Here is a 144,179-nt window from a genome sequence, read left to right on the forward strand (position 1 = left end):
TGGAAAACAAAGCCCCAGGCTCTTTCTCGACAAGTCTATACAGACTGGTTTTGGTGTGTCTTCTCATATGGGCACAACACCCTCACTTCAGGGGAGAAGCCATAGCTCACCGCTTCTTCAGGCTGTGATGCAACTTTTCTGTGTGTTTGCTCTGCGCGTCCTGCCTCTGTCCACAGCTCCACTCTCCGAATGCCGTGGCACGCATTCCTATGTCATCGACTGGCACCGACTCCCTGAGGTTAGGAGTTGCCTGCTGTGCGGAGCTCCAGTGGCCTGTCCCTGCCCATCATACTGAAGCTCCTGGTCCCCACGGAGGGCTCCCAGCGGCCACTCCCACACCGCGGCTCCCTCTCCTGGTGCGCATCCTACCCCTCACCGTGGGCCTCGGACTGTCCCCACAGTGTGTCGGCAACCCGTTCCTTTGCGTGGACAGTGTCCAAGCTGGTATTCTCTCTAGCTCTCCGTATTCATCCCCTCTTCTTCCCTTTCAACCCCCAGGCCCTTAAATCCCCCCCAGCCACGGACCTGCAGGCCCTCCCTCACCCGGACCTGCTCCCGCAGGCTCGGGGCCTGCAGCTGTCCGGTCACCTATCGGCTTGAGTGGCACTGATGACCTTCCCCCAGGCAGCACGAGGCTTCTCCCCACACTCTGTTTCTTCTTTCCAAGTGTGTTTCTGGTCACGTCACAACTCTCCTACGTTGTCAGAAAACACCGTGTGTGGCTGTCTCTGCTGGTTCTCTCTCGTTTTCCTTGTTAGTGCAAGTCTGATTCCTATCTGTTGACCAAAGCCATGTGCAGGGCTCTCTAGAGCCTCCTTTCAATCTACTCCCTCCTGTATGTAAGCGGCCAGTCCTCTTCTCCTTGGCCGATGTGCTGCGTCTGCGCCCCGCCCGCCCACAGAAAGGTCTCCAGAGCACGCGCTTCCTGTCCTCCCACATGAAACCCACGCCCTGCCGGCCTGTCAAGTCTTTGACTAATTTCCCCACATCTCCTTGGTGTTCCTTCTGGTTCAGTTAGCAGTTTCTCGCTGTTACAACACACATCCTTCATCCTCATTATGGGGAGGTTGCTTCGTTTGCCATAAATGCTATCCTTTGCTGTAAAGTCGATCTTCGCTGTAGAGCAAGTTTCTACCATGTTCGTCCCCCTAACACCTGCCCTTGAAAGTCTCGCTGCGTCCAGACACTATGTACGTGCTGCACAGCCCCATGCGACGTTCTCCGGTCACAGGGCAGTCAGCTTGGGTTACGAACGGCCCCGTGACTACATCCTGGGGCGCTTCCCACCAAAGTACTTGCCTACCCAATGTGCAGCCGTCTCCCTCTTCCTTATCGGACCCGCGATGCTGAGGATGGTAGCACGCGCGATAAGAATGCTCACCATTCCAGATCCCCTCACAAGCAGAGGTAGCCGGGACGGGCTGGGGACCGAGGCCAGATCCCCAGGGGCGTGCTTTTGTCCTCGAGTCTCTCTTTCCACTGACACCTCAGCCCTAGGCTTGGAAGTCCAGGAGCCATCGTGCAGGAAGGCCGCAGGGTCTAAGTCCCCAAGCCATCCGTGTGCACACGGTCCCGGGCTACCTGCACACCAGGCTGTCACTGGGTGAGAAGAAACGGCTAGAGCCCTGCGCCTTCTCTGCTGCCGCTACAGCTGGCATGCCGCGTGTTCTGGCGCTGGAAGACAGCTGTGCGTCGCCACTGATGGATGAAGCTGTACTTCTGACACACCGTAGCCTCCGCCACACGGACGTGTCACAGTCAGAAGTGGAACGCAGGTGAACACGCACCACCTTCCTAGACGCAACAGGGTCTTCCTGAGGCTGAGCCTCAACGTCGTCCCGCAGCGCGGAGCATAGGGTTCAAACTGTGTCAGTTCTCCAGCATCTAGGAGTTCAGAATCCGATGATTTCCATCATTAGTGACAGCCCTCAAAGGACACTTCTCCCTCAGAATGACCACAGAAATGGCAAACGTTGGCCTCACTGCCAGACTCGCCATTACGTGTCGTCACCAGACACGGAGGCTTCAGCGTTCTGGGTATTTCTGTCGGGGGGTGAACCTTCGTCATTCCACACCACCTTGCCCTGTGTCCTCCTCCCGCGGGTACGGCCTGTGCCGTCGCTGGCTCTAGCCGTGCACAGGGACCCAGGCCCGCAGGCCATCAGCCTGGAGCAGGGTCCGCGGTCCGTAGGGTCCCTGAGAACTGCATGTGGCTTGGGGGAGCTGCTCCTTCGCGGGGCCGCGCGACATGCACTTTCCTCTCCTCCACGCAGCTTCCGAAGGGGAAGGAGGAGCGAGAGATCGACGCCTGGGAGGAAGGTCCCCCCGGCAAGGCAGGAGAGGACAGGAGGACCTGGGGCTCCCTGCGCTGACATTCCACGGCCGCCCCTCGGCAGTCCGGCAGCGCGGGGGGCAACAGAGGGAGCGCCTTGAGGGGATGAAACATCCGTGCGGGGCTGCGAGCCCCTGACGTGTAATCCTCCTGTCATCCTTCCCGGGGCAGCTCTTGGAAGGTGAGTGCGATCGGTCAGCTCTGAATGGAGCCTTCAGTCTGTCCCGCTCAGCCTGTGGAATCTGCCCCGTTTTCCCATCCCTCGGCGCTAAGGGCCACCAAGAAAGGAGCGCTGGTCCCCCAGAACGCTGTGAGGAAGCCTGGCTCGCCCGCAGCCTGCCCCCAGGAGTCTCTGCCACGGTGGTACGTGTTGAGCGGCGGTGACAGGCTCCCTGGGGCAGCAGCCTGGGGTCAAGTCTCAGTCAGCGGCTGCCCGGCACCCAGCCGACTTCTTGGGCTCAGCAGGAGAAAGCAAACGGAGGAGCGAATCAGGTCACGCATTTGAAGTATAGTGTTCGTGCACTAGACTCTCAGGTTGACACACACACACACCCCCCCAATTGGAAACACTCCGGTCTCTGCCTATAAATACCACCAACGTAGGTTGAAAGGACACAGGACTATGATACGCCACAGACCCTGGACAGCTTAAGGAATTCCAACTGCATCCTAAAGACTGATCTCTTCCAAGTAACGTTACACTTACCATTAAAGCTCTCCAGGAGATGGAACCCTCAAATGCCAAATTTGCAACTGGTGGGTCAGTTGGGAAAACGTGAATATCAAAGTTAGGTGAGACATTGCAATTACCAACTATATTAGCTGTGACCATGATCTGTGTGTGTATTTTACGTATTTCTTAGAAACGCATGCCGAAATGTTTACAGAGAAGCTGGAATAATGTCTTCAGCTCGCCCTGAACCAGTGGAAGAACGAAGGAGGGAAAGGAGAAGGAAAGGAAGGAAGGGAAAATAAAATACTAACACCTTCAGCACAGGTGGTGTTTATATCGCTGTTCACATTAACCCACCCTTACATTTTCTGTTTATTCAACATCTTTATAGTAATACTTTGAAATTAAAATAGATGATTGAGAAAAAAAAAAAAAACCCTGTACAGGATAATAACGTAAAAAATGAAGAAAGGTATGTATTGAAATCATCGGGTTCTCTTGGCCGAGAGGTGTTATTACTCACAACTATCAATGTAAAGTAAAAACAGTAAAAATGCAGAGTTCCTAATTAATCCTGGATTAATTAACTGGGTAGTAATTAATTAATTAGCTATTACTCCTCACCCTTCCAACCAATTTAGCAGACACACAACTCCCTAGCGCTCCAGCGGGCTTTAACAGATGTTTATGGGGTACAGGTGTGCTATGCATTACAAACATGAATTCCAAAGAGAAACAGGGAAATCTCTCTTCTGCTCTCAGGAAGAGTTCCCAGTTGGGAACAGGTGAGGCATAGTTTGCTTTGTTCTTAAAATGTAAGGCATTCAATACTGTGCCTTCTCTTCAGATCAAAAAAATTGTTCTCCTTTTAAAATGCAAGGCTTTCTTCCCACTCTGATCAACAAAGGCCCAGCCCGGCGTTCACAATGCTTCCCACTTGATCTCTGCTCGTGTCTCCCTGTGTCCGAGACTCACGTGTTCACCGTCCACCGAGTGCGTAGGGGACTAAGATCCAAAAGCTATTTTCAGAGCAGGTACACAGATCCAAAATCACAAACTCTCTCCAGGGTACACACACTATGTATAAACTCCAGGTCTGTTTACCAGAGTTAAAAATAAATGTGGGGTCTACACATTGAAGCTGGGAGATTAAAATGCTATGCTCTTGGGGATGACACCAGGCATCAGTCCTCCCTGTTAGTGAACTCAAATTCGGTTTCCCGTGATTCTACCCTTCTTCTCTAAGTATTTCCCATTAACTGACATAGTCTGAGTGGTCGACTTTCCAAGTGGACATCCTTTGTCAATGTTCCTGACAGCCACACCTCAATATTCAGGGAAGACAGGAAAACAACGTTCAGGGCATTTCATACAAGACATCCCGTCCAGCACGTGGAATGCTGAGTTCCTACAGGAAGCAAAATAAAATACCCGCCCCCCAACTTCAGAAGACGAAACACCAGACAGACTCACAAAGATCTCAGCCATCGAGAAGCCTTTCTCTCCAAGGATGTACTCTAGTTCGCGGAAGGATGAAGGAGGGTGAAGGACACGGGGAGGGAGACAGGAAGGTTACCGATGGCCCAGCCTCTTCCTTAGTGGCCTTGGAGCTCATTCACTTACCAAAAAAGTACAGAAATTCAGAACATACTGTGGAATGTGTTCTCTAGATTCCCTTTTCCGTAGTCAATCAACAAGCATCATTTCCAAAGCTTCATGCAAATGCTGAAAACCCACAGGTAAATTCCCATGGCTGCCACTGGTTCCACAATCCACTCTTCAGCTCCCAAATAATTCCCTGAGACAATTTCCTTTTTCCCAATCTACTATTTTGCCATAAACATAAAATGCTCATTTTTGAAACTGTTCTAAAACTGGCCACTTATGCGTCTCTAATTCATTTTGTTCCTGCATGAAACAGCGTTTAAAAATATTAGAAATGCAATTATTTCTTTCAAAGTGTGCTCTTACAAAATCACATTTAACCTGGGAAATTCCAAGTGGAGCCAAGACTTCTGGGAACATGTATTACAAAGTCTTGTCAAGGCCACAGATTCAAAGACATAATCCTTAATCTGATGTGTATTTAATTTTCCCCCCAAATTTTAGTAACAGAATCTCTAGATGCCCATCAAATTTCAAAGACACTTTATTTCCTAGCTTCCCTTGCAAATGGATGTGCCGTGTGGCTAAGTTCTGGTCAAAGGTCTACTTCTGGATAGTAGCTTTACACAATGAGGAGTGAGGCATCGTACTTGCTGTGATGGCTACGCTCCAGCAGCCACCTTATGCTATGAGGCACGGAGGGGTGCAGAGCTGGAAGAAGTCTGCGTCTCTGTGAGGCCATATATTATCACGTATGGCTTCCTCCAAACTTTATGTGAGTGAAAATGACATTTATTTTTTCTAGCTATTACTACTTCTGTCTGTTACATACCACAGTGTGGCACAGAAACCTTGGGAATGGACATGGGTCCACCCAGGATGTTTCCTGGAAAAATCCATCCCTGTTCTTATGCACAACCCCCAACTTTAGGCTCAGATGTACCCTTCCTCTTGGTGCTCACAGCCTAAAGATCACAGGACCCCATGCTTTTTCTGTGTTGGGCATACAAATCTTCCGTGGGATTCTCTAAGGTCCTATACTTTGTCTCTGTCTCCCTAGGGATTTACTTCCAAGAAGGGGTGTGGTGAGGTTGCCCAGTAAATTACAGGGCTCCCAGTTCCGCATTTCAAATAAACAGCAAAAGAAACAATGTTGGTACGTCACATGGGTTTATAGCTTCCATCAGCTGCAAAAACACAGCAGTTGCTAGAACCAAAGTGCAGCTGGAAGCAGGAAAACTATAAAAATAAGAGCAGTAAGTCAACAAACAAGGCATCAGGGGACTCCTGAATGTAAAGGCAAATAATCCAGGGCAGCCTGGTCTGCCGGGAGGACGACGTCTGCGTTACAGGAGTAAACACACAAAGGGTTCATGGCGGCGACGCTGGGTCATTGGGCACGAGAATTAAAGTCTCCAGGTTCTGCTGCAGGGCAGACGGATGGGAAATATATTTTATGGGTTTTTTTTTCTTACAGAAATGAATAAATAGGAATTAAAAATGCACATGTATTAAAAGGCTTCTGTTTTCGATAAAATTCATGCCTATGGGACGCTTCAGTCATTCTCCTGTGATGACGCTGAGTAAGCCAGGACGGTCCAAGACACTGGCTTTGTGTTTGCGTTTTTTAAACTGCATCTTCCAATGAGCTCAAGTATGAGTACGCTTTCTGGGGCGACTCATTTGCTTACAAGAAAGAGAAAGAAGACATGGTACTTGTATTTACGTGTTCCCATTACTGCAACATGGGGATATTTTTTGAGACGTCATCGTAAAGACGTGAAGCCACAGTGTCTGGATGAGAATCCAGTCCCTGGCCTGCGGGGCCTGGAACATCAACGTCTCTGAGCCGAGGCTCAGAAAGAGGAGAGCGGCGTGCGGGAGCTCTAGCCCCTGTTGTGTGAAGCGCGGCGGTCTACACGGGTTTCCCACGCTGTGCGGGTCAGTCTGCCTTCCTGAAGAAAGGAAGGTACTTCATGCTTTCGGAGGCAGTGCTGTGTCTTGTGTTACCCACGCACTTGCCCAGCGACAGACCGAACTCGCAGACCCTGCCCCATCGGGCTCAGAAGCCCCGGCCCGTTCATTTCGTTCCGCTTGCATAGCCTGTGGCTCAACAGTCCTCCCACGAACGTCTTCCTTCAGGAACCCAAACTCCCATAATTTCGCTGACTGAATTATTGCCTCCCTGTCGTATTCCAAACCGAGAAAGAGCTCAGCACACGTGTATGTGCTGTCGCCGGGGCACGCAAAGCTCCAGGAAGTAAAGGCAGCCGCGCCACGCACGACGGTCAGAAAGGGAGACCTGCGCGGTCAGGAACCCCCAGGAAGGGTCGCGGGCACGTGACGGGCACTGTTCAAGTCGATGGCTTCTTGAGGGCTCTTGTTTGAACCTAATGAACACTTTGTCCTCACCCAAAACCAAAACCAAATGTCAAGAGGAGACTTCCATGTCCTTCAGTTGATGCCTCAGCAAAGAGAGGGGGACACCGGCAGAAGACACTGGGACACTTGTGATGACGGACCGCAGCTCCCGCCGAAGCCAACATCAATCGTGCGCTGAGCTCGCCCCTCAAAACGTTTTCTGGCACAATCTGTCCCGCCGTGTTCGTAAAAATGAATAGTAACGCTTTTCAAGATCTTAAACCTCAGAAACACCTTTTATGGAGTGTGACTGTGCAGGCTCGTGCGACGGGGGCTGCTCTCGGTCACACACATCTGGGGCCTCCGGTGCCGCAGCTGCATTCGCGGACCCGACGCTTCTGGTGCGCACCGCAGACGGCCCCGTGTGAAAAACCCGCATCTTTTTTTCCTGTCCTTTCGCACCAAATCCCTCAGTTCAGCTCAGTATCGTGCAGTCCGCAGGCTGCCTGCCGACGCCTCTGACAAGCTCCGGCCGTGTGGAGACGTCCCGCCGTGAAGCGACGGCAGAGGCCCAGGCGCTGCCCTCCAGGACGGCGACAGCAGCCATTCTGTCCCTGGCCCGCTCCGCTCCCGGGCTCGGTGCTGTCGTGCGCGTGTGGCCGCGGGCAAGGACACGTGAGCATGACTCTCGAGCGTGCGCTGAACCCACCTGCTCGCGCGTCTGCAGAGGAAGGACTCGGGACGGGAACTTCCAGTGCAGGACAGCGTCAGACCGTGGGGTTCACACGTCCTCGGTGAACGTCCGGCCACACGGCCCCCACTCTCCCAGGAAGCCAGGCGTGCGTGGTGGTGACGAGGCGACCGCGGCGACAGCTGCACGGGCTGCCCACCAGCTGCGGATGGGGGAGGACAGACCCTTCCGCTCTGCTCACCTGCCGTGTCCGCCTCCAGCTACAACGTAGGTGCGTGTGCATCTGTGGCTCTGGAGGGAGAGATCCACGGGTCATGGTGCCACAGGCTTCAGAGGGGCCCGCAGGGACACAGACACAAGTGCGTGCTGCTGACCTGGGGCCGGGTGTGCCACACGGTGACGTGCACACGGGGCCGCGGACGCACTCACAGCCAACACGCGACTTCGCCCGCTGGGTCACACCCATGTTCAGAGAAGCTGTTGACCTGCACATACCATCCTCTCCTCGGGGGCCCGACCTCCGGATCTCTTGCGATTGCTCCAACCGCCCCAGGCTCAATGCTCCAGGGATGGTCATTTATGCTAATCCCAGGATGTGTCAGAGAACATCAATTCTGAAGAAGGGACACCGAAACAGAAGGCAGGCGAGAAGGGAAGAAAACACACACACACGAAAACACACACACACACACACACACACAGAAGGAAGGGCAGGAGGAGGAAGGTTGGTTTTCAAGTATGAGAGACGTGTCACATGTGCTCCCCTACTGTCAGGGGAATAAGAAAATGTGCTCAAAACTTAAAAGCAAAGAAAAAAGAAAAAGGGCTCACCATCCAGGGTCTAGAAATCCCACTTTCACTTCCTTAGCACATCAAAAATTTCCAGATTTTAAAAAAAAAAAAAAAGTGTAAGCACAAGACTCACATCTCCAACTCACAGAACTTTCCAGAAATTTAAGAACCAATTCACCCCCTAACACCAAAGAACTTTGCAGAAATGTCTCCGGGATCCAGAGAAGAAACGAGTCCTGGACCTCACGACATCTGGAAACAGATCTGAACAAGGTCCCCCAAGGGAGAGGGTGCTCACAACCTTGCTGAGGTCTGCGATTCTTTTCCGCTCAGATGGGATGGGCTGAAATGGTTTCATTAGCAGTTTTTAGCTTCCACATGTTAGGAAATAATCATTTTAGGCTTATGCAAAACTCTGTCCCTGAGCAGTACCGTCCTTGAACTCCTGGCTCTAGAAGCGTGCCAACTTCTTCTGACAGGTACGGAACGGACTGCAGCAAGGACGGCGGGCAGGCAGGTTTATTTTTAATGCAGGCGTACAAATATTATATCAGTGTTAACAGAAACCCAGAAATAGGGGCACCTTGGTGGCTCAGGTGGTTAGTGCCTGCTTTCGACTCAAGCCATGATCCCAGTCTCCTGGGATCCAGCCTGGCATCACGATCCCCGCTAGGCGGGGTACCTGATCCCCCCGCTCCTTTTAATGCTCACCGTGCTGGTGCTCTCTCGCTCTCTCTGTCAAGTAAATAAATAAAATCTTGAAGGAGGAGGAGGAGGAGGAAGAAACGCAGAAATAGCAATATGAAGGATAAAGAAGTCATCCCCCAATCCTGTAACACCGGAACATTTTTATTATAGCTTTGATTCGATTTTTCCTAAGCATTATTTTACTCACAGATGATTATTTTAAAATAATGGTAAGATAAATAACATCCCGCAACTATAATTAAAAAAAAATGCAGACATATTAGATATGAGGGAGTAGTATATAAAACTACTTTAAAAAGGCGCTTCACCGCAAGTTCATTATAAATCAACAGCGTAATGACTGTCTCAAAAGCTAATGCAATCCCGAGTTCATTAGCAGAACTAGAACACAGGGAAATATAATACAGAACAGCTCCCACCCACCCCACCTCGTCACACCGCCCCACGGGTGCTGTTCCCGGACCTGAGTGAATGGACGTGGGCCGCAAGCTGGACAGACATTCCCGAGGGTGAATCTCATGGTGACAGGACCGCGAGCCCCACGCTGGACAGAGGGCAGGGGAGCGGGGCCCAGACCTGGAGCCCGCGGGACAGAAGCAAGCCTGCAGTACCACTAGTGGCTTCGTCTGGGGAACTCAAAGCTGTTCAGCGTTGCCGGGAAGGCCAGCGCAGGAACCAAGGCAGAGGCATTCCAGAGACTTCTTTTGTTTTGAAAGGAGCAGGGACGTGCAATCTCTACAGAGATGCCAGTGGTCATCTCAGAAGATAGTGACTTCCTCACTCTTTAATGAAGGTCTGTATAGGGCTTTCAGCAATATCATCTATGAACCCAGTAGATGGTTGGATGGAAACAATAAGTCCTTTGCAAACAAAACATTCTCTGATCTTTATTCCTGTGGGATCCAAATTCCCCAAAATTAAACCTAAACTTTGAAGGAGGCTGCTCTGCTCCCGTTCTGCCCAGCCTCCCACTTCAGTCTGTACAAGACACTGATCACAGCTTCGTGGACTACACGAGGATCCAGGCCTCCCCTAGTGATGAAGCGGACCCTGTCTCCACAGCTCTCCGCAGGTGCAGACGCTGCAGTGGCTCACTGCTGTCACATGGAGACATGTCCCCCGCTCCCTCACCCCATCCCCCCCACTGCCGCGCACGGGAACCACATGCCGCATTTAAGCAGCCGATGGAAAAGAGAGGTAGTGGAGGACAACAGGATTTTGTTTCACCGTCTGGCAAAATACAAGAGTGTTTCCCAAGTAAATGAAGTGGAAAGCATTTGGCGACTCCAGTATTTTCTGATTTTTACTTAAGACCCACTCTTGGATTCTACTTGGCTCTGCTGTAATCTACTGAAGCCAAAAACAATTAGAACACAAAGAAGGTTTTGAAAATATTTCAGCTTAATTCAGAGAGTTAAAGGTAAGGGGACATTATAGACTCAGAAGCCAAGCTATGAGTAAGCAGTGAAACACAGATCATAAAATGATTCCCTTAAAATTTCCTACTGCAACAACGACCGTAAAAATTCCAAGGTTCATGACCAAATGCAATACTCAACACCTAACTAAAAGGCACCCTATTAAACACATCATAATTTTTATTTTCACAATGTTGAGGTCAGCCTTGGAAGTCTAGAATATTCTAAGATTAATTTATCTGAAAAATACCTAATGGAACGTTCATGCAATCTGAAAAACTTCTGTATTTTCCCTGTGAGCATTCCTTGAAGATCTTTCCATCTGATGGCACTGGAGAGCAGGAAGCCACATGACCACTGCTCGAGACAGCCAGGCAGCGGTCCCAGAAATGGCAGAGGACGAGGTCAGAATCTAGTTAACGGACAGCAGCATCATGGCCTTGACAGGAGCTGTTCTTCATGCTCGCAGGATTACAGGATGACAATCCGAGACAACAGAGCGTCTCTCTAGCACACAGACTGCTTTGGCAAACACCTGCATTTGCACACCAAAATCATCCACAGCCTTCTAAGCACTTGTCTTCAAGACTTGATTTAATAATGCTCCCTTCTCCCAACCATGCTTGGAGTCTCTCCTCCTTTATGCCGGCCTCGTATCTGAAATCTTTTAGAGTAGGTTTTAAAATTTTTTAAAATTTACTTTATTTTACTGGAGTACAGTCCACAATGTTTGATTAGTTCCAAGTACAACGTACTGATTCTAACATCTCATACCTTCCTCTGTGCTCACCACGCTAATGGTAGTCACCATCTGTCAGCATACGTTATCTCAGTATTATTGATTACTTTCCCTATTCTGTACTTTCCATTCCCATGACTTGGCTTTACAACGGAACCAATAATCATTCTGAGCAAAGAAAGCTGGTAGATATAGAAAACTAATGGAAATGTTAATTCAATTTTCCATATAAAAATTCATAAAATATTTTCTCGGAATTACACTGGAGAGCAGTCACAGGTGAGCTCGCAAAGTCATAATCTGAACAAGTTCACCAGCTCACCGCAGGCACCCCTGCAAATACCTATGAGAACTGGGAAATATTCATAACCAGAAATGAGCTCTGACAGTGCTGGACAACAAATTTTTACAAATCTGTGAAAACTTTACTCTGGAAACCTAATTTTCTAAAATGTACTGACTTATTGAATGAGCATGTGAGGGTTTGCTATTGTATTTGGGACACACAGGGAGGCGTGCATGTCTTCTCAATGCTCCTAAGAAACAGACATATGCTTTTAGTCTTAAAAAGGTAATTTTCAGTGAACGTGCACGCCTGCAAAATTCATGAGCTGTCCATGCTATGGACTTTGACCCTTTGACTGAAGCCATGACGCACTCCCAATACTAAGGTATCTCTGCTTCCCCCATCATTTTTCTGTAGCCGCCAGCTCCTCTCCCCGAAAGCTCACCATCCCATGCTTCCCCTCTGCAGCCAGCAGCTGGGCCATCCGTCTCCACGTTACAAAAAGCAAGCTTCTCTTGCGGCACGCCTGAGGAGAGAGCTGTCCCAGTCTCTCCCAAATGCCAAACACCTCATTTTCTCCCATCACGTGCCTGGCTTGCACTGAAACCTCGGGCCTGGTCTTTATGTGGGTCTCCGACCTGTCAGCTACGGACTGTTAACACATCATTCCAACTGTTACTCAGGGGCCCCCACTTCTCTGGGCCAGATGCCTCTCAGGTGCTCAGCCAGGTACTGAAAGCATTTGGGGGGGGGGACACAAAAAAGGCTCATTTTATGCCTTTTCCAGCTACCATCCCTGGGCAGGTCCACGTGGAAGCGAGCAAGCAGATGAACCCTTGCAGTCTTTGAAGAAGACGCCGTCAATGCCTCTTTGTGGCATGGCGTGGTGGGTCTGAACCTGCTGCAGAGGGCAGCTGCATGAGCTCCAGAACTCCTCTGGGGGGGAATTCCTTTAGAGCAACTGACCTAAAAACAATGTCTGGCCTATTTTCAAAACATAACACAAGTCCTGGCGCCCTGTTGTAATCGTATGTGCTCTTTAGCGGAACACTTTAACTCATTAAAGATAGATAGGTCAAAGACAGACGGAAGGATGGATCAATCTATCAACGACCTGACCGGGTATAGTTCAGGCTTTGCCACTGGCCAGCAAGTTCTTTTTTTAGTTCATGCTCTTCATTTGCTGTTGGGACTTGACATATGATTCTGCATTTTACTTGCAAATTACTTTTAAACTCACTTAACTTTTTAAAAAGATTTTACTCATTTGGGAGACAGAGAGAGAATGAGAGCACAGGCAAAGCTGGAGAAAGGCAGAGGGAGAGGGAGGATCAGACTCTGTGCTGAGCAGGACCCCGGGATCATGACCTGAGCCAAAGGCAGATGCTTCACTGACTGAGCCACCCAGGCACCCCTAAACTTACTTTTTTTAATGACCAAAAAATTATTAGCTTGAGTTTAATTCAACATTAGTGAGATCATTAAAAATTTACTTTCTCCAAACCTAGTGGTCGGACACTCGTCTTACTGTACTAAACATTTTTCAAAATTTTAACTGAACAAAGAAAAAGTTTTCTGAAGCAAAAATCTAACAAATGTCTGGGCAGCAATAAACGCATTCTAGACTCCAGGTTACAAGTCACTGACCTTTGGAACAACTATGGAATACTTCCAATATTATAAAGAAGGTCTCTGCAGTTTTAGTCAGACTTTCAGCTTTGTGATGATGAAGTTCAGAATATAGATTTATCTTTAATCAATCAAAGAGGTAAAAGATTCATATTCTGAAAACTATAAAACATCGGTGAAATAAAATGAAGATGATACAAAGAAATGGAAAAATGGAAAGACCCCCCGTGCTCATAGAATGGAAGAACAAACATTGTTAATATGTCTGTGTTACTCAGAGCAACCTACAGATGTCATGCAATCCCCAACAAAACATCATCAGCATTTTTCACAGAACTAGAATAGACAATCTTAAAATGTGTATGGAACCATAAAAGACCCTGAAAGTAGCCAAAGCAGTCTTGAAAAAGGAAAACACAATTAGAAGCATCATAGTTCCAGACTTCAAGTGATATTACAAACCTACAGTAATCAAAACAGTATGGCACTGACCCAAAAACAGATACACAGATCAATGGAACAGAATAGAAAGCTCAGAGATAAACCCACAACTCTATGGTCAATTAATCTTCCCCAAAGCAGGAAGGAATATCCAGTTGGAAAAGAACAGTATCTTCAACAAATGGTGTTGGGGTAACTAGACAGCCACATGCAGAAGAATGAAGCCGGGCCACTTTCTTACACCACACACAGAAATAAACTCAAAATGGATTATGGATCTACATGCGAGAACTGAAACATAAAAATCCTCCAAGAGAGCATAGGCAGCAATCTCTCTGACATCAGCTGCAGAAAAATCTTTCTAGATATGTCTTCAGAGACAAGAGAAACAAAAGCAAACATAAACTATTGGGACGCCACCAAAATAAAAGGTTTCTGTACAGCAAAGGAAAAAACCAACAAAACTGAAAGATGACCTACTAAATGGAAGAAGATATTTGCAGAGGACATATCCAAAGAAGAGTTAGGATCCAAAATGTATCAAGAACTGATACAACTGAACACCAAAAAATAAATAATCCAATCAAAAATGGTCACAAGACATGTACAGATATATCTCCAAAGAAGACATACAGATGGTCAAGAGACACATGAAAATACACTCACTACCACCTATCATCAGGGAAATACACTCACTATCACCCATCATCAGACCTACCATGAGATGTGCCCTCACACCTGTCAGAACAGCTAAAATCAACAACACAAGAAACAGCAAGTGCTGGTGAGGATGCGGAGAAAGGGGAACCCTTGTGCGCTGTTGGTGGGAATGCAGACCGGTGCAGCCACTCTGGAGAACAGCGTGGAGGGTCCTCAGAAAGTGAAAAATGGAACTATGCTACGATCCAGGGATCGCACTGCTGGGTATTTGCACCAAGAAGAGGAAACCACTAACGAAGGGGCATACATACCCCTACGTTTGCTGCACCATTATCGGCAAGACCCAGACTACCCAGCAGCTGAAACATTTACCAACGGAGGAATCGATAAAGAAGATGTGGTGGATGTACATGTGCGCGTGTATACACATATCTACACGCGCACATACACATACACACAACACAATACGACTCAGCCGTGAGAAAAACATGAAATCCTGCCATTGGCAACAACATGGATGGAAACGGACGGTATGAAACCAAGTGAAATTAAGTCAGAGAAAGACAAACACCATATGATCACACTCATAGTGGAATTTAAGAAACAAAACAAAGTGGGGAGAAAGAGACAAACTACGGAAGAGATTCTAACACAGAGAACAAAGTGGTGGTGGCCAGAGGGGAGGCGGGTGGGGGATGGGTGAAGTAGATGAAGGAGATAGAGCGGGGTGGGGCACTGAGTAACAGAAGTGCTGGATCACTACACTGTACGCCTGAAACTAATATAACACTGTATCAGCTACACGAGAATTAAAACTTCTTTTAAAAAAGGTTTTATTTATTGATTTGAAAGAGTGAGCAAGTGAGGGCACATATGAGCAGGGGGAGAGGAAGAAGCAGAGTCCGCGCTGAGCAGGGAGCCCCACGCCGTGCTCGATCCGGGACCCTGGATCATGACCTGAACCGCAGGCAAATGCTTCACCCACTGAGCCACCCAGGCGCCCCTAAAATTTCTTTTCAAAGGGAAAAATAGACAACGTGGTAGATGATCCACCAAAGATGTTCAACAGATGATGAGTGCTGTGGGTCGAGCGGACCAGGAGCCACGCGTGCAAGGTCACCATGATGGCTTCAGTGGCGTTAAGGGAAACCATTCTAAGGAGGGCCAGAACGGCGGGAGAGCGTGACCCAACCCAGTGAGCATCTAGAAACTAGGCCACCTGTGCGCTCTTCCAATACTGCCCTAATGCCCCAGCACGCTCCCTGGGACCTTACTAATCCCCACGGATAAGGCTTGGTGATGCCACCCCAGCTCCGACACCGCAGGTGTGCAAGTGCTGCACAACCCACGTATCCCCCAGCCGCCAGACTTATCCGAAGACAGGTCCTGCCGTGCCCCACACTCAGTAATTCCCTAAATGAAAATCATTGTCTTCCTCCATGGGACAGCCTTCTCCCCCTCTTCTCCTAACCATTCTGATGAAAGTCTCAGACATCTGTCTCCCTTTTCCTAAAACCTCCCCTGCCATGGGCAAACAGGCTCCCACATGCTTTCCTGAACACACACCGTCATCTGGCTCCCAAGCTCCTGTAGTGTCAGCTCCTGATCTGGAAAATCTTGCTGGATGGTGCCAGTCAGGTCCTAAGTCCCCTGTCTCTCTCTGCACACGACATGATCTTTCCTTGCTGCCTGCCGTATCCGTACCCAGTGGGAATAGTGCCTGCTAGGACAGAATTCAAATACCTCTGCTGGGAATCTTCTCTAAGCACCATCTCTTAAGCACCGTGGAGAAGGGACCTCTCCATTCTTTGCAGCCCCCGGAGGTCAGTGGCCCCATGTGCCACACCCACACGTACCGAGAGCCTCCTGCAGCGTCAGACCCTTAGCAGCTCTCGAGAGAGGTCTCCAATGGATAACGCTCACAAAACTCGGAATCATCATTGACTCAGATGAGGAGGCGCACATGGGCTCTTCCATAAACAAATCATTTAGGAAGAGCGAAGTAAATACGCTGCACTTTAAATATAAAGTCAACTGAACAGAACGACCCAAAATACATAAACGGTGTTCCCAAGAAAGTTGCAGTATTATCTGAATAATTCATCCAGCACGACAGACCAGCAACTTCACACTGTGAACCCTGGGAGCTGTAGATACACAACCACTTTTGATTTACCAAGAACAAGTGTTCCACAGCCAAGGGATATTTTTAAGTATTTTAGTTATTGCAAACAAGAACAAGATTTACCGACCCAATTAAAAAGTATATTGCCTTTTAATCACTTTACAAAAACCGTCTGAATTAAAGCCTCATCCTGAGCAGTTAAATTTAAAACCCTAGACACTTACACGAGAAAATGATCTGACACAATATTCAAATTCCCTCCCCCAGATTGCTTTTCCAAAAATAGGACAAATGCGCACCAAGGAAGTGGAGAATTTCCAGTCGGCACAATCCTGTTAGCAACAGTTTTGGAATTTAACTCTGTCTTCAAACACAGTATAAGATACGTCGTGCCTAACCTGTCCGTGTCATAAACAAAAACAACTACTATTAAAGTAGTAGTTTAGGTTAGGGTTAGGTTTTACTACCGGGGTTACCAGGTTTTACCACTAAAGTGCTCGGCACTCGGTGCGGGAGAACAGGAGTTCGAGGGCCGACTCGGCCGCTGGCCGACTGTGTGACTTCCCCTGTCTGCACTGTATTTTATTCATGTTCAAAACTGTAACGCACTGTGGCTGTTTGGAGAATCAGAGGAGATGCTACAGCCCAGTTAATAAGACGTAAAACTACGCGCAGAGACACAAGGCATCAGGTACGTGTGCTTCCAGCTCTGCGCGGCCTGCCGCCGGCATCCCAGACACCTCCCACTGCGAACCAGGACGCTCCCGCGAGAGCTGCGCACGTGCTCAGCGCCCAAGGACGAGCATCTGATACTGACTTGGGTTCTAAACATCCGAAGGGAACAATTCTAGATGCTTCGACATCTTCCAGACCAACTCATGGCAACAAGAAGAGGAGACAAACTAGCTGAAGCTTAGAGTCTAGGTGAGGATCTCCCCGACCTGGGAAGAGAATAGAAATTATTTCTCGGTGTACTGCGGGAACCCAGAAAACAGGAAACAGCCATTTCTTAATGTGCTGCTCTATAAATCAGCACTAATCCACCGGTTTTAACAACCGTGCTAGGATCTAAATGGGAATCTATGTGTAACCAACTTTTGTTTCCTTCAATTCAGGTGTCTCTGTTTCTCTTAAAGATTCCTGAGTTCCGGGGCGCCTGAGTGGCTCAGTGGGTTAAGCCGCTGCCTTCGGCTCAGGTCATGATCTCAGGGTCCTGGGATCGAGTCCCGCATTGGGCTCTCTGCTCGGCAGGGAGCCTGCTTCCCTCTCTCTCTCTCTCTCTCTGCCTGCCTCTCTGTCTACTTGTGATCTCTCTCTGTCAAATAAATAAATAAAAAATCTTTAAAAAAAAAAAAAAAAGATTCCTGAGTTCCTGTAGTCAGGAACAATGATACAAATATTTTGGAAAACAGCCCAGCCCACACTGTGGGTAAAACACTGCCCCGAAGCATACAATGTCTCTGCAATTAAGCAGAAACAATAAAGAGATAATGTCCCTTTGGGTAACAAAAGAAGCCCTAACCTCCATTTCTGGAGTCACACATCTGTAAGCAAAGCACCAGTGTGACTTGTAAAGGCAGCATCAACGGATTTTGAAAAGCATTTTTAAAAAGGGGGAGAAAACAGTCCTAGGACACTTACCAATGGCATCACACACATCCCAAACCCGTCCCTAAACCACACGCAGGGAGTGTACCACTGTGTGCAGCAGCCAGTTCCACCACTTAAGGGGATAATCATTAGGCTCAGGCCTCCAGCTTCCTGTGCAGAGACCCAAAAGCGGTTCTGAATGTGACCGTACTTCCTCCAGCAGCATCCGGGGTGAACAGTAAGTGTCCGAGGAGAGACCCTCAGCCAGGAGACTGGGAAGGTCGGGTGAAGTCTGCACAATGACAATCTTGAAAGCACAGTACGTAGTCAATGCAGAAAATCAGCTTTTGAAAGGCTTTAGGAGACACGAAAAGCACGATAACGTGTGAAATGATCTCACGGCAGTACCCGCTGTCTGCTCCTGCCACGCTCACCTGTGGGCGTGCACAGAGCTCCGCCGGGGGGAAGCGCACGGGTGCCTGTCCGGCCCGGAGCCCCGCGATGGGGGACCCACGCGCCATGTGGAGCCCCTGACTGACTGGTATTTGCGCGGCCGGGAAAATGCGTCTGGAAGGAAACGAACCGAGACGAAGGGACGTTATTCAGTGACTCTGCTCTGTGCAGGTGCGCGTCTGCTGTCCCGCCCACTGGAGAGCCGCTCCCGCAGACAGCCCTGCCCACCCTGCAGGGACCCGGGTCAGGGTCCGTGGAGCCCACGAGTCCCTCAGCCTGCAGGAAGGGACAGAGCCGCACGTCACTACCTGGGTCCACGCAGCGGACAGAAGACAAAGTGGCCGCGCTACCATGCAACGATGCTGTAGTCCACGATGACTGCAGAGTAAACACTAACAAGTACTACATGTGGATTAAATGTCTTTGGAAAGGGAAACTGGAAGTCGCCCTGGCCGGCTCACTCGGAAGAGCATGTGACCCTCCACCTCCGGTCGTGAGTTCGAGCCCCACGTCTGGTACAGAGAGGACTAAAAAATAAGTAAATAAATAAATAAACTTAGAAAAGGAATCCGAAAACCTTTACTTGTGCAGAATAGAAATGCTTATTATTCAGAGACATCAGATGTGTCAAACACGATGAATAAGGATATATTATTGTCTTAGAGAAAAAGTACCATTGTTTTAGTTTAATTTTTAAAAAGCCAAGAATAGATCGCTACATTGCGAATGTAATTATCTTCTTTAAAATTAGTTTTCACAGCTCGGCTCTTTTACTTAATTAGGCAGATTTTCTAACTATTTTTATTTCATCATGATGAGTGAATTCTGAATCCCCATCACCTACGTCCCCTTCCCCACACCTGCCCTCTGGGCACCATCAGTGCGTTCTCCATTGTTAGGAGTCTATTTCGTGGTTTCTCTGTCCTTTTTCCCCTTTGTTCATCTGCTTGTGTTTCTTGAATTCCACACCGATAAAATCATACAGTACTGTCTTTCTCTGATGGAATTACTTCGCTTAGCATCATACTCTCCACCTCTAGCCACGTCACTGCAAATGGCAAGATTTCATTCATTTTTTTTTTAAAGATTTTATTTATTTATTTAACAGAGAGAAATCACAAGTAGGCAGAGAGGCAGGCAGAGAGAGAGGAGGAAGCAGGCTCCCTGCTGAGCAGAAAGCCCGATGTGGGGCTCGAACCCAGGACCTGGGATCATGACCTGAGCCGAAGGCAGCGGCTTAACCCACTGAGCCACCCACGCGCCCCAGATTTCATTCATTTTTATGTCTGAGTAGTATTCCCTTCTACACACACACACACACACACACACACACACACACACACACCCCGCTGCTGCTTTATCCATTCATTAACCAATGGACACTTCAGCTGCTTCCATTAACTTGGCTACTGTAAATAATGCTGCTACAAACATCAGGGCCCACATGTCCCTTCAAATTAGTGTTTCTGTATTCTTTGGGTAAATGCCCAGTACTGAAATTACTGATAGCAGCATAGTTCTATTTTTAACTTTCTGAGGAACCTCCGTACTGTTCTCCACACTGGGGTGGGTGCTGGTGGCCTAATGGGCAGAAGGGTCTGCCACTGAGCAGGGAACCAACCCGAGGCTTCACCCGAGGACCCTAAGATCACAACCCGAGCCGAAGGCAGACGCCCAACCACTTAACTGAGCCACCCAGGCGCCCCCATAAGTGTATTCTTAACCCCCTTCACCCATTTCACCTCTGATGAATTTTTTTTTTTTTCATTTCTTCTCTTTTCTTTTTCATGCCCCTCCTACCTCCTTCAACAGACCAGCCTTGTTTACATGTGTTCTCCTCACCTGTTTTGGGCTAGATATCGTTCCTGGTAAACTGCTGGCAAATTCTGTTCAACTCTTATCATCACTGTCCTTATTATTATTAAAAATCAACATAGAATAATAAAATTCAGCACACAGATTCCTTCTAATCCCTTCATGCCACCTAAAAGCCCTCAGTAGGATCATGCTTGAGAACATAGTTGGTGATTTTAAAAAATTCTTATTTTTAAAACTCTAGCAGCAAGTGGAGTTCTACCAAACTCTTCCTGCATTACATTAGAGCTCGAGTGATCAGAGTACACAGAAATTTTACCAGTGAATGAACTCATTTTAAAGAAACACACCAAAGCTCAAAGTTAAAATGTTTCATGTTTTCCAGGTAAATTTTAGTGATTTTGTTATAAGGAACAGTTCTAAGTCATCTGAATACCAAGAACTGAAAGGACCCCAGGAGAATCATTCCTCTTATACCATCTAGATGACGCTTCAAAGTCAGTGCTGTGATCACCATTCCACCTCTCTTATACCGACTCGAAAACTACTGGTTAAAATCTAAGAAATGCCTTTTTTTTTTTTTTTGTCTCTTCATGTGTTCTGCCCATTTTTTTTAAAGATTTTATTTATTTACTTGACAGACAGAGATCACAAGTAGGCAGACAGGCAGAGAGAGAGGAGGGGAAGCAGGCTCCCCACTGAGCAGAGAGCCCGATGCGGGGTTTGATCCCAGGACCCTGGGATCATGACCTGAGCCGAAGGCAGAGGCTTTAACCCACTGAGCCACCCAGGCGCCCCGCTTCTGCTCATTTTTAACTGGATTATTTCTTTTGGGGGGAAGCTGAGGTATATAGGTTCTTCATATATTTTGGATACTAATCCTTTATTGGATAGATCATTTGCAAATATCTTCTCCCGTTCTGTGGGTTGCCTTTTAGTTTTACTGGTTCTTTCCTTTGCTGTGCAGAGAAGCTTCTTATTTTTATGAAATCCCAATAGTCTATCTTTGCTTTTATTTCCCTCACCTCAGGAGACATTATCTAGGAAAATGCTGTTATGGCTGATGTCAGAGAGATTACTGTCTGTGCTTTCTTCTAGGATTTGTATGGTTTCAGGTCTCACGTAAGGTCTTTAATCCATTTTGAGTCCATGTCTGTATGCGCTGAAAGAAAACAGGTCCAGTTTCATTCCTCCGTATGTGCCTGTCCAGTTTTCCAACACTGTTGAAGAGACTGTCTTTTCCCCGTTGTTTATTCATTCCTCCTAAGCTGATTTTTTAAGTTGATGTGTGTATATGAAACACACACTATTCAAATAGTTTAATGTCGATGATTGCTGCACACCTTGCTTTGACCACAAAATCCCGAGGCACGTGAACTCTGAGTGCCTTTCCGGGTGGGATGCAAACAGGCCCGAGAGTGTCCTTGCAGCAACACTGGCAAGGATTCTTCAGGGAGCAGGGAAAGCCACGCGGCCATGACCGGTCTATCCCTCGCTTCTCTGTGTTGTTCTGCTACAATATGCCAAGTCTCCCACACTAAGGGATGAGTGACCAGCCTTGGGATGAGCAGGACATTAATCCAGCTCCACGGTTTTCCATCAGGGCTGATTTTGTCCCCCAGAGGACATGAGGCAATGTCTGGAGACATGTTGGGTCATCACAGCGGGGCACTGGGTGCTACCGGCATCAGTGGGTGGAGGCCAGACAGGCTGCTCAGCATCTTAGGATGCACAGGGCAGCTCCACAGCAAAGAGTTACCCAGCTCTGAACGTCAGTCACGCAGAGGCTAAGAACCACTGACCCACCTTCTGATGCAAGCCACGCCCTTTGAAAGGACGGACCTTCGTATGGTTGGATTCAACCACGATATCCACACAGTGACTGCAACAGAAGTAGATTTAAAGTGACCTGAGAGGGCAAGGAAATGATCTTATAGAATCGGAATACTGGGGAAGTATTCTGAAAGGATATTATTTAGGGTAATATTTTCAAAAATCACATTTTTATCATAATTGAAAATCAATTTCCTTGGGCGCCTACAGTAATTAGCAATGTGATGTGGGGCTCTGGGTGCAAAAGAGGCCAGAGCCCCACAGTCTGCCATGTGTACAGGGTGATGCAGATTTGCACACGCGGGGGAATACAAGTTTTCCAGTTGTGGAAGTTCCACAAGTTTCATGAGGTGCTAAGAGCAGCTAGTCTGGGTGTGGAGGCGGAAAGAAACGTTGAAAAACAAGACGCAGTATGATTAGGCCGAAGACACTGACGGGCCCTTTCCAAAAAGCATCGGGCGTGTCCAGTGTAACAGCAAAGCACAGGACAAGGGCATGCTGCCCTCCCATCAGCAGGTCAGTGAGGGCTTCCGGTGCATCACCCTTCCTCAGCTGTGGATATCGTTACAAGGGGTCTGATGGTGTTTAAGAAAAGAAGATGTGCCGCAAATTCTTATTCAGGTTAGGACAATAACTAAGATAAATTGATTATTTATTTGTCATTAAACAATGTTATTATAATGCATTCACTTTCCCACCCTGAGTAGATACCAGCTCCGTTTACTTGATCCAAAATAACAAATTATGCCGTCTTTATTTGATTTCTATCTTAAATTGTGCATGAAATAATGAGCTGTGAATGCCTAGCTGCCTTTAAAATGCATTTATTTCTTGTAATACTATCATTTCTACATTAAATGTCATAACCTGCACATCAAAATTCAAATCTCTAACTTGGAAATGTCATTCCGCTGAAACAAATTAGATCTCAGATGTTCAACTGAATGATGTATTGTATTTGAGACCATGGAGAACCACAGGGGTTAAACCCGGCCAAGGATCTTAGGGGAAACCCAACCTTAGACTACAGACCGTGGCACATAAAAATTCCAAGCCCGAGGACCTGACGCACGTTCAAGGCCAAGAGACGCAAGACTGGCTGAGAAGAGGGCAGAGGAAATGCAGTGGTGCAGAGAAGAATCGTCCAGGGAAACGGACTTGAGCAAACTGCACATCTGGGGCAGCTGGCTGGCTGGGGTGGCAGAGTGTGTGACTCCTGACCTCAGGGTCGTGAGCTGGAGTCCCGTGTTGGGTGCAGATGACTTAAAAAAACAAACAAACAAAAAAAAAGACTGCACATCTGGGATTCCCATGAGCGGGAAAGAACTTGCAAGACACATGCAGAAGGTGAATGGCCAGAGGGAAGGTCCGACAGGACTAGAGCTCAACAGGACTGGATGCTCACGAGTGCAGGAGACAGTGCCACCAGCAGTGTGACGTAGCTCCTGCTACCACTTATCCAGACTCAGAAACAAGGCTGAGAAAGAGACGCACCGAAGTCACAGACCATCAGAGAATGCAGCCAGGATGAAGACGCGATCTGTGCACTTTCTAGCTTCCCACTGAGATACTTCGGAGAAAAAGAGAGCCTCACATGACCACTGCAAGCTACGCGACCACTCCGTTCTGGAGACAGGCGACTTCTTCACCACTCACAAGGAGGAGGAGGGAGGCGAGGAAGCAGTTTCACCTCAAGCCAACTCAAGGTTTGTGGCTGTCATGGGTAAACTCATAATCTGGCCTATTTTAAAAAGATATAGTCTACATATGTCTGTGCGCTATTTTTAAAGAGTAGAAAAATATGTTTAATACAAATAAACATAAACATTACACTATGTGTTAGATAGAAGACATATATTCCATTCATACAACATAAGTTTCCATATTATGTGGTAGCGTCCTACCAGGCTAAAGTAACCGTTCATCCCCATAAAGGTAAGGTCAGCCTCTGTGGATGTAATCACAAAGTCCACATCTGGTTCATCACACTGTAGTATGAATTATTAACCTGCGGAATTGAGACGATGACAACAGACTCTTGCAGTAGACTTTCAGACTGCCTCAGAGTCTGATGGCTAGCCACAAGTGTCTCTGTTTACTGGAAATGTTTCCTTCTTCATGGTGTCTCCACTTGAAGACATGATATCTACTTCATGAAGGTAACCAACGACTTACTGCCCCCGTCACTTAGGAAGTGGTGTGTAAAAACAGGAATTAACTAACTTAGTCCAATGGTGCTTTTTGCTTAGAGGCTGGAATGCGGGAGCGTTAGCCGGCCAGTCTTAATTCAGTTGTGTGTATTCCTGTATATCAGTCTTACTTAAATCAAAGCATCCTGCTGACCCACTCTATGACCTGTAGTTCACAGAGTCAACTCCACTTACTTAGCCATGAAGAAAGAGTCTCAAGAAGGTGATGAGCATGTAGCAAGAACTATAAATTGTAACAAAAATTATTGGAAAGATATATGCTTGAAAATACCCATGCAATTATTTTTTCAAGATTTCATTTTTCTATATAATCTCTACACCCAATATGGGGCTCAAACTCACAACCCTGACGTCAAGAGTTGCATGCTCTACTGACTGAGCCAGTCAGGGACCCCAATACTGGTGAAATTTTTTACAAAAATATGTGTAACATAGGAATGCCACCATCATATATTAAGGGAACCACAAAGATTTGATAACTGGAATAACGCATTTCTGTCAATTCACTTGAACAGTTCCAATATCAGTATCATTAACAGATTGATTGAGGAATAACCCTGTTGTAGGAAGATTCAAGTAAATCATTCCGTTTGAGATAATGAGCTAACGAACACACATGATTCACTGATGTTTCTTGTAAAGAGATTTTCAGCTCACAGACACAACATATTTCTCTTGAAATGGTTATAAAATCAAATATAAAAAACTTTTGACAACTAGGTGAACACACCAGATATATCTATGTAATATTGCAATATACAGTGATCCTTAGAAACATACAAGCAAAGCCAGAAAACAATTTAAGATTTTTTTCTTTGCATTTTAACAAAAACATGGAGAAAGCAAAATTGTTCATTAAATTTTGAGAAAATAACGGCAAAGTTTATAGGAATAGGATGCTGTTACGATGGAATGCTTATGTGCCCCCAGATTCCTAGGTGGAAGCTCGAGCCCCCAGCCTCCTGGATGTGGGAGGCGAGCCTTTGGGAAAGAATTACATTCGATGAGGTCGTGAGTGTGGGCCCCTACGGTGGGATGTGTATCCTTGTAACAACAGATGCCAGAGGTCCTTCTCCACCAGTATCTACTTAAAAATCATGCAACCTCAATATTATTAATCAAAATAATGAAATATATCTCATCTATTAAATTCAATAAAGCATTTTTTAAAACTGGAAATAATCAGTGTGAGAGAGAGATCAGGGAAGAATCCCATTTATAATGTATTATTAGGATTTCAGTTACTATAGCATTCCTGAGCTGGACCTGGCAATATGTGTCAAAACATCACTCTGTGGGGAGCAGTGGCTTATAACCCAGGACCGCTGTAGTCGGGAGAGAAACAAAGAGCAGTAACGGTGGTTCAATATTCACAAATCAATCCACGTAACACATCACATCAATAAGAGAAAGGATAAGAACTATATGATCCTTTCAACAGATGCAGAAAAAAGCACTTGATGAAGCCCAACATCCATTTGTGATAAAAATCCTCAAAAAAGTAGGTTTAGATGGGGCATACCTCAACATAATACCAGTGATCTATGAAAAAGCCACAGCTAATATAATCCTAAATGGGGAAAAACGGAGAGTGTTTCCTCCATGGTCAGAAATAAGACAGGGACGTGCACTCTGGCCACTGCTGTTCAACACAATGCTGGAGGTCTTGGCCCCAGCGATCAGACAACGCAAAGAAATAAAAGGGATCCAAATCAGCAAGAGAGAATCAAACGTTTACTATTTGCAGACAACATGATAGTCTATGTAGAAAACCCAAAAGACTTCACCTCAAAAGTTGCTAGAACTGATATGGGAATCCTGTAAAGCTGCAGGATACAAAATCCATGCAGAGAAACCTGTTGTATTTCCATACATCAATAATGAAGCAGCAGAAGAGACATTAAGAAAACAATCTCAGGGGTGCCTGGGTGGCTCGGTGGGTTAAAGCCTCTGCCTTTGGCTCGGGTCATGATCTCAGGGTCCTGGGATCGAGCCCCACATTGGGCTCTCTGCTCAGCAGGGAGCCTGCTGCCCTTTCCCCCCGCCTGCCTCTCTGCCTTCTTGTGATCTCTGTAAAATAAATGAATAAAATCTTTAAGAAAAGAAAACAATTCCATTTACAACTGCACCCAAAATAGTACGATACCTAGGAACCATCCTAACCAAAGAAGTGAAAGACTTGTCTCCTAAAAATTAAAAACACTAAAGAAATAAACCAAAGGAATGGATAGACATTTCATGCTCACAGATTGAAAGAAAAAAGTACTGACAAAATGTCTATGCTACCCCGAAGAAATCTATGCATTTAATGCAATCCTTATCAAAATACCACCAGTATTTTCCACAGAACTGAAACAAACACTTCTAAAATTTGTATGGAACTGCTAAAGACCCCAAATAGCCCAAGCGACCTTGAACAACAAAGTTGGAGGCATCACAATTCCGGACTTCAAACTACGTTACCAAGCCGCAATAATGAAGATGGCATGGTACCGGCACAGAAACAGACACTTAGATCAATGGACTAAACAAGAAAAGCCAGAAGAGAATCCATAATTATACGGTCAATTAATCTTCAACCAAGCAGGAAGCAATGTCAATGGGAAAAAGACAGTCTCTTCAACAAATGGTGTTGGGGAAACTGGACAGCCACGTGCAGAAGAATGACCCTGGACCACTTTTTTACACCACACACAAAGACAGACTCGAAGTGGACTAGGACCCAAATGTGAGATTTGAAACCATAAAAATCCCAGCAGGGAGCATACACAGTAATTTCTCTCACGTCAGCTGTAGCATCATTTTTCTAGGTATGTCTCCTGCGGCAAGGAAAACAGAAACAAAAAGAAGCCATTGGAACTACGAATAAAAATCTTCTGCACATCGGGCACCTGGGTGGCTCAGGCAGTTAAGCATCTGTGTTCCACGTGGGTCCTGATCTCAGGGTCCTGGGATTGAGCTCCGTGCTGGGCTCCCTGGTCACTCGGGAGCCTGCTTCTCCCTCTGCCCCTCCCCCTGCTTCTGTGCACGTGCTCTCTCTCAAATAAATAAAATATTTAAAAAATCATCTGGACAGTGACGGAAACTATCAACAAAACTAAAAGGAAACCTACAGAATGGTAGAAGATACGTGCAAATGACAAACCTAGTAAAGGGTTAGTATCCAAAATATATGAAGACCTTATATAACTCAGCACCCAAAAAACAAATAAGCCTACCAAAAAATGGGCAGGAGACATGAAGAGCCATTTTTCCAAAGAAGACATCCAGATGACCAACAGACACACAGAAAGATGTTCACCATCTCTTTACCATCAGAGAAATGCAAATCACAACTACGATGACATGTCCCCTCACCTGTCACAAAGGCTAAAATCAACAACACAAGAAACAGCAAGTGTTGGCGAGGATGGGGAGAAAGAGGAACCCTCGCGCACTGTTGGTGGGAATGCTAGCCGACGCGGCCACTGTGGAAAAGAGTGTGGAGGTTCCTCGAGAATTAAATATGGAGCCACCCTCCGACCCAGCAGTCACACTATGGGGTATTTACCGAAAGAATCCAAGGGCACTAATTCAAAGGTGGTACACGCACTTCGGTGTTTACTGTAGCATTTTTCACAACAGCCAGGACACGGAGGCAGCCCGAGTGTGCACTGACTGATAACAGATAAATAAGATGTGGTATTTTTTTTTAAAGATTTTATATTTATTTGAGATAGAACAAGAATGAAAGAAAGAGAGGGTGAGTTGGGGGAGAGGCAGAGGAGGGGGAGAAGCAGGCTCCCCACTGAACAGGGAGCCCAATGCGGGGCTCAATCCTAGGGGCCTGGGATCAAGACCTGAGCCGAAGGCAGACGCTTCACTGACTGAGCCCCCCAGGCGTCCCGGAGGTGGTATTCAATCCGCACAAGGGAGTACTATTCAGCTGTGGAAGAGAATGAAATCTTGCCATTTGCAATAACACGCACGGAGTCAAAGAGTGTGAGGCTAAGTGAAGTCAGTCAGTCGGTGAAAGACAGATACCGTATGATTTCACTCATACATGGAATTTAAGAAACAAAACAAATGAGCAAAACGAAAGAGAGTAAGACAAACCCAGACCCAGACTCTTAACTATAGCAAGCTAACGATGGTGACCAGAGGGGAAGTACGTGGGGGGATGGCTGAATTAGGTGACGGGGATTAGGAGAACACGTACCTCGATGAATACTGGGTAAATACAGAGTTATCACATGCCTGTGTTGGTCACCTAATATTACACTGTATGTTAACCATAGTGGAATTAAAATAGACACTTAAACATGCAATAAAGAGTACCAGGGCAACTGGTTAGCAATTTTGGTAAATGACAAAGATTTAGAGTTTTGCATCAAATCAAACTAACTTTAATCTCACTTTACAGAATTCAATGAAAACTATGAAACTTCAAGAAAAAAAAATGAGTATTTGATCTTGAGGCCAATGACTTTTATGTATTTATTTGCTGTTTGAAGATTTTATGTTTTTAAGTCCTCTCTACACCCAATGTGGAGCTCGAACTCAGGACCTCTAGATCAAGAGTCACACGATCTTCTGACTGAGCCAACCAGGCACTCCCAGGTGAATGCATTTTAAACGTCTAAATCTATTTTTCTATTATAATTATATGCACAATTATACATATATACATTCATAATTGTAAAAACATAAAAATACATCAGAAGCATTTGAGAAGCTTACAAAGGTTGTCTTAATCTTTCAAAAATCAGCACCTTCTGCAACATTACCGACCTTATCTCTTACAACCTGAACAAACTGAGGGTTTTGGAAGACAGAGGGTGGGGGTTGGGTGAGCCTGGTGGTGGGTATTGTGGAGGGCACAGATTGCATGGAGCACTGGGTGGGGTGCATAAACAATGAATCCTGGAACACTGAAAAAATAAAATAAAAATTTTTAAAAGATCCATTCTTAAATTTTTGAACCAACTGTCTTTACCAAGGTCAGTACTTATACATTTCCCTCAAAGTCTTCTTTGTTCCCTAGGACACAGCTTGGTCACTAACAGGTGACTTCTACTCAGAAGTAGACATTAGACATTTAAATTCATGTTCAACATCTTGCAAACAGCCCATTTCAGAGGGACTGCGGTCCTCGGCTTTCCCAGAATCTGCCTGACCCTAATAACCATGGGCTCCTCTCCATAGTCAGATGTGGACTTTTTTAAGCCTAAATGTCAGCGCTGCTTCTAGACCTCCACGAAAGGTGTTTGCCTTTCCCATGTCCTATCCTTCCTCCCAAATCCTGAATACCCTTACAACACTGGTTTCCTCTTGACCACACATGCCCCCCTGTACTGTAAGACTCCATCGGGCCCTTTTAACCTCTCCCCAAATGAAATCCACAGGTAGCATAGTCTGTCTGCGTCGATTATCACAAACATTACAGAAAACAAAGGCCACTGCCATATACAGCAAAAATAAAGGAAATATAATTTCTAATAAATTATCTTTTTAAATATGGAGATGATTGGGCACAAGGATAACAGAGAGCATGCACACACCTGCTCCCATGTGTTTGTTTTTGTCTTGTTTTGTTTCAGATTTTATTTATATATTTGACAGAGAGGGCCAGCACAAGCCGGGGGAGCGGCAGGCAGACCGAGAAGGAGAAGCAGGCTCCCCACTGAGCAGGGAGCCCGATGCAGGACTCAATCCCAGGACCCTAGGATCATGACCTGAGCCGAAGGTAGAGGCGTCACTGACTGAGCCACCCAGGTGTCCCTGCTAGCTCTCATTTACAAAGAACCTCAGATAAAAGAAAGAAAACATAGTTCACCTGGATAATGATACTTCTTGAAAATTCTGAAAACAGGCAAGTGTGTGTGTGCATAGTTGTAAATGTAACATAAATACAGAAATGCCGCATGAACCCCAATGCAGGTGTCTACCCACAACTCAGCGAGGAGCAATGTCAAAAGTAATGCGACTTTCTCAAGGTGTGAACGGCTCTTTCTGATATTCGCAATGAAACACCGTAAAACATCTCTTCGACGTACCTGCGGTTGTAGTCCTAGAATCCTCAGTGTATATTAAAACCACAGAAGCGCCTGTTGGCTTAGTTGGTAGAGCGTGCAACTCTTGGTCTCAGGGTTGTGGGTTCGAACCCCCACAGTAGGTATAGAAATTACTGAAAAATAAAATCTTAAGGAAAAAAAAACAACCAAGAAGAGAAAGGCTTGGGTTTCTAGGTACCATACATTGGTTTTTAGCTTCCGAGAATCATACACAACTTTCTCCCAGGGTCACCGAAAAAAAAGGTGTGTGACGCGGGTGCCTCTGTCTTGAGCAGAACACTAGCATGCGGGACAGTGTCTGTGGGATCACCTCTGTACCTGTGACAACTGAAACAGGCCCTCCTCCGAATCCCAAAACAGCCTGGGAAGGAGGAATGACATCCCACTGAAAACCACCACGTCTCCATCCTTTCCCAGTTCATGCTCTTAGCATCGCCTTGGGATACTATTGCAGAAGTTTGCTACTTTTTTGTAAAGGTTTTATTTATTTATTTGACAGAGAGAGACAGAGATCACAAGTAGGCAGAGAGGCAGGTTGGGGGGGGAGCAGGCTCCCCACCGAGCAGAAAGCTGGATGCGGGGTTCGATCCCACGACCCTGAAATCATGACCCACTGAGCCACCCAGGTGCCCCCAGAAGTTTGCTATTTCTTATCTGTTTCTTTGTACCATTTGAAACACACTTTGCTCATATTCTCAGCTTTCCCCCTGCTCTGTATGTCCTTCATCTACACCTGTGTTTACCTTTGTGCAGGTTAATATTTGCAGGTGAAATATTCTCAGTAATGCACATACTGACTTTTCTTAGGCAAGGGAAATGGATATTTTTATTAGCCAAGTTAAAGTGAAGTGAGTTGTAAGGATTTTCATACAAAGAATTAAAGGAAATTGAATTGAGGAAAACTTAAGAACAAAATATAAAATGTTAAGCTCATATATTTTTAGTTAATGTGAAATGAGGGACACCTGGGTGGCTCAGTTGGTTCAGTGTCTGCCTTCCACTCAGGTCATGATCCCGGGGTTCTGCTCTATTTCACTAACTCTCTCTCTCTCTCTCAAATAAATAAATAAAATCTTTAAAAATAATAATAAAGTGAAATGATAGCAGTAAAAAAGATGTTTTTAGAAAATTGCAAATGCCATGATACATTAATCAATATATCTAGATATCAGAATTGCCAGAATGTGCCATCATATTAGAAAAGTTAAATTTAACTTCAAGCAATAGCTACGTGTGTCCTACTTACATAGGGCTATTAGTGTGAATGAAGTCATTTTCATTCATCCAAGAAACAGGCTGCTGTTCCCTTAGCGGCTTGGGTGACAGTGTTGCCAGGACTGGACACAGCGTAATTAAACCCCAATGGCACCAGTGCCATATTAGATAGCTGCAACCTTGGGCTTCAAATGCTACAGGACAGTGCCAGCTGCGTTTTAATGCTGTGGCCACGTATCACCTTTCAGGGCGGAAAGAATTCATCTGGGCCCTCAATGAGGTGGTGTTGACAAGACTTCTCAACTTCTCTGAGACTATGAATGAGTCCTAATAGAAGGCTTGGAATGCAGACCAACTCCTCAAGAGTTCAAACTTTATTAGAAATACATATCTGCCTGATGACAGACGCTGCCCCTTCTGTCCCACCCCAAGTTTTGGCTCCACCAGGAGCTTTACAATAAGCAAATTCATCTCAGTTGCGCTCCTTTCAGTAAATACCTCGTGAGCACTCTCCATGCCTAAGGCAATGCGAAAAGGCTCGGGAAATAGAGAAATGCACGTAACAGGACACGTACGCTGGTGTTCACGAGAAGACAGTCTGATTATTACCCATCTGAAGGTTTGCACTCCTCAGGCTGCAAGAAAGGAGAGTCCCTTTGAATGTCAGCGGATGCTGCCTAAGAAGCAACACAGGGAATGTCTTCTATTCATGGCCACAGCCAGCTTTGACGGGTACCCTTCCCCGGGCATATCATAATACAGCTGAAAAAAACAAGGCACTGACCAGGGCCGTAAAACAAAAAAAGTTTTTCAAGTGCCACAGAGGAGGCAACTTCACCAAGAGATTGAAGGGGGCAAAGAGGTGAAGAAAAGCCTTCTCTCTGTATCTCTAGAATCATGTTTTACTGCCCAGTGAAAAGCAAGTCGGCTACATCCGCTGAAAGTGTCAGAACACCTAGTTCCAGCCTATGGCTGTCCATACCCCATCTGCAACCCAGCAGTGCTGCCTTTAGCTACACTGAGGAGCAACAGTTACCTAAGTGGAAACAATGAACTTACTGAGCTGACATCAGAGATTGATTCGTGCCCACAGGGAGCATCAAAGTGTCAGATATCACCTGATCCAACCATCCCGCCACTACTGCTTTTCCCACAGTGACAGAAGAGGGCTTCCCAGCGCCTCCTCTCTTTCCTGCATCTCCCCCACACACAGCCGTGCCCCTCAGGTGGTCAGAGGGAGAGGGGCTTAGGAACGGCAGCTGACCAGGGAAAGACTGTGAACACCATAGCTGAGGGTGCTTAGCAACCCCAGGACCATAAAGAGGCCACGACGCAGAGACCTGGAACGGGCCGTCCAGTGCAATCCGAGGAGAGGACGGAAGAGCCCGCGGTCAGAGGCACCCGGGAAACAAGAGGGGCTCCAAGTGGCACAGCAGAGAGGAGGTGGGGTGGGCAGACGTTCGTCTCAGGAAAAGGGACTAAAAGCAGGTCACCAAGTTTGCGCTGTGAACAAAAATTACTAACTATGGTCCTGTCCCTCCAGGTCATAAAAGGAAAGCTTCCAGAAGTAGAAATGTTATTTGTTGGCTCTCCAAACAGAGCTCACAAAATCTACCGGACTCCCAGCCCGGCTGCGACGTGAGTTTCCTCTGTCAGACCCTAAGAACTGAGCCTGAGCTGCTGTGCGTGGGAGAGGGGCTGACAGCTGGTTTGGAGCCAACTGCATTAGAAATGTGAAATACTCATAAAATAAAACCATTCTGATCTCCTCCACCTCTCCGCACTCTGGACGAGGTAGGTCTCTCACAGTCTTGGTTGTGATGAGCTCTGCCACGGCGGAGGCCTTGCCTGGATCACGGGAGAAACCACGCAGCGCTGCAAACGAAAATGCAACTGCCGGCACAAGCCCCTCCTGCTGGGTGTCGCTCAGAACCCGTCCCTCCGTCTTCCGAGTCCACTGGCGCGGCCGACACTCGCGTCCCACACGTGGGTTTCAGGTCGTCACTCCCAGCTGAGTGTCATGATTGATATCAATAGCTGAATCATCTCTTTTCCTCCTTATCCAAGACATCCTGTGGAATCTCATTACTGAAATGATTTTGCTCCCGCCAGTAGGACGTGTTGTCCTTTGGTCATAAATCTAGTGTAGCTGAAACTTATATTCACAGCCAACGGCAGCCTGCACTGTACTGGTACCTACCAACTTTCCATGCCAGCTTCTGAGGACAAGATAGGCCTGAGGACGGAAGTGTGGCAAAACGGAGATTCGAATAAAATGGTATTCTTTGTTCCCTCCAAGCTCCGTTTCTACTTCCATTAAGTCTGCTATCTGCTCGTTGTTTTTCTCCAGTTTTATCTTCAGTTTTCTCTTTTTTCAAACTCCTAACTCTCTGCCAAGAGTCGCCATGTCCAAGGAACAATGACTGAGCTATTCTGACTTCTTGGCTATGTCTTTCATTCCTGAACCATTTTAACAGTCACACAACCCCTGATACTTCTTTTTGAAGGAAATTTAGAACTCATTAGGTGACAACTAACTTGAAAAGCATTTCCCAAATGTTTCTGTCCTCTCCTGAGCAAACAACTGAGTAACAGTTACCTTGAGAGCCAAGCAAATGTCTCCAACATAAATGCTGGCTTTGCCAGGAAACAGGAGTCAAGGTATTTGCAAAGCTGCAGTGAAACGAACACTTGCATCGCGGGCCAGGAGGGCCTCCGAAACGCCTGAGCTTTCCACCCCCAGCACCTGCGCTCGCCCGGGCTTCCTTCCCTACCTACCGGAGGGCGGGCTCGGGAGATCCTGGCTGAATGACTCGTTTCCCAACACCTTTTTCTCTTGAAATTTTTACTTAAAATTCAACACATCTAATCATGTAAATGTTGAAAATTCTACGCAAATAGAAATCTCAATGGCAATCTATGCTTATGGGCATAATTTCGGATGGGTTGAGTTTTTTAACCTACATGAGAATCCTATAATGTGCTCCCGCGGCTCTCAAGCAGGCGGAGCTCCGTGCAGCCTTGGGGCCCCAGAAGGGGCGTGCGCAATGTCTGGACCGTGTATCTCGTGGGTGGAGGCCAGGGCCGCTGCCGGACCTCCTCCAACGCCCAGGACAGCCCCTGACTGTGACCCAGCCATACGGTAACAGTGCGCAAGCCGAGACCTGTGGTTCACTTGAACCTGTATCTTCTCATGAGAAGAGCTGGAAACGTGACGAAATGCCTTAGGAGACAGATTCTCTAAATTAAGTGTCACTGATTGTGAGAATCTGTACATAAATATGAACAAAATAGATATGGGTTAGGAAACTGTCTTCTGGAAACTAAGACTGCTTCTATCATTTTCCAAAGTGTGGCTTCCTGTTTTCCTATTTAGAAACACTTGGAAAGTTCTTACTCTGAATGCACCCTCACTTGATGAATTTTGCAGAAAACAGGCTGAAGAGGTATGTGAAATTTAATCGGAAACATTCCATGTTGGTTCCGTCTCTCTTAAAACGCCACACGGATTTCAAAAGTAAAGGTGACCTTTAGGTGACCAACATAACTCTGCACTCTGCAGTCTAGATAGCAGAGGTGTTATCTGTTGGTATCAAAAGAGGAACCGGTATGTGCCATCTCCAAAAACTCAGACAGAATTCTTTCCTTCTAGACCGTAATCATGGCTGCTTCCTGAGCTGGCACAAACTATAGGTCTCAGCTCATTTAAAATGCGAGTGTTAGACCAGAGGAGCACCTTAACAAAGCTGTCACCGCGGAGGGGCTGCTCGGTGGTTGGGACTGGGCATGGGCCATTTACAGTTGCTGGGACCTGGCACTTGAGAACCCCTTGGGTACTTACAGCCTCTGTTGTTCTGAGCAGCAGAGTTTGCATGGGCCCCCACTGCGGAGAGAGGGACGAAGCCTGTTGGTCCCAAATGGCCCCCTGTGCCACCCAGAGAGAGCAGCTGGGCCCTTTACAAAGTTCTGCTCCCTGCATCTTACGTATCCAGAGACTGTGCCTGGACAAGGGCCTTCCCAGACTATTTCGCTAGCTCTAATCTCCTGCTCTGCTCCTCTATATGGCTTTCTCTGCTCCCTGTCCTGGAGGAAATTAATCATGTAACTGCCTTCATTGGTGAGATCCCATTTCCTCTGAACGCAACACGGGCTCCCTCCCCCAACATGCTCAATACGGTTCGGGCTCAGTCTGAACTGAAGTGCCCCATGGTGGCTCTTACTTCAAACTCTTCCGTTTCTCAGTGAAAGCCATTTTGTGGTTCTACAAGGAAGTGGTCAAGAAAGGGGATAGGGGGGTGCTTGGTGGCTCAGCGGGTTAAAGCCTCTGCCTTGGGCTCAGGTCATGATCTTAGGGTTCTGGGATCAAGTCCCGCATTGGGCTCTCTGCTCAGCGGGGAGCTTGCTTCCTCCTCTCTCTCTACCTGTCTCTTTGCCTACTTGTGATCTCTGTCTGTCAAATAAATAAAATCTTAAAAAAAAAAAAAGAAAGAAAGGGGATAGGACTCTTGGGTGGCTCAGTTGGTTAAGTACCTGCCTTTGGCCTCTGGTCATGATCCCAGGATCTTGGGATCCAGTCCTGAGTCGAGTCCTGTATCAGGCTCCCTGCTCAGTGGGGTCTCTGCTTTTCCCCTTCCCTCAGCCCTTCTCCTCGGCACTCTTTCCCTCTCATAAATAAGTAAAATCTTAAAAATTAAAAACTAAAAAATAAAGGAAATAGATCTAGCATGTACTTTGAAAACGAGCTGGGCATTTAACAAAAAGCAATACAAACTCCCAGAATTTCTCTAGATTTCATATCGGGCAGCATTTAATAGCAACTGTGTGAGAACCCCACGTGACACGGAGACGAGCAGAGGACTGGATGTTTCTGTTCTATGCAAACCCACTATTTCTTAGTGCAATCCCTAAAATACACCTGCTAAGTGCCCGCTAGGTTATCGCAGTTTGCACCATCGCAGCATATCCACGTGGTTGTGATTAGTGATGCATGAAGATCCAAACACGAGCCTGACTTTCTTCCCGTAATGAAATAGAGTACGCGTGTCCCATAAATTAGTGGACTTCTTGTATGTAAACATTTCCCAACTGAGCAAAGAGTGTGCTTCTCCCTCTCCCTTTGCCTCTCTCCCTTTTCCTTCTCTCTCTCAACTAAACAAATGAAATCTTAAAGAAACAAAACAATAAAAAAGAGCTAGTATTGCCAGAGGAATTCTAGAGGGATTTCCTCAGAAGTTTCGCTCCAGCGCCAACAGGAGCCGCAGGACGAACTCCCCAGCAGTGAGCTTGCCCGGCATGGAGGGCCTTCGGCTCCACAGCAAGTGCAAGTCCTCCCCTGTGCCCCCTGCACGTTTTCTAGAACCCACTGTGCACAGAGCGCAGCAGCACATCCGTGTCTGCACAGTCGCTTCTCAGTAGGGAGCTTCATTCCAGAACACAGGCTGTGTTATCCTCACGACAGTTTTCCGCTGCATTTGTAAATACGGATTTTTAAAAATTCTCCTTAAATTGTTATAGAGAGAGTTACCTGGTGGGGGAAAAAATGAACCTCTTTAACATTGGAGGCAAGATTTGCTACTCGGAAGAGCATGGGCCGAGCAGGTAGACAAGCAACGAACTCCGGCCCGGAACAGACGCAGCCGTCGTGATACCTACGCTGCCCAAGAGTCAGCCAGGCCGAGACAGAGGCCTCCCCCAGCCCTAAGAGACACGGGAGTCCTGCCACGTCTGAAGACACGGATGGGCCTGAAGGCCACGACGCTGAGTGAAATAAGACAGAAAGAGACAAACAGCCCGGTCTCACTTCTATGTGGACTCTAAGAACAAAACAAAGTCAAACTCCTCGAAACAGACCGCAGGAAGGTGCTGGTGAGGGGCTGCGAGCGGGGGAAAGGGGATGGCTGGGTGCAAAACGGTACAAGCTTTACAAGATGAAGGAGACCTGAGCTGACCTACGGCACGGGCATGATTTTCGGTGACACCGAGCTGTGTGACTGAAATGTGGTAGCACAGGGGAACTGAGATGGTCTCGGACACGCACGAGAAGGTAAAAACGGGAGGCGCTGGCTGTGTTAGCCCATGGGACCCTCTCACGATGGATACGTGCCTCAAGTCATCCGGCACCAGCCTCTGTCTCAGCGTTCATCAGTGATGCCTCACACGTGCTGGGGGGAAACCACGTTACCAGCGTCCCTGGGAGGACTGGTCTCCACGAGGCTCGGGAGGGCATCCGGAGTCCGTATCATCACATTAAGTTTCAGAACAGGTTCAGGAGAAGAAGTAAGACTCAAAGAGAGCCTTCGACCACGGAGCACTTGAGTGAAGCTTCCAGTCGGAAATTACGGCCCGGTGATGTGCAAACACAAGCCAGCCTCCCAGCGGCCGCTCCCGGTGCTCAGGAGGGTGAAGGGGCTGAGGCAGGGCTGGGGGCAGGTTAGGTGGGTCTTGGGGGGACACAGTGGTAACAGCGCACGGAAACCCAAAGCCACCAGCTGCGTGATTCCTGGGCTGCTCTGCTGCGCGTGTGCCTGTGCGTGACCCACGCTTGCACAGACAGAGCGAGCGAGATACTGAGGAAGGGCTGAGAAGAGTCAAGAAAGCGAAGCCCCCCCCCCCCCCCCCCCCCCGAAGCCTCAGGATTCTGAGAGCTCCTTCCCCGGAGTGGCTGTGGCCGCAGGCAAGCTCCTATCTGCACCTGAATGCCGACCCCGGAGGCGGCCTTCTTTCTCAGCGCCAGTGGAAACTCAAGCTGGCTGAGGCACTGCAGCTTCGGTCTTTCCAGAGGGACAGACTCCCAAGGTTTCAGGCACAGGACCTCAGTTCCCAGATGCCGTGGGGTAGGACGCGGGAACCGTGTGCCAAGGCCGGTCCTCTCTCAGCTGATCCCAAGGCTTGTGAGCAGAGGGCTGGTGTCGTTCTGTCCAAAGCACCGATGCCTGCCACGTGTCTTCCGGCCCCCGGCCCCGGTTCTTTGCCTACAGGCGGACAATGCAGCTGCGCTGAGGATGACTGAACCGACCCGCAGCCTTCCCGGCTTCGTAAAACTCAGGAGGAGGAGGAGGAGGCCGGTAAAATAAACATCAGGACGCTACGACATTATTTCAGTATTTGCGTGAGAATAAAAACGTCTGAAGATGAGAATCTGACGTGCCGAGAAGTGCAAAGCCTATCTACTCCATGTTTAATTGAAAGACCAGGTTCAGGAGCTAGCCGGTACTGCCACAAACACGGCTGCTGTCACAGGCCGCAAAACACATCCTGCAGACCTCACGGCAAAGGCCTAAGGGGAGGAGAGGCCGGGGTAAAACCAAGCACCACGGACAGGTCTTTTTCCCTTGTGGGACAGCGCCCCCTGCAGGAACACCGAGCGCCGTCCCTTCCACGGGAAAGGCTTTTCCTTAACCTCTAAGGGTCTGGAACTAGATCCGGAGAGCAGCAGGTGAGCAGTCCCCCAGGGAACCTCAGATCGAAGGGATACTATGTTGCGCGGATTCAGCTGACAGCAACGGGCGCCAATAAACCGTCTCTTTCTTTTTTGGAACACAAGGTCGACCCATGTTACAAAAACGTGCAGAAACGGGAAGCTGTCTGTCCACCATATAGAACAGATACACCCAGAATGCGATGAGAAACAAACAACAACAACAAAATGCAACACAAACTGCAGGTCACCCGTGGGGAAATGAATCCCACAGTCAGAGAGTTAAAATCTAGCAAAGTACATTTCTGCAGATACGTTCTTGCCTTAAAATGACCCGTCATCAAGGAACTAGGCCTCCACTCTCCTTACTTTAGATAGAACGATTCCACTAACCTAGTGTACTCTGACTCACTGGACTTGAGTTCTCAGAATTCACGTACGTGGGTCAAACTAACTGTCGTCAAGTTCTCAGAATGTAGCCAAGTGATGAAAACAAACGGAAAATGGCAAAGTAGATAATCGCCCAAAATCTTCTTTAAAGAAATGCTGTTCAGAGAACACGTGTGCCGCAGGTTAGGTCACCTGGGACTCGATACTGAGACGGGTGCTGAACGGGGGCCTTGGAAAGAGGATTGGGTGGAAGGAGCCGTTCGCTGGACGCCAGCGCCACCGTGACCAAGCTCCGGCCCACCCCACACGAGGTGGCGCCGCATACATCTCTTAGCACTGTGCATTCCGCTTTCTGTCCCTCCCGCAAGCACCCTTTGCGTGTCGGTCTCCCTAGTTAGGACGGTGCAGCTACAGCAATCAGTGAAGGAGCTGCCTCCTGCCCACACACCCCCAGGCAGGCCGCCAAACCTTCCAAAATGGGCTCAGGGCGGCATGTCATGCGTCTGCCACAGTCCTCCCGTTTCCTCATCTCTGTTCAGGGATCCCATGTCTTGCAGGAGGACCCTGCCTCTCCTCCAGGGGGAATTAAGTACAGAAGGTCAAGAGCACCGACGGCAGCCCCCAGTGCGACAGCTCTTTGCACCTCTGGTATCAGCTCTGGCGGCTTGGTGGCTTCCCTGCGGCAGGGATAGGAGCCCTCGTGCCTGCGGGGTCTGAGGCCAGACACCAAGCTTCTCCACACGCATGGCCGTGGCACCCCGCTGTGCTGAAAGCAGACCCCTTGGGTGATACAGCTCTTCCTCCCTGTCCCCGTCACCTCACTGTGTGCCTACCTCTTCCGATGAAGGTCAAAAATGATGACCCCTCCTTTTCGTGCCTAATGCAAGTAGGGGGGAGTGGAATGGGCCCCGACAGCAGAAGTAGCAGACAGCTTCATGGGATTCTTTCTGGTCCCCTGGCAGAGGTGTCCTACCCTGGGGACGGGCCGCTCTGACCTTGCAAAGTTAAGAGCTGCACACACAGAAAGCGCACAGTCCCCCCATGGATCAGTGGGGGCGATGCGGAGCGGGGACCTGCCTCATCTCCCCCGTTGCATTCAGAACCCAGGAGACTGGTTGTACATTCAGCCTGTGAGGGAATGTGCATTCTACGCACCAGAAAACAGCACCCCAGCCTCGCAGGCAGCCTGACTGCTCATTTTCGGGTCATCAGCTCCTCCTTCCACCCTGTGTCTCGTCCAGTTGCCGCCTGAAAAGTCGCCAGTGTTTAGCAACTTCTCCCTGAGCTCATCCACCCCTACCTACACTCCTGCCCTGACGCGGTTTTTCCCTTTTGGCTCACAGAATCAGGACCACGGCAAGAAGCCTGCACTTGCACGCCGCCCAACACCAGGGGGCACGCTGTGTACAGGATGGCTCGGAGCCGTGGTTCCCGGCACTGCGGCTCCTACCGGACCCAGACACCCCTACGGAATGGAAAGGACATCTCCAAGTCCACAGGCTCAGAGACCCCTTTTTATACTGAGAGACTGCTGTTACACACGAATGCTATCAGTGAGTTTTATCGGAACACTGTCATCTATTATTTGGCTCCTGGAAATGCTATACAATTTATGTATTATTTGTATGTAACTGAAGAACCACTATAACCTTCCATGATCACTGTCTCTAGGGCCGTCCTAACAAATCAGTATGCCATTGTGTGTGTGTGTGTGTGTGTGTGCATTCTGAATTTTTATTTATTCTTTTTTTTTTTAAAGTGTGGGTTTTTTTTTTAGATTTTTTTATTCATTTATTTGACAGAGAGAGATCACAAGCAGGCAGAGAGGCAGGCAGAGAGAGGGGAGAAAGCAGGCTCCCTGCTGAGCAGAGAGCCCGATGCGGGGCTCGATCCCAGGACCCTGAGATCATGACCTGAGCCGAAGGCAGCGGCTTAACCCACTGAGCCACCCAGGCGCCCCTAAAGTGTTTTTTAAAGGTCTGTTCTGTGGGAGTGACAAGCATATTTTTTAAATAGAAGCAATGGGAAACTGCCTGTGTTCCCATGGTACAGTTTTCCTTTGCTATTGCCTTTTCTATCTGTGCTTGGTAAGGGTCAGAAAACGTTTCGAAGGGACGCCCGGGTGGCTCCGTGGGTTCAGCGTCTGCCTTCAGCTCAGGTCATGATGTTGGGATCCTGGGATCGAGCTGCGTATACTTATTGGGCTCCCTGCTCAGTGGAGAGCCTGCGTCTCCCTCTACGTCTGCCTACCGCTGCCCCTGCTTGTGTGGTCTCTCTCGCTTTCCCTGCTTGTACTCTCGCTCTCTCTGACAAATAAATAAAATCTTAAAAAGAAAAAAGACCTTTTGAGAAACTTGAAATACTAAGATGCTTCCCCTGGGGAAAAAAAAATGTAATTATGGAGATGCACATACAGTTTTCAGGTGGTCATGACCTCCCTAGAGATTCTGCAAGTTTGAGAATTTGTAAGAGTAAGAGAGAATATGCAGTGGGTTGGGGTTCAAAGGAGTTGGTGGTGATGACGCTGGTTCTACCATTCAGTGCTGGCCTGGAGCTCCGGGGGCTCCACAGTGTCAGCCGTCGCGTGCATGCAGTATTCTACAGTCACGTCTGACGCAACCATCGGCTGGGAGGGGGAAACTTCTGCACAAAGCTACGTACTTACTTTTCAAAAAATGAGATTAATGTTACTCACCTTATACTTATTGCTGTGATTTTCTGCAAATAGCTTCTTTGTCCTAAACTTTTCTATGTTTACTGACCAAACTGATTCTCAAAAGCTACACCTTTGTCATAAAATAAAGTGTTTGCCTTTAGTGTTTTCCCCCCTGTATGTGGTTATAAAATCTACTAATATCCACATTGTATTCAGGCACCTGTGTTCCTAAAAATAACAGCGAGTCTGACGGAGCATGCTTTTGACGGGTTATTTCAGTGGGTATGCAGTGCGCGCGGTCAAAAGGCCAGAGCTGCAGGCAAAAATCCCAGATCTCCACCGTTAGTGAGTCTTTGTTAGGATCGAGATGCTGAGTGATATTTGAGAACATGATGAAGTTCTCCTCTGGTAGCAGCTCAGCTACGTCATTTCAATGAACAAACGGATCGGTTGATATTCCTTCCACTTGTACTACACTCATGGTATGCCAGTGACTAAGCTATGAGGGTGCCCTGAAGTGTGAGACACACACCCGGCCGGCAAACAGTGTGGGAGACGCTCGTTCCAGAGACGCCCCGTGCACAGTAACGCTCAGGGACGACGCGCGGCACGGGGATCAAGGAGCTGTGCTAGGGGTGTGCTGGAGGGTCAGAGCGCATGCACACACACACACACACACACACACACACACACAGCCACCTGGAGAAAGCTGCAACCAGAAGTTCGAGCTGAGGAAACAGAGGAGCTGGATGGAGCTGGACCACTTCTGGCACACAGAACCAGACGAGGGGTGGATAGAGAAGAAAAGAAAGCTGCAGTGAAGGGAGAGACTCGCAGGCAACTGTTTTCCTATTTTCTAATAAATAATATGGCCCTGAAGTTACAGCAGAAAGAAAACAAACGAGCAGCTGCATCGTTCTGCAGAGAAGTGAGGTAGATCACAGCCATGCGTCTTCCGCACAGCATCACTGACTGCGCTGTAACTCTGAGCCCTTTCTCGACCTTTATTCTCCAACTTCTACTGAAATAACTTGCTTTTACACGTCTGCTTCTTTGACGAATGGAACGCAGATTCATGAAATAGCATATGGAAGGGTTTAGAGATCTCTGCAAAAGTAGAGTATTTTAAAAACAGGGGACAGAGGGGAGAGAGAGAGACAAAGAGAGAGAGAGGGAGAGAGAGAGAGAACGCTTCCCACTAATGTCCCAGGGTATTGGGAACGCGGCTCTCAACAAAACCGCTTCAGTAGTTGCCCATGGCTTGCCGCTGGCCGGTGTCCGACGCTTGCTCACAGAGCGGGTTAATCCGTACACAAGTCCCAAAGCTGCATTTCACTTGACTGCAGCCAGGATGCTGGAACCTACACTCTGTGTTCCTAAAGTATCATGCCTTGAGTTCTTCTTTGCTGCCCAGAGGTATTGGTCGTAATAAGAGAGGTGACCCATGTCGTACAAGACAGCTCCAAGTTCCAGGGGACTCTGACGGTCCGTGATGGGTCACTGTCAACCACGGCCAGCAGCCAGAGTCACAAATGCAGGTCAGCGACAGCAGAGCACGCTTTTATTTCAATTCTCTCGGGTCCCAGAACTTTGAGAGGGAATGGTGCACAGTGTCCTGTGCGGGCAAATCGGGAGGTGGGCTACAGGGCTGGGGATTTTTGCTAAGGTCTTAAGCAAAAGGGCTTGAACTTAAGAGGTTAAGAAGACCTTAGAAGGGAACAGGGCATCTATGAAGTGTATGCCACAATTTTAGATCCTTAATTATCTCAAGTCGCTATAATGGGACCATTTGTCACATCACCCACTGACCATCCACGTTCCCTTTGTTTGGAAGAACGTTTCCCAAAGGTCCTCGTGATTAGTCATCTCGATATGGTTTCTAAGCAGTGAGTGCTACGTACACGGCAGTCCCCAGAGCCTGAGGGCAGCGTGGTGCACTCCTTCTGGGTGACACACAGATGTTTTCTGGGCTCACGGCTTCACTGTCTCTAGAACAGCTTCAGAGAAGCACAAACGTGCTACCTACGGGGAAGGCGCCCAGGAATGATTTCAGTCGCCACAGCACGTGAGTTGCTAAGAGGGAGTGAAAAACAACACGCATTTCGTTTTCCCTTTCTATATGCGACAAGAGAGCCCGGCATGTTTTCTTTAAAAACATGTATTTCTACTTAAAAGGCAGGATCATGGATCCTGTCTTCTTACCTATAAAATAGTGCTTCCAATCCCAGTTTTGGGGAGGAATATATTATTTAATAATCTGCATTCAATTGAGTCCTATGCCCTAAAATTAAAATAAATCATCACTTAGAAAATGGTATCTCAAAGACAAGATAACAGCTATAGGGTTTTTTACTTTTTAGGTCGATGCCCATTGTGGGGCCTGAACTCATGACCCCGAGATTAAGAGTCGCACACCCGACTCACTGAGCCAGCCAGGCACTCCGACAGCGGCACCATTCTTAAGTCTCCATAAATCCTTCTGCAAAAATAGAGCAACTGAAAATAAAACGGACCCTCTATTGGTTTCCTATTGCTGCTATGCTGACCGACAAAGTTAGTGGCTTAAAATGACACCCATTTGGGTGCTAGGTGGCTCTGTCATTGAGTATCTGCCTTCGGCTCAGGTCATGATCCCAGGGTCCTGGGATCAAGTCTCGCATCGGGCTGTGCTCAGCAGGAAGCCTGCTTCTCCCTCTCCTGCCACTCCCCCTGCCTGTATTCCCTCTCTCACTGTGCCTCTGTCAAATAAATAATTAAAATCTTAAAAAAAAAAAAAAAAAGGTTTATCTCATAGTTCTGGGCATCAGAAGTCCAAAAAGATCTTAGGGCCCTAAAATGAAAGACAGTTGTAGTCCTTTCTGGAGTCAGTCTTGGGGATGATTCTGTTTCAGTTTCTTTAAAGCCTGGTAAACTGTGGGTATCTGGCTGGCTCAGTGGATAGAGCATGCAACTCCCGATCTCAAGGCCATGAGCTTGAGGCTCATGCTGGGTGTAGAGATTACTTAAAAATCTTAACGAAGGAAGGAAGGAAGGATGGATGGACGGACGGACGGAAAGAAGGGAGGGAGGGAAGGGGGAAGGGTGGGTGGGAGGGAGGGAAGAAGTCTGATAATTTTGTTAAACCATGTATCTCGGTTTTACCTAGGTTACTTCTCCCATCTATAGAGTGTCTTTTCAGTGTGCAGATTAAAATCCTCTTTCATGTAAAGAAAATATTCCTGAATTAGAATTATTAGTGCTGTGTTGTGATTTATTCCCTCAAGATCATATAGAGTACCCAATGGCTTCGATGTGTCATCTCTTAAAGATGAACTACTTGGCAAAAAGAGTGGAATAAACTATGAAACCATTAAAACCATTAAAATCATTAAAATCATCTACTAAAACCATTAAAATCATCTACTAAAAGAAAAATGGATCACGGTGACAATAAGAGCAACTCCAATTAGCCAAATAAGGTTAAAATCCAAGCAGCCCTTCTTATCTGAGATGACCTGGCGGCCGTCCTGGTTCGGGCACAAGGGTCAGATGTGTCACGGCGATGCGCAAACACAGGAAACACTTGGCATCCCCCCCACCTCAGACGCAAGATCGCACGCGCACCGTGAGCCTGCAGAAGCCATGACTGTAGGGTATCCTCAACACATTTTTCATGACTCTTGCCACAAGACTGTGATCAGGGCAGGAGCTCCCCTACTTAAGTCCAACCAACCCAGCGTGCCCTGTGCTGATGGACGTCCAGCTTGAGCTGAGCCGGAGCGAAGCCAAGGGAAGGACTGGGCCGGTTCTGATGCACGTGCCGTTGCAGTCTTCTGGCTCCCGAGGAGCCCCCCGGCGATGCCAGATGTTTAGGGCTACGCAGACCTTGCTCTCGGTCTTCAGCGGGCTAGGCCAGGTGGCGGTGAGATGCTGTCTCTATGTTTTTTCTCGGTCACCTGTCACGTAAAGACTTCGGCGTGTTGGCCCCCAAGGAACGACCTTGAGAGAGGGAACACGGCCAGGTGCGGACTAACTATCCTCTTCCCAAAGAAGAAGGTGGGACACCCCCGAGGTGTCGATGGCAAACAGCGGCGGCAGGAGAGTGGCTACAAGTTGGAGAGACTGAGGGAATTAGGAGTAAGGGCTCCCCCAAATCTCTTCGTAGGTTCTTTCTTGACATTTCTCCTTTTTCATTTCTTTTTGCCTTTCTCCCTCGATTCTGGACTTACAGCTTGTCCTAAAGTTCCCCGCAGAGGACTCGGTCACACGGGAGAGCTCAGCCATGACAAAGCAGGCTTTCACTACAGGGTCTGTAGGGGAGTCTCGCTCCGAAAGGCCGATGAGACACTTCCTCCCTCTCGGGAGACGGCTTCTTCATGCAGAAAGGGGGGAAGCTCTGGGCGAACAGGAGCAGGTCGGCTGCGATCCTTTCTTGCGTGGGTTCACCGGCCTCCTCTGCCGCGGCGTCTCCCAGAAACGTGCTTGGAGAGACAGGACGGTTGGTGGCAGCCCTGCTCCTCTGCCTTTCCTTCGTACGGCCGGCCCCGTGCTCGAGAGCCCGTCAGGACAGCAGCCTGCACAAGTCTCTCCTACAGCTGATGGGCAACACAGTCCTAAGCGAGATGCAAGTAAATCCGTTCGCACTCTCTGCTCCCACCGTTGCCCTGGGGAAGCCACCGCACAGCAGATCGTAAGCCTCCGGGACCTGCCACGCGTGCGGCGTGGGACTAGTCACAGTGCCCCATGGCGTCCCTGTGAAAGGGTCGGCATGGACACTCTCACGGGCCACCTTTGCAGTTGCAGGAAACGGTGTTTCCGCCGTGACAGGGGACTTGAAGTGCGTGGACTCTTTGGTCCCGGCGCACTGGAGGGTGGGCGTGCTTCACCCCTTCTTTTCTCGCCAACAGCCTCGCCGCTCTTCTCCCTCTGTGGGATCGGCGCTCCTTCCGCGATTCCGCTTCCCCGACTTCTTCCCCCTCAACGGTCTGCATTATAAATTCTAAGAGTGGCCACACAGACCCCTGGGCCCCGGAGCCAGTGCCTCGAGGAGGGAGCGCTAAGGCCCTGAGGAACGAGGGCACAGGGCAGAGCGGAGTCCGTCCTCCGGCCGCTGCCCACCTCACAGACGCCTTTCTGCTTCCCAGCAGTGAAAGGATCGCGCGGGGGCGGGCTGGACGCTCAGGAGGGAAAGGCCTTCGAGGCAAAAGTCCTGCTGGATCCTGCACGGGCTGGAAAGTGACTCAGGAAATGGAAAGGACAGACCCGTCCCATCCGCTGGCTTTAGTCTGTGTCAAGCTGCACGTGTGAGATTCTCTTTCGAACAAGGCACTTGCTCACCGCAACTCTCACAGCGTCCCCAGAAGAGCTCGGTGTTTTCGGCCTGTGGTGTGGCGCCCAGCAGGCCGTCCTGCCACAACTGGGCAGTGAGCTGTCCGCGAACTCTGCTGGGCCACCACAGAAGCCTGGGCGAGGGAGAAGGTGGTTTCCACGCTGCCATGTCCCTTGCTCGGTCTGCAAAATGTTTTCATTCCATCGTGTAAGACACACGCGGCGCTGGAAATGTCCGTTCTGTTAGTGCACGCGGACGCACTTCAGTCAAACAAATTCCGGTGACCTGTTCCTAGTCACATCTGTGTCGCAGCTTCCGTTTCTGCAAACTGAGCTGAACGTACGCTCCAGGCATGCACCGTCCCTGCAAGTGAATTTCTTTTTTTTTTTTTTTAATATTTTATTTATTTATTTGACAGAGAGATCACAAGCAGGCAGAGAGGCATGCAGAGAGAGAGGGGGAAGCAGGCCTCCCGCCGAGCAGAGAGCCCGATGTGGGGCTCGATCCTAGGACCCTGAGATCATAACTCTGGCCGAAGGCAGAGGCTTAAGCTACTGAGCCACCCAGGTGCCCCCCCCAAGTGAATTTCTAAGGAGACCTGGGGTACAGCCTCCTCGTCAGCTACGTCTCACGAGCTGCGTCTGACACCGTGCAAGAACAATGCAGCGGAGCGCACGCAAGGAACCAGAGGGCGTCACGAGGGGAGGCACGACGGGGGGCAGCACCCTTTCCAGCCAGGAGAGGAGCGCGCCCTGGATTTGTTCAAGACGGAACATTTTACAGGAAGGAACATGGGGCAAGAAAGCGACCATCAAAAGAACAGAAGAAGGACTGCTCCGGGCAAGGTCATCTCCCCACAGGGGAAGGGCAAGGGGTCTCAGCAGGTGGGTGACCGCATCTTCCTTAGGGGATGAAGAGGAGATGTGACCGCGGCCTCGCTGGTGCTTATCAGAAAATCGGTCGCTGACCGTGAAGACTTCCATTTCTGCCGGAGGTTCAAACTGCAATTAGGTTAGGCATGAAGTCCCAGTTTGGAGACGTGGCCTGAGGGAAGCCATTCTGGGCATATAGCTTTCTTTTTAACAATAGCTACTTTCCAAGTATTTGCAGTATTCCTTCTGCATTAAAGGAAAAAAAAGGGGGGGAGTCAGCAGCAACAGCAGCATAACTCTCCGGCGCTGCGCCCGATGGCCTTCAGATGTTCAAGTCATCCGGGTAGTTTGTCTCCCTGCCACCAGCCAGCACAGCAAGCACCCAGCTAACGCTAACGGAAAGGGACTGACGTGCGTGAGTAGCCGTGTTCCTGCAGAAAGAGCACCTCGCCGGGGCTGGGAAAGCACCAGAATACCCATGGTCCTCTGAATGTTGAACAAAGCCAGCACACCTCGTTGACAATAATGACGTTCAAAGGCCCTTTCAAGAGGACGCAGACGAGAGGACCACAGTCGGACCGGACGGAGCACCTCATCAGTCATTCTGACTGTCATCAAACCCAGAGTAGACCCACCCTTGCTGGGTTCTGGCCCTTGAAAGCGAGGGACGAAACCTTGGACTTGTAGAACTCACTGGAGTCGGTTGTGCCCTCTGAGGCCTACGAGGACCAGCCAGCTGGCCATCCCCTAGTGACACTCAGACATCAACATACTCCCCAAATGACCCGCACTGAGGCCTACTGTTCCGGAAGCTTCAACTGTCACCAGTGGTTTGTCCTTCTCAATACCAGCAGGTCATGAGCTGAAGGATTCCCAGCCAAAATGGGGTATTAGAACATCTATGTTCATCATCCACATCTCCTGGGATCTGCCAATCCCACGCCTCCCCCACCAGGGCCTCTGTCCTCGTTTCTAGGGCTTCTACAACAGAACCCTGCTGACTGGGGCTTCAACTGCAGATGCTCATTTCCGCACTATTCTGGAAGTCTGAGATCACAGTGTAAACAGAACTGAGCTGTCTCCTTAGCACACACAAGCCAGCTTCTCCCTATGACCTCACGTGGTGGCCCTTCTCTGTGTGTCTGTGTCCTCACCCTCTCTTATTCTAAGGGCACCGGTCTGACGAGAGCCCACGCTGGCAACTTCATGTTACTGTAATCACATCTTTCAAGGCTGTGTCCCCCAGGACAGACAGTTCCTAAGGTCCCAGGGTCCGAACTCCAACTACGAATTTGGGAGAGGTGGAGGACACACAATTCAGCCCCTAACAGGGTCCCAGAAAAAAATTTTTTTCAATAAACCATAATCATTAGCTGTAACATACAGTTGTTTTATTTTCCATTTGCTAAAACGAAGGGAATGAACAAAGCTCATCCCCATGAGCATATCAAACAGGAATATTCCTAAACGACATTCACATCCTTCACGGAATGCAACCCTGAAGCCCACATTGGATTCTTCCCATCCTTCAATTCACTGCAGATTTGCACTGCGTTTAAGAAAAACCACCAAATTTCCTATACACGTTTTCCAAAGTGCCCAAACATCTATACGAAATCCTGTCTGAAAGGCGATGTTTTGGGACAATGAAATTTAGGTAAGTGCTGCGTTTCAACACACTTAACCGTGGAGGTTCCATAAAGCTCTCAGGACAGGGGTGCCTGGGTGGCTCAGTGGGTTAAAGCCTCTGCCTTCGGCTCGGGTCGTGATCTCAGGGTCCTAGGATCAAGCCCCACGTCGGGCTCTGTGCTCAGCAGTGAGCCTGCTTCCCTCTCTCTCTGCCTGCCTCTCTGCCTACTTGTGATCTCTGTCTGTCAAATAAATAAATAAAATTTAAAAAAAAAAAAAAAGCTCTCGGGACAAACAGTGTTCTTGACAAACCAACTCACCCCCATGTGGTGAGTGTCCCCTCACTTCAAGAACGAGAGAGAAAGCGTAAGAAAGGGGAAAGTGTCGGTTTATACAGTGACAAAGAACAACAAAATGTGAAGATCCGTAGAAGAGTTAGAAAAACAAAGAGGAAGATAAATATTAATTTTGTGAAGGTTCGTTATGAGAGAACGCAAATTTCATTACCATGTACCACCAAAAATTCTTGCTAAGGAATCTATGACCATTAATTACCATGAAGATTAGACAAATAATTATAAAATAATTTGAACCAGAGGCTCAAAGGAAAACATGTGAGTTTGGGTCTTCAGTTCCTTTTCACTATATGAAAGATGCATATGAAACACCATAAAGTCTTTCTTTTTTAGATTTTCTTTATTTATTTACTTGAGGTAGAGCGGGGGAGAGGAGCAGAGGGAGGAGGGACAAGCCGACTCCATTATGAGCACACAGCCCACCCTGAGCTCCATCTCAAGACTCCCAGACCATGACCTGAGTGGAAATCAAGAGTCATGGGATCGACGAACTGAGCCTGTCAGGAGCCCCAGAACACACCATAGCATCTGACTCAACAACATCAGGCACCTGTGCTTCTTACAGCAGTGAGGCCAGAATCCGAGTGACAAAGGGGGTTAAGAAGTGGACGGTCTTCTCAAAGGACTCCCCGTTTTGAGAGGAAATAAATACGAATGTTGACAGTAAGACAGTTTAGGGGGAAAATGCATGAACTATATTCCTGCTGCCGGAGGTCAACTCCTGTGGGGACCGTTTCCTCTTCTTCATGCCACAGATGTCCCCTACTGTCCACCCCAGTGCCTCTGCTTGGAGGTCATTGGGCCCCTTGCCACAACTACCGACTCACTTTCTGGGACGCCCCCCAGCCCCTGTAGGGGGTCCTGACAATGCACTAGGTTCCCCTCTGCACACAGGGGCAAGCATCCTTGAGGGAGGCCCAGCCGTCCCCGTCACCGACAATCTGCATCCCCACTGAGCATCCCTGACCCCGTGCTAGCACCGCACCCTTTCTGAAGCCGTTGTGCCCCAGATTTTCAAGCTGCAAACAGGGAAAATGTCCCTGTGTGCCTGGCATTCCTTCCCCTCAATCTCCTGTTGGCCTCTCCCGCTGCAGGTAACTCCAAAGGACCATCGAGATCTGCCGTTTGCCGTGTAAACGTCTTACTCCCTTCTTGCCTCCCAGACCCACCTAGAGTGTTGGGGGGGGGGTACTTTTCCTTTAAGTCCGAGGTCTGCATGCCACAGCCCCAGTGAGATGAAATCGAGCCTCTGTCCTGGGTGTGTACGGCCCAATAGGTAAGAATATGGAATTGTGGACATTGACTTTAATGGGTGAAAAAACTCAAAAGAAGATTTAGTGACCCGTGAAAGTGATTTCCATTCAGATGGAGGGACTGAAATGACACTGTCTGGAACTCGGCCACGCTCCTCGGGTTAAGCACAGTGGACGGGCCTTTGGGCTGCGAGGCCGGGCCCGCGGAGGCGCGGAGCGGACAATGTTGACTCTGCGAGCGCTACAGCACCGGTCTGCGGCTCCCAGCGACACTTAGCCTGGCTCTCTCTATTCTAGGACTGAAGCGACACTTGACATTCAGGCCACCGTGTCCCTTTTCATATGTAAAGCTGGCTGTAAATCCTCTTTCTCCCTGATAAAGCCTGACTTTCAAGACTGGCCCCTCACTTTCAGTTCTCCAAAAGGCTTTCGGGGGAGGTGAACAATGACCTCATTATTTCTGCTTCCCTTTCCTGCTTTAGAAATCCTTATCGGCATTTCAGATAATGGATGATTCCGGCTCACTGGGGGAAAAAGCTATGCCCAAGGGCAAGCAAGAGCACAGGACTATTTTTCAGAAAATATCACCTTCAGTAGAAATACCAACGACTCCGAGGAGGGTAGGGAGTGACGCGCAGCACACAGGAAGGGATGTGAGGAATGAGAACAGAGATCGGGTAACTGAGGGGCGGGAACGAGACTTTCAGGGATGAGCGGGATGTTGGTGAGTAGAGATGGGAGGGAAGGGGGCAGGAAATACGGGGAGCAAAAGCCTCAAAACAGGGGTGCCCAGGCAGGTACTCTCTGAGCCCAATATTAGGAGACAGCAGGACATGGAACTGGGGGGGGGAGGGACACAGGGACTCTCTAAAGGTTTCGCCGGATGGGGGTCAGGACGTGCACCTCCATTAACTGAGTATTTCCAGCAGCAGGAATTCCAGAAGTACAGAAAGGCCTCTCTGAGCTTCCCCTGCAACACGTCAGAAAACTCTCCCCGGAGAGGTGCCGTCCCCATACTCACAGGAAAGGAGTGTCCCCACCTCTGAACAGAAGGAGACACAAGGGGATCTGAACACCCTGGGTCTTGTAGAAGATCCCCCGGGAGATCTTAATGTTCCACAGCCTCGCACTCTGCATCAACGCTAGCACAAACGCTCTCACGCGCAATCTTTCTTCCGGTCCTCATCTCCTTACCAAGGCCTCCACGCCACGCCAACTTCTACTCAACTCGCATACTTTCCCCAGCTAATGTGTCTTTTGTTACCCAGTCCTAGTCCACAACTTAAAAGGGCAGAGGAAAAAGAGACGCTTTCTCCCCTCCGTGGTACGTTGTTGAGTAAGGAGTGTGAAGAGGATGACACCTCAAATCTTCTCCTTTCAGGGTCGGTGACCTGATTCCATCTGAATCTTTTTTTTTTTTTTTTAATGTATGGAGCTCCCAGTATGAAGCTTGAACTCACCACACTGAGATCAAGACCTGAGCTGAGATCAAGAGTTAGACGCTTCACTGACTGGGCCAGCCAGGCGTCCCTGCCTCTGATTCTTAAACACTTAGTCCAACTTCTTGAGTGGTGACCGTGTGTGAAGCAGGCTTGCGAGGTCGGCTGGCTGCCAGGAGGTAACGTTAGGAGGAACTGAAAGGGCAGTTTCAGAGCTTGTGTCCTTCGTCACTGGGCAACAATCCGTGCGATGACAAAATGCTGACACGTCTCTAAACAATGTCCCGGGCTCCTGATGTCATGTAAGTGAACTGTGCCCTCTAAAGGCTTCCTTCAGCTTTCCTCTCCGTGATTCCGTATTGGCTGATTCATAACATCCCCAGAAACCTGTGTTTTAAGGAAGACAGTCACACAAAGCCGTGCAGAAAGCATCACTGAGAAATTCATGTCTCCTATTTTTCTGCCCATGAACCATCTCCGCTTAAGCAACCACGAGGCGGGTAGGAGAGCCGCTCCCAGTGGTGCCAATCGAAACCGATGGGCAGCATGCGCCCCGCCTACAGGTGTCCGTCACACCACCTGTGTCACAAAGCTCTGGAATCGGGACTCGGTGGGAGGCTTCCCGGGGCAGACCTGACCTGGTCTTACTAATTTGCAGACGATTTCACTCTATTCAATCGGGCCTGGCATCTTTCTCGGGGATCACCAGGCGAAATCTACAAATCACATGTTGCTGGGACCAGCCTGACAGGGAATTCCGGTCACGGGCAGATAACCCACTTTGCTCCGAGCAAGCCTTGTATACCGATCTAGCCATGTGCTCCGGCCAGCGGGTTAATGATGATGGCACCGTTCCATTGATCCGTTCTGCCCTTTTCGGAAATGAAGAGCGGCCCGTTGAACTCTGCCTCCACTCCTTTTAGCTTTTTATCGTGCACCCAGGAACGACAGTTCTAATCTGCTGTGAATTCCAAAAGCAAAGGATTATGGGTCCAGAAATAGCACAGGGCATAGGAAACACAGCAGACACGGCTTCTAAAACCCGGTGTGTCCTTCTTAAAGACCTCTTCGCGTCATTCGCTAACTACCAAGCGGAAACAGCTCAAGTCAATACTCGTGGAGTTGAGATCCCGTAAGCACATCCCTCCCATCCCCGTGCCCTCACGGCACGCGCTGGGCATCACTGTTACTTCCTCCCAAAGCAGCCGTCGCGCACCAGAGCTGCTCCTAAGGCGGTTCTTGTTTGCTTTCTTGCAATTTTTAAAATTATTTATTTTCTGTTTCTTTTTAAAGTAAGCTCTACACCAACATGGAGCTCAAATTCTTGACCTGGGGATCGAGAGCTGCACGTTCTACCCATGAAGCCAGCCAGGCACCCCCATGACGGTATTTCTGAAACTGTCTGGGGCACACGTTGGCCACCAGATCTCCATGCAGCGAGTCACCCTTTACCTAAAGAAGCACATGTGGTTCTTAGAGTGGACACCGTCCTCTGCGGCTTCAGCCCAGCTGCTAGGAAGCAGGCCACTGCGTGTTCTAAGCTTACTGCCCTCTTGTACCTCCACACACACACACGCGCACACGCGCACGCGTACACACATGCACCGTTTTGCACTTGTCACCTTGGCCGAAGCTTGGACAGGTGATCCACCTCTACCACGTGACCCCCCTCCTGGCGAATGACAGGGAGAGACGCCCGAGAGTAGGGGGAAGGACCCCGTATGACATGTCTGCCGTCAGCCTGACCCTGTAAGGCATCTGACACGGGTTCTCTCTCATTAGCTGCCCTTTACAGTTCAACCCTCAGGAAAAACAAAAACACAAAACACATAAATTCTGCATAATTAGATGAGATTCCTGAGTGACACCCACTTTCTCTTCTGAAACTGGCAGCTCGGCCTTGTTCCAGCAAATGGACTACAGCTGCGATTTGCAGGAGACACACTTTCTGGCTGATCGACACGCCTGGCCACCAGCCAGGCGACAGATCTCCTGGAGGTCAAACGTGACGGCCGTGAGTTTAATCCCGGCACGAGAGGCTTCAGGAAAGTTGTGCCAAAAGCCAACTCAAGCGGGGAATCGCGAAGTCGGACAGAAACTCGAAGGAGTCTCTTCCAGGAAGAGCCAGTTCAGAGGTGGCCCGGGATGTCCTGCGAGGCTTCCACAGCGCCGGAGACAACGTCTGTGTCTGCAGCGTGAGGTGGGTCAGCTGCGGGGGGCAGGATGAGCGCGAGGCTACAGTAGACCCAGCCCTCCCTCGGGGCTTCAGATTCTCCCACCACGACCCTGAGCATCCCACGGCCACGCTACACGCTCTTCTTATCCATCCTTTCCTGAAAACCCTTTGAGAATCCTGACTGGTTTAGGAACAACATTCTCATCCACATGGTACTGCTAATTCATTCTTCCTTTGAGATTTTTGGTCAAAGATGACACATCGGTTTATGGTTGCCCAGCAACCTGGCGCTTCGCACAGCAGGTAACGGACTGTCTCTGTGCATGTATTTGTCATTAAGGTTTGAGACCGGACAAACCATCATCCAGTAATTGACACTTTTTATGTATGTAAGAACGGAGACGTAATGCAGAATGGAGGAGCGCGTCTGCCAAGGAGACAAGCAATCATGGCACGACTCCCCTCTCCTCCTCTCCCCAGCCTCTCGTAAAATACACACGGTGGTGGACAGACGAGGAGCAACACACATTCATACTCTCTTGGGTCTTCCAAAAACCCACTCTGTTTCCACGAAAAGAAAAAAAAAAAAAGACACAGCATTCAGGACAATTTCATGGAGAAGTCAAAAGCCTTAACTGCAAAGGGCTTTTCTACGGAGGGAAATTATTACCTGGCATCGCAGGAAATGCAAGCTCAGAGACATCCCCTGTCCTGTGGGGCAGAAGAAAAGCTACTGCTCTTCCGCCCGCCACCTGCAGACTGACTTGCTCATTCTCAGAAGAGGGGCTCTCTGGCTCGTCCCACAAACAGCTGTTTCATCTTCTACTGATTCTTAACTCCAAAAGCCATCACGTGTCCACCAGGGTGGTGGGCTCACCTGCAACACGTCTGCATTTCCAACATTCCCGCCAAGGTGCTGAACGCTTCCTCCCTCCATTAGGAGAATGACATCGGGGGCTACATCATCCCTTACAGGAATCGGTCTTAAAGGCCTCAGTCCTTCCCTCCCAGCCAACCCCACCCACCCCGTCCTCCTGCGGGGCAGTCCACCAGAAATGCACCTCCTTGTTGCAACTGTCAACGCAGTCTGAGACTCCCTGTCCTGTCCCTGCTATCCCTAGGTAGGTGTGCAAATCAATCAGCCCATAGGAGTGAAATCTAGGTGGGTGAAGAGGGGAAAAGGTCTATTTTGCCAAGCATTACCAGAAACTAGGTTGTCATTATGAGCCCCACCAAAACCCCTATTACACATTTTCTTCATATCTGCACAGCGGAAGTATCCCTGCAATGCTGCCTAGCTTTCATCTTTCTAAAATGGAACACTTCCCTAAACATCATTTTCTGAATTTTAAAAGAGGTGGCAAATACGCAATGATTTTTGAGGAAATAGCTCACAAAGTTGGGATAAAACAAGCCAACTGAATTCTAATTTGACTACAATGCCTTTTTATTCAAGGACAAATTCGATCATTTCAAAAAAAAAAAAAAAGCTCTAATCTCCGTCATCCATTAAACCTATGAAAGCCTTAAACGTTACTGTCTTGCTATCAATTGGCATATATAGCAGGAAAAAGAAATTGCCCTTCGTTTAACTACTCGAGGAGTTAGAATTACTGTTCCAGGAGTACTTAATCCTTATGAATAAAGTTCTAAAAGAAAAAACGTATATATATTGCTACTTAAAGCAAGGACTATATACTTTAATGACATCTCTAAATTTGCACTGAACTCGGAGGCTCACGACATTCTTCCCCACACATTAGCTGTCTGCGAGGCTCTTGGAGACACCAACGGAGAAGCTGCTCTTAGCACGAATTCTTCACAGACAGTCGACTGAGCGGAAGGTCCTGGTGGGGAGACAGTGCAGACAACGAAGAGTTAACTGGTCAACCCAGTACCCAAAGTCTTCTGACCACAATCTTAGGCCCCTTCATATAGCAGTTGCTTAAAAAATTTTTTATTTTATTTATTTATTTGACAGAGAGAGGGAGGAAGCATAACCCAGGGGGAGAAGCAGAAGCGGACAACTTGCCGAGCGGGAGCCCGATGCGGGACTCGATCCTGGGACCCCAGGATCATGACGTGAGCGGAAGGCAGAATGCTTGACGACGGAGCACTCCCACCCCCGGAGCCCCATACAGTACTTTCAATGACAGAATTTCTCTTGTGGAAAATACATGAGACCCAATTATCTCTGTCGTTGTAAAAACGGTCTTGAAATTTTCAGGCTCATAAAATGTTTAGTTGAATTCACTATGACACAGGATGGCTGGGTCACCTATATTCTAACGCGGAAAGTACAAAGTTTTGATGCACTGATTTTGTAGTTGATTATTTCTGCCATCGGTCTCCCGTCTTCCCATCCTTGTGATCTACTGGGTCTTCAGAAACCTGGGCTGGTTTCATGTTTGCCTAAATAAAAAGACACATGGTGCAAGGGGGAGACACTAGAGGGGGGCTATCAGGAGACCGTCGTGTGCCGCATGAAGAGGTTACCTTGGAGCCCAGTGTCAATGCTACGGCCCGGGTCTACACACCAAGGATTCAATTGGAGGCGCTTCTTTTCAGTTTCATTCTAGCGCCGTGCTTGGTGTTGGGAGACTCTGACGTGTCCTAATGGAAGGGAACTTGCAGCCCGTGGTCAGATGCCCCTGCACACCTGTGCTGAGCACGACTCAGGGACTTCCCTTGTACTACCCCTCCTGCCAGCGGCCTGTTACTTGCCAACATGTCTTCTGGAGCGTCAGGAGGAACGCACCTGCTTTAATCTAAACACACGGGTCTGCTCCTCTGCTCATCTCCTGGCTCACTCCCATAGAGCTTTCAGCGGGGGCCCCTGGGTGGCGCCGCTGCTCACAGCCTTCAGCTTCGCTCAGAGTCTGGGGTTGCGCTGCCTGCTCAGAGGGGAGTCGGCTTCTCCCTCTTCCACCGCTCCTCCCCCTGCTTGTGGTCTCTCTAGCTCTCTCTCAAATAAAATCAATCAATCAATCACTGCAAGCTTTCAGGGAGCCCTACTTTCCTGGACTGGAGCCTAACAGCAGCTTCCACTGGGGAACTGAAATCCCCCTGACAGACTTCTGGACCCTGTACTAAGAACCTCAAACCCAAGAAAGATGACCAAAGATTCACAAAAACAGAGATTTCACATATTCATCAGATCATTACTTTGACAGGTGCCCTGCCCTTCTTCCACCACAGAGAAGGAGCAGAAATGAGCAGTGGCCCCCACATGAGCAGAAGAAAGTTCGGCTCCAGGCTGCTCTCCTTGAAACCATTTCCAAATGAGCTTAGTTCCTCAGCCTGGCCCGGTAGGTTCCCATGTCTCCCCCTTTCACCTGGATACCCAACCCCGAGATCCATAACCGCCTCTTAGCCAAATCCACGAAAATAATGTCAGGTTCTAGGCGTTGTGGTCACTGAGACACCAAATCACCTCTCCCAGAACCTGTCCCTCTTCACCCACCAGCTGTCCCCAAATGCCACGTTATGTGCACTCTGTACCTGGAGAGCACTCAAGTCTTTCTACTGCGGGGGCTCCAAGCAACACCCAGCCTGAAACCACCCGCCAGCAGCTGAGCTACGTGTACCTTTATAATAAGTGACATTTTTGCAGTCCAGCTCTCCTTGTCCCCGCCTTCCTCACACCTGTTCCCTGGAGTCCCACGGCCCACATGCACAGTCCAAACACTTTCACCTGGTGTTCTGTTAGAACCACGGGTCTGGTTTCATCTCACATCCTGCAGACCCAGGAGCAACCCTGAGTCTGTAACAGAGCGCCCGTCCAGCGATGTCCAACAGAAACGCAAGGTCACCTCAATCAATAGCAAAACAAAACTTCAGTGTGAATCTTGCTAATTATGTGTATGTTACTTTTCTTCCTTATAATGTGCATTTTGAAATGGGTTTTTTTTTTCAGTGAATACACATTTTTTGGACGACAAGGAAGTTTGGACATTGCTGAGCTACTGGCGCGTTTACCATTGAGCTTTCCCATTGATGTCTGCTCTCACTTGTGCTTTCCCGCTCAGTTCCTTATCGCACGCAGGGCACGAGCCCAAAGGCCAGGTTGGCTGCTTTCGACAATGACCCCTGGAGACTCTTACTAGGAGCACTTCTCTACATCTCTCAGATGGACTCAATTTCTACTTTCTCTTGCCTGAACCTTTATGGATTTCCCTAATCCTCCACGGCCATCTTCTATCACCGATGCTGTCAAGAAGCCCTTATTACCCATGGCCCCACCTCCCAGTATTTCCTCTGCCCTGCACTACAACTAACTGGAAACCTGTGTGAGGACAGGACTTCTCTGGCCTTCCGCCCTTCAGTTCCTCATGAGCTCTAGCACACTTACTGTCAACTTCATTAGTTAAGCTGCAGGGTAATGATGCATTACTATTACACTCAAATTTCATATGCACGCATGTGTATATATACGTGTATATAGAGAGAGAGTTCATGCATGTAGCATTAATATGATACACACCATACTGATACAGTCTATATGTGACATACATGCACATACACTATCGCAGATATACTCACACATAGGTAGAACAGATCCATGTTCTATGTCTACACAGGTATGTGTACATAGTTCATACATGTAGTATGCATATACTTACCTATATGCATGTGTAGTACATGTCTGTTATACCTGTGTGTATATGATAGTGTGTGTATATGTCATATATAGAGTCTACACTTATTAGTAGCATTTGCATATGTATATATACTGTCACACACACGCACAGGTAAAACAGACATGTAATACATGTGTAATAGAGGCATGTGTATGTATATATAGAACATATACGTAGTATACATATGAGATACACATGCTAATAATATATATTATATATGACATATATATAAATACACACAATCACATACACACACAGGTATAACAGACATGTATTACATGTGTACAGAGGTATGTATATGTATATAGAGCATAAGCATAGTATACATTTATGGTTCACATGCTACTAATAAATATAGACTATATATGACATATATATACGTACAGTATCATATACACATACGCAGGTGTAACAGATACGTATTGCCTGCGTATGAAAGTATGTATATGTATATATAGAACATATATGCAGTATATATAAATATTTATATATATATGAGATGCATATACTACTAATAAGACTATATATACATATATACACACACACTGTCACATATACACACAGGTATAACAGACATGTACTACATGTGTGTAGAGGTAGGTATATGTATACATAGAACATACATGTAGTATATATATGAGACATACATACTACTATTAATATAGACTATATATGACATATACACACACGATCACATATACACACACACAGGTATAACAGACATGTATTACATGTGTATAGAAGCAGGCATATGTATCTATAGAACATACACATAGAATATACATGCTAATAATAAATATATACTATCTATATGGCATATACACACACACACTATACACACACAGGTATAACAAATATGTTATATGTGTGTCTATACGCATGCATGTGTAAACAGAATGCACACTACTTATATGTAGTTTATACATGATGCATATACTACCAACAAATATCTACTTTATACATGACTGATATACTATCCTACACACAGGTACAGCGTATATGTATTATGTGTGTGTATATACCTACACATATAAGTGTGTGTGGCGTATATGTGTGTGGGTGTGTATATATGTACACACATAAACCCATGTGGGTATGTCCCACCTCCTTGTTAAGGAGCAAATAATTTTTCAAAGGGATGTACCTTACCTAGCACTGTAAGAAAAGGATTAAATAGCCACTGGAAACTAGAGGGCAAGAAAATGTCATCGGTGAACCAATAAAGTTTAGAACCCGGACCCTTTGCAGGCATCTATCAATATGTCCAACGCTCCTGTTTCGCACTATCTCTGCTAAACGAGGGGCTTTATTCTCCAACCAAACATCTACAAAAGGTCACCAATTTTATTTTTGAAACAAATGTTAAGAAAGACCTAAAGTCAAGAAACTAACTCTTGAGGACATGTGCGCTATGAAATAGACAAGAAAATCTTCTTAAAAACAAAAATAAAAATAGATGCTGTGCATGATTGTTTTTCCGAGGTCTATGGAAACAGTTGGGGAAGATCCTGGAAAGCAGTGCTGAGGGGTCAAGTACTGTTTGCAGTGTGGGACACGGGCCCCTAATGACTGTGCTCAGGGTAAGTGCATCGTGGCTCTGACGTGTCCCTGAGGGAGAACGGGACGCACGTGGAAATGCACTCAGCATACCTGCCGCTGAGAAATTACACAAAGAGGGGAAAGCAAACTGCAGGGAAAAGAAAGTGGGCCATGGGGCCGAGCAACGTCTTCACAGAATAGAGCATAAGTGACGAAGCCGCAGTGAGGTGGAAAAGAAACAAGGCTCCCCAGAAAACAGGTTCTTGTTGTACAGAAGTCATGATCCTCAAGGAAATTAAGTGGACGTACTTTACTGAGATGGAAGAATGTTTCATAGGAACACGTCAGTGATAAACATATTAGAAAGGCGACGGCGCGAATTCATGGTGACGGCACGAATTCATGCGCCGCTGTCGGCACATGACACTGTCCCTGTGAAGAATGTTTAATGATCCGCATTAAGTACTAAGTTTGCCAAGTGCAACAGGACGAGGCAGCAGGACATGTGACGCGGACCCAGCAATCCAGATCAGCGCCTGGGGTGCCGCTGGATCACATACAGGTACAAACGCCATGTACAGATCCGGAGGGCAGATGTCCATCCAAGAAAACCGTTTTGGGGTTCCCATTTTGACCAGCAGCCCAAATCTGCTTCCCGAATCCCGCCTTATTGGTGTATCCAGGGCACACATGAGTCTCGCACAGGCTTTGCTGCAACAGGCGCAGGGCGGCCCCCTGACTACGGGCCTCCCTGAGGGTGAAGTGCATCACGTCTGCCCAAGGGCTGTCAACAGGGTCAGGTGAACCGCTCTGCGAAGGCAGCAGGGACGCCTGCTGAGCGGCCGAGCATCCCACAAGGGTTCTCTTTGGTTTCTCCTTTCTAGAGAAAAAAGGATTCAAACAAACATCCCTCGTGTTCTCTACTGTAAAGAACATCTTCATGAGCCATAGGGCCGGAACCTCATTTGCAGGTGAGCACAGCTCGCCAGAAGGCAGCACTGGGAAAAGAAAGGGAGGAGAAGGTACAGGGAGAGGAGGAGGACGAGGAGATGGAGGGGAAGAAGAGGAAATACATAGAACACAAGAGAGCAGTAATGAACAGCTTAAGTTTGTATGTTGGAAAATTCTTGGGCTTTTATACTACCTCCCGTTTATAAAACATGTTCAGATTCTCCCTTGTAATATCATGACATAAAATACCATACTTTACAAATAAGGGATATTCGCTGGTCACCACACGGTGGAAGGCAGAACGGAGACCTCACGGTCAGGCCCAGGAGAGCGAGCGTCCGCAGCCGAGGCTCTCAGGAACTCCGGAGACCAGACCCCGTCGAGCATTCCGAAATACCTGCTTTTTCCAAAAACCACATAACCCCGCTGGAACGAAACTCCACGGACACACACTTAAAGGAAATCACCAGCTCTCTCGTTATACTTTCAGTGAAAGTCACAAACTCACTTTCACAATTTTTGCAAGCTCGTAAAAATGTTTTTTTTTTTAATAAGTAATTCAACTCTTGAGATGAAAATTATTGACATGGATGCAAGTGCTTATGGTTCATGAAAGAAAGTCACGTCTTCTCCATCAGAAGGTAGCTCAAGGCTGAATGAGTGAGCGTCTTAGAAGTCAGTCTGCAGCGGGAAGGCCCGTTCGGAAAGCATTTCCTGGTAGGGAGGTACGAGACGCAGTGCACGGTATTAGGGTACAAGGAGGAACCGGAGAGAAGTCCAAAATCTGTACGTAAATAAACAGTGATATAAATACGTTCCTGCACATAAACAGGGATGACCTAGTGGACTGAGGCTGTCATGGAAGATCAAGAAGGCAAGAAGGAGGGGCACCTGGCTGGCTCAGTTATAGAGCACACGCCTCTCAGCCTCAGAGTCAGGAGTTCAAGCCCCACGCTGGGCACGGAGCCTACTTTAAAAAAAAAAAAGACAGTAAGAAGAAAGCATCATTTCTTCCTTAACCGTGGAGGGCACACGTGAAGGTGCCAACCCGAAGAATGGAGACTTTGGTAGGCCCACAGCAGCAGTCTGCAGATTCCAGACAAACGCGACAATGGAGGGAGGAGGGCACGCTGGGAATGGAGCAGCTTGTGCAAAGGCAGAGAAACACAAGAACACAAGCTATTCTTGAAAAGGGAGAATATAAGTTCACGGACCCTTGGCACTGGGACGGGTGCCGGGAGGAAAACCATGGTCATGGGTGTTCCTGTAAGGGCCCACCAACAGCTACCCCATTCTCATTATCATTATTATCTTTCGTTTCTTTTACTGAATTTTAAATTTTTATTTATTTTTACCTGTTCATTTGAAGATCAGAAGTCAACATTTATTTTCAGTTTTTAAAAATTTTTTAAAATGTTTATGTATTCAAGTCACGCCTACATCCCATGTGGGGCCTGAACTCCTGACGCTGACATCGAGAACAGCAACGCTATTTGGTCTAAGCCAGCCAAGGGCCCTGGGTCAGCACTGAAAGAGAGAGAGAGAGGAAGAGGAGAGATGGAGAAAGAGGAATTTAAGAGGTAGGAGGAGAGAGAAAGAGAATGGAGGGGCGGAGGGGGGTGGAGGGAAGATAGAGGAGGGAGAAGGGGGAGGAGGGAGGAGGAGAGGAGAAGGGGGAAAGGGAGGGGGAGGGAGAAGGGGAAAGGGGGGAAGGGAATAGAGCAGGAGGAAATGCAGAGGGGGAGGAGACTGAGAAGGGGAGTGGGAGAGAAAGGGGAGGGGGAAGGAAAAGGTAGAGGGAAGGAGCATGCGAGGAGGGGGAGGGAGATACTGGCAGATCTAGTCAGGCTCCAGAAGCTGCATCGGGGATGGCTGGAGCTCAGGGGCAGAGCAACAGAGGCCATACTGCCCTCAGCAGTAAAGACGTCACTGAGAGGTGAGACATGCTTCTGATCCCAGGGTTCTGACCTCAGTGTGTGTACATGTATCGCGTGAGTACATGTGTGTGTACAGTATATACGTGTGTGTGCGTGTGTACATGCACGGAGACATGCATATACCGAACACAGTAAGGTCTCATGGCCCTGGCCGTGAAGTCATTCGCAGAGCATAGCTCCCCCAAGAAACCTCCTCCAGGACGCACACCGCAGAGACAAACACCAGTGCAGACACGGACGGAAAAGTGGGACCCGCGCAGACTCTGACGGAGGACAAGCTTCCTAGACAAAGATGACCGCAGCAGGGAGAGCTCGGGGGGCACATTGCGCACAGGCCCCTGCAGATGGAATGTGCTGTTCCGCTGGTAGAGCTGAGGGAGCAGAAAAGAGGCAAGAGAGGGCCGCTCCTCCGCACGACGGCCTGGCGACGTCAGAGTTACAGCTAAACAGGGCTGGGAGCTGGGCACGTGCAGGAAACGGGAACTGGGGTAACTTGAGCAAATACTGAGGCCTCACGGTCAAGTGTCAGCACTGCAGATGTGGGAGATAGAGACATACAGAGACCGGCGTCCAGAGAACCCTGCCGTGTGCTGAAGGAGCTGACAGTGAAACAGAGAGACTTCCCGCAGAAAGCAACCTCGACTCCAAGGCTGGGGCGACCTAACAGAGCTTGTCCGGGACATTACAGGAAGGTTATACAGCAAGCGGGTGCTGCAGGGTGGGAGAGGAGACCAAGGAGGGGCAGATGGGCAGGAAACCCAGGAAACCCCACGTGCAAACAGGGAGTGCAGAGAAGCAGGCGGCCCGCAGAGCAGCAGCAGGAAGCACTGGGACGGAAGCAGACGGGGGCGGGGGCCAGCGCTGACGGTAGGGAGTCAGAGCCAACGGCCAGCAGAGCACTCCACCGGGACGGAGCACGCCGACGTGAAGGACAGCACGGGCTGTGGGATGCTGCCACTCCTTGCTTCTGGTGCTTCCAGCGCTGTACCTGCAGAACCTCGGAAAAGTTTGTGCGCTTTGGCAAACAGCAGCTCATGAATTTCAAAACAGGGATAAAAGACCTGCCCAGGTCTTGTCCGTGGGATTGGGAAGATAAATGACGACGTCGACACTTTACTGGTAGGCCTGGCTCACAGGGGCACTTGGTAAACTGTTCCTAAAATTATGAAAATGCCGAACGTTCAGACGAAAAGAAGGCAATGTGGTTTGCAATGCTTTCCGGAGTGCAAGTTCATGTGACAGATGCCCCGCAGGGCCCGCCACCTGAGCAGGTAACGGACCCATGTCAGCACGCACAAACAGTGGCTCATACTCTTTAAAGCAACACAAGGAAAAGGCAACGGATGCCACCAGCGTGCAGGAAGCACACTGCAGGGTTTAGTATACATAGACACATGCATAAAATAACCCAAGTAAGGGCCTAAGCAGACATTCTGCAAAGACACCAGGTACTGAACCCAGACAGAGAACACAGGGTATTTTAAATTCTACACCACCCAGCAGGCTAAACTGCATTCAAACGGAATAAACTGAGGCTCCAATCTCTTAATTGATCGGATCACACCAAAACTGGATCACTCGTTTTTAATTTTTTTAAAAAGGTGTATTTCAGAGACAGAGTGCACAAGCAGGTGCAGGGGCAGGAGAGGGAAAGGGAAAGAAGTAGATCCCGACTCAGCACAGAGCCAACGACGTGGGGGCTCCATCTCACGACGCTGAGACCACGACCTGAGCTGAAATCAAGAGTCGGAGGCACAAATGACGGAGCCCCACAGGTGCTCGACGAGTTGTTGTTTTTGTTAAGTCTTTATTTCTTAGAGCAGTTTTAGCCTCAGGCTCACACTGGAACTGGGAGGAAGGTCCAGGGACGTCCCGGACAGCTGTTCCCCCACAAAGGCACCACCTCTCCCACCAGCAACGTAAGTATGTTACAAACTGATGAGCCTACAGTGACACATCATACTCGTCCAAAGTCCACAGTTTTCTTATCATTCACCATTGGTGCTGCAGGTCTGTGGGTTTTGGACATCAACTGACATGTACCCACCACTACAGTATCATGTGGTATCATACAGTATCATATGCCCTGAACATCCGACGTGGTACGGCCTATGTACCTCCGTGACCCCCAGCGCCAGGCAGCCACAGATCTGTTTACTGTCTCTGGGGTTCTGCCTTTCCCAGCAGGGCACAGAACTGGAACCCTACAGTAGGGAGCGTCTTGACGTCCACTTTCCTCCCTTAGTAATCACGGACCGCAAGTTCCCTCTGTCTTCCCATGGCCCGAGAGCTCACTCCTTCTTGGTGCTGAGTAAGATCCAGTGTCTGGATGGGCCATGGTTCGTTTACTCAGCACCTCCTGAAGGGTGTCTTGGCGGCCTCCGGGCTTTGGCGGCTATGAACGAAGCTACTACGCACGTCTGTGTGCCGGTTTCCGTGCAGACGCAAGTTCTCAGCTCCTCTGGGTAAACACCAAGGAGCACAATGCTGGATGATGTGGGCAGACGCTGCTTAGTTCCCTGAGAAGCCCACGCACCGTCTTCCAGCGCGGCCACACCCTCTCGCTCTCCCAGCCTCCGTGCGTGCGACAGTCCCAGCTGCTCCTTCTCCTCCCCTGGGTTTGGTGTTGTCGGCGTCTTGGACGTCCCCATTTCTCACCGTTGGGTGCTGCCACTTCGTCGTGGTTTTAATCCGCGTTTCCCAGAGGACAGAGATGCAGCGCACCTTTCCGCGGGCTCGTCACCATCTGTACTTGACCAGTTTCAACGGATGGAGAGTCCTCGCGGCGTCACGGGAGTGTCTGGGCAGACACAAAACATCAGCAGGTGCGCCTGCCGTCACATAACCCTGTCCACCCTGCAGCTCTGAGCCGGACGGGGCTTCAGAGCAGGGGGACCTTCTGCCCGGAGAATGGCATCAAGAAAGTCAGACACCAGCTCGGAGGAGACGCCCACCTGTGGGGAGCGCGGGAAGCACGATCTGAAGAGGCTGGGACGGGACACGTTCTTGACGGTTTGGACGAGGACAGACCAAGAGCCCGACTGAGTCAGCACCCGCTAACCCAAATGTGATCCAGCTCTCTCTGAAATCCTGGCCTGAGCAGAGCATCTGCATCTATGAAATCCAAGAGAACATTCACGATTATTTGAGAAAACAGTTATCTAGGAGGGCGAAGCCCCATCTCTCCTAGAACCCTATCAAAAGGCTGAAGAAACCAATCCTCAGGTCTTCCTTCACGACAGATCCTACTGAACCATTTAAAAAAGTGATTCTAGTAAGTCCTCCATCGCAGGAAGGTCTGCGTACCGTTAATACCACTAGAGCAGCTCTAAAAGTGACAGTTCTCTAAATCAGCTTCATCTACTGATTTCCTCATCATTGTGAAACGGAGAACGGGTCACGTCGTGGCGATTATACTGCAGATCCTGCTGAGAAAAGCTTTACTCCTGGGAAGTCTAACTCCACCACGAAAATGTGACTTTTTTCAAAATCACCTCACAAATGTTTCATTGGGGACACCTGGGTGGCTCAGGCAGTTGGGTGTCCGACTCTTGAGTCCAGCTGGAGTCCTGATCTCTGGGTCATGGTGGGATGGAGCCCTCTGTCTGGCTCCACACTCAGCGTGGTATCTGCTACACCCTCCACACACCTCCCCTCCCCATCCCCATTCATGCCTATGCGAGGTCTTTCTCTCTCTTAAAATACAAAAGGAAACTGAGGGTTGCCAGGGGAGGGAGGTAGGGAGAAGGTGGCTGGGTGATGGGACACTGGGGAGGGCATGAGCTGTGGTGAGTGCTGTGAATTGTGTAAGCCTAACAATTTACAGACCTGTACCCCGGGACTAATAATACAGTATATGTTAATTAAAAAAGTGAAAAAAAGAGGGAAAAATTAAATATTTGTTTGCTAAACTACAAGTAGACAATGGCAGAGCTGTCTACTTCTAAAACACATCATTTTTTGTAGATTAAATACTATGAAATATAGAAATGGAACAAAAAAAGAAACAGTGGAACAGTAAACAGATAAAATACATTAGACAATTAGACAACTATTTCACTAATGCAGCTCATGGGTGATATATTCTTGTTAAAAAACCACACTACTGGGGCACCTGGGTGGTTCAGTGGATTAAAGCCTCTGCCTTAAGCTCAGGACATGATCCCAGGGTCCTGGGATCGCGCCCCACATCAGGCTCTCTGCTCAGCGGGGAGCCTGCTTCCCCCACCTCTCTGCCTGTTTGGGATCTCTGTTTGCCAAGTAAATTAAAAAAAAAAAAAATCACACTGCTCTAAGGGGCCCCTGCTGGCTCAGTTGGTGGGGCACGGCACTCTTGATCTTGGGGTCATGAGTTCAAGCCTCACGTCGGGCATAGAGCTTACTTAAAAAAAATTAGAAAAAAAATAGTACTGGTGTATATTACATTTTATTTTATTTTAAAGATTTCTATTTATCTGACAGAGAGAGAGAGAGAGATCACAAGTAGGCAGAGAGAGAGGGAAGCAGGCTCCCTGCTGAGCAGAGAGCCCAATGTGGGGCTTGATCTCAGAACCCCGTGACCATGACCTGAACCAAAGGCAGAGGCTTAAGCCACTGAGCCACCCAGGCACCCTGTGGTGTACATTCCATTTTAAAGTCATGACCGTTTTTCAAAAACCAGAAAAATTATTCCAGTCACATGAAACAGTTACCTGCCATTGGGAAACTGAGAGGTGGATTTTCTCTAAGATTTCCTTCAAAGGGGATGGTGGACAGCCGTAGATATCAACTCCCCTTCTTTGAGCCGAAAGGCAAAGGAAAGATCTCGGAAGAAACACCAGGTGGCTCAGTCACGTGTCTAACGACGGAGAAACCTTTGTCTACAATCTGCTTCCGGAGAGCAGCGCAGCCCGCAACCCCGAGTGGTTACACACACTGCTGACGGCCCGGGGTCCAGAGCGCTTGGCGCGGGTGGGGTTCCCGGGTGGCCGGCTGCTTTCCGCATCACATGCTGGTTTGAGATCCAAAAGGAAGACTCCCCACTCATCTTGCCCACAGGTAAAAACACACAGCAAAAGACCCCAGTGACGTGCAGATGATATCAAGATGAAAGGGATCGATTCATCCTCGGAGAAACATCCCCAAAGCGGCCTGTAAGCATCACAGACGTTGACGCGCAGAGGCTGGGGGGGTTCTAGAACTTCCCCAGTGCAAGGATGACTGCGTACCTTCATCAGCCTGTGCTTTACGCCAACAGAGACACGGCTCCCGCTTGTGATTAGTAAGCGAAGCCGTCTGGGGTCCGCCTGGCGCTTCATGGATGGACACAACTGAACTCGGCCAGGGGGTTTACACTTCTCTGAACATAGGCGGGGAGATCGGGAGAGGCCTGGTATTACAGACAGCACTTCCCGCTCAGGGGCCAAGTCCATCTCTCACTCTTCCTCACATAGGTCACGTGGTGGTTCAGGAACGGATGCCTCCGCGATCCAAGGGCAGGAGGACCATCTCACGGGCTCGGGAAGGTGCAGAGTTCTTATGCTCTGCAGCTGACCACGGAACTGCCTCTTTGGAAAGGGCTGTGGCAGCGGAGCCAGAGCCGTTCTTAGCAGGTGACAGTGGCATTAGCCATACACTGTCACTGTGCATGCAACTGTCATTTTCATGCAGATCTACGACTACTTAAATTCTTTGCATTGGGTCATCCTTGGTTGAGCTCAGGATCCCATCATTCCAGAAAGCCTATCCATGAAGCTCTGGCCATTTCCATGCTCAGAGAGACTCCCCACTGATCGGATTAAGTCAAAATGCACTTTGATGAGCGCAACTGTTCCAGCATTCATGGGGGGGGGGAGTCATTAAAACATATTGATCAATTTGAGCAAAGCTGGATTTTGATAAGGTCTTCCAACCTCCCTCATTCCCTCAAGCTCCGAGAGTAAGGTGCTCGGTTCTCTTGGAATCCTGAATGAGGTTAAGTGCTCTGGTCGTAGGAAACGCCTGGTTTCCATGATGTGTCACTGTATATTTCCATGTCAGCCTAAGTATCATAGCTCCCTGACTACGTGTTCTCTCCAAGAATGCATTTTTTTTTTTAAGATTTTATTTATTTGAAAGAGAGAGTGAGAGAGAAAGCATGAGAGGAGAGGTCAGCGGGAGAAGCAGACTCCCCGTGGAGCTGGGAGCCCGATTCAGGACTCGATCCCAGGACTCCAGGATCACGACCTAAGCCCAAGGCAGTGGCTTAACCCACTGAACCACCCAGGCGCCCCAGGATGCACTTCTTGATCAGATACTCAAGCTCCTCTGCATTTCGTGGTAAGTTATTAATTCACGCAAAGTTTTTTAAATATCCAGCATGGGCTGATTTCTTTGCTAATTGCTGGGAATGCGAAGCTAAGTAGGATATGGTTTCTGCTCTAGACCAGAAAAGGGCTTGCAAAATAGTAATTACAGTACACTGCGGCTCGAATCCTGAGAAAGGATGTGCGCATGGTGCCCTAACCATGCAGAGGACGGACACCCAGCATGTCTTGGAAGAATCAGAAAGACACTTGGATTAAACAACTCTTTTAATCATCCCCTTTTCTCAGAAAATGTCTGCGGAAATTTGCTGACCTTTCTTTCTTAAATTAGGTAGTTATGAGAACGAAATCTAGCCATTTGCAACAGTGTGAATGGAGCTGGAGAAATTATTCTAAGCAAACTAAATCCATCAGAGAGAGACAAACGCCGTTATGATTTCACTCATAGGTGGAATTTAAGAAAGAAGGGAACATGGGGGAAAAGGAGGCTCACCAAGGGACAGACTCAAGTGTGGAGAGATGGGGAGATGGGGGATGGGGAACAGGTGATGGGGTGAAGAGGACACTTATCCTGATGAGCACAGAGTCATGCAGAGAACAGTTGAATCACTGTATTATACACCTGAATCTAACATGACCCTGTACATTACCTACACTGGAATTTAAAAAATTAAACCAACCTCTGACTTTCCTCCGTGATCATCCACCAACAAAGCTGTGAACACTGCCGTCTCGCAGGCTGCACTGTACGGAATCTTCAGGGCATCCTATAGGCCCCGGATTCCACAGGCAGATCAAGTCATTAATGCCGGGTGACAGGAACTTCCACCATTTGGTTTCATTCTGATGGGTGTCAACTGCAACGTGTTATTTCCTGAGACCTGCACGTCCGACTGGGCCATCCTGCAACAATGTGTCCGAAGATGAGACGATACTGTTACCATCGCGAGATGCCCACAGGCACGGACTGGTATGTGTACTGAACGCAGATGTCCCGTGTGCCCTTGAAAACCAGGCTACTGGCTGGAAAGTACTGTAGCTATTCTGAGGCATGGCTCCTCTGGGTAGTCCTGACCTTGATGTGAAAACCAAGTCTGACATTGGCTGAGAAAGACACAGCTAAGAAGACTGCATCACAGCCCGTCAGAGAAACGACAGGTCAGATCTTTCGGTCAGAGTCAAATTATCTTTTGGTTCCAGGTTTTATAAACATTGTCATTAGGCATGTCATATGCAGCAGGGCCGTGTGGGATGTTCAGAAAATTGGTACTGGGACAGTTAATAAAACCACTGATTTGTTTTCTCAGTTCAATTTTTGAAATAACAAAGGGCAATATTCACAAGAAAGTGCTTTCAGAAATCATAAAGGATGATCAGTTGTTTTCTACATAAATGAATCTGGTGGGACGGGAGACCTCAGTACTGCAAAATTTTGTTGGCTTACATGGAAACAGAGCCTATTTCTACTTTAAAAAGTTCTTATCATATAGAAAAATCAAGAAATGCTCTCAGCTTGAGAATTTGAAGAAACGTAACTCTAAAGCAATCCCATATTCAATTCCTTTGAGGAGGAAAACAGCCTGCTCACACCTCGGTTCCTCATCAGTAGGGGACATGATTTATATAATATATATAATTTACCATCTCAAAGACACTGGAGAGCGAAAGGGGTGGCTACCAGGTGGGACAGTGGGCAACACGCACCAAGGGGGACTGTCCCTTGTAAACAGATGGTTGCCCCACACATCAGAAGAAAGCCTGTTGCTCAAGCCAGCCATGTCCAGTACAAATATGGACACAAGCACATATACTTAGATGCCTAAGCCCTACAGCAGGTGAATTAAATACAGTGTCCGAAAGTGAATGTAATGTTGGGCAATAGTCATTTTAAAACCTCCCCCCTCAAGGACAGAAATATGCAGCAGGGCTGAGAACCTGTGAACCAGAGGACCTCCAGCTCTTAAGATCTGGGATCATTCCTGACAAGGAATCTACGGCACTTTGCTGCTGTCAACGTTTTAGAACCACGTGCCACTCTCATTTCTAGAATGCGGAATGGTTAATACCAGCAAGGTAAGAACCAGCATTTAATGATGAAGGGTTTGCAGTTTACAAAACATGCTCTCAACACCATCTTCTTCTTCTCCCCCACATTACCTCGCGACAAAGCCAGATGGTGACGATTATTACAGACTTTCTGTGCATGGGGAAATCCAGGCGTGAAAGATCAGCTGTGATCAGATTACACAACCAGCACCCGGGATAACTGAGCCCGCGGCCTGATTCTAAGGACAGACGATGGGAGCCAGTGGGAGGGATCGGTCTGACAGGTCTGAATTCCACTTCCATCACTTACGAGCTTGACGAGCTGGGACAAGCTACCGCACTGCTCTGTACGTTACCTCCAACGTGCGAATCGTACTGATCCGTTCCTTGCCGTGTCGCTGGAAGCAGTACACGAGCGTTTACACAGCAGTCCCTAGTCCTGTGGCCAGTCAACACGAACGTTATTAGTCCTGCTACCCTATTCCTCCTCTCACTCCCTCCGCTCCTTTTACTACTGTAATTACTACCACTACCAGCACTAATCACCACCCCCGTTACGGGCAGAGTAAATGGCCCTTCCGAGAGACGAGATTCCTTACCATCTCTTCCCACAGACTCTTCCACAACACCAGTGTGACACACGAATGACCTTCCAAGAGGACACTATGAAATGACACACCCCAGAAGCGTGCCAACATTGAACGCGGTCATCTTTGTCAGACACGGGACGGTCAGACCGCGGGCAGGCGCTGAGCTGGGTTTAGACACGTCCGTGACCAGCAGCTCTGGATCCGTGCTGCTCCAAGCCAGTCCGCCTTGCAGAAGGAGCTCAGAGACCACCTGTGCAAGGAAGGTGCTGGGCTGGCCGTGTCCAAACGCAGCCCCTCCAGATGTGCTGCCGCATGGGAAGGGAGGGCCCACTCTTCTCGGGGAAGCTCCAGCCGAGGCTCACGCTCGGTTGTCGGTATGAGCTCAGCCATGGCTGTCCCAGGACTGCCGCTCTGTGGCAAGTTTCTGGTCAGCCTGTCCTCTCCACCCAGTCCTCCCCCGACTCCCCCACCTCGTGACACGTACCCAGGTACACCGAACCCAGAGCACCCCCATACATTCCCAACACCCCTGCTGAGCGCCGCAGGGTCGTGCCCTATATAACTGAGAAACACTGTAAAAGATAAATTCTGAGGCATCGTTTTGTTCCAAAATTCTACTCCTTGATGATTTTCTAAGAGCGTATTTATTGGGAAAGTTCTATGAAGTTATAAAATACGCTTGACTTGTCTATCTTCCTAACAGAGTGCCTACAGTGAGAAGCTGAAGGGAAAAAAAAGTGATTATGGATCATGTTCTAGTCATGTCATCTTTGTTTTGCAAATTAAATTTGTTATGCCACATTAACTCAAAGATATGAACATTTTAATAATTTCAGATCCATAAATTGCAAGAAAAATGAATTAGGTTTTAAAATGTATTCAGTTCCAAGGAACTGGGTTCCTTGAGGATATATTTTTCATCTGAAGACAGAAAAGGTATTCTAATGACTCCATTTCCATTTTCTCCACTTAATTTCATTCCTGCTTTTCGTAGTTCATGCCTTTCAACATATTTAAAACATTGAAAATAACCAAAACCTTCATGACAGACGGTAAACTGAAGTATTAGTTTGATCTAGTAATCTCAGTGTTTCTTTCTTTTTTTTTTTTTTTAAGATTTTATTTATCCATTTGACAGAGGCAGAGAGATCACAAGTAGGCAGAGAGGCAGGCAGAGAGAGAGGAGGAAGCAGGTTTCCCGCTGAGCAGAGAGCCCGATGTGGGGCTCAATCTCAGGACCCCGAGATCATGACTTGAGCCGAAGGCAGAGGCTTTAACCCACTGAGCCACCCAGGCGCCCCAATCTCAATGTTTCTAATATTATCACAGTTAAAACAGTAACAATAGACTATTACCACAACACAGTATTCTCTGCTCTCTGCATATATTGACTGATTTGGCTTCAAAAACATTTAAAAAAATTTTTAAAGTGTATTTATTTAAGCAATCTCTGCACCCAATGTGGGTCTCAAACTCATGACCCCAAGATCAAGAGTCACATGTTCTTCCAACGGAGACCACCAGGTGCCCCCCCCCCAAAACTTTCAAAATTTCAAGTATAAACTTTACCGGGTATATACTGAGAACTATTGCACAGACACCTGGATGTGGAAGTTACACGTTCTTAATGTTAATATTTTCTAGTTGAGGATAATGACAGTACAATAGTTACACAGCTCTATGTCACAAACAGTATCTATGCTCCTTACAAGTATTATCATACGCATTCTGCAACTGAGATGTAATCATCACCCATAATGTCAAGTTCAGGAACTGGGGAACAGAGAGGTCAAGTAACCTTCCCAAGGTCACACAGTTACAAGGGGCAGAGCCTGGCTTGGAACCAGTCAGCACAATGCAGGAAAAACACAGGCTGACTTACCTCAAGCCGCGTCAATTAGACTTTTAGTCTGTGAGTGTGTGTACGTAGGTCAACGTATCCATGCACGTGCCAACTGGGTGATTTTAAGTCAAACGAAATCTGATGTAAACCAACGTATCCCAAGTTTAGAATCCAAGTAGTACTCACCCCAAGAGGCGGAGGCCGGTTCCGCGTGCCTCGGCCGCCTGGACTTTCTCGTTCGGATGACTTGGGCACTCCTGGAACTGAGGTAACAAATTAGGGAGCAGTCCGAGGCTTGGACCTATCTGGGGTTAGACCTCAACAAGGATTTTGCAGCTGCACAACCATCATTTTGCCAGTCAATTATCAGGAAGCATTTGCGGAGTACCTACTGCACGCCATACCCTCTTCCAAATCCTGGGGCTTTTCCAAGGTCAAAGTGGCTCTAACGGTCTCCCGAACCAGCAGGCCTTCTTGGCCCTCAATACAGCCATCATGACTCATGCACTTTCTTTTTACATATACATCTACAGATCTCATATATTTTTATGAAAACTGTATTTTCCCCAACAAAAAATATGATGAGAAGAGTGCTGTCGTTTTGCGAATGTCTTTAATGTCTGGGGTAAGGGAAGACAACCAGAGCTCATGTCTGCTTCTTCATTCTTCTCTTTAGGACACTGTTTCCTCTCTCACCGCCTCCCCCAACACCCTGGAATTCCCACCCGCAGTATTTAGTGTAGAACTCCCATGGCTTTTACAAGCCACCGGACTCCAGGGACTCGGGGGGACGGGAGGCCCTACCCCCCTGTGCCGCCTTCCCTTCACAGCTTGAACTCCTGTCTCACAATGGCTGGCTGTCACCACTCTCCCTCATGACACGGCAGCCTACGTGTCTCATCCATTGTTACATCCACAGGGCCTGTGAAAATGCCAGCACACACAGCACCCAGTGTTGCTGAATCAATACATTCACGAACGACAGTCCCAGACTGTGGAGACGATGCGTAACCTCTTAGGCGGCCATGTTCACCAAAACACGTCCTGGAAAGGACGAGCTCTAACAGATGGGTTTTTAAAAAGTTGCTCCATTAACACCGTAGACATCCGTGTCGTCGGCATTTAAACTTCTGGCGCTAAGGCCCGTGGTGTATCAGAATTTATAAATTCATGAAGACCTAAACTTGAAACAGCCTGGTTATTAAAATCGGTGGGGAGAGGTCACCGAGGTGGGAAGAAAGCCTAGTAGGTAACCAAACATTAATATCGAATCTAATCTTTGTTCTGGTCTCATTCACTAGTGGGCATTACCATGTGTGAAAATGATACTCACCGGTCTGAGTTACAGATAAGATGTCTGGAAGCCAACAAGCAAAAAGGAGTCTTACATATATTTAATAGTATCAGCCCATCCACTAGACAATCAAGTTATTGGCAGTTATCTGGTTATCTCATATTTATGGCCTTTTGTATAATGCTTTGTATTAAAATTTGAGATAGAAAATTTGAGATAGAAAGTAAATTATACACTACGCTTACCTAGACAGGTGTGTGATACATAACCACACATAGAAATATTACAAGCATAGTCAATATTTCTCTAAATCTGACTGGTATTCTCTAGATCTTCTACAACGAATATGTACTTCCTTGGAAACAAGAATAAGATTTTATTTCTTAAAAGCTAAACTCTAACAGGAATAAAAACAACAGACACTTGTTTTGTGAAATAATTATCCCCATTTGAGTGCATTCCTGTATCCACACACATAGCTTTATGGCTTATTTTCACGATCGAGATGTTATGTTTGCATTAGCTTTAATTACGAAAGCTAATGAATAAGTATACTAGCTAATACAGAAATCACCTTATGCCTATCTTTTTATTTTTTTAAAGACTTATTTGAGAGAGAGTGCGCACATGTGTGCAGAGGAGCTGGGGAGGGGCAAGAGAAAGGGACAGAGAGACACCTGAAGCAGACTCCCTACCGAACACTGAGACCGATGCAGCTCTCGATCCCAGGACCCTGAGATCACGACCTGAGCTGAAATGAAGAGTCGGACTGCACAACTGACCGAGCCATCCAGGAGCCCCACCTCATGCTTCTTTTTTATTTATTTATTTTTTTTAATTTTTTTTTTTGGGGGGATGGGCAGAGCCGGCTGAGGCTTTATTTGGGACAAGACACTCAAATTGGCTTTTAGTTGGAGGCATGGACAAGAGGGGGTCCCCAGGGCAGCAGACTCCCCCCAGGGGCAGGCTGAGGACTGGGGCTGAGTGAGTCTTAGGTGGGTCTCCTGTTCCCAATGCTCCCCTCCACAGCTCCTTCCCTCAAAGGCTCTATGGCAGCCACGAGAGCGGGGAGGCTGGATGGGACCACGGTGGTTGTTCACTTGGACAGGACATCAGATGACTCGGACACCAGCTTCCCGTCACGGGTCTCAATCTTCTTCACCACCACAGCCTTGGAGGAGCTGCCACGGTTGAAGGACCCGGAGGAGCCAAAGCTGGACTGAAAGGAGCTCAGGCCATAGTTGAGGCCAGGGCTTGGGAGGCCCCCATAGGTCGAGCTCAGGCCACCTGAGAAGCCGCTGGTCGTCTTAGTATGGATACTCATGTTCTGCATCCCAGACTCCAGCCGGCTCTCCTCGCCCTCCAGCAGCTTGCGGTAGGTGGCGATCTCGATGTCCAGGGCCAACTTGACGTTCATGAGCTCCTGGTACTCGCGCAGCTGCCGGGCCATGTCCTGCTTGGCTCGCTGCAGGGCGGCCTCCAGCTCGGCCACCTTGCCATTGGCGTCCTTAATGGCCAGCTCCCCGCGCTGCTCAGCATCGGCAATGGCAGCCTCCAGGGCAGCCCTCTGGTTTTTGAGGGCCTCGATCTCAGCCTGGAGTGGGCTGATGCTCCGATTCACCTCAGATATCTCCGTCTTCGTGCGACGGAGGTCATCCCCATGCTTCCCAGCCAATGTCTGCAGCTCCTCGTACTTGATCTGGTACATGGTCTCAGGCACCTAGAAGCAGCTTCTCGGCCCCTTGTAGAACCTCTGTCAGGTTCAGCCTACTCGCCTCCACGCCAGCCTCCACTGCGGCCTCCACCATGTCCGTCAGGGGGACCCAGAAGTCCTACAGGGTGTCCACCGCCGGCCCCGGGCCTGCAGCATCCACTCCTCCATCAGCTCGTCCGCCTTCTCTCGGGTGGGCGGCAGCTTCCGAGGGGGGCTGAACAGCAGCATGAGTGTGGTCGGGGCCTACGGCGGCGGGGCCGGGGGTATGGGGCGCATCACGGCCGTCTCAGTGAACCAGAGCCTGCTGAATCCCGTTAAGCTGGAAGTGGATCCCAACTTCCAAGCTGTGCGCACCCAGGAGAAGGAGCAGATCAAGACCCTTAACAACAAATTTGCCTCCTTCATCGACAAGGTGAGGCACCTGGAGCAGCAGAACAAAGTTCTGGAGACCAAGTGGAGCCTCCTACAGCAGCAGAAGACCTCGCGCAGCAACATAGACAACATGTTCGAGAGCTACATCAGCAACCTCCGGCGGCAGCTGGACACCCTGGGCCAGGAGAAGCTGAAGCTGGAGGTGGAGCTTGGCAACATGCAGGGGCTGGTGGAGGACTTCAAGAATAAATATGAGGAGGAGATCAAAGAGCGTGCAGACATGGAGAATGAATTTGTCCTCATCAAGAAGGATGTGGACGAAGCTTACACGAACAAGGTAGAACTTGAGTCCCGCCTGGAAGGGCTGACCGACGAGATCAACTTCTTAAGGCAGCTGTATGAAGAGGAGATCCGTGAGCTGCAGTCCCAGATCTCGGACACGTCTGTGGTCCTATCCATGGACAACAGCCGCTCCCTGGACCTGGACGGCATCATCGCCGAGGTCAAGGCCCAGTATGAGGACATCGCCAATCATGCTTCTTTTTTAAATTTAACCTTCTTCACTTAAAAAAAAGCGAATTCATAATGTGGACTTAATATTAACTAGTGCCTTAACTGGCACCACAATGAGCATTTTAAATACAATCAAACATTAAAAACAGTCTAAACAAGTATCTCTAACCATCTGAGATAATTCCATTTCGGGAGAGGATCTAGTTCGTCTACGTTTGAAATCAGTTAAGAGCCGTGCAGAGTACAGGTGAGGAAAGCCAGAGAGGACGGGGACCCAAAGGACCACCACACACCTAACTTATCTGCTTTCCAGTGTTCACGCGTCTACTCCTACATGGACCTTTCACTCCTGACAACCCCAAGCCACCAGCCCTTTTGAAGCAGCAAGTAGAGGACAGCAGGAAATGCTGTGCACCCTTTCTGACTGCTGCGGAGGTGACGCGGGGCGTGGCGCCATACGGGAAGGTGCGTTTCCGCCTGCACAGAGGCCACATGAAACTGAGACCTCCCTGGAGCTTCTTCCCGGCACTGGGCATTGACAGCCTTCTGTCGTGAGTGACGGGTCCCCGCTCTATGGGACCTCCCAGCAGGGGGCAGCCGGGAAAGAGTCCCAGAACACAACACGCGTCCAGGCAGCCGATTTTCCCACGCAGGTTGGCTCCACGTGGTATCAGTTTCCGTGGGATTATGCACGTCATCTTGGAGAATACACAGCCTCTTTTGTGGAAGTCACTCATTAATGAAGGGCAAACATCTCTGAGAATCTGCTGTGCGTAACTGCGACTATCATTTTAACTGAGTTCCTTGAACAAAATCAAGGACCAGAAGTTTCCTCAACTCTCTGAGGGCAGGCCAACGGATAACCATGGGGAAATGGAAAGTCTAAGAGAGCGGTAACACTTTCGACAGACTATATATGAAGCCCAGCCTTCGCGGGGGTGCTGGGCAGAGTCCATGCAGTGTGCAACTCTCGGTCTTGGGTTTGTGAGAATGAGTCCCACGCTGGCTGCAGAGATCACTTTAAAAAAACCCAGCCTTGGGGCACCTGGGTGGCTCAGTGGGTTAAAGCCTCTGCCTTCAGCTCAGGTCATGATCCCACGGTCCTCGGATTGAGCCCCACATCAGGCTCTCTGCTTGGCAGGGAGCCTGCTTTCTCCTCTCTCTCTCTGCCTGCCTCTCCGCCTACTTGTGATCTCTGTCAAATAAATAAAATTAAAAAATAAATAAAACAAAACAAAACAAAAAACCCAGCCTTTATTAGGTTCTGGCGATACAAAGAGTACAGTTCTGAGCTCTGATGAACCTGGGTTTCTTTCCCTTGCTCCCCATTGTCCAGATCGTCTGGGAAAACTGTCTTAGCATGTCGGTGAGGACACTTTCTTAATGTCATCCTGAGCATCTATTCTCAAGACTGAGGTGACGCATGTATGATTAACAAAGAGTCTGATACACGCTACACGCTCAGTAACCATAAATTGCTTATTATTAGCTATTACGATTTTTTAAAAAGGCTTTATTTATTTGAGAGAGAGACCGTGAGACAAAGAGGGGTCAGACAGAGAAGCAGACTTTCTGCTGAGCAGGGAGCCCGATGCGGGACTCTACCCCAGGACCCAGGGATCATGACCCAAGCCAAAGGCAGATGCTTAACTGAGCCCCCCAGGTGCCTCTACCATTGCTTTTTAAGTGAGATGTGAAGCTATGGCTAGTCCAAGGCTTATACAATGTATGAAAAGCCAACTTTCTTAATATGGCACTCTAAAACTATGTTAACAGTGGGATCGCGCACCCCACGGCGAAGAGAGCGAGCGAGAATAACAAACTCGAAAGCAAGCCTGGTGCTTGTAATGACAACCTCAGTAGAGCTAGCGGCCGTCCACGAGAAATCCACAAACGCGAAGCTACTATTAGGCGGGCCCACACCTGGAGGTAGGCTTCCCGAGGCAATGGATGTGGTTGGAATGACTTTGAACTTGCCAGCTTCTCTACCCAGAGAACGAATTCTATGTTCATTATTTTAAATATATGCGCCTACAGGGATCTAGGACAGTTCATCGGAACTCGGGAATTGTTTTCCCCTCGGGCAAAAGCGCACCAGGCTGTCTAATTCAACAAACACTACCACGTAGTACCGTCACATGTCATTAGTTCCTACTCTGCAGCCTGCGTCCTGAATGTTCAAGCCAACACAGATCTTGAAATTACGGCAGTCTGTTACATGTCAGGCTGGGTCCTTTCCAATCGCAGACTTTGGATCTATCGTCACTGTTCATTCTGTAGTGTTTCAAAGAGGGAACACACCTGTGTAGCTGGGGATGTCATTTTTACCTTAGAAATTCAGTGAAGATACTGTAACAAATGCTCTTGAGGGGCACCAGGGTGGCTCAGCCGGTGAAGCGTCTGCCTTCAGTCCAGGTCATGCTCCCAGAGTCCTGGGATCGAGTCCCACGTCAGGGTCCCTGCTCAGCGGGAAGCCTGCTTCTCCCTCTCCCCCTGCCTTTTCCCTCCACTGCTCATGTGTGTGCGTGCACTCTAATAAAAGAATCTTAGAGGAAAAAAAGGATTGTTTTTAAGAGTTTGCGTCAATTATATACTTCTTTACAGTTCTAAAAGAAAGTAAGAGATATAGTAGTGGACGCTTACTAAATGGTGACCACACTTTTTTTCAAAATGGTTTAAAATTAGAAATGAAAAGACATTTGGGAGCACGTTCTATTCTGTGAAATATTGTTGGTAGAATGGCATTGCCATTATTGTCACTGTGTCAAAAACAAACATTTGCTAGCATCTGTTTTTGTGACCCTAGGTCTAAGATAAGATGCTTGCTACAGCTTCAAGCGTACCACACCTTCCTATAGGAAATTTATCATGGTGAAGCATTCCCATCCATTTACACGGACTTGATGAGCAACATACCAAGTATCCCAAGTAATTCAAAAACAAAGGCCAAACAATACTATTGCTAATAGAAGGCTACACGCCATTTATGCTAACTAATACTTACTATACGTACTGTACTGAACAGAACTGACATCGCAACTAACTTCTCAAGGCAGCAAACACCACAACTGTGTTCTTTCTCTGGGGGAATACTCATCAGATGATTATGTATTGTACAGTTTTATAGACCTAAGGAGTAAATACATTTCTGCTGTTTCATAGAGAGATTATACCTGCATTTTTCCTTGTGTTTAATTCAACAAATATTTATTGCATACTATAGCAGAAATGTTGATTTATTTATTTAAAGATTTTATTTATTTACTTGACAGAGAGAGCGAGCGAGCACGGACGAGCACAGAGGGAGAGGGAGAAGCAGACTCCCTGCTGAGCAAGAAGCCTGACGTGGGACTCAATCCCAGGACTCCAGGATCATGACCTGAGCCAAAGGCAGACGCTTCACTGACTGAGCCACCCAGGCACCCCAATAAATGACTCATTCAGGGATAGTCCTGTGATAAAAACAGAACCAGCAGGAGTCTTGATTCCTAAGTCTGGGAGGTGGACAGTGATAGGCAAAGAGATATGTGGAGCCAGCGACCTCTTGGAGATGCCCTACCTGCAGAACGAAACTAAATGAAACCCAAGTGCTTGATCCAGCCATACCTGCAGTTCGCCCGGCGTCTAAACTTTGAGATTATTTCAACTAGTAATTCACTTCCTGCTTAATCCAGTTAGATATCTGAAACATGCCAACTAAAGGTGCCCCCACACTTACGAATATTTACGAGTCTTCAGTTCTCTTCCAGAACCTGGCAAAAACCAAAAAGTACAAGACAGTCCCTGCTCCGAATGAACCGAGCACAGAGTGTGGAGGCAACACAAGTCTGCCAAAATAGAGTCCTAGATGCTATGGCAATGCCTCATGCACCAGCAGAGAGGAAGGTAAGGCAAATACTGACAGAAGGCGGCTGAACACCATCTAAGAGGATATAAGGAGGCAGCAGAGCCGACTCTCGGCCTTGAAGAATAAGTAGGACTGAACCGAACAGAAAATTGTGCAAGGACATTCCAGTAAGAAAACACAGTGAGCTGAAGGCAAGAAGTTTATCTTCAGGATTTTCTTTTTCCCTAATGCCTAGTCCAGTCCTTGTCATGTATTAGACACCAAACACAGTTTACGGAGTGAGCAAAGGTATAAAGATAAGTGATTGGATAAACAGTTTCTTTGGAGTTAAGGCCTTGGTCCGTGACATGATGGCCTTTTATGACATTGCTCCTACAGGAAATGAGCCTCTTTTTACAATAACCTACTCTACGTCGCAGCTTCCAGGAAAAGTCATCATCAAAATGAGTTACTGCTGAGATGGAAAAGTGCAGAAAGGCGAGCTTTCATTAATTTCTGGGTTGCCTGTATTTTTTTCTTTCCCAGCTATGAACAAACGAGTTCTCCAAATGCTTTAAGTAAATAAACAAATGTATAGGTCATAAGGACTAAGGACTTGTACCACTTTTCAGTAAAATCGTATATATCTAAATAGGAATGAACAGTCATTACAAACTCTGACCAGAGAAAGAAGCGGTTCAAGGTTCCGCAGCCTATGGTGGCGTCACAGCACAAGTCAGCACAGAACAAGAGCTCAATTCTGTATTAATTCGCTGCCGAAACTGTGTAGGAGAGCCGAGTCTCTGCACAGGGCGTGCTTGGGGATGCAGGGGACCTGGGCGGATCATCTGTGCATCTGTGCAGATGTGGGAAAATTGTTTTCATTCCCCATTTTCACCTACTGCGTGTATTTCTTCCTTTCATCCTCGTTGCAAAAGTTACACAAGACAACGCGAATGAAGGACTGGCAGGTGGAGGAAGGTCAGTGGTGAAGTCGTTATTAATAATGAGACGGCAGTAAACAGAAGCAGGAGCTCAGGAAAGGAAGGCGTTTTGCAAATAGGAAACAGACTAAAATCTTTGTCTCCTTGAAGTGAGGTGATTAGGTAATTGGATGTTTTATCAATTAGGGTGTTTCTCTGGATAAAAGCAGCAGCGATGTTTAAATATAGTCCTCCAGGGGCGCCTGGGTGGCTCAGTGGGTTAAGCCGCTGCCTTCGGCTCAGGTCATGATCCCAGGTCCTGGGTTCGAGCCCCGCATCGGGCTTTCTGCTCAGCAGGGAGCCTGCTTCCTCCTCTCTCTCTGCCTGCCTCTCTGCCTACTTGTGATTTCTCTCTGTCAAATAAATAAATAAAAATCTTAAAAATAAATAAATAAATAAATAAATAAATATAGTCCTCCACATTAAAAGAGAGTATTTTGGTAAATTTAATAAAGCTGAAGGCACCAAAGCTGACATTCTGTTTGCCACTCAACAATTTAACTTACCTGACATTTACATTATCTCCCTAATGCTCACTTCCGCTGTAAGAACATCATGTAAGGAGAGCACGAAAGACAATTTCCATCTACCTGTACAAACCGTGGACCACGAGTGTGGCCAGGTCACGGAGTACAGCTGTGGGGCAACATAGCATACAGAGCAGAGGACACGGATTTTCCTCTATTGTGCTTTTCTGAGATATTTTGGACACTCTAATGCATTTGGTAGCCCAACCCGACCACGTGGGTATCAAAGACCTACACCTCTTTCCCATAAAATAGATTAAGAACGCCCATTTTAAAAGATGCTCTATCTTATGCTTATGTCCAACATCACCTGCAAGTGCCGTAATTCGTTCGTATAGGACAGTGGAAACGCTCGGAACATCTTCACCGTCTCTGCCGTCCAGTGCAAACGCGTAGCACGTTGGGAATGTGTTCAGTCAGAATGACGCTTAAACGGTTAGAAATAAAACGAGCTTATAAATCAATGTCAAATTTTAAAGATGTCTGTTTCATAGAAACGACTTGGTATTCAGTTTCTCTGCCATGTAGAGACCTATAGGTGACTCTATACTCCTAGATGCGTCCAACCAGAAATAAACCACACTTTTCTAAAGTAGAATGTCTACTTGGAAATGTTTTCAGATGTTATAGAACTCCTTTGTTATGCACGCATATACACATATGTAACAGAAATACATAAAACACAAAATTCATGTATCTCTTGAAAAAATATTTTCCCATTTAGAAAGGATTCACTTAGGGGCGCTTGGGTGGCTCAGTTGGTTAACCGTCTGCCTTCTGCTCAGGACAAGATCCTGACTTCCCAGGATCTGGCCCCAAGAGAGGCTCCTGCTCTGTAGGAAGTCGGCTTCTCCCCCACCTTCTGCCCCTCGCCACTGTGTGTGTGTGTGTGTGTTTCTGTTACTGTTCCTTTAGAGTAACCGGTTCTTCCAGCAAACTGGTCGAGAGAGAAAGTGGTCAGGCGCAGTGGGAGAAGTGCATCTCTTAGTGAGAACTGTCTTGCGAGATTTAGAAACATGGTTCTTACCTTCAGAAAGCAAACAGGAAAGGGGGGGAGCCGCTGGGGAGTAACTCTGAGACAATCACAGCTGTAGCCACAGGCTCAAGAAATGCGCTCACACCTTACCCCTGCTTCTCTGTTTCCCAGCCCTAACTCCCCCTACGCTGCTTTTACTTGGGGGCTGGCCACCTCTGGGTGGCGGCATTCACTGGTGACTACGTGTCCTTCTTTAGAGACAGCCACCCCTAGGAAGGGACACGGCCTGTCTCCCTATGTTTAGTGGGGAAGTTCTCCTCCATGACTGCAAACTCGCCTCCCTCCGAATTCCACGGTGCTTTTAAAACGAGGGAATGCTTCAGGTAGGCACAAAGTGCAGGCCAACACGGACTGTTACTACACGATGCTCCTGCCCCCCGAAAAGGGCACCGCTGTGCACTCCAACAGTGTGGCCGCATCCTCCTGAAATCAGGATCAGCATCCAAGATTCGAGGAGGAGGTGACAGGGTGAGGACTCCCCGAAAAGGAGGGAGGACAAGGGTGTTGCAGGGGGCAATGAATGCCCCCCCTAGAGGTACTAGTATGTGTTAAGGTGGTAACATGGGAAAATAACACTAGGAGCAGAGCAGACTGGAAGAAGAGATTAGACTCAGAAACGCTGAGAGACGGTACTGTCCTGGGGGCCAAAGTGTGGCAAATAACCCTTCTTCTGTACCCTTGTCCCTCTTTGTGGAACACACGATAAAATCTTGTGGGATGACGCCAGGCACAGGGAAAGGAGAGTCAGGTTCAGTCTGTTTTCTCTCCAGGTGTCTCTTCGAGTTAAGACTTTCCTACTCCCCAGCTCAGTGCTCCCATCCAGAGCACCTGCGTGCCCGGGACCCGCACAGGATCAGGTCTAACAATCAATCCATCAACCGACTCCCTGCCCACTAGAGTCTGCATCTCTGATGAGGAAGAACTGAATTCCCCCCAACTTTGTAAGCCCCGGACCAGCAGCTTAAGAAACGTGTGATAAATGGTTAAATAAACCAGTTCAAAACTAAACTACTAAGCAACACCGAGAAGCAAAACCAGCAAATTAAAAAAAAAAAAAAAAAAAGAGGTCTTAAAGGGCAATTAAATTACTCTATATCCAGAAGAGTAATTTACTTAAATCCAGCACGCAAAATATATTTATTGACGACACCCTAAATGTTATGGCTGGCCCTTAAATTGCAAAAACGAAATGTGAATGCATTGGAAATCCTTCCTTACCTCAGGGAGCTGAGCGTGTTAATTAGCTGCATATGAATATGATTAGGGGAAGAGACAGACGGCCAGGGGGTGGTGGAGGGGGAGAGAAGGAGACTAATTTTTAAAAGAAAGTTTAACAAGGTAAGAATGAACTTTTGGCACTTTGGGAACGCTTGTCCCGTGACACTCAGAGGTAGTGGAATGTGACTCACCGGCAGTTGTGCTCCTAGCGGGAGATGTGCCCTTCCCTTTCCGCCAAGGCTCTCGCAGTCCCATGTTCATCCAAGCTGCCCGGTGACAACGGTTTCATCTCGGGAATCGGCCTGGTGGCTGCGTCCAGCTGCAAAACACAGCTGACGGGCTATGCCCCTGCCAGCATCTGGCCGGGAGGGCTCTGTCTCTCCCTAAACTTCAGATGTCATCGCATCTCCGTGAGCCCAAGCACCCCACCCGCTAGACAGGGGCCTTCCCAGACTTTATAAGCATGGCCAGCCCCGGGGGGCTCTGCTGACATGCAGGTTCTGCATCAGGAGCTCGGCTAGGAGACCTCAGTTTTGTCCTTTCTGGGAAGTTTCCTGGAGGGCGGTCTCAGGCGAGGACCACTGTCTGCTCCGGAGTGCCAGAACCAAGCGCTTGTCCTTCTGCATTTCCCCCAAGGACACTTGCCCAGCCTCCCCTCCATTCTCAGGGCGGTCAAGAACTCGCACAGGAGTTGGGCCATGCTGGGGCATTACGGGGTCGCCAGCATCAAGGGTCTCAGCGCAGGATACAAGGTCTCCCTGAGTCCTCACGTGCAGGTGGGCCCAAGCACCGGTGCGGTGGGCCCGAGCCCTGGTCCCGGCACCCCAAACAGGGGGGCAGAAAAAGCCCCTCTGCAGGCTGTGCGGGGCCTGCCCTCCTCTGGCTCTTGGAACGCAGGCCCCGGGCGCAGGGCTGTTTCTGCTCCGCAGCCGCAGAGGAAGCCTGTCGTGCAGCCAGGGGCCGCGGGCAACCTCCAAGCAGGAGTCTGTGGCTCCTCGGGCACGCGTATTAGGCCCAGGCAGGGCAGCAGCTGGCCGACGGGGCAGGTCGGCGGGCCGGGCCACCGCGTCCACCTGTCCTGAGTCTACCCCGAGCCACGCGTGCCGCCCGACGAAACAGGCCGTGGGCTGCGGGCCTGCTGTGCGCCTCGAGCTCCAGGACTGAGCACCAGCGCCGATGCCCGCATCCCACAGGGCAGACAGGTCCCCCGAGAAACTCAGAGAGGTCAGGCAAGCTACCCGGGGTCACCCAGCCTCAGGAGTCCAGGGCGGACGGCGCCCGAAGCCCACGTGCGAGCTCTCCCGAAACGCTTAGATAAAAACGCCCGAGGCGCTGAACACGGAAGGAGGCCGCCTGCCCACGTCCAGGCACGTGGACGCCGCCCTCGCGGCCCGCTGGACCGCCCCCAGAGTGAGGAAAACAAGGGGAGAACCACTTCCGGGGCACAGACGCGGGCGGGGGCAAGCACATCCGGGGCGCCGCCAACGAGGGTCGTTCAGGGCGAGCAAACTCGCAAGTGACGGGCCCGCCCGCAGGTGCCGCTAAGACGCGCGGGCGCACGAACGCGCATCGGTGCGTATCCAACACAGCAGGACTCGAGATGACACTGGTGCCCTACCCGCGCCCCAGACACCGGGGTCAAGCGTCCGATTGTGCGCCGCCATCTTGAGCCCGGTGGCTTAAATGCAGTGGGCGTCGGCTTGATGACGTCGCAGCCCCGCGCCGCTAGGCCCTCCTCGACCCTGTTCCGCGAGACCTTCCTGGGCAGGCCCTCCGCGAGCGTGGGGCAATTCTGATTGGCGGAGCCTTGTTGAGTGACGGCGCGGCCCCGCCTTCCGGGTTAGGGGGCCGCTCAACATGGAGGTGCCTCAGAGCTGCATTGGTAGGGCGGAGCGCTGGGCGGGCGCGGGGCGGGCTCTGGTCCGCAGAGGTCTCTCCCCGAGGTGGGCGGGTCGGAGCGGCGACCCCCGCCCCCCCTACCAGGTCCCCAGGCCCCGCAGTGATGCTGGGCCTGCGCGTACTGCCGCCTGGACGCTGAGCGCCCCCACTCCAGTCCACTCTGCCCAAACGATACCCAAACCGGGGCTCGGCTACGCGGGCCGAGCCCGCTCCCGAGCCCAACGAAGGTCTTAGGCCCCTGTACTCGAGGCCCGGGCTGAACGCCCCGGCGTGGGGGAGGGGCGGGGACGAGACCCCGAGGGGCCTCCAGGTGAGCCGCTCTGCTGCTGCGCAAAGGCGTGCACCTGTGCCCCTCGGGCCCACCGAGCCTCCGGGAAAATACTTGCATCGTTTAACTGATCACGAGTGGGCGAGTGCCGCGAATAACCTGCCTCGGGGCCTTCAAATGCCCTTGCCGGCCGTGACCTCTGTCTCGAGAACCTGGGCAAGCCCGTCCATGCACCGCTTTGTGGGCATCCCTTTCGTGTGTTCCTTTGGGTTGGGGTTTGGGGTCCTTCAGTATCTACACGGGTGCCTGCAACGCGAGTGTGGGCCCAGGGAGGCAGGGGCTTTTGAGATGCGGTGATGCTCTCGCCGCGAGCTCGCGTGTCCTTTGTTTGGAACTCGCTACTTTGTTTGGAACTCGCTACTGTGTAGCGAATCCACCTTCCCAAGAGTAGCCGTCCCCCAAGAAGTTCAAAAAAAGATCAAGAACAACAACGACAAAAGACCAGAGTCCTTGCCACATGTAACGTAGTGATCTGTTTCTTGCCGGGCACATCAAATAGCAGATTTGCACACTCTAGGTGATGAAGACATAGGGCACTTCCCTTTTTAAAAATTAATACAGCTGTATTGGACCAAGATGAGGGTTTTTAAAAAAAAAAAGTTTCCTTGAAAATGTTGATATTGAATGAGATTTTCATGGACGATACCGTGTTGAGCACAGAACATTTGTATTAAAACAAAACCTTGGAAGGATGAGGCATGAGACAACACAGCATGTGCAATAAACTGTACCGACTGACGGCCTTTTTTGTTTTTTGTTTTGGGTATTTTTATTTTTATTTAATTTTATTTTTATTTTTTTGCAGCTAGAATGAAGCACATCAACTTATCCTTTGCAGCATGCGGGTTCCTGGGCATTTACCACTTGGGGGCAGCATCTGCACTTTGTAGACACGGCCAGAAGCTCCTGAAGGCTGTCAAGGCCTTTGCAGGGGCTTCTGCGGGATCCTTGGTGGCAACAGTCCTGCTGACCGCACCAGAGAAAATAGAGGTAATGAACTTGTAAGCGGGCTGCATTTCTCGCCAGCAAACTAACACCCGGCCACCGACATGAAGGCTACCCCCACCAAGTGAACTGCAGAGAAATAATCCTTTGCCTGGCTAACACAAAAGGTTAAGAGTTTTCTTTCAAAAATTAATCATTATGCACCTGTCTTCTGGATTTGGGAAAGATTATTTCGGATCACAGTGAGACAAGGAAATAAAATGCCTTCCCCCCCACCCTTCCCACCCTTGGGTGTCTATTTAGTTTCAAGGTCCCAGCTCTCTGTTTCTTTCAAGCAAAGGGTATTTCTTCTTTATCTAATCATGAGAACAACCAGCCCTGTTTTCAAGACCCGGAACACAGGGCTGATAACGCTTTGTTCCCTCCTGTTTACAGACAGGTGTCTAAAGGAAAAGGTGGACCAAGAATTCCTATTCATCAGAATGATGTAGAGATTTTATTTTTCATTCTCCTGGTTAAAAAACTCTGAATTCTAAGCAGTCTGTCCAGAAGTAATGAAAATTAACCTTCTTTAGGTATTACACTGGATGCCATCTATGTTGTAAAAATGCTTTCTGCTTCTAAACAGCAATGCTGCATTTGCTGACTGGGAGAACTGTCTTCTTCTATAGGTGCTGAAAATCCTATTCACTCGTAACTTACACACTCTAGTGGCTTTGAACAACCACTCAATAACGAACACGTTCGTGCCCGAGAATAAATTTAAGTCCCATTTAAAATGTCAAAACTACAAAACTTGAAACATCCAGACTCTTGTTCTCATCACCTAGGATGAGCTGCTTATGTAGGAAATACTGGATTTGAAGCCAGTCCTACGAGAACCCACTTAGGTTTTCTTCCTGTCTCTGCACGGTTGCGTTCTGGGAAACCAGGGAACGGATGCGGTGCTGTACACACTGCACAGAACGAGAACCTGAAGGCAGCGAACATAGACGTAAGGTGTGAACACAACCCCCACCTCCCACCCCCCCCAAAGCTAGCAGGACCATAGGAGCTGGATTTGCAAGCTAGTTCCTTTCCAGAACTCTTGAGGCCAGGGACACCGAAGCGGTTGTTTTCGCCTCCTCAATGCCATCTTTCCGTGACGTGGCGCAAATCCTCAGCTTTGCAATTGAACAGATTTAGTTCTGAATCTTCAGATTTAGAACTGTATTAAGTGTGCTTTACGAGTAATGTGACTCAGAAATACTGCCATAATATAGCCACTTAACTGAAATTCTGTGGTGTTCAGACAGAGACAGTTCCTTTGGATCTGAGACTTGATATCGTATCTCAAGCCAGATTACCTGTTCTTGTATCTTTCTTCAGTGAATCCGAGACCCTGCTGTATTGTCTAGCTGTGTGGGTGAGATTGGGTGGGCTGTGGGTGCGTAAAGGAGCAGGACGTACGGGGTGCTCACACTGGAAGGTATGAAACGATTCTCTGTCTTTACCTGGACCATCCTCATTTCTCCTTTGTCAAAATAAACTTTCAGCCCAACGACTTAAGGTTATTTTATTTCTTTTGTTTTTAGCATTGGAAATACACCATTGCTTTGAGTTTTTTAGCAAACTGCTTTCTACTTACATCCGTGTTAGCTCTTGCGGATGGTTCCTCGAGCTTTGCGGTGTTGTGACAAATACGTGAGTAATTAATCTAGTTCTGAGTTTATGCATGTATAATTAAGAGGAGCACCTGATGCTGGATGTATTTTAGGTGGCAGGCAAATTTAGACGTCCGTATGGAACAGCTCAGTGCTGCAGGCCTTTGCTCAGCCCATAATTTGCAAGGCACGGTGTGAGGTACAGTGGAGAGCACAAAGATGAGTAAGTCCGTTGCTTAATCGGGTTCCAGTGCGGTCAGGGGAGTGTGTGTGTGTGTGTGTGTGTGTGTGTGTGTGTGGAAGTAAAATTAATACAAGAAAGTATGTTCAGTGGGCAATCTGCCCTGGTAGAAGGAGCACGCATCTTGGGGGCAGCTTCCTGACAGCAGCCCCGTGTCCACTCACGACCAGAAACCACCACCTCACAAACACAAATCTGGCTGTCTTACTCCCCCTCCCCTCCCCTGCCACCCACAGGGCTCTGTTTGACCTTAGGACAGGATGGAGACTTCTTGGGCTGCCTCCCGTGAGCCCCTGTGACTTGGTTCTCCACTGGCTTAATGATGATGACTTTCAGGCCAGTGGCCCTTGCTGGCTTGTGCTCCCAGATGTCCCTGCCAGTCTTCCTCATCTGCCCCCATCTCCTGTCCCGCTCCTCCTCACATGTTAGATCTTACCCTAGCTGTCTCCCTGGAGGCAAGCCTTGGCTGACGCCCACTGTGTAATATCTCTGTTGCTCCTGACACTAAATGACCACAAACTCAGTGGCTTAAAACAACACACAATTATCGTCTTAGATTTCTGGAGGTCATAGTTCTGGAAGGGTCTCCCTGGGCTAAAACCAAGTTCTCAGCCAGGCAGTGCTCCCTTTGGGAGCTCTGGAGGAGAATCTGTTTCCTTGCCCTTTACGGTTTCTGCAGGCAGCGTGCATGCCTACGCTCATGGCCCTTCCTTCCGTCTTTAAGCCTTAAGCGCACCCCCTTCCAGTCTCTGTCTCTGGCTGTGACACTCGAGCCTCCCTCTTTTACTTACAGGGATCCTTGCGATGACACAGGCCTCGCCTGGATAAGCCAGGATAACCTCCCCATCTCAAAATCTTTCACTTAGTCACTTCTGCAAAATCCCTTTGGTCCTGTAAGGAAACCGTCACAGAATCCAGAGACTAGAATGTAGCCATCTTTGGGGGAGGGGGGCTTGATTCCACTTATTGCACTTTCACAGCGCTCTCGTCGCGTTCTGGGATCTACGCAGAAGCAGTCCTCGGTCTCAGGAGGGCAAGGCCTCTTGGTACTTCATTGCACCCGAGTCCCAGTGCCTAGGACCCAGTACAGGTTGTGTTGTGTGTGAGTTAATAGAGAGAGACCTGGATTCAGACCCTGAGTCTGGACGAGTTTTGATGAGCTATTGGGAAAGACGCTTAATCTTCCCAGGCCTTTGTCTTCTGACTCGTCAAGTGGGGTATTATATCCACCTCCCAGGGTTACGAGAGTATGAGCTTCCAGAATCTGCATCAGGGAGTCCCAGCACAGTACATGCCCACGCTCCTCACCACTTGAAGGCTCCCAATGCCCAAGACCGATCATCATCACGACTCCTCTCTTGGTCATTGCTATCGTCCTTAGTAATCAGAACTGTTGCAATCAGACTATATCAGAGGTCACAAAATTGGAATGGGAGAGGAGGACAGTTGTGCTGAAGACATGTGCTAAATGAGAATCAGAATTGAGCCGTCAAGGATTTCCCAGATGTGGGCAAAGCCCTTAGAGGTGGTTTAAAAAGAAAGGGGGGAAAAAAAACTGGATTTGGGAGCCGCATAGCTCGCCAGGGGACTAAGCATAGTGGGGTGAGGACGGGTCGGGTGGGAACTCACGCAGCTGGGAAAGAAAGGGGCACCGAAGGCTGAATGTTGGGTTTATAAGATGTCGGGTCCAGGTGCCTTGTGGGATGGCCAGAGAATTCTGGAAAAAGAAGGAATTTTCTCTTTATCTACAAATCATAGGTTCACCCATTTTTTTTCTTTTTCAGGAATGTAATGAATTTACCTACGAGTTTGCCGAAGAAATCCGAAGGCAGTCTTTTGGGGCGGTGACACCCGGCTATGATTTCATGGCCCGACTGAGGTACATACATGAATATAGAACATTTCCCTCAAAGCGCGTGCGGACAGACAGCTGAGGACGCTCTGTGTAAACTGGGGAACGCTCGGGGCAGCGTTCTCCCTTCTAAAATATTTACAAGGCGTTCAATAATTCAAGGTGAATAACGCAGGCCACTTTTTCTTCTTTAGAAGCGGAATGGAGTTGATTCTCCCTCCCAACGCTCATGAGCTGGCCCACAGCCGCCTGCACGTATCCATCACGAACACCAAAACCAGAGAAAATTACCTGGTGTCCAACTTTCCCTCCAGGGAGGACCTCATTAAGGTAACGCAGCCGTATCTCACGGCGGAGAGATTCAGCGAGGACTTAATTCCTTCCCCCAGGCCATGGGCATCACCGTGTTCTTTAGAACCAAGGTTTCCTGTCATGCTCAGGACACGATGAGGGCTCAATCAGTGATGTGGGTGGTGAGTGGCTTAACCGGTGTCCCTCAGAGGCCACCTCGGAGGCCCCCGCACCTCCCGTACTGGGTCTGTGCTTTCCCCATGATTGCTGGCTTGCCCACGAGCCACTGGGAGGCGGGTCGCCCATGCAACTGGGGAGCACAGTGGTACTGAGTGCCTGGCATGACGTCGCTGGTATCTCCCCATTCCCGGAAGACTTTGTTCCTGTACGATCTTATTCAGTCCTACGCAGGCCTTCTGTACATCAGGGAGGGCAGGTGTGACTCCTGCCCTTTTACTGCTTTCTTCTTTTAAAGAGAGGAAACGGGTGGAGAGATTTTACGTGACGTGCACCAGGGTCATACCGACCGGCTGCGGGGAGGCATTCTGGACCCTGGGTCTCTCGACGTCCCCATCTAACGTTCCATTTCATCCTCCCATTCTGTTTTCATGCTTTTTCTACACATTTGAAAGTTGCTCAGTTGCGAATTTATTATCTCTGGGAAATACTTTGGCTAGAGTTGCAAATACAGTGTGCTTGCTAAGGTAATACATCAAATATTTGTAAATTGGAAAGAGTGCACTTTTCTTACAAAAGCCGGGCAGTTTTTTCTCTGTTTTCCCTTTGGTGGGCATCACGGCCAGCTTCCCACAATGTGAAGAATGCGTGTTTGGACACAGCGGTGGGCGATGGATTGAGGGTAAGTGGGGAAACTTCTGCCTGAATTACATGATGAACGCATTGATTTTTACTATCGAGTCTAACTGTTGGAGTTCTACTGTGTGAATGATATAATCTGAAATGCCTAATGAAATGCTGAACTGACAAGTCAAATTACTTTGTGACTTAATAGATTAGAATATTTTTACTCGGTGTGCTGACTGTGCTACTCTTGCGCTTACAAATTAACAGTCTCTCCATCGTAGAAAACAGACATTTTGCTGTAATCCGGTGCAGACGTGCAAGCTGTACAGGGAGGAGCTGCTCAGTCCACACCTGGGTTGTCACCACCTGCCAGTGTCAGCAGACACGGGGAGCTGTCAGTGCGCTGGGCAGGGCTACGGTCACCGTGTCGGAAAGCAGGAGGCATTCCGTGCAGTTGTTACCTGCTCCTTGTGTCCGTCCTTGGCTTCTCTCTCGACCGTGGCAGAGCCCCTGGGGTTCCCATAACCCTCCTGACTTACATGTGCTATGTTGCTTACTGCCTTACTTACTCAGTGTTTATCGCCGATCTTTCCTTGCACAAGTGTAAGCTCCCAGCCGGCAGGGTTTGCTCGGTTTTGTCCGCTGTGACAGTCCCCGTGCCTGACGATGGGAATGGGTAGGTAGATGAACTGAGCTGGCATCTGTGACAGTGGCCTCACTGGGAACAAACAAAGGGGTGCCTGGGTGGCTTGGTGGATAGAGCGTCCAACTCTTTTTTTGTAAGATTTTATTTTTTTAATCTGAAAGAGACAGCAGAGAGCATGAGCAGAGACAGGGAGAAGCAGTCTCCCCACTGAGCGGGGAGCCCGATGCAGGGCTCGATCCCACGACCCTGAGACCATGACCTGAGCCAAAGGCAGTCCCTTAACCAACTAAGCCATCCAGGAGCCTAGAGCATCCAACTCTTGATCATGGCTTGGGTCTTGATGTCAGGGCTGTGAGTTCAGGCCCCACAGTGGGATCCACAATGGGGGTGCAACGTACTTAAAAAAAAAGAAAAAAGAAAGAAAAAGAAGACAGCATCTGGGTCCTACGTGTTGAGTGATCTTTACAAAATGACTGAGCTGGTCAGCGGCCTGGCTGGGACCACCGACCAGATGTCCAACGTTCTGCTTGGTGACATCCCATGCTGGATATATTATCCTCCTCTCAGTTCCTTTGATGTGACAATGTGCTTGGCTGAATCGTGGTCTCCAGCGATGTCCACTCCGTAATCTCTGGCACCCGGGGACAGGCCACCTCCCACGGCAAAAAGCATTTTGTAGATATGATCAAGGTAAAGATCCTGAAATGGTGAGATGACCCTGGATTATCTGGGTGGGTCCCAATAAATCCGTAAGTGCTTGAAAATGGAGATCGTCCCTGGATGCCATGCACGTTTGCAGTTCCCAGCTCTCACGCTGGTAGAGCACAGAGGTAGTGGGCGCTGTGGGCCGCTCCCCTCTGACGGCCGGCAAGGCAAAGGGGACTTAAGTGCCCCAGCAGGAAGCACTGTCCCCTACAGCCTCCCAGAGGGAATGCAGGCCTGCCGATACCTGGGTTGTAGCTGCACGAGACATTCTGATTTCTAGACTATGTAGTAAGAGATTTGTTTGTTATTTTGAGCCTCTAAGTTTGTAGTAATTTGTTACAGCAGCAATAGCAAACTACTGCAGTAAGTAAACATGACTTTTTTTTTCAATTTCCTTTGTTTTGGATAATAACTATTCAGAGAACTGGTGTAATTACTTGAGTTCACTGAACAGAAGAGAAATGGTTGACACAAATGTGTAATATCTTGTAAGGAGAATAATTGAATAATTAACATTTATCCTAGGTTATACAAGAAGCATTTTAAACATTGAGCAGAATGCTCTAACCTTTTTCAGAACTACAAATTGGAAGGATGGATGGATCCTGGATGGCAGACAGTGGCTAGGAAATGTCTGAAACCCATCCCTGGAATACTAAGAAGCAGTTAGTTCAACAGTAAGACCGGGTGGGGACTGAGGGCAGAGGAGAAGGCATGGAGAGGAAAGAGAGCAGACTCCCTCGCAGGGGGGGACATCCTGATCTTCTGTGCTCTGAGTAACGAGGAGGCCAGTGGCAGATTGCCCAGTGAGGAGCCATGCGGCAGGCTGGCCATTCTGACCGCCTCGGGCAGTGGGGAGGGACAGGAGCAAGCCGCCTGCTGGCCCTTCCACTCCCTCCCTCCCGGGGAGACGGGAGGCCCCGGAGCCAAGCAGGGAAGCAGCACCACAGTGCACACTTGGGTCTCCTGGCAGCTTTGCACCCCTGGCCCTCAGCACACAGCCTTGGGTTTCCTTCCCAGTGTTCAGAAATTCTGGAGGTGAGAGAGAGAAACGCCGACACGGGCCAAGAGAGTAAGACGAAAACCAGAGGTAGAGGATGTCAGGTGTCAGTTGGCCGCTGGTGAAGGAGTCTGGGAGTACTGAGTACTAGGGATTTCAACCACCGCATTGCATTTTCTACCCGTTTTATCATTAACTTGTTTATTCTCTTTCTGACTAGTGCTTTTATTTTTTTCTAAATGCTGGGCTCTTTATTACCCACCAGGTGACTGCCACGTTTAATTCCAAACAGGGAGTCTCTGTATGTTAAAGCGTGTGTGCGCATGTGTATATGTGTACGTGTGTCCAGTCCTTTGTGCATGCACGGGTGCCCGTGGGTGCTCTCCTGCACTACTGCGTGTTTTATGTGCGTCGCTCAGTATCTTCTCTAGGTCTGTCATTTCCTGACTGTGCCCTCCAGCGCGAATGATGTTCAAGCCTCAGTTTTTCCAGCTGTGAAATGGACGTAATAACTCAACCTGTGTTACCAGGGAGAACAATGAATAAAGCAAGTAAAAGTGCGTTTCTGGCTGTTGGTCACAGCCCGTATTCAGCAAATAGTAAACAAGTCAGGTACGAAGCCACACACGTGACTGGTCGGCCTGCCGGTGTGAGCCGTCATGAGATGTCAAGTGTCCCAGCCTGCCCTCTGCGGAGCGGGAGTCAGCCTTTCTTGCAAAAGTAGTTCTCCTCCCCCTTCCTTACCTTTTGTGTTCATGACTAGCGTGCTGACCTACGTGTGCAATATCTCGGGAAATGGATCATCACCTAGTTTTACCACCTTTTGGCATAGGCTTTTGCATCCCTTGACCACTGGCTTTCTTTTATGAATGTGCTCTTGTGTGAGGACTCCTACTTAAGTTGTATCAATGTCGCTTATATTTGCCTAGAAGGTTGGTCTTTCCTCTTGATATCTGCAACGATAGCAGAATATTCTCTAAGAACTTCTGTTGACCAATTATGTGGTCCAAAGATTCCCTTTGCTTTTTTTTTTTTTTTTAAGATTTGACTTATTTAAGAGAGACAGAGATAGCAAGAGAGAATATAAGGGGGGAGGACAGGGAGAAGCAGGCTCCCCAGTGAGCAGGGAGCCGGACGTGGGGCTCGATCCCGGGACCCTGGGATCATGACCTGAGCCGAAAGCAGACGCTTTACTGACTGAGCTGCCCAGGGGCTCCCAAACATTCCCTTTCTTTAGGATTGAATTTCCATAGTGTTCTGAACCTCACGTGCACAGTGATGAAATTCAGTGCCATGGTCTGAATGTCTTAGTGGCCCCCCCACCCCCAATTCATATAGTGAATTCTGAATGCCGGATGGGATAGGATCAGGATGAGGGCCTGTGGGAGAGGAAGAGGTCTTGAAGGTAAATCCCTGTCCGATGGGATTAATGCTCTGATAAAAGGGACCCCTGACCCCTAGCGTCGTCTTTCTGCCTTGGGAGGACATGGCGAGAAACAGGCTCTCACCAGGCGTGGAGTCTGCTGGCACCGCGACCTTGGACATCCCAGCCTCTAGCGACGTGAAGAATTAGTTCCTGTTGTTTAGAAGCCACACGTCTGCGGTGTTTTGCTGCAGCATCCCAGATGGACGAAGACAGAAAAGCGGTTCTGCAACGTGGGGGCGCTGGGAAGCGGGTAACGCACAGAGAGACTGGGAGAGGCGTGTGCCGGAAAGAGCCCACGTTACCGTGAGGGGACCTTGAGAGGCGCGTGTGCAGAGGACTTGCACAAGAGAGACGTGAGCTGCAGAGACAGCCTCGTCTTCTCAGGGACCTCCGAAGGGCCCATGAGCAGAATGGCAATAGGACCGTGGGTCATGAGGTCTCCGACAGAAACAAGGATGTGGTCCTGGACACTGGACTAAAGGCCCTCCCTCCTGTGGGGGATCCCTGAAGGCTTCCAGTGTTTTCTGGAAGATGCAACCTGCGAGAGAGAAAAATGGGTATTTGACGAGGCCGCGCTCCAAGCAGGGTGTTGAAGACGCTGCCTGTTGTCTCTTGTCCGCTTGTGTGAAATGCAAGGTCGAGCTGAAGACTTGGCCCCTTCTCAGCCTGTCCTTCCTGAACAGGGACTGCGTCTTCAGAACGGAGCTGGAAGGTGCGGCCCACAGCCACGTGATGAGGTTGCCGGCCACCCAGGGAGAAGCCACAGCGACTGTCCAAGATGATGGAAGTATGACCCATGAGCCGCTGCAGACGTCCTCAGGGCTGCCCCTCTCCGGAGAAGCCCAGAGTTCAAGGGCGACTGTAGACACACGCTCTCCTCTCACCGGACAACCCTCCTCCGCTCGGAGCCATGGGAGTGGAGACGCCAGACACGAGGAAAGCTCTGGGGAGCTTCTGGCAGGACACTCAGAGGTGGGGCTCCTCCCCCGCCCAGCAGAGCGTCCGGGTCAGGACCCGCCGCCATAGGCCTGCAGGGCCACACGGCACACCAAGGAGGATTATCGTCCAGGCTTAAGGTCGAACGGCATTTGCCCCTGTGCACTTCAGATCTGCTCGGAACGTGTCACCTCCTTCTGCTTCCCTAGTTCTCCCTTTTGGAACGGGAATGTCTACCCTGTGCCTTCTCACCACTTATTTTAGAAGCACAGAACACCGGGATCTCACGACTGCCTCCGCATGGAGGGTACCTCGGGGCTCACTGGGGTTCACTGAGATGGCATTTCGGGGAGACTTGGAACTTTAAACTTTGAGTTGCTGCTAGAACAAATGAAGACTTTTTGGGCTGTTGGGAGGGATTGAATGGATTTTGCACAAAAGGAGGACATGAATGTGGGGCAGCCAGGAGTGGAATGCTGTTTTGAATGTTTCTGTCACCAACATGTGGGTTGAACCTAACCCCCACGAGATGGTATTAGCAGGTGTGGGCCTTTGGGAGGTGACTAGGTTATGAGGGCAGAACGCTCACGAACGGGAAGAGCGCTCTTACCTTATAAAGAGATCCCAGACAACATTCTTGACCCTTCGGTCACAAGAGGACACAGTGAGAAGATGGGAACTGGGCTCTCACCAGACACCAGACCTGCTGAGGCCAGGTTCTTAGGCTCTACAGTCCCCAGAACTGTGATGTTGTTTATAAGTCCCGCAGTTTATAGTATTTGGTTAGAGCAGCCTGGGTAAGACTGAGGTCGTCGGGGCTGGTAGTGGTGGTGTTCCCGCCCCATTCCCTCCCACTACAAGGCAGGCATGTGATCTTCAGATATTATTTTGTCCAGAATTTACTTCTGTCAAGTCCGCCCCTGCTCCCCTATAGTGACTGAGCCAAGAAAGGGAGACACATGGGATCTGTGCTACCACACAAGGAGGAGAACCGCCCCCCAGAGGATCCCTTTATACAGTTAGACCAGAGCCCCAAGAGGCCCCCCTCCTGCAAATGCCTCACTTTTTGTTCTCCCCAACCAGAGAGACTCATTTCGGTTGCCGCACTTTTTTCGGGGGAGGGGAGTGAGTTGAGGGGCGGATGAAAATAGTGTTCCCTTGGAGGATGAAGGCCGCTGATCATTTATGGCTGTGGGTTGGTTGTTTTCAACAGATGAGTACCAAATTGAGACCCCATTTTGCAAAGGCAATGGTGCTTTGGTGATGGAAGAGCTTAGCCCTTGTGTTGGATGGAGTATGATTGGGATCATTGGCACAACGTCTTCGTCCCTTGGTCTCTTGGGGATCGTTGCCAGAGCTTCTCCATCCCTTGGTGTCTTGGGGATCGTTGGCACAAATTCTCCATCCCTTGGTTTCTTTGTAAGTTGGAATCCACGCTGTGCCACCTATCCCACAGTCTGAGGCAGAGATCACATCCATGGAAGTGCTTCCTCAGGTCCTTTGAGTACCTACCAGCTCAGGGACCCTGGCTCTTCTGACTCTTTTCCTGTGTGCCATGGGTCTGTGTCAAGTCCTTTCCTTGCGAGCCCCTTTACACATTATCCCCTGATGTCTGTGCTATTTGTCTTCACAAGGAAAGATGCGATCAGGAAATCCAAGCACATTTTAATATTAGCCTTCAGCCAAGTGTGATTAGGGAGGTAAATCCTTTGTTTATAAGAAACTCGTAAGTCACTTGCACAGCGGAGCAGAAATGATTTTGAAATTAACCGTGCCGTGGAGCGGTGGTGCTGGCCACTTGTCTGAATTAGGATCAGTCACTGAATTCTTCAGGTTTCAAGCTGATGGACATGAGTGGTCTGAGCTGGTCTTTTCACCCAAGTGAAAGCTCATTGATCTGTATTCCCAGAAAGGCTTTTTCCTGTGTCCCCCTTAAGAAAAACAACTCTGTCTCCGTTGCTAGGATGTTCTAGATTTCTGCGCACATAGCGAGAATGCTCTGATAGCAAGATCGTCTCCCATCGAGCTCTGAAGGTGAAGTAAGGCCTGAATTTAAGATGGTCCTTATCTTGAGAAGACTGGGGAAGATAAATTTGAATCTGTCTTTGAATTTCGTTTTTTTTTTTTTTTAAGGTTTTTTATTTATTTATTTGACAGAGAGAGATCACAAGTAGGCAGAGAGGCAGGCAGAGAGAGAGGAAGGGAAGCAGGTTTCCCGCTGAGCAGCGAGCCCGATGCGGGACTCGATCCCAGGACTCTGGGATCATGACCTGAGCCGAAGGCAGCGGCTTAACCCACTGAGCCACCCAGGCGCCCCTGTCTTTGAATTTCAACTACGCCAGCAGGTTCTAAATAAACAGCCAGGTCCTCATTAAACTCCACAGCAAACTTCAGGCATGACCGGAACTTGTTGGGAATTTATTCTCCGAGGAAGCCAGGCCACATAATTTTCTAAACACCCCTTTTCTATAAAATGTGAAATGAAGAGAGCTCGTCAGAAAGTGGATTGCATATGCACTTGGCAACGTTTACACAGTTGCTGCAGGAAGTGACTGACATATTTTCATCATTGTGTATTTAGTAAGAAGGAGAGAAAGCAAATCAATGTTGGAACCTACCTGCATCGCTTAAGCCGGTGGGCCGTGGGATGGGCCATGAATGGCAAGACTCCAATTTCTGCCTCAGGGTTGTTAGCTATGGCACCCCTGATATTGGGGTCCTCTGTTTCTCTGTGGTGGGTGTCCTGTGCACTACAGCATGTGTAGAAGGATCTGCGGGCTCTCCCCACTAGACGCCAGTAGTACCCACGCCCCCCAACGCACACACACACACACACACACACAATTGTGACATACAGTACTGTCCACCCAGCACTAAACGAAGACACTCCCTCCCTTTGCTAAGAACCTCTGCTCTCCAGGGACTGAGACTGAGAAAACTCTCCCTGAAAAAACAACGCTAAGACACAGCCGAAGGACACGTTTATGCCTCCCATCTTACCAAACGGCCTGAGAATATCGCTTGTCTCTTTCTTTAGAAAATCCTCTTTGCTTGCCATAAAATGGCCGGAAGCAGACCGCACAGGAATAAGAAAAGCCACTTTGTTCTTAACTGTGGGAGCTAATTTTCCCACCAAATGTAGTTTGACCTACAAACCAGCAGCGAATATAAAGGAAAGTGAGGGATGGCAGAGTAAATACATTGATTTAGAGGAGCGGCAGGCATTTTCCCATTGGGTGAGCTCTTCCTATCAGCAAGGAGGACGCGAACTGTTCTTATCTGTAGGAAAGTAATTGAATAGTATTTTTCAACCAAACACCGCAAAAGAGTTGCAGGCATTAACGTGTGAACTTCACATTATACTCTGACACGGAGCGGAAAATACACATAATTCTGATTCTAATGGTAGTGATTTTTTTTTTTTTTTTTGCAGGGCAGATATAATTATGCAGCATAATGAAATAAATCGCTATGTTTACAGAGCGCCTTTGGTTCTTTAAAGAGCGTTAAGTAGTGCAATTTCCCAATACGCGCGCTCTCCACAAACCGTGTCCGTTATTGCCACAGTGCAATGGGGCATTTTGCCAAATAACGTCATGAAGTGACCACAGTGTGCCCACAAAACATACCTAGGGTCTGTAATTGTTTTTTGAAAGGAGTAGCCGATTGCTGACAGAGCCAGATTTAGTCAGGGCGAACGCAGGGCCCGTACGCAGAACTGCCTTTCTCCGAAAAGCACCCAACTGCTGATGCTTTGGGACTCAGGAGGATGGCCTCTGTCCTGTCATCCCCCACAGGCTTGGGAGGCACTGTCCCGCCAAACCAGAGAGCGCACCCCCTCGTGCTTTTCTGCTTTGTACGTTGGGTGCGCCCCGCATCAAAGCATGGCATTCTGTCAAGCCACTCGTGCCGAGAGGAATGGCTAACGACGGGCCTGTCTACACTCACTCTTCTCTGTAGACCGTGCACCCATCTCACGCAAGGCTGCCCTTGTGCTTTGGTTTGATGCGCTGCCTTCCACATCCCGCAGTCCTTAGTACCTGGCTTTTCTTTCTGCTCTAACTAGGTAGCTCTTCTGGCACCGAGCAGCAGCCTGGGACCACGGAGGTGTGTGACACGTGTCATTCCCTCCCCCATTCCTGCTGGAATCCTTGTGTTGGGCGAGGGTACCAGTGAATTTGTGACCACACAAATCTGACGCCCTACATGCTTCTGGGCCCCCTGGCAGGAGCCCGGTGCTGTGAGGCCCTGTCGGTCTGTCCTCGACGCGCCCCCAACAACATGGGAGAATCCTCGTTTCTCCCGCGGGTCAGACTGGCGGGGAAGAAGCAGAGGGGGAGGGGAGATGACAACGGCCATCTGTCGAGGATCAGCCCTGGGAAGGACTGACTGACCGTGCAGGAGACACACAGCCTTTCCCTTCAGCAGCTTTGGGCAGCGAGGAGCCAACAGGAGCCATTGCGTAGCTAGGGAATCCTGGGCCAGCTTGCAGGACAGGATGGAGACCCGAGTGGGTTTCAGCTGTGGCAGGTGAAAACCCCGAGGACATTTCCTATAGAAAGCGCATGTTGCTGGGGACCAGATCTCTTATTTACTCACAGTTCAGAATAAATGGACCTTTGGGAGTTAACCTCAGAAAACTGCAATACCGTTTCTTTGGGGGAAATGACCTCTGAGTTCTCAACAATTCTACATACTTGATTTACAAATCAGTTTTGGGGCCATAACCCATTTCTGAATACTATATGCCCCGCCCCCAAATCTCATGAAATCCTTCACAATGAACAGCCATAGCATCTTCGCTTACAAGCTGGAAGATTATAGCTTAAATGTTCAGTGTCTACTGCTTTGTCTTTCCAAACTGAACAGTACGGATCTAGAAACTAAACTGGAAAATAAAACACATACATGTCAAAGGTTCCCAATGCCCAGCTTCTTCCGTTGGAAGAAATGGTAATATTTTTTTTTTTTTAAGATTTTATTTATTTATTTGACAGAGAGAAATCCCAAGTAGGCAGAGAGGCAGGCAGAGAGAGAGGAGGAAGCAGGCTCCCTGCTGAGCAGAAAGCCCGATGTGGGGCTCGAACCCAGGACCTGGGATCATGACCTGAGCCGAAGGCAGCGGCTTAACCCACTGAGCCACCCAGGCGCCCCGAGAAATGGTAATATTTTAAAGGGCAACCTTTTTTGACTTTCCCAAAGGAAGATAAAGGATAATTGGGTCTGTACCTGCCACTGCCTCATTACGTCTCTAGACCGTGTTGCTAGCCCACGAAAGGTCTCACTCCCCTTAGCAACATTCTGTGACACATTAGGACACCACCAAGCTGCAGGCTGGTCTCTGCTGTGAAAACCAGAGCCGTCCGCTCCTCGGAAAAATACGAGTGCCCCTGACTTTCTTGCTTTTTTATTTTAAATAAACTCTGCTGCTAGTGTGGGCCCCAAACTCACGAGCCCAAGACAAAGAGTCAGGCTGTACGGACTGAGCCAGCTGGGCACCACATGGGTGCGATGTTAGAATGATTTTTAGTCTATGCTCGAGCGCTGTGACTAGCTCAGGAGGACGTACTCGAGAACGGGGACTTACCCGGAGTTTACTGTGGGAGGGACTCCGTTGTCTGTAATTAAAATCCCGATCTTCCTCACGTGAAGCCCACGGAGCCGCAGAACATTGAACTGTACGTGTCCCTCCAAGGTCGTCTCAGATATGGAAAGTGCTGTCTTCCAGTTCAGTGTCCTGTGTTCTTTGGAGATAACGGAACTCATGTCATGTCTTACAGTATGATGTTATTTTTTGAAAAATTCCACATTTTATAGTCAATATATCAAATCTGTTGCACGCATGCGAATGCCCATGTTTATGAGCTGTTTCTTCATTTTGTTCACGTAGGTGCTGTTGGCCAGCAGTTTCGTGCCCATTTACGCGGGACTGAAACCGGTGGAGTACAGAGGGCAGGTAACGGTTTCTCGTAACCAATGAATTACCTGTGACTCCTGTAGTCACAGGTTTCCTTTGAGGGATCCGATTTCATCATGATTCTGGTACTTCCAGATCAGCTTATATGATTTTTTTTCATAATACTTTTATTTGCAACAGAAAAAAAAAATTAAGTACAGGGGCCTTGGGACTTTATAGTCAGGATGTCGAGATTCAGAATGATCAGGGAGCTTCTTTTTTCATTTGATTAAAAACTTCATTCCTTGTTTAAAAAAAAAAGACTAAAAGACTTCAAAAAAAAATTAAGTTCTATTCAGCGCTCCTTCTGTTAGCAGAACTGCGCTGTTAGGTGGGAAAAGGCATCAGGGCCCCACATACCCTCCCCGCCCAACCAAAGCTGGAGCCCTGTCCCCTCTGTCTGCCACACAGGAGCCCCACACTGGGAAGCAACCCCCTCACTGTCAGGCCCGTCACTTACTCAGGTGCTTGTCAGATGATCTGCACTGCAGGAGAGCTGTCCTCGCGTGGGGCTGCCACTCACGGCCGGGGGCGGGTCCGGGGAGGGGAGGTGAGAGGTGAGCACCGATAGCTCACCCCCATGCAGTCTGCTCCTGGTCAGCACTATGGGGAGGGGGTTTCTTTTCATTGTTTAAAAAGATTTCAGTTATTTATTTGAGAGAGAAGGACAGAAGGAGAGAGAGCGAGAGAGCGCACAAACAGGAGTTGGGGAGAGGGGTAGAGGGAGAAGCAGAGTCCCTGTAGAGGAGGGGCCCCATGTGATGCGGGGCTCTGTCCCAGGTCCCTGGGATCATGACCCAAGCCCAAGGCAGCCACACCCTCGACTGAGCCCCCAGACACCTCAAAGGAAGGTATTTTAGCAGCTCCTTTACAGTCCTACCTCCCCGGGTCCTGCACAGGTACACACCCCTATAATCAGACACGATATCATGTAACACATGCCAGAGATACACATTTTATAATGAAATACACTATCTACTTACGATGAAATATACTGTGTACTTACCACGTGCCAGAGATACATGTTTGTAATCAAACACAGTACCATTTTAACACATATAAGGGATAAGTGTTTATAATCACATACACTATCTGACACATACCAGAAATACGCATTTTATAATCAAATGCACTATCGAGTTAACACATAACAGAGATCTGTATTTCTAATCCAATACAGCATCCGTTTAACACATACCAAAGACACATATTGTAGAATCAAATATGTATCTTTCCTAAGATTTTATTCATTTTTGAGAAAGAGAGAGCCCGCACGAGCAAGGGAAGAAAGAGGGGGAAGCAGGCTCCGCACTGAGCAAACAGCCCGATGCGGGGCTCCATCCCAGGACCCTGAGATCATGACCTGAGCCAAACGCAGAGGCTTAACCCACTGAGACCCCCAGGTGCCCTCAAATACAGTTACCAATTTAACACCCAAAATCAGGTACATACTTGTGGAAGAATAAAGGCCACGCGTTTTATTGGTTTCATGATATACACGATATGTATTTAATCTCTAGTGGCGATGTGAAAAACGTTTGATATCCGTCATTCATTCATTCATACGTTCACTCACTCACTCTGAGGGCCCAGCACGGTAGCCGCACGGAAGGAAGGCACTTGTACGAATCTCTCACCTCGCGTGACTGGAAACCTGTGTGAGTTCTGATCTCACGAGTCCTCATGGTTTTCTTTCTTGGAGCTCTCCTGGCCTTTCCAGTCCTTTGCTCCCTGTTCAATCGTGGGCCCCAGTTGCTCTGCCCCAGGATGGCTGTCTAAAGGGATGGGTGAGGAGAGCGAGGGACAGAGACGTTAAGTAACTGGAAAGGCCATGGAGGTACTAAGAGGCAGAGCCTAAGCGTGACCGTTACTCTGACTCGAGCTCTGTTGATGAGTGGTATGCGTACGGTACGTAGAGAAGGCTCAAGCCTTCTCTGTGACTGGTTAGAAACAAAATACACATTTTTTAAGAGCAACATAAAAAGATTTAAACTTCAGCACATGAAAGCAGGAGGTTCAGTTCCCAGGGAGCGTGAGCTATGTTGTCATCTAAAATTATGTTTGGAAGGTATCGTACATTACATAATTAGTTGACTTGAAGTAAGTTAACCTTTTCTTTCTTACTATAAGAGTAAAAATGCGTATTTATTTTTAGCTGTAAATTTCGAACACAGATACTATCAAAATCAACTCTATCTTAGGAACGTTAATTTTATAAAGATCTGAAATGTCATTGTTTCACTTCAGAGCTTCAATTTATTATAACAATGATAGAAACGGCTCCCCGGGAAACAATGGTAAGGTGTTTTAGAGATTATGTATTATGAAAGGGGGGTGCGGGAGTCCAGTCATGAGCAGTGCCAGTGTGATCAATGACTAAGAGGTGGTGACTGGGCAGGGAGGATGTCCATACAGCATGTGACGATAACCAGGTGGGAACTTCAGAAAGGGAGATGGAGTCGAGGTGACAGCAGAGCCGAGTCCCAGACATTGTCCCTGAGACGATGCTAAACACTTTCCTGTTGAAGTATTGGTAAGAGTATCACAAAGCAGGTGCAGGTGGGAGAGGCTTCTAGTTTTTTTCCACCATCAACTTTTCTTTCCTTCCTTACAACGGAGTCAGAGCTTCTTGCTGGACGTGGAGGAGTATGCTTAAAAGGCCACATTTCCCGGCTTCCTTTGTCACCAGCTGTGGCTACACATCTAAGTGCTGGCCAGACAGATAAGCTGAATTACTGAGGGACCTACCTCTGTTTACTTCCTGCTGCCTGGAACGTTGATGTGATGACTGGAACCATAGCAGCTGTTATGGATCATGAGGTCGGAAAAATCACCGCCTGGAGATGGCCACAGAGTGAGCTAGAAAGACCCTAAATGATTTGGGGAGGCCACCTATAGCACACCACAGTGCATTTTCTTTTTCCCAGAAAAGGAAGTAAAACTTGTGCTGTGACTGGTTGCTGTCAGCGGCAACAGAAGGGATTACTCCCTGGTATCTAAAGATGAGGTATGCAGATGCAGGATGTTTGGTTACTTCCCCGAGACCACCTAGCTACTAAGGGGGCAGCCTTCCCAGGAGGATCCCCAACCACTGTGTCTCTGCCGTCCGTGCCTCTTGCCCCAGTTTGCGTAGTGTGTCCCTTCATCTCCCTCGGCTTATCTCCCTTCATCCCCATTCCTGCTTCTTCGGTTTGTGATCTGATGACTAGTAGTGGTTAAAAGGGTCAGCTGTTCTCAGCTGCGTTTCCCTTTACGTGACTGAGCACTTGGACATGACTGTGGAAGCCCAGCCATAGCTCTGCAGCAGGGGAGGCGGCCCCCAGGCTGGGAGAAGGATGGAGACCACCACTGAGGACCCTGATCTTGGGCAGGAGGACAAGGTCTTGCTGATGACCCACGTGTGTCCATAGTAGACACATGATAAGTACTTAATTTTGATGCCTTTTGTAAGCGTTCGGTATTCCTTGGTGGTTTAGTGATGTCCACCAAGAGGAGACGGCATGTAGCCAAGGACAGACGGTGCCCTCAGAGACCTTGTCCATTGACGCAGACCCCAAAAACAGGGCAGGCTCGCTCTGTGCTCATCGCAGACTCTCCATCAGCCTGATAGCCTCCCACGGTGTTTGAGGGTTTCTAGGCCAAGTTATTTTCCAGAACTGTTCCATTTTCAGGGAAATGGTTCGTGTGCTTTAAACACAGTGTCCTGCTATGGGTGTGAGCTTTTCCTAGGATTTAAATTACAGAAAAATTTCCATCATGCTGAAAACATCTCTTGAGTTTTAGGTTTTAAAGTTTTCATGGAACTCGGGTCTTGACTGGGGTGTTTGCTGTGGTGGTTTCTCGGAAGTAAGGGAGGTTGTGCCCACAGTGGGGGCAAAGGGAACGGAGGACGACTTGCACTGGGGCCGTCAAGCCTTGGGACACAGAGCAGTGCCCATGTGGCAGAGACCAAGAAGGGCCACATGCAGACTCTGCTCCTGCTGGCCCCGAGCAATACACAGACCTCCTTGTTCCACATCTGGTAGAAACTACGTATTGAACATAGTGGATTTCATTAATATATATTTGTGGACCTAATGTTTTTATTTTTAAAATCAATTATTAATCACTTAAAAGTGTCATACTTTTGTAACACTGAGGATTAACTTGACAAACAGTATATTTCCTTTCTAACCTGTCTACCAGCTGTTTTAAGTGGAATGACCTCTATTTCCTTTAACCTAATTTTTAAAAAAATAACTCCTCATAGGAATGCCTGGGTCACTCAGTCGGTTAAGCATCTGTCTTTGGCTCAGGCCATGATCCCAGCATACTGGGATAGAGCCCCAGTTCAGGGTCCCTACTCCGCGGGGAGTCTGCTTCTCGCTCTGCCTGCCACTCTCCCGGTTTGAGCGCTCTCTCTCTCTCTCTCAAATAAATAAACAAAATCATTTAAAAAAGAAGTTCTCATAGCTTTTCCTGGCTTCATCTTTTAAGAGCATTTTTAAAACCTTATTTATGGTAGGGAGTCATTCACAGCGGAATACATGAATGAAAATGCAAACACACTGAAGGTCAGACTTGTGTTTTTTACTAATGACCTTTCCATCCGTATGTATGGCCTCCGGGCATGCATTACATCAGGCCACGTTTTCACAGTTTCTTGCCATCAGTTTGGAACAAAAATGAGCATTTTCAAGAGGAGCTCTTGACTAACAAGTTGTTTTGTGTCTAAGAGATGGCACTATGATTGGCAAGTGACTAAAATGTCAGAATAACAGAATAAGAGCATCTTTAGAGCTGACAGATGCACATCTCAAGAAAAGCTTCAGAATTTGCGGGTTTTTGTTGTTTGTTTGTTGTCTGAAATAAAATTTGGGTAATATGTTGACTTATATAGAGAAAATTTAACATTGACTTCTTCGGGTCTATTGAGCATTTTTCATGGGTTATAGATTATTAACTCTATCATTATTGACAAATTTGAGGGAGGGAGAGCTGTGGAATAGTCTACGTCACCATGTACTTGTATAAAATCTTTCTGATTTAGACATTTCACACAGATACATGGCTCAGTCCCCTCAAAAGCTTGGTCACCAGCCACCAGGCGTGATGGAAATCCGCGCATCAATTCCCAGTTCATCTGAAAGAGAAGACCTTATTTTTCAGCAACATTCTATAATTTTTTGCATGGTCTTTTTGAAAAAACACATTATTAGTCTTTCACGGAATATTTTTGATGTAACATTCCGTGTTTTCTCAAAATTGAATATCACCATTTTTTAAATAAAAAATGAGAAGTTCCAAAATTTAGACAATGTACCAATAATCTTTAGTAAAATAGTAGCAGGGTTGTTCAGCCTCTTCCTAAATTTCTTATGTATTTTCAGCTGTCTCCCTTTTCTTGAGGAAAGTTCGTCGATCTCTCCTTCCCACTCGTGTTTCTGCACTTCAGATGGGAGATTCTGACCTATGTCGTGGAGAGCAGGCATCTCCTTGTCTTTCTGTCTCTCCTCCCGGCCTCCATTCTGAGACTCAAGGACCGAGAATGTTCTGTTGGACATAACGATTTTTCCTCCATATCACACAAGATAAGACAGGCCTGCACATGCTGAGTAATTCGTCAGGACTTAGTTGCCGCCCCGGCCACGCCCTCTGCCCCCGCAGGAAACGGTTCTGATCTCCGTGGCTGTGTTATAGTGTGGGAGAAGGAAGAGTGCAAGTGCAAGTGCAAGCTTCTGCGAGCCTGCTCCGCAGGAGGGCGCGGCACATAACTTCCGGAAGACGCCCGCTAGGAGAGACCTGCGGCATGGTGGGGCGTGCGGGCTCTGCTGACCCGGTCGCTCAGCTTTGCTGTTGCCGTGGGAAAGCAGCAACAGCAAAACGTAAACTAGAGGGCACGTCTGTATGCCAATAAAACTTTATTCACAAAAGCAGGTGGTGGGCCGGTTTGCCAACCTGCAACCTAGCGTGACGAACCCTGCAAGCCTCAGTTTCCTCTCCTGTAAGGCGGGAAAACTGATGATACGAGCATGACCTACCCATCTGCCGGCATTCTCAAAGATAAACTAGGTCATACAGGGGGGTGGTTTCATAAACCGTGAGGCCCTGTGCCATGGTACTTACAGTAATTCTAGCTTTCGACATCGCGTTCATTCTCCTGACAAAGAATTCTGCAGTCACTTGCTTTCTGAACAAAACCCCTGAAGACAGTTCAGCCCTGCATCCCGTCTTGCTCAGGAACATCCGTATCTCGGTGTCCACATCAGATGTCCTGAAGTCCTTGCAGAATGAATTCATAGGCCCTTAGAAGAGAGATTACTTCCTTAGCTTTTCCCCTTTAGTTGTGGACCAAGAATTGTCTGAATTTATGAATCTCGGGACATGTTCTTCATCTGTTCTGGAGCACATCCGGGTGTAAGGCAAACTTGGGCACGTCCTGACACATCATAACCTGCCCTGTTTGGGGGGGACGATTACCACTGTGCCTTTAGAATTGGTACGAAACCATCACGGGAAGCACTAGCACAGTTTGCTTCTCTCCCCAAAGAAGATTCCGGAATCACAGAAGCTCATGGCGGTAGTTACCACCTTACAGAATGCTGCCCACAAGGTGGGAAGGATGAGATGACTTGTAGAAACATGTAGCAAACCACCCGCGAATTCGAGGACAGCAGTATTTATTTATTTATTTTTTTAAAGATTTCATTTATTTATTTGACAGAGAGATCACAAGCAGGCAGAGAGGCAGGCAGAGAGAGAGGAGGAAGCAGGCTCACTGCTGAGCAGAGAGCCCGAATGCGGGGCTCGATCCCAAGACCCTGAGATCATGACCTGAGCCGAAGGCAGAGGCTTAACCCACTGAGCCACCCAGGTGCCCCAAGGACAGCAGCATTTAAATGCAGGCTTGTAAAGTAGAGCACGCTAAATATAGAAGATCCCCATTTTTAATTTGTGGGTGAGGAACGTTTCCTGCTGTAACCGTTGTTTCTAGAGATATTGCTAGAATCTGCATGCCTGCAGGAATGCGTGGTTTTGGGAACAATACAGCTCCTGAGAGTGTAAATCGGGAACCCAGTCCAGAGCTCTTGGAGAATCTGAGCCGGTACCGAGTGCGGTTCTAGCGGAGCTGGTAATGCTGCAAATCTAATCAAGACATTGGATAAGCTATATGTTTTCCACCATCATTTATCCAATCAGAATAAGCTAACGAGAGGGAGGAAAATTCAGAGAACTAATTTTCAGTTCCGGGAGACAGCAGTCATTAGCCCTGTGGTAAATGAGAGCATTCTGCACCGTGATGAGCCAGACGGCCCTTCCTTCCTTCCCTTAAGTTGAGCGAGTCAGATGAGCTCATATGACACACGGTACATATTTCTAATTTCGCTTGATGAAAACTACCCAGACTTTTCTATCATTGGTGATAGAGTCTATTGAGAATACGAACGATGATTTTGGAAGGTTTTTTTGTTTTTTTTTTTCCTCCCCCTCTCTAGCGATGAACATATGCCAGAAATCCATATCCATGCCCAGAGCAATCAGAAAAACAAATGGGAGCTCTGGGACCAGGAGGTACGGAAGCAGAGTTTGAGGAGCTTCTCACTGCAAATCTCCCTTATTTTGAACTGTGTTTATAAGCATTTGTAGACACAAACACATGGGAACACGGGTGTGTTGAACACACACACACACATGAATGTGTCTATATGAGATATAGAACGTAATTACATGGTGATGTCTGTTATGTTCCGTTAGAAAGAATGACAATACGCAAGTTATGCAGGTTGGTGTATTATAATCCACTCTACTTCTGTTTTCTCCGACACCAAAATGCACGCCCCTCAAACTTTCAACACGCTTTCCCTTTTCATGTATCTACTTTTATTCCCTCTGGCGGGGCGGCAGGGGAAGTTAGTGGCTGGGCGAAGCCATTGTGAACTGTGCAGGGACTGATCATTCCGTCACTAGCTTTACCAATAAAAAGGAGTAAAACAGACACACACACAGACACCTTAGAACAAAACGAATGTATGTTTTAACCAAGTTCAGGGCATTTTGTATTAACTCGTTTCTCTCTCCTCGCTCTGCCTTTGTACTGAACAGAACAGCTTGGGTTTTCCTACGTCGCATTCCAAATGTTCAGGGGAAACAGCGTAGCAGAATTCTCCACTAAAGGTTCTTTGGCGAGGGGTTCTCAACCATTATCACACTGTCTTTTCCCTGTCAAGTGAAGGTTATTTCCATCACAGAGACAACGTGGAGAATTTGTACTTCTGTCGTGTGTGTCTGAGTGTCTGTTGTTAGACCGGATGATGTCAATACTGTCCATTCACTTGCTTTGAAATGGGTAGCGTAAGGATTTCTGTTTCTTTGTCCTTTTTCCTAACATAGTTATCCAGGAGCTTCTGGAAGCTTTTCTTATCTGCTCTGTCCATCTGTCCCCTTTGGAAAACACAGAACCTCTTCGGAGTTCAATAGCGTTTTTTGTTTTGTTTTGTTCTAAATATCGTACTTCCCATTTTTTCTGGCTTTAAAACCTCATGTCTTGAAGACAGGTGCCACTTTAGAAATAGAAGGATTTCTGGTTGCTCAGCTTACTTTTAAGTTTGTGATGGGAAATGCCAGTTTCTGCTGTTTGTAATAAACACAGAAGGTGATGGTGGATGGTCTACGCAGTACCAACTGTGACGGTGGCTTTCCACTTTGACATAATTATGCACCCCAAGCATATTCCATGGCTTCTTGTGTATGCACTGTTATAAACATTTAGGTACTTCTTATATACAATAATCCAGTTAAAGGTTTTAAACAACTAGAGAGGGAGTGCCTGGGGGCGCTCAGTTGTAACGTGTCTGCCTTCGGCTCAGGTCCTGATCCCTGGGTCCTGGGATCAAGTCCCACATCGGGCTCCCTGGTCACTGGGGAGTCGGCCTCACGCACTGCCCCTGCTTCCATCTTTCTTTCTGTCTCATGAATAAATGAAATCTTTTAAAAAATAAATAAGCAGCTGGAGAGGCTTCCCGATTCTGTGAGGTTCTCATTATGTAGGTAAATGATATGTACGCAAGGACCTGTACAGAAATCACCCATCTGATGGGTGGTGATTGGTCGTCATTTAAGAGCATTTCCAGGGCATGGATTCTACGAGAAGGAGAGAACCCTGTTGGAAAGTCTGTGCTCATCTTCGTAGCAGGCGTGACATTGACATGTGCTGACAAGGGGGTCTTTCTTTCCACAGAAGTGGGTGGATGGAGGCCTCACGAATAGCCTACCCATCCTTCCTGTAGGCCGGACGGTGACCATCTCACCCTTCAGCGGACGCCTGGACATCTCCCCGCAGGACAAAGGACAGCTGGACCTCTACGTTAATCTCACCAATCAGGACGTAATGGTGAGCCAGAGGCACCATTTGCAGATAATCACCTAAAAACTACCACATGCTTCCAAAACTTTGGAAGCTCATTGATAATTTTATATGCAAATGGCATCTTCTCGGCCATAGGGTTTCTTACTAGTCGACAACACATGTCACGTCACGCATGCACATGGGCCTGGGGAACCTACGCACTGTGAGTGCACAAGCCTTTCACTCTGTACTATCTGTTTGGGGAAAGTTCTCTTTTTTTCTCTTCTTCAGGACAGAGAACATACAGCAGGTTTTCAGTGCAATTTTAAATCAGATCATTTGTTTAAAAATGACCGTTAAGTATGGCAAAATACGGGACAAAAGCTTTGGGGCTCAACTGAATAACTTAGGTAAAATATGGGCTCCCTTCCCTCCACTCCCTGTGGTCCAGAACAGGAGGCGATGTTACAGGTAAGGGACGTGGGTGGTTGTCCCCTCTGGGGTGCTGCTAGCATCCAGTACGTAGGGGTGAGCGCTACGAGTCAGCACGCAGCCCCCACAACAGCGAAGTGTCTGGCCCCAAACGTCCTCACAGCCGAGGCTGAGAAACCCTCAGCTCGTCTCAGGCTGAAGTTAGACCTTTAAAGTTCCATTTTCTCCAACGAATTTTGTAAAGCCACGATTTGTATCTACAGTAAGAAACCGTCGGTGCCGTTAACGTGTACGGTCTTCTACCTTCGATCTGTTCTCTTCCAGCTGTCCGTGGCAAACCTGGTGAGGCTTAACCAAGCCCTTTTCCCACCAAGCAAGAGGAAAATGGAATCTCTGTATCAACTTGGCTTTGATGACGCCATTAGGTTTCTCCTCAAAGAAAACTGGTTTGAATAGAATGCTTACGAGTTTATAACGCAGAGAAGACGTCATACTTGTTTTTTGTTTTTTAAATTTTTGTCCACATCGTTGTTGATGGAGGTTTCTAATGAAATCATTAAAAAAAAAAAAAAAACTATCGGGATTCTCTGTTACTAGTTTTTGTAGTATTTCTGATTATTTCTTCTGTGCAAGGAAATGAGAGGTATTTTATTAGGCAGAACGTACGCGGGTCCTGAGGAGTCCTTTCCAGAGAGCAGGCAGGTCCTTTGGGAAATTTAGAGGGTAAGCAATTTGGGTGCACCATGGGGTGTTGAAACTGGAGGGCCGCCGTTCTTCCTACAGACAATGCAACATGGCAGCCCGGAAGCCCAGCAGATTCGGGCACTAGGGGTTGGGGTTTGCCTATCTCTTCAGCAAAAGTGCATTCCCTGCCCACTTTCCTCTTTTTAAACCCCAGCCCACCCCGCACATCCCCGCTAAGGTGATTATCAGGATGCTTTCATGGTTCCCTCTTGTAAACCCTCAGCTCTCCTTAATACCTCTGTCTCTTTACCCATATCTCTGTCTCTGTCTCTTACAGCTGATGTCTTGCTTCCTCTCTCTGTCTCCAGCCAGGCCACATACCATCAGATGTGGACCCATCACTCTAGGTAGTGGGTAAATCGACTGAAGGAACCTAGAAGATACACGTCTACATATGAAGAACCAGGTCCACCCAGTAGCCCAGTAAAGAAGAATTCAATCGAAAATAATCACTCATCCATTATTTTAAGTCCTGTTACACTGATTTAGCTCTTCCACTTTCTAAGTAGCAATCCTATCACTTTGAGGACTTGGATGTGGGTTTATACTAATTCCTGGACACTGTCTCAAGTCTTAAATCTGTGTGTGTGGGGCTTTGCCAAGCATCAACTCTTAATTACTAAGAGGCAGTTAGAAACAAACTGGTTTCATTGCCTCTGTTTAATTGTTATGCATTTCTCTTTTAACATTTGAAACCATCCTTTAAATCAGTTTTAGGGCTCCTAAAAGCTCCAAATACACAATTTTTAGCACATAATCACCACCGATTGCCTCTTTCCTTATGAGTTATGCAGAGACACAGGCCTCGGTAGTGATCCTCCTGGGGTGTCTATTTCCTGCTCCTCTAGAACACAGGTGGCTGAATCTTAACATGTTTCAGACGTGACACGAACATCTTCCATTTAGTTCCACATCCGTCTGTCTGCTCGATTGCCCCCCTTTTTATCATTTTAGGTGACTCTCCTATTTGTCACATATTTCAACCCATTTTTATGGGTGCGCCCATAAGCACAAAGAAACGTTAGCATGTTAGACATCGAAGCGACTTTACGCACTGCTTATGTCTCTGACCGTCCTGGTGGACACTACTCCCCCCGAAAACCGTCGTTAGCTCATGGATAGGTGCGTGCAGGGCGGCCGTGTTCTGCCATGAGGGAATAGTAGCAGTGTACTGCAGTGCTGCTTTCTGTGAGCCAGGGGTGCTGGACCGAGTTCTCCGGCGGGGCAGGACCGACTTGGGCTCTGTGCCGCTTACAGCGCGTCCTCTCGCGTCCGGACTGACGGAAACCAGGCACTCCCGACAGACCCAGATCCCGATAGGTTTGCTGGGTAATTACTGTGATAGTCAGCCTAATATGTCCCCGATCGGGGCAGTTTGATAATGCTTTTGAATCTGTCATTTAAAATTTCATTAGTCTTTCTATTCTTCTTTTCAGGAACGCTCTTTACTGTGTAACTATGGTAACCCCGTTTCCATTGGCAATTAGAGAAACTAGATTTGGTTTTGAAGTTAAATAATGCTCTAAAGGAGCAAGCGGTGTATTAAAACACACAAACAAACAAAAATACAACCTCCTTTATGTTCTGGTTTCACAATATCGGGTATATTGTGAGCACACCAGCAGCTCGCAGAGAACAGCCGTTCGGCTCTGGGCATGGAACGAAGAGTCTGAACAGACCAGGGCCCTTATCTGGGGCCGGTTTTAGTTTTTCTGCTCTTCATTTTTTCCCCGATAGTTAACACAGATACATAGACTCCCTTTCCCTCTTGATATTTGTAAATATGAGTCCCAGAAAGTTTTCGGATCCAGTCTATTAATTTTATAGCGGAGGAACCAGTCATAAAGGAGGTTCACGGTTTTGAGGTTTTTCTTGCCTAAGCTGTATCTGCACTCTGGCAAAGTAAAACGGAAAGTTGCCGTTAATTATCCACATAACCCAAAGCAGGATTGGAAAAGCAGTCTCTGCGGGCCACCAGAAGTGGACCCGTTTTTAAACAACAACGATAATTACTAATGATCAGTAGCAATTACTAATAATCACTAGTAATTACTATTAATCGTGATTATTATTATTATTTGCAGATCAACCGTTCAGTTGGGCTGAATTCGCAGTGTAATCACTCAGCTCTGCCCCCAGTTTTGCCTCTGGTGGCATAACCGAAACCTTGGCTTGCTCAGCGCTAATACGTGTCTTGACGCACTCCTGACATCTGTCCCTTCAGTGTAATGCTTCAGGCACGTGCCTGAGTTACAGAGAGGCAAACAGAAGACTCAGTCTTTTCCGCACTGTAGACAGGATTTCTGAATGGACATTCTGCCCTCCTTACATAACTGCACATCCAGCGTCATCTGGAACTAAAGCCACCACGAATGTGGACCAGCATCCTCACACGTGCCTCGGTACGCGGGCACGCAGAGACGGGAAGCACGGGGCAGGTGCCTCTCAACGGGGCAGACATGAAGCGCACACTTAACTGAGTTCTTTCACTTACTTCCTGTGAATTTTCCATTTCTCCGCCGTGTTTACAAGTGTCCTTCGAGCTGTACACCGTCCACTTCACTTCTGGATGACACTTTGACAGACCAAAGAATGAGCGAATTGGTGTACCGTCCACATGTGGAAAGCCACAAAGTTCCAACCAGTGCAGGAACGTAGCCCTCCCCTGATGGGTCCCTCAGCTTTGCCATAGGATTCTGCAGCTGTGCCCTGCCCCCCAGCAACCACCCTACCCCCGGCTCAAGGGCTGTGGTCTGTAGGCTGAGAAGCCTCCTGCATTTAGACATGCACGTGACCCCATCCTGAAGAGTGGAGGTCAGATGACATGTTCTATGTCCAAACACCGGGACTGAGCCATACAACGGTTCCATAGGATGTACGTGAGGGCTCCTGCCTTCATGCCGCTCATGTGATCAACGAGGAACTGGAGATGCAAGAAATGGAGGAGGGGGCACGGTTGCTGCCTTTCCTTTGGTCTCAAAGCAAGTAGAGACCACAGAGACTTAGTGGTGTCCACTGCTGACCACACAGACATACTGGTGTCCACTGCTAGCCAAGATCAGAGCTCTGCCATCTCCCCCAACCTGTCACTCACCTGGACGGGGGGCAGCAATGCTAGTAGAGACTGTTCAAATGCAGAAGTTGCTTGAGGAAGGGGCATATTTGCCCAGAGAGTGATTGCTCCCTGGGTTTACTCACATGGAGGAGACATCGGCAAGGGGTACCCTTCCCAGTGCCCCCAAACCCTCGCTCCTGGCAAGGCCGTGGAGCTGGCAGACGAAGGCGCGCTGTCCAACCTGAAGCAGACATAGCCGGTGGCGGTTTCAAATCCAAGGCAATTAGCAGGGCTGATCCCTTGTGAAGAGGGAGGGGATGCGCTTGCCTTGGCCGTTCCTGATTAGTGTTATTGTCCGTATCAAGCTGTGCTAGTCCTTTAGGCGGCGAGAACAAAACTCCAGGCATGGGGGGTGCCATACAGATGACAGGAAAGTACTCTTCACGCTTCTGGAGGCTGAAGTCCGAGTTGAAGGTACTGAGCCACCAGCATCCAGGTTCGCAGACAGCCATGTTCTCGGTGTGTTGTCACAAAGCGTAAGGGATGAGGTTGCACCTTGGGGTCTCCTCGGTCTGGACCATGTCTCTTCAGTTTCCTTCCGTTCAGGCCACGTTATCCAGTCTTTCTTTGACCTCACGGCACTGGCATTATCAGTGGGAGGTTGGAAGGTGATGGGTCCTTTTCTTCATTCGTTTCCTGGGATGGCCACCACTAGGACCACAAACTGGTTGGCTTAAAACAACAAAACCTTATTCTTTCACAGACTCAGGAGGCCAGAATCCAAAAAGCAAGGGGTTGGCCAGGTTGGTTTCTCCTGGAGGCTTGAAGAAAACTCTGCTTCCTGACTCTCTCCCAACTTCTGGGGCCTGCTGGCCATCATTGGCATTTCCTAGCTATGGCAGCATCGTTCCCGTGGGTCTCTTCCCTGTGCATGTGCCTGTGTCTGTTTACATTCTCATAAGGATGCCCGTCTGTGCATCCAGGGACCACCCTAAATCCAGGATGACCTCATCTTGACTTTTTTTTTTTTTTAATGTTGTTGCTAAGGAATTTTTTCCTTACGCTGCAACTATTTTTTTATAGGATTTTATAAAAATATTATTTATTTATTTATTTGACAGGCAGAGATTACAAGTAGGCAGAGAGAGAGAGAGAGAGAGAGAGAGAGAGAGGAGGAAGCAGGCTCCCTGCTGAGCAGAGAGCCCGATGCGGGGCTCGATCCCAGGACCCTGGGATCATGACCTGAGCCGAAGGCAGAGGCTTTAACCCACTGAGCCACCCAGGTGCCCCTCATCCTGACTTTCTTAATGAATTATATCTGCAAAGACCTATTTCCAAGTGAGGTCACATTCTGGGGTTCTGGATGGACAGGAGTTTGGGGAGTCACTGTTCGTCCCGTGAGTGATTTTAAACAATTTCCCTCAGTTTCGGTTTATCTCGTGTATCCTCATGACCGGCAAGGAAATCACAGATGTAATGCTGCCTCTTTCTCATGGCATCTTAGCGGTTGGCATGTGACCTGACCTTGGTGAAAGGGATGTTCACCAGGCTTTTCCCCCATACAGTTACTCTATCCCCCTTTATAATCAACACATATCTGTATGTGGGGAAGCGTTTTCAAAAGCATATAAATATCTCCTGCTTCATCAATCTGTCAGTTTATCTCCGTGTGGACTCGTGGTTTCCTATTTTATTCAATGGATTATAATCAGCTACTGTCATGATTTATTCTGATGCCCAGAGTTGCCTGTTTGCTCAGCGGGAACCTAGTTTGGCCGATTCCCCTGTCACCATCCCTTGTCAGATCCTCCTCATCCGTTGAGTAATTCCTTGCTTTCTGGAACAAGATTCTCTAGGCTTGTCTTCTACTTCCTCTCCCTCTGCTCTGGAATCTGTCATTTCTGCAACTGTTTGAATTCCTTATGCCAGAAAATGACATTTCTATTTATGGTGGAAAAACAGAGCAAAAACATTTTCCTTTGGAGATGGGTCCAGGACAACAAAATCCTCAACGGTTAAGGAGTGAAGGACTCCATGCCTCGAAAAACAAGATGATCAACTAAAAAATACTGCAAGAAGTATTCATTAAAAAGTCAACAGAAATATATGAAAATGGTGCTTTTATTCTACCAGAACTTAAGAGATGGAACAGTGCATTGACAATAACAAAACAATGCCCATCACCTAAAAAAACGTAAGGGTGGCTCAGTCGGTGAAGCCTCATTTTTGTCTCAGGTCATGATCTCTTGGACACATGGAGCTCAGCTGCCAGGCTCCATGTTCAGCGGGGAGTCTGCTTGTCCCTCTCCCTCTGCCCCGCTGCTCTTTCTTTCAAATAATTAAAATTTTTAAAAAAAAATTTTAAATGGGAAAGAAACACAATCACTACAGATTTACCTACTTATGGGATCATACAAAATAATGTTTCGCAATAGGAACCCCAAATTCTGGGTGGTGTCTAGTCTCTTCCTACTAAGTGACAAATGTTGCACATTTCTTTCACACCCGCAATGTTTATGTTTTCAAAATGTGACAAATGCATGTGAAAGTTCAGCTGGAAGAAGAAACACTCCATGACAGCCAAGAAAGGTTAAGTAATTTTGTGACCTTAAGCTTCTTCATTTTTTTTCTTTAATATCTTTTGTCCACTTTTCCAAGGAGGCATTAGAGATGTTTTTTATTTAAGGAAAGCCAAATAAAGGTCATTTTCAGGGCAGTTAATTGTTGAAAGCTGTGGTTGCGTGTGAAGGAAACCCAATTCAAAAGACCTTAATTCAAAGAGAAATATAAGAAACAGGCGCGCCTGGGGGGCTCAATAGGTTAAAGCCGCTGCCCTCGGCTCAGTTCATGATCCCAGGTCCTGGAATCAAGTCCCACATTGAGCTCTCTGCTCAATGGGGAGCCTGATTCCCCCTCTCTCTCTCTGCCTGCCTCTCTGCCTACTTGTGATCTCTTTCTGTCAAGTACATAAATAAAATCTTAAAAAGAAAGAAAGAAAGAAAGAAAGAAAGGAAGAAAGAAAGAAAGAAAGAAAGAAAGAAAGAAAGAAAGAAAGAAAGAAAGAAATACAAGAACAATAGTTGCTATCTTGTAGGGCACGGACTGGTACCTTTGGCTGTACAATCCAGGGTATACAATCCAGGGTATATAAGGCACATTGGTGTGTAGTTGCTCAAATCACATCTCCAGGTATGATCTAGCTTTAGAACAGGTTTTCTCCAGATGGTGAATAAGGTGGCTGCTCTCTGAGCAAAACCCATTATTTTACCATGTAAGTGGTCACAGGGCATAGGCAGGGATTTTTTTTTTTTTTTTAATAGGCCTAACAGAAAGTCCAAGAGAGAGAAAATTTTCACTGGGTCCCAGTGGGTCATGCACCATTGCTGCCCTCCTGTGGGCTTCGAGTTGGATTTTCTGTCAGTTCAGTCCTGGAGCCCAAAGGGAAGGGAGAAATATGGAAATATTTTTATCACTGGCTTTCAATAAAATTGATGTTTGCACAGTACTATGATTAAAAGAAGCTCTTCCTCCAAGGGAGCCAGAGGTGTACAGTTTAATTGCCTGAGTGGTACCCTGTGTTGAGTTCAGCAGAGAAGACCTGTAAGATATGGATGGCAAAGCCGTTGAACGTGACGCCACAGGTCTGTCGATCCAGTGAGAACCAGTGTTGTGGATGGATGGCCTCAAGAAATAAATATTGACTTGGACAGTTAAAGTAGTTGAAACGATGTAGATGAGAGTCTAGTGTTTAGTTTTCAAGTGACAGCTTGCCAAGACATGAATAAATCTTGGAGTGATGTTCCTTCAGGTTCCTGGATTTCAAACTGTGGTCCTTCAACCAAGACTGGGGCATCATTTGGGAACTTGTTAGAAATGCAGAAGCTCAGGCTTCAGGCTCAACCTCATAAATAGAATCTGTATTTTAAACTATATTACTAAGTGATTCATTGAGTTTTGAGAAACACTGGTCAGATGGTTGTTTCCATAGTAATGGGAAGAAGAGACTGTTCTGGCGGGGGGTGGGGGCAGTAATGGCAGATGGCACAGACAATATTGCTATATTTTATAGACAGATTTTTCCCCAGGATGTTTGATATTAAAGGGATGGAGAGAAGACCGTAAACGTGGAAGTTAGATGTGTGGATAGATACTACTTTTGGTTGGGGACAGTTGGGAGACAGGGAAGGAAGAGGAAGGCACATTTGTCACCAAGTGAGGGAATCCAATGCCCGGGAAAAAGGAAGAGAGCAGAGAAGGGATCCAGCGGAAGGTGGTAGAAACCAGCTCAAAAGCACTAGTGGAAAACAGAGGAGGAACTCTCAGAAAAGCAGGATCTTCAGGAGACTCGCTGGCTATGCAAAACATTTCTGAGCGATCCAGAAAAACAAACAGGGTGTTGGCTTTCATCTCAGAACAAAAGGCAGACCATTCAAGTTTAGAACAGCTATGAAGGAAACGTGGGTCTGCCAAGCCAGCTTGGATCATTTATTCTACAATTCAGGAAACCACTCTGTGGCTTCCGTGGCTTTCTAGCACGATTAAATAGCAGACACTCGGAAACAGAGACTAAGGATCCTGATGGTGGGAAAGGAGCAAAAAGTGGAATTTTATGGAGTGGAGGCCTCTAGGGTGGTAACAGAGAAAAACTACGGTCACAGCTGCTGTTGATTTCAGTGAGTAGGATAATGGGTTGGAAGAAGTAAGGTGCTAGTGTCTGGGAGAGAAACAGGGAAATGCTACAGTTACAAGTTATTTTCCTTTGGATGCAAAATTCCATAAAACCTTCTGTACCTTGGACCAGACCGTAGTGTTTGTTGGCGAGAAGGTTCTAAGCTCATTAGAGAAAATCAGTTTACCTTTGGCATTCACAGAAAACAAACATCCAAATTCCATTATCATTTGAGGAGTCTGTTAATAAGGGATGGGAGGTTCTGTAGTAACTTATTTTAATGTTGGGGAATGCTATTTGTCTTTCTCCCTCCAATGGTAGAACGACCTTAGCAGTTCACTTAACAATTTCAAGTTTAAGACTTTGCATACGTTTATGTGTTATCATTTTTCTATACCCAAACTTTGCAAAAATCTGTTTTCAAGTTCTATTACATGACTTCTAAGGTTTGAAAGGTGTCAATGCCAAATGTTTGCAAGTAAATTCACTCTTTGGCTACCCCACTGTGATCAAAGTTTTGTTCCTTGTCTCTTGTGCTCAACTATCACCCCTCCCCTGTTCGTCTCAGAATCAGCCAGGAACTTCATCTTCCACGCCATGGAAATCAAGTGCCTCCCATAATATCCCACTAACTTCTCAAAACCAATCCAGCAAATCTGGCACTCACTCTCACCTTCCCTTCCTTCCTCCGTGCTCAAATGAAGAGAAAGTCTCTTCCCTCTTATGAGACGATTTGCGCATTGACCTTGTAACCCTTCACCTCTTTTCAAAGAGCCCTGTGCCAGCATTTTCTTCTGCACACATCTCGCCGGGGGCGGGGGGAGACGTCACAAAACCTTGCGAGCTCCCACTTTTCCCACTCCTTCCCAGTGGTTAGTGAGCCTTCACGTGCAGCCCATCAGACATGGTGCCCAAGACCTAGCCATGGCCCAGATGCCCATCATCTGACCTCCAGATCCATCCATCCAAGTGCCCACTGAAAGCCTCTACTGGGTAGTCTCAGAAATGCCTTCAAACTTGACAAGACTTTCACTGAACTCCCAGTCTCACCCCTCCCATCCTGCAGTCATGAGAGGCCCTCCGTTATGCTCTTCCTTCTCAAGTGGTTTCCACAGGCTTAACTATAGACAGTCTTCAATTTTACCTGTTATCCTTTGACTTTGAGTTCTTCCCTCTTAAGCTTTTAACTGCTGAGTTCTATCACATCCTTCCCCTTCAATGGTGGACACCTCTATTAAGAATTAATTCCATGGGGTGCCTGGGTGGCTCAGTGGGTTAAGCCTCTGCCTTCGGCTCAGGTCATGATCCCAGGGTCCTGGGATCGAGCCCCACATGGGGTTCTCTGCTCGGCAGGGAACCTGCTTCCCCCTCTCTCTCTGCCTGCTTCTCTGCCTGCTTGTGATCTCTCTCTCCCTCTGTCAAATAAATAAATAAAATCTAAAAATTAAAAAAAAAAAAAAAAAAAGAATTAATTCCATGGGCACCTGGCTGGCTCAGTCGCCTCAGCATGGAACTCTTGATTTTGGGGTCAGGAGTATGAGCCCCATGAGGGGCACAGGGATTATTTGGGAAAGAAAAAAAAAAAAGTAAGAAAGAGAAAGAATTAATTCTATGAATATCCAACAAATATTTCCATGGAGTGGTCTTCTCTGCTTCCTATTACTTGATTTAAATATTCTAAAATCACATATTTTCAAATAGTGATTATAGCGCTCATATTTTTAGGAGCTTATTTACCATATTCCAGATGGAATTCTTTCCTTAGTTTTACCTCTCCTTTCCAGCAGTTATTTCTAGAACTTAAATTCAATCTCCATTTCTACTAGCTATGAACAAGGTGAGATACCGATGCATCTGCCCTTTTAAATGTTGCTAGATTCCTCACATCTAAAAGTTTATGTGCGTGAAGAATACCACTATTTTTACTTTGATACCCAATTTATTTCTGTGGCATTCTTCAAAAGACCCATATTTTATTTATGGAACCAATAAAGCAAAAACTTATTAAACAAAAAGATTAGGTTTCTATAGACATTTAAACATTGACTACACAACTAATGACATTATCTAATCATTTAATCCAAATCACAGTCTGATGTGTCTTTCTTAAATGCTTTACTGTCCTATAGAGCAGACACAATAAGGACACATTAATATTGAACATGTGGAAAATTGGATTGATTCACTCAGGATAATCAGATCAAAAGTACTAATAAGTTAAATATAATGGGCATTTCTTTATTATCTATATTTTTATTCTCTTATTCATTATTAGGATTGTGTTTCTTGCATTTCATTGATTTTAGCAAATGTATATACATTGAATATTTCCATATTTCTAACCCTAAAGATAAAAAGTGTTCAGATAGTTGCACATGGCTGCCCGTGGTTGAACGATCTGGTTTATCAGCTGGACTAGGTCATGGAAATTTCTGCACATTCCCAGATTATTTTCCTTGAGTCGATTCCTCAACTGGAGTGGTCCTACTTTTAATCTTATCTTTAGGCCTTTACAGAAGGAATTGCCCAAGTCATTGCTTCCAACAGTTGGTTGATTTTATTGGGGATTTTTGGCCCCATGGCACTTGATCTGAACATCTCATCTTCTTAGTACAGTTCATCATAAACATATTCATACCGTGCCCTTTCTGCCTTCATTACGCAGACTGGTATATAGAGAAGGGCCGTTCTCAACCACCCCTGGTTCGGAAAAGGACCTGGTCATCAAGGGCAGCGAATCTGACAGTTGAGGTCAATGTTGTCTTGGAAATGACAATGTTTCTTGCTTACCTGCATTTAGTCCTGGGTACTGACTTCTCTCAGCATTATTTCTATGACGTGAACCTTCTCTGTGTTTGGTCCCTTCGACGTTCCCATGCTTATGGCGATCCCTTGTGCATACCAGCTGAACACATGCCCTGCACTTTTCAAGCTCAAGTCCTGTCATTCTGTCCACATGAGTTTGTCCAAATCTGGGGATAGTGATAAAGAATAAAACTATGAAGTTGCTTTTGATAGCCATCTGCCTTGCTCAAGAAATAGTATCTAAACACCCTCACAGACTATCACCAGCTGCGACTTTAGAACCAGATTGGTCCCTTGGAAATAAAAAACAGGTGTTTTACATACTATAAATATAGTCAGACAGATGGAATGTTTAGAATAAAGAAAAATACTCCTTACCTACTTATTTTAGTTGCCATTATCTTAGTCTTCCTAAATAATCCACAACTATCAGTAGAATGTTATTTATGGGAGAAAACAGCCAAGAAAAAAGGAAACAAACTTTTGTTTACAGCAAATAACAAAATACAGAAAATCAGATGCAAGGCAGAACCCATGCAAAGTAGTGAAATACTATTCATAGTTATTACCATTTATCCTTAGTCTTGTGCTTGCTAATGTATTTTGATTCTGACGCATTTCTGTAAAAGACCTATCTTCGTACTCTTTTTTTTTTTTAAGATTTTATTTATTTTACTTGAGAGAGAGAGAGGGTGTGTGCACAAGTAGGGGGAAGGGACAGGAAGAGGGAGAGAGAGAATCTCAACCAGATTCCACACTGAGCGTGAAGCCTGACCACATCCACCTTGAGGTCATGACCTGAGTGGAAACCAGTGGAAACCAAAATTACAATCCTGAAATTTTGTAGGGGAAAAATTCACTTAGGTTTACAGATGCTTTCGACATGCAAAGCATTGGGGCTGAATAACCCTTGTGGTTAATGTGAAGAGGGAGGTATGTGATGGACAAGATGTGACACGTTAGCTTTGGGGTGTGGGGTCTACCTCATCAATATGATTCAGAAGACTTATTATATATATATGTATATGTATATATTTTAATTTAATTTTTTTTGAGATTTTACTTATTTATCTGACAGAGAGAGAGAATGCAAGCAGGGGGAGGTGCAGAGGGAGACAAAGAGAGACAACAAAAGCAAGCAGAGGAACACAGGGATAGGAAGAGAATCCCAAGCAGGCTCCCTGCCCAACGTAGAGCCTGTCTTAGTGCTCGATCCTAAGACCCAGAGACCACAAGCCTAAACCAACTGTCAGACGCCCAACTGATTGAGTCACTCAGGTGTTCCCATATATATTTTAAATAGAATATACAGAAAGAATTCTTGGGCTATCAAGCCATGAGAGCTGCAGCCAAACGCCCAGCTACCTCCTACTGCACAAATTCTGAGTGTTTTTCGAAAGTTTGCAAATGGTGGCTAATCTTACTTTGAAAGCTGTCTATCTGTTTTTATTTATTTTAAGGTTGTGTGTGTTTGAATTCAAAATGAGAACGTTCTCTACATTAAAAAAAGTCTTCAATTCATTCCTCAGATCCTTATATTAGGAACATTACTTGTTATATTTTTGGTATATATTTGGTTTTTGTGGGACACACACACAGAAATACATTTTTTGAGATAAAGAATAGATTTGGTTTATAGTTTCTACACAGTATATATTCTTCTTCAACTTTCTTTTGTTTTTTTCAACATCCAGTAGCATATCACAGAAATCATTCCCCTGAATTCACTCATTACTTTTAAATTGCCTTGTCTTAGGGCCCTGAAACTCAACTAACCATTTCCTATGTGTGGTCACTTAGCTTTCAATCTTTATGCATTAATCGTTGCACAACACACATATTTACATCAGGAAAAACTCCTACAGGTACAATTGCTAAACGGAACACAGTTAACATTCCAAAAGCTCCTGGGCCAACTGACGTCCAAAAAAGGTTGTAACAAAATAAGCTTTCTCAACAGATTTTGGAACGTTTTTCTCCTCACCATCACCAACAATGGATAGCATCAGTCTTCTCAAAGGTCACTGACCACGTAGACAAAAATAAACAAATGGGAAGTAGGCCTTGTTTTAACCTAGAGATCATAATACTTTTCATTTGGGTTGATTTTATCCCAGTAAAGATCAATTTTGTCCATATCCAGAAAATCATGCCTTATGCTATTTTCACTATTTGAATTCCTTGTTAATATGTTCCTTTGCTCCTTAGTACTGGTAGATACGATGCTGGCAGTGGCAAGGTCGCGTCTTGCTAGACTTCTTTGTATCTCCAGGGAGGGGTAAAGCTCTTCTCCGTGGTTTAGAGGGGAGGAATAATGAGGGGAAACTTGCAGTATCTTTTTCTTATTCCTTCATTTACATCTATCCAAGAGACAAGTGTCCCTAAAAGTCATCTGCAGGCAGATTGCCTCGTTTGCCAATGCTTCTCCAGGAAACTTTCTCGGCCTTGAAACAAGGCTTTCCCTCAACTCCTACTTCCAAATTCAGGCATGGAGACCACGTCTGGTTTTCTTTTCTTTCATGTGAGACGCCAAGAAGCCCATGATTTGTAACCCATCCAGCTTGGTAAGTCTGTTTAGAATTTTCTCTGCCAGCCTTGATGTTTCCAAAGCTGGACTCTACAGTTTGGAGAGTGAGAAGTTTCCTCAGATGTCATTCTCAAATACACATGACATGGAACGGTTTGGAGATATGGGTCTTTCTGTAGATCTGCACATGAGTTCTGTCTGAGCTCAAGTAATTAAGAGAATAGGAGATACATATGGACTAAAATCCGTGCTCCTCAGACTATGTGAGCCAAATACTTGCTGTGCTTGTACATGATTAATGGGATTTGTGAAATTCTACTTTATTGAATTTCTTAGCTCATACCAAATGGTGTCCAGCTGGAGAGAAGTTTGCACATTCCTTCACAGATTGTGTCTAAATAAACTAAAGTTCTAAGACCAATGTGATGTTTGAATTAATATTTCTAATTGAGTTGTGATTTCTAAAACGGAGAGTAAGGAATAATTTTTATATGACAAGGAAAAAGGGATCATCTGAAATTTCCCAAGCTTTTATAAAATTTGAAGATAAACATTTGGTAAGTGCATTAAATTTTCACGTAAGCGGATGTTTCTTACGGAGTACCTCACAAAATGTTTGCTGTGCCTTCTGCCCAGTCCTAAAACATAATTCCGAATGAGCGCAAGTTCTGTATGACAGATTAACACACATAAACACAATCGATACATGCTTAAGTGTTAATCAACATTACAATCAACCTCACAATTTGATATTTGCTTAGGGTCCTTCTAAAATTAACCATTCCCAGAAAATATGATGAATGAAATTAGGAAGCAATGCTACAGCCAGGAAGACAGTAAATGCCCTTCTCTTCTCATTTAAATCTCACTGTAAAGGTAGGTAGGATCTGAAGAGGAAGAAACACCAACAAGAGACGTGCATGTGGCATTCCGTTAAGCACTCGCTCATTCACCGTTCACTGCGGAAAGACAACACAGCAACGTATCCCCAAGAACAACATCGAACCAACTACGTGCTTTTCAGAGGCAAGATTGAAGACCTTCTGTGAAAATGGCTAGAGGGACGGCAGTGACAAGTAAATATCATGGAAGTTCCAGATAAGTACAATTTTTCATTAAAACAAACCCGCGTCTTGCCTTCGGAGCATGTTAATGACACTAACGTCGAAGTTAAGGGAATTCTACAATGGGTTACTGGCTGCTGTCTCATGCTCATGAAATCTGTTTCAAGAATTTCCTTCCCCGTAGCTTTAAGTTAATGCTTAAAAGTGAGCATCGTTTTTGGTGAATGAAGCTTGATGGGAGGGATATAATTTTTTTTTTTTTTTCTGGAACCAGATGTTCCTTGTGTCTCAGAGTTTATGACTTGCAAATGTTAAGCATTGTGTGTGAGTTCCCATGACCACCCAGAAGAACAGAGTTCTGTGGGTGCTTTAAGAGGATAGCAACCAAATGTAGACTTTTTTTTTTTTTTTTTTTTTTTTTAAAGTTTTGGCCGGCAGTCCCAATTTGCTAAGCTCTACCCGTGCTGATTCTGCTCTGAAACACACGTTCTGGGTTCCTCTTATTTGGGTCTGAGAATCCTTCTTTCCAACAGAGAGGAAGACTGTTCTAACACTTGGATTTACTTTCCCTAAGCTTAGGGTCCCTCACCCGAGGCCTACTGTAAAAGCCTACCTCTGTTCAGGCTTCTCTTTTATCCCTCATGGCCCTTTCTGTGATTCTTCAGCATCTGGTTTGGTGGCCTCTTAATGAGGTCAATGACTAGTTCACCCTGGTAATGGTGACATTCATTTGGATCATAATTCTCATTGCTACAAAGACATATATGCATTAATCCTATATACTAGAATGATTAAAAAGAAAAAAACTAAGATTAAGGATGGATTACTCTATGTCATATATGCAGTGTGCACCATATGGAGGGAGGAGGACGGGGAATGCAAATGGCTCACACAGCTCCAGGACCCAAGATGACTACGACATTGACAGGAGTCCTCACGTGTTGACATGTAGAGTAGACAGGAAGACTTCTTTTTAAAGATTGATTTATTTTGAGAGAGAGAGTGGGAGCATGGGAGCGGGGAGGGTGGTGGAGGGGCAGAGGAGAGACTCTTTCAAGCAGACTCCCGGCTAAGTGAGGAGCCGATGCAGGGCTCAGTCCCACAACCCTGAGATGATGAGCTCAGCCAAAACCAAGGGTCAGATGCTTACCCAACTGAGCTACATGAGCACCCCTGAAAGATTTTTTTTTTTTTAAGTTTTTATTGAGGTAATCTCTACACCCAACTTGGAGCTCAAACTCACTACCACAAGATCAAGAGTTCCAGGCTCCTCCAACCGAGCCAGCCAGGAACAACTGGAAGGTTTTGTGTTAAGGCCCAGGAAATGAGACTGGGGAAGGTGTCCATGCATTGGGAGGGGTGGTTAACGGAAGCCTTCGTGGAGTAGCATGGCTGGGGAAGATGCCGAAGATCGCTTTGGGAGAACAAAGAGCGTGTACACAGCTATCTGGAAGCAGGGGCCATGCTCATGTGACCTTCGTCCATCAGAAGCGTCTCCAGACGCAGGACGGCAAGTGGTGGGAGATGACAGTGCAGCCATTCTGGAGAGAGAGCTGTGCTGGCCCACATGAACCATGTGCACAGAGTGCTTCAGCGGTCTGAGACACGGGAGGATCTCTGTGAAAGCAGGAAGGCAGCCTCACCTCAGTTCATGAACAGAAACCACAAGTCCCTAAGTGAGAACCAGGAAAGACTGGAGTATAGCAGAATGAGAGAGAATTACAATTCCCGGAAGGCAGGACAGGGGTCGGGATTAAAGGAATGGCAGAGAAAAGAGCAATCATGGTGTTTCCTCTTCCATTAATGCTACTCGGGTCCCTCGGATGTCTCCACTCTGACTGAAAATAATTCTTTAAAACCTGGATGAAATGACCTTTTAATGATTCTGTCTCTCTTTTTTTAAGCATCCACAAATTTGTCATTATTATTTCATACATTTTTGGGAATGGATATTTTAGGAATACTCTTTCTGCTCAAGTGAGTTATTATATACTCTTTAGAAATTTATTGTAAATATTAGTGGCCCTAATTATGAATTAATGAGGATCAAGCTTTCAAAGACTTGTTCCAAGAGCTGAAGAGCTGCAAAGACTACAGAATTGCAGACCTCTGGTCTCTAGGAGGAGCCAAAAGCCAGAGGGATCAGGGGGACGCTGGACTTTTCCAGCCTCTCTGGCTCCAAGAGGAGTGGCTCATGGCTCACACTTGTGCACGGACTTGGGTGGAGCCCTTGCTCTGCACAGGGGGCAGCCGTCCACGGGCTCGAGTGCCGCACGATGTGCTCCTACCTTTAAGCAAGAGCCTCCCTTCAGTGCAAACCAGAACGAAACCACCCCAGCCTTAGCACCACAGAGAACGTGGCCTTGGCCCCAAGGAGAGGACAAGAGGAAGAAAATGGTGAACAACATGACCTTGCAGAAGTATGGTCTAGACCAGAGGGGTCTGCTCTGGCACAAACTCAGTGCGGGAACTGGAGACATGGTGTTTAAAAATAGCCCGGCTGGGAGCTGTGGGACCCAGGTCGGTATCTGGGTTTGCTGCCCTGGTGATTGTAGAGCTTTGGGGGTGGGGAGATTCCAAAGGCCTGGTGGAAGGAGCTCGGGAAGAGAAGACAAGACCCAAAGCCGTTCTAGAGATGGAGGGAAAGGAGCGGGGTATATCCGATTCTCCCATATCCAGTCTCAGGCCCACAACTCACAGGCAAGGGAATGGTAGGGTCCTGGGACAAAGCATTCTGGGAGGGAGCGAAACCAGGAAGGAAAGGGACCGGTACCTCCTGTTAAGTACTGGGGTGGGGGGATCTCTCAGTGGAGCCAGCAGTAGCTGGGCCACGGGCTCCAGCACCCAAGGAGATCAGGGGAATGAGGGAGGTTTAAAAGTGGGGGCTGCAGGGAAGAGGCAGAGTTAAATTGATAACAGCAAGGGGAAGCTCTCAGTCGGGCTGTTGAGCAGCAAAATACGGAGGCAGAAAGTTTGTCCTGAGGGGATATGTTGGGAAGAGCAGTTCACAACATGCACCTGAATATCTTAATAGTCAAAGAAGGACAATAAGTCACATTTGTGGAAAGCTTCCCTAACTGCGCACTCCGAATGGAAATCACTCTTACGAAGCGGCATTCCGTGAGAGCTGGAGCTCGCCGTGCATGGTCTGTTCTGGAAACCACACACTGAAGGCCACAGGCAGGGGAAACCTGGCCCGTTCCAGGGGATTCTGTCTGAAGAATTCCGGGAAGGGCTGTCTACACTCACAGCGTTCCTGAACCCACAGAAGATTACAAGACCCGAGTTCGGTTGGGTATTCAAGTGTGTAATCTAGCCTTGTCATCGGAGCACGAGACCCATGAAAGATCTAAGACTTTCCCAAAACTCTGCATATGTTCTTTCCCTCTTCCTCCCTCTCCTTCCCTTTCTCCTTCCTTCTACTTTGTGTTCATTCTGACTCCTTCTTCCTTCTTCTTCCATCTTTTCCTCCTTGGCATTCTTCCTGCTTCCTTCCTCCCTCTCCCTCCTTCCCTTGTCTCTCTCCTTCCCTTCACTCCCTCCCTCCCTTCCAGTATAGCACAACCTGGTACCCTTGAGTCCCCAGCGTCAGCAGAAGACACAAGTCTCTGACGCCCACTGGGAGATGGAAGGGAGACAGTGGCCTCGCGTGGGGGTTGGAGGGGGTGCCTAGTGGCCACCGTGGATCCATGCATTTCTGACTCGAGGGCCCCACTATGAGCTCAGTTGGTGAAGTCCTCAGAGGAAATAAGCATGCCCCGCCATCTCCAGAGACCCGTGAGTCTGGGAACGCACAGTCATCAGCCCTGACAACCCTTCATGGCAACAGGACTGTCAGCCCTCTGGTCTACCGGCAGGTTTAAATCTGGCCCCCGACAGGGCTGAATACCTACCCCAGTGATGGGCAACATCCCCTTATCTGCTCTTCGGAAACCCCAACAATGGCTGCTACTTTTTATGGCTTCCCCAGGTTGCCTGCCGTTTCCAGATTGGCCAGGCCTGTCACTCACAGTTCCGTGAATAAACAATAGATTTTGGATACTTCTGACATTCTGGCTTCTGGCCTTTTGAGTCTTGTGTCTGTGGAGCTGCAGACAGAGCCTAGCACTCACCTCCGCACAGCCTGTGCGGCCCCTGGAATGACAGCACGTCCTTCATCTGCTTCCTTTCCCAACTCTCCAGCGTTGCTGGGTAACCTGTCTGTCGTGAAGCTGCTCTGGTGCCTTCAGTTCCTCTTGGAAGTTGATGAGCTTGGCTGCCAGCACTTCCTTCCTCAAAGTCTGAACATGCTGCCTGACCCCAGGACATCCCGCTGGAAACGAATCAAAGCCAAACAACCAGTTAAATGATATGAACGCCCTTTTCCGTTTTAGTCAACAAGGTGTCCTCACCGTTTGTGGTTTTTCCACTTATCAATGACAAAGCAATCACGGTATCTAATATATTTTTTATTTATCTCTCTACAACCTTGCACACAATGCCTATCCGTTCAGTTTCTAACCCAATTAACAGAGAGGAGCATGGGAAAGAGCAGAAGATTTATATTACTTGTAAAATTCCCTAATCCAAGGTCAGTAAAATTCCATTTAACACAAAGCTTAAGAACTCAAATAGAGTAAAATATATTATTAATGAAATCACATCTTCTTTTATCCACTCAATAAAGCATGAGCAGATTTATTTTTATTATATTTCATTTATTCAAGAAGTATTTATTAAAACGTGGGGCTCTGAGTATGCTAAGGAAAAATGGACAAGAATCCTGTTCTCACAGAGCTTACATTTTCGGCGATGTGAGGGTAGGAAGACCTCCGATGATAAAAAATATGTCCTTCGAAGCAGAGGACACCACTGCAGGGAAGGATCCAGACACAAATGTCGGCAGGCCTGAGGTCCAGACACAGTGCTCTCACGGATACACATACGTGCCTTGGAATTCCAAGAGTTTTTTTAAGATTAAAAATTACTATTTGTTTCTAGGAAGAAAAGGCATATACCTTTCAGCACTTTTTTCATAAGTATATACAATAATCCAATTTCATTTCTCAAAATGCCTTCTTAAGGAAGGAATAGAACTTTCACAACCTCGCAGCACTGACCAGCACCGTCACCTGGCGAGATCGACCCATGCTAAGACCCTGCATTTTTTAGGAAAAATATGAATCTGAGAGAGAAATCTAATCATTGTTTGTGCCTTTGAAAGGAGGACGACGTTTTGGAAGATTCCAGGCTCATCATGAGACAATAATCAGAGCAGGCAGATCAAGAGAAATGTTACTTTCTTGACAGTCCTGTCGAACATGAATTCCAGATTTAGTTACTCTCTGCAATATAGAATTAAAAATACGAAATCTCAAGGATCTGATGGCAATGGAATTGAATCCAATTTTATTCCATTGCCAATGGAATCAGCACTGTGGACAACGTCGCCATCCTTCAGAGGCTCTTCGTGAAGGCCAGCCTGACTATGATGAACCTCCCTATTCTCTGTCCCTTGCCCCACCTTCCCCAGTCTGACCACCTGCAGCAGCTCCATTACATCATCTTTGTCTCCCCAAATGGCCTTGTCTCTTGGGCTTCTTGTTGTTGTTGATTTGTGTTTTTGTTTGTTTGTTTGTTTGTTTGTTTTTTACAGACAGGAGTCTCAACTAGTGTACATCTTAAGAAAGCAACTAAATACAGTGCTGTGTATTCATAAGATTTTTACGTTTCCCTCTACCCTTTTGATATCTTTGATGACATTTAAGCACTTGAGGAATCCATTATGTATCACAATCAAATATCATCTAGCTTTGCTTCTTTTCCTCTTTTAAACCTAAATTCCTAAAATGACTGTTCTATCTCTATCTGATTAACCCCATCCTCTCTGGCTTTCCCAGACAGAGAGCAATGTTTCAGCAGTGTGTACGCGCGCTCCCGCACAGCCCGGGGACATGAGTTGCCTGGAGAACCGTACCTGTTCTGTGGCAGAAAATGCAGGGAAAGACAGGCACGGGAGCCTGGACTTGGTGTACAGACAAAACAGAATTCTCCTCTACTTCTTGCAAGTCCCTTCATCTCCTAAACAAGAATGGATCCGACAAATGAATACAGGACTCATTCTGACCTTGTTATGAGGATTATAGATATGGGGGACGATGGCAGCTCAACACATACTTGTTACCTCTCCTGTAAAAACAAGGTGTACAGACGCATTTTCAAAGCAGAAACACTGACCAGACCAGACCTGGTTTCCTTTCTGCTTGATCCCAAAAATCCTTTGCAGATGTTTTCAACAGAAAATGCCACCTGGACATCTGAGGGCCAAAACATTAACCAGCTTCTCCTCTACTGCAGAAATCAGATATTTATCTCTAGGTAAGAAGGGTAGGGGGTTAACGGAACTGGAAACAAGGTTTAAAATTCCTTTAATACAAGAGGATTTGTAACAGAGGGGGTTTTTGTGGGCTTGCAAAACTCTGAAGCCTTTGTTTGTTTTTAAAAGTTAAAAAAATAAGTAAGAATAAAGAGATGCATGAGTACGCAGGAGGTACAAGGGATTGTCACAAAGAGAAAGCACACTTACATTCTTGTAAAAAAGGAATCATCTTCAAATACCACTTTGGGAGGAATAAGAAACTGCCCATAAACTAGTTAGAATCACTCAGGATAAATATACAGAACATTTCTAGGACTCAAAGTGAGAGTAAACCTTACCTAGGTAGAAAGATTCTTACAAAAGCCAGAGAACCGAAAAGCACTTTTTTCCCCTTAAAAAAAAAAAAAACAAACAATTCTTCCATGTCACAAGTGGAGACACGACATTATCTGTGTGTTTCCTTGCATTGCAGTGAGGTGGGGATTAGCAGTAAGTGGTGAGGAAAATATACCTGTAGAATCTCCTTGATTTTCACTTTCCAGGTGTAGCCCGTACAGCTACACTGTTGTGTGTCAGAGCCATGCACTGAAGCAGAAGCAGAGAGAAACCTAGGACTCCAATCAGCTAAACACAACATGCTTTGGAAACTCAGCAGCACGGTCAGCAACACAGATGTTTCCTGTAATGTAAAATGGAAAACATTGATAGATTTGTGGTGGTCACTGGTCAAAATTTCAGATCTCAACAGCGATATTCCAGGATATAATCAAGACAGCATGCTGATAGGAACAAAACATGGACATTTTTAGTATTTTAAAATTATATAAATAGTTTGGACAGGAATGGATGTTATGAAACAACAAAACTAGTTATGTATATATGTACACAGAAAGGGTTGCTTGCCAGAGCTCCCCATAAAATAATGAAATTATTGATTAAATGACAAAATTCAACATAGCTGTAGGAGGTCATCGCCAAGAAGGCTTTCTGCTAACTTCAGGCATGTGCCTCACTAACTAACTGAAAGGAAATAATAAAATAATAAAATAAAAAGCTAATTAAGCTCTACTCCTTCTGTTTCAATCTAGCAATGGCATGGATGAGAGCCAACCATGACATGACAATAAAGAATGGGCAGACCTCACACTGTTTCCAACAAAGCTCTAAATCCTTGAGATTGCAAAATTGAAATAGCATCCCCATTTACAAAACGGACTCTCTGAGCTCAGCACGGCGGGTGTGAAGGAAGTTACGATACAGCGGAATTATACACATGGTGATCCCCCTCCCGGTGGACCATTTTTGACTTGGCCAACCAACCATCACTGTGCTGCTCTGTGGACAGAAGGTTTATCATTCTAGACAACCAAGAGGAGTTTTTGCTTTTAGGCAAAGACTTGAATTGTAAGGGAGTGAATCTAGAAAGTGCCAATTAATAAACGATGGAAACACTGTAAATTCACAGATCTTTGTAGAGCTCTGGAATTCGCAAATCCACAACGGGCTTCACAGATGTCAGCAAGGCTGTAGTCCTACCTGGAGGCTCCAGGGCAGAACATGGTTTCCTGTCTTTTACAACTTAGGAAGGTTGATCACATTCTTTGGGTTGGGGAACCTCGCCTCTTCAAAGCCAACCATGACCCATTGAGTTCCCCCACTCCGATGTCACCTCCCTCAAACACTGACTCTGCTTCCCACTTACACATTGATTATGATTATGTGTGCCCACTTGGACCAAGTTCAGGATAATCCTCCTATCTTAAGGTCTGCTCATTAGCGGACTTCATTTGTGTCTGCAGCTTGAATTCTCCTTCGACTTTCCAGGTGATGTGGTCACACTTTTGGGAAGGACGAGACAGCCATCTTTGTGGGAAGGGGCATTATTCTGCCCGGTGGAGTGATCATCTACTTCCTATTGTGTCACACATCTGAAACTGAAGCACATAGAGCCAATGAGACTGAGATTTTAGGCATAAAATTTAGATTATACTTTGAAAACCACATCATTCCATTTTAAAGCTATGCTCTTATTGTGTAAATGTATATCTAATTCTGATACATATTTCCAACGATAATGTTGTTAAATGGAATCTTCTTTGCCTATTGGAGGAACATCCAAAATGTGAAAACATTGAAATCGCATGCATTTATTTTTAAACCTCTAAGCCTATTACTATTAACACTTATTAATTTGCCAAGTGAAATCCATAAATACAAGACAAGGCATGTCATGGCACAAAGTCTCTAAGATGAAGCCCATGAGTGGTAACATGAAAACCATAATTTGAAGTAAGCTCTACACCCAACGTGGGGCTTGAACTCATGACCCCAAGGTCAAGAGTTGCATGTTCTTCCCAACGAGCCAGCCAGGGCTCCCTGAAAACCATGATTTGATAAGACACTCGGAAACCCACTGAATAAAAATTAACTACCAATGTCTCAACCACATAAATACGCCCAGTGATGCGTTCCACTATTTAGTTCTCTCTCTTTCTCATTTTAAAATGTGGGCTGGAATGTCACACCCACTTCCTTTCAAAATCAGCACATATCAAATGATGACTTCATTTAGTGTTTTGGTGGTTGTGCTTGTTTTAATCAGCGTAGGAAAGGTTATTGAGAATTACTTTTCCCTATTTCTCATAATCTGAAGTTGATTTTAAGTAATTCTGTTCATCTTTTTTTAGAAATGTATATAGAAAATTAATGTTCCAAGTCTTTAACCAATGCATCTGCACAAAAAAAAAGTTTTGTTTTGTTTTTTTTAAAGGCAACTCTAAGACTGAACAAAGTTTGATTTGGTAAAATATGTCAAGGACAAAATTTGAAAGCACTCATCAATTAAGATAAAATGTCAATGGAGCTGTTATCCTCATGAATATTTATGAGGTGAGTGACAAAGCTTCCAAATATATTTGAAATGTGTTTTACACATTACAAAATGTGTTTTAAAACGCAAAAATACTAAATCATTTGGGGGAAACTTTGACAAACTTTCCCAGTCTTTGACAGAAGAAGTGGATAGAAATAAATTAATGAAAATGTAGAGAATATGCACAGTCTGATCAATAATGTTGGCTAATAGATATAAATGAAACCTTGAGTCCTAGAAGTAGAGAACACTCTTTCTGTTTTGATTCACCAGAAGGATCATATGTTAGGTAATAAAGAAAATTATATTAGCCTGAAGAAAAACAGTTCTGAAAATACTGTTTGGAACACACACAATTTGCCAACAATATGGTAGTAACGATATTCTTCTCACCTGAACAGCAACAGCAAAGCCTGGAACTAGACAGCCTCCTTCACCCGAAAAAAGAATTTAAACTCTCTCAGAGAGAACACCCATAACCCATCAAAATTTGCGCCCTCCACATCTCCCTATCATAGTAAGTTCAGGTGTTTTCTTCAAAACATGTGAAATATCTTAAAAAAAAAAAAAAGGTTCTGGGCATCTGGTTGGCTCAGTCGGTTAAGCATCTGCCTTTTGGCTCAGGTCATGATCCCAGGGTCCTAAAATCGAGCCCAGCGTTGGGCTCCCATCTCACTGGGGAGTCTGCTTCTCCCTCTCCCTCTGCCCCCTCCTCCTGCTCGCTCTCTCTCTCAAATAAATAAGTAAAATAGCTTCTATTTTTTAGAACAATTTTAGGTTCACAGTAAAGCTGAGCAGAGATCAGACCATCCATACTCCTCCTGCCGCCATTTGTGCACTATCACGATCAACATCTCACACAAGGCATTAAAATCCACAAACAAACATCGACCCACCATTAGTACCCAAGAGTCAGTGCTTGACATCAGGGTATAAGCAGTGTATGAGAGGTACTGTTTTTCCACATCGTCACCAGCAATTAGTGTTATAAACATTTTGCATTTTCATCATTTCAACATCAGTGTAGTTGACTGTTATTCAAACTTGCAATTCCCTAGTAACATATGATGTGGAGCTTCTCTTTATCCATGAATTTGCCATTTGTTTATCTTTAAGCTTATTTTGACTATTTTTAAATTGAGTTGTTTATTTTCTTACTGTAGAGTGTTAAGACTTCTTTGAGACTGTTGACTGTTAAGGCTACATTTGGATAACAACAGTCCCTCGACAGATGTGTCTTCTGCAAAGATTTCTTGTAGCCTGTGGCCTGTCATCCCTTTGCTGGGATGGTATCTTTCTTAGAGCAGACCTTTTTCATTTTAATGAAATGTTGGCCATCAGTTATTTCTTTCATGGATTGTTGTTGTAATTAAATGTCATTGCCAAACCCCAGATCATCTAGATTTTCTGCTGTATTATCCTCTAGATGTCTATGGTTTTGCATTTTACATCTATGATGGAGTTGAGTAATTTTTTTAAAGGGTGTAAGGAGTGGGATGCCCATCTGTCTCAGATGGTAGAGCATACAACTCTTGATCTAGGGGTTGTGAGTTTGAGCCCCATGTTAAGTGTGGAAATTATTTAAAAATAAAATCTTAAAAAAATAAATTGGTATAAGGTCTTTATTCTAGATTTTTTTTTTTAAGATTTTATTTATTTGTCAGAGAGAGAGGAAAGTGAGTGAGCACAGGCAGACAGAATGGCAGGCAGAGGCAGAGGGAGAAGCAGGCTCCCCGCCAAGCAAGGAGCCCGATGTGGGACTCGATCCCAGGACGCTGGGATCATGACCTGAGCTGAAGGCAGCTGCTTAACCAACTGAGCCACCTAGGCGTCCCTAGATTTTTTTTTTTAAAAACATTATTTAGTTATTTTAGAAAGGGAGTGCAGTTAAGGGCAGAAGGAGAGGGAGAATCTCAAGCAAACTCCCAGCTGAGCACAGAGACCAACTTGGGGCTCAGTATCATGACCCATGAGATCATGACTGAGCCAAAACCAAGAATCAGACACTTAACAGAATAAGTCACCTTGGCGCCCCTTTGTGGTTTTTAAGTAATTTCTACACCCAACATGGGGCTCGAACTCACAACCCTGAGATCAAGCGTCTTAAGCTCTCCAACTAAGCCCGCTGAACATCCCTAGGGTTAATTCTTTGCACGTGGAGGGCCGGTTGTTCCAGTGCCATTTGGTGAAAAGATCATCTCTTCTCCATTGTATTTCCTTTGTTCCTTTCTCAAAGATGACTTGACTCTATGTGGGTCTATTTCTCAGTTGCCTGATCTGTTCCATTCGCCCGTTTGTCTCTTCTGCTCATGCCACACTGTTCTAAAGACAAACGACCTTTTTATTCACAAGCTTACTGGCTTATATATTGGCTCCTCCCTCAGTTTTCTGTCTTACTCAACAATGCATCAATAATTAAATGTTTTGAAATACATACACTGGACAAGTTGGGTTAAAGAAGACAAAATGTCAACTACATTCATTCATTCATCTCATTTAGAAGCATAAGATGACAGGGACAAGACGGAGAGGCATGACAATGGCCACTGGTGGTGCTGGTGACCAGAAATAGCAGAATACTGAAACGTACAGGCATTGGTCAAAGGTGTACTTAGAGGCAAGTTCATACTCATAAAAGTTTCCCACAGTGAGCTAACGAGCAAAACCAACGACACATTCATGAGTCATTCAACTTAATTAGTTACAAAACGGAAAAAGAAAGGGAACAACCCTTAAAACACCACAGCAAACCAAATATAGATGAAAATGGCAACTAATGAGTTCAGAAAAATGTGACTCTACAAAAGAAAATAATAATGGGCAAACTAACAGAAAGAGGACAGTCAAAGACATAATCTGTTTTTTTTTCTGCTTTTGATAGATTACAAGGAAAAAATAAACAGGGAAAATGAATAATTAATAAGACTGAACTAACTGCTACATATCAAACAATATGGCCCCAGGTCTATTTATTAAATAGCCAATTTTTTGCAATTTAATTCATCCAATGTCATAGTTATTAAGAACCAATTCTTCGAAGGCAATTGATAACTTTGGAACATACCCAATTTATGAAATTTCCCAAAATCTGTTTTAAGGAAAATTCATCTTAAGCACAGTAAATGAATTTGCATTCATTTTTGAATGCAAATTTGAATTTTGAATTCATTTTTCCTGTTAATTCCTTCTCAGTGAGGGTTGTTGATCTGAACCACAGAATACAAACAGTGATTTTAGTGACCATTGTCTTAAATCTTGTACGGAAATGGACGCACAGAAGAAAAGTCATTCCTGGGGTCCCCAGCTGGCTCAGTCTATAGAGCGTATGACTCTTGATTTGGGGGTTGTTGGTTTGAGCCCCAGGTTGGGTGCAGAGATTACTTAAAAATAAAAAATTAAAAAAATAAAAAATCATAACCCTCAGGGCCTCATTCTCTCAATGAATCTGGTTGAAAAAGGCTATAGGGACTCATTTTTGGGGCATATAGTGTTTAACCCCACTGTAGTCAAATGAAGTCATCTTAAACCAACCGAATTTTTCATCTCTGAAAATGCTGTATGACACGATGGAGAAGCATTGTTTGTCATTGTCAGTGATTGCATTTTCCGGAGGATTATTCACCTAAAACCTCTCCAGTCCTTTTATCTAACGGTTGCGCTTCTGGAAAATGTAGACACAGTCAGATCACCATACAAGATGCGAATTGGGAGATTCAGAAATAATTGGTTTACAATCATAAAACAAACCTTGAAACCAGCGAACATGGAACAAGGGATGCTTACACAACAGGCACTGACCTGGTGTATATTTAATGCGGGGGAAACCGCTCACGTTCACAATCGCCTGAGGCAGGTGTGACGGTCTCTGCCTCCCACAGAAGGTTCTGGAGGAGGAAGGCTCGCATGGTGGCACAGAAATGTGCTTGTAGGTACAAAGTGAGAAGCTGAGAACATTTGAATTCCGGGCTCCATGACTGCATCTCCAACTTTGTGACTGTCAAAGTGGAAAACGGCCGCAAACAGAGCGCGGGATTAGGACGATACTGCGAGACCAGCGGAAGTCGACGTAGGCAGCGGGCGTCTGCTCACAAAAGCGCATGACACGTCTCTGCAGACAGCCATCCCATGTCCCAGGGGCTTCCTCTGCAACGGCTGTTCCTTCTTGCCCTTTCCTATGTGGGCAGTCTAATTTCTCCACTAGAAGTATGTTTGTCTGACGTATGTGTGCGTGTATAAACACACTTACATAATTTCATAAAAAGAAAACAGTGAATACCAATAAACCCCCAGAAAATTAGTCTTTGATTTAATAAGAAAAAGAGACAAAACTCTGGAAAAGATGGTTAAAAAGCACTGGTTAGAAAAAGAAAGGAAGGGGCGCCTGGGGGGGCTCAGTGGGTTAAGCCGCTGCCTTCGGCTCAGGTCATGATCTCAGGGTCCTGGGATCGAGTCCCGCATCGGGCTCTCTGCTCAGCGGGGAGCCTGCTTCCCTCTCTCTCTCTCTCTCTCTCTCTGCCTGCCTCTCCGTCAACTTCTGATCTCTCTCTGTCAAATAAATAAATAAAATCTTTTAAAAAAAATTAAAAAAAAAAAAAGAAAAAGAAAGGAAAAGGCAGATGAAGGAAATCAACAAACCTGGACATGAGAAACAGAATATGTAAGAGACACAGAAAGTAAATTAAGGATTTGTAAGGCAATGCCTTGTGCGAATCTGTGCAGATACACTGGAAAATTGCAGAGAAGTTGGGAATAATCCTTGGAAAATATAAATTACCCAAATTAAATCAAGCCCTCGAGAGGAACATGGAAATCTGTGTAAATCAATAAAAGAAATGAAAAAGCAAAAAAGAAAAACAAAAATGAGGAAATGATAGTCAAGATTCTGGGGTCACTGGGGCACCTGGGTGGCTCAGTGGGTTAACCCACTGCCTTCATCTCAGGTCATGATCTCAGGGTCCCAGGATGGAGCCCCGCATGGGGATCTCTGCTTGGTGGGGAGCCCGCTTTCCCCCATCTCCCTCTGCCTGCCTCTCTGCCTACTCATGATCTCTGTCTCTCTGTCAAATAAATAAATAAAACCTTAAAAAAAGGATCCTGGGGTATCATAGATTTACTGATGAGTCTATTCAAGTTGAAACAACAAGATAATATCGTTCGCTCACACACACACATAGAGGATGGGACTGCACTGTATTATCACACGCTCTCATGGTTCTGA

The 144,179-nt window shown here is 47.3% G+C and overlaps 2 protein-coding genes, 1 long non-coding RNA gene and 1 pseudogene across 6 annotated transcripts; 2 read left to right on the forward strand and 2 right to left on the reverse strand.

The window, feature by feature from the left end:
* Positions 1 to 65,737: 65,737 nt before the first annotated feature.
* On the reverse strand, positions 65,738 to 76,836 carry LOC125091358 (uncharacterized). The gene is made up of 2 exons (XR_007124657.1): positions 75,142 to 76,836; positions 65,738 to 67,306 (listed from the first exon to the last, which is right to left on the reverse strand). It is a non-coding gene; the product is annotated as an uncharacterized LOC125091358 (long non-coding RNA).
* Positions 76,837 to 77,103: 267 nt separating this feature from the next.
* LOC125091356 (keratin, type II cytoskeletal 8-like) lies at positions 77,104 to 77,980 on the reverse strand. Its single transcript, XM_047714925.1, has one exon. The coding sequence runs from the start codon at positions 77,955 to 77,957 to the stop codon at positions 77,346 to 77,348; it is 612 nt and encodes a 203-aa protein (XP_047570881.1). The 5' UTR covers positions 77,958 to 77,980; the 3' UTR covers positions 77,104 to 77,345.
* Positions 77,981 to 78,040: 60 nt separating this feature from the next.
* LOC125091551 (keratin, type II cytoskeletal 8-like) lies at positions 78,041 to 78,903 on the forward strand (annotated as a pseudogene).
* Positions 78,904 to 87,901: 8,998 nt separating this feature from the next.
* Positions 87,902 to 117,272, forward strand: PNPLA4 (patatin like phospholipase domain containing 4). 4 transcript variants are annotated; one of them, XM_047714923.1, is made up of 8 exons: positions 87,902 to 88,010; positions 89,471 to 89,655; positions 93,279 to 93,373; positions 93,541 to 93,676; positions 104,850 to 104,933; positions 105,045 to 105,110; positions 114,328 to 114,480; positions 115,192 to 117,272. In XM_047714923.1, exons 2-8 carry the CDS (start codon positions 89,476 to 89,478, stop codon positions 115,321 to 115,323), a joined length of 846 nt encoding a protein of 281 aa, XP_047570879.1. In that variant the 5' UTR covers positions 87,902 to 88,010; positions 89,471 to 89,475; the 3' UTR covers positions 115,324 to 117,272. The 4 variants fall into 4 exon arrangements, with proteins under 4 accessions (XP_047570879.1, XP_047570877.1, XP_047570880.1 ...); XM_047714921.1 differs by lacking the exon at positions 87,902 to 88,010 and adding an exon at positions 88,211 to 88,320 and having other exon boundaries at positions 115,192 to 117,271; XM_047714922.1 differs by lacking the exon at positions 87,902 to 88,010 and adding an exon at positions 88,393 to 88,647.
* Positions 117,273 to 144,179: the final 26,907 nt, after the last annotated feature.

This window comes from Lutra lutra, chromosome X, assembly GCF_902655055.1.
Source record: "Lutra lutra chromosome X, mLutLut1.2, whole genome shotgun sequence".
NCBI lineage: Eukaryota > Metazoa > Chordata > Mammalia > Carnivora > Mustelidae > Lutra > Lutra lutra.

Excerpts from the sequence above, each read along its gene's own strand:
- PNPLA4 (XM_047714921.1), top strand. The coding sequence starts at position 88,296 with ATGGAGGTGCCTCAGAGCTGCATTG. Across the intron at positions 88,321-89,470 it reads GGTGCCTCAGAGCTGCATTG|CTAGAATGAAGCACATCAAC; the intron begins GTAGGGCGGAGC and ends ATTTTTTTGCAG. Across the intron at positions 104,934-105,044 it reads AACTCATGTCATGTCTTACA|GTGCTGTTGGCCAGCAGTTT; the intron begins GTATGATGTTAT and ends TTGTTCACGTAG.
- LOC125091356 (XM_047714925.1), bottom strand. The coding sequence starts at position 77,957 with ATGTACCAGATCAAGTACGAGGAGCTGCAGACATTGGCTGGGAAGCAT.